The 144,179-nt window shown below is 35.8% G+C and overlaps 9 protein-coding genes, 2 long non-coding RNA genes, 2 other non-coding genes and 1 pseudogene across 28 annotated transcripts; 4 read left to right on the top strand and 10 right to left on the bottom strand.

Moving 5' to 3' along the window:
* The first annotated feature begins 14,111 nt into the window (after positions 1 to 14,111).
* Positions 14,112 to 14,632, top strand: LOC127809161 (uncharacterized). The gene is made up of 3 exons (XR_008025085.1): positions 14,112 to 14,256; positions 14,341 to 14,425; positions 14,497 to 14,632. It is a non-coding gene; the product is annotated as an uncharacterized LOC127809161 (long non-coding RNA).
* A 4,583-nt stretch (positions 14,633 to 19,215) lies between these two features.
* On the bottom strand, positions 19,216 to 19,677 carry LOC127809227 (uncharacterized). Its single transcript, XM_052347992.1, has one exon. It carries the CDS (start codon positions 19,675 to 19,677, stop codon positions 19,216 to 19,218), a length of 462 nt encoding a protein of 153 aa, XP_052203952.1.
* Positions 19,678 to 21,240: 1,563 nt separating this feature from the next.
* Positions 21,241 to 23,296, bottom strand: LOC127810486 (uncharacterized). 2 transcript variants are annotated; one of them, XR_008025459.1, is made up of 3 exons: positions 22,303 to 23,296; positions 21,690 to 22,190; positions 21,241 to 21,523 (listed from the first exon to the last, which is right to left on the bottom strand). It is a non-coding gene; the product is annotated as an uncharacterized LOC127810486 (long non-coding RNA). The 2 variants fall into 2 exon arrangements; XR_008025460.1 differs by having other exon boundaries at positions 21,241 to 21,988; positions 22,072 to 22,190.
* A 323-nt stretch (positions 23,297 to 23,619) lies between these two features.
* On the bottom strand, positions 23,620 to 24,950 carry LOC127809226 (protein FAR1-RELATED SEQUENCE 5-like). The gene is made up of 2 exons (XM_052347990.1): positions 23,723 to 24,950; positions 23,620 to 23,627 (listed from the first exon to the last, which is right to left on the bottom strand). The coding sequence occupies exons 1-2, from the start codon at positions 24,948 to 24,950 to the stop codon at positions 23,620 to 23,622; spliced, it is 1,236 nt and encodes a 411-aa protein (XP_052203950.1).
* A 2,199-nt stretch (positions 24,951 to 27,149) lies between these two features.
* On the bottom strand, positions 27,150 to 31,810 carry LOC127810354 (putative late blight resistance protein homolog R1B-17). Its single transcript, XM_052349785.1, has 2 exons — positions 28,600 to 31,810; positions 27,150 to 27,614 (listed from the first exon to the last, which is right to left on the bottom strand). The coding sequence occupies exons 1-2, from the start codon at positions 31,251 to 31,253 to the stop codon at positions 27,593 to 27,595; spliced, it is 2,676 nt and encodes an 891-aa protein (XP_052205745.1). The 5' UTR covers positions 31,254 to 31,810; the 3' UTR covers positions 27,150 to 27,592.
* Positions 31,811 to 52,580: 20,770 nt separating this feature from the next.
* On the top strand, positions 52,581 to 58,224 carry LOC127810677 (heat stress transcription factor A-8). The gene is made up of 3 exons (XM_052350269.1): positions 52,581 to 53,022; positions 56,839 to 57,901; positions 58,001 to 58,224. Exons 1-2 carry the CDS (start codon positions 52,807 to 52,809, stop codon positions 57,763 to 57,765), a joined length of 1,143 nt encoding a protein of 380 aa, XP_052206229.1. The 5' UTR covers positions 52,581 to 52,806; the 3' UTR covers positions 57,766 to 57,901; positions 58,001 to 58,224.
* A 952-nt stretch (positions 58,225 to 59,176) lies between these two features.
* Positions 59,177 to 62,385, bottom strand: LOC127810351 (vacuolar iron transporter 1). Its single transcript, XM_052349782.1, has 4 exons — positions 62,020 to 62,385; positions 61,777 to 61,862; positions 61,021 to 61,135; positions 59,177 to 59,727 (listed from the first exon to the last, which is right to left on the bottom strand). Exons 1-4 carry the CDS (start codon positions 62,250 to 62,252, stop codon positions 59,430 to 59,432), a joined length of 732 nt encoding a protein of 243 aa, XP_052205742.1. The 5' UTR covers positions 62,253 to 62,385; the 3' UTR covers positions 59,177 to 59,429.
* A 6,426-nt stretch (positions 62,386 to 68,811) lies between these two features.
* LOC127810762 (small nucleolar RNA Z159/U59) lies at positions 68,812 to 68,894 on the bottom strand. Its single transcript, XR_008025569.1, has one exon. It is a non-coding gene; the product is annotated as a small nucleolar RNA Z159/U59 (small nucleolar RNA).
* A 348-nt stretch (positions 68,895 to 69,242) lies between these two features.
* On the bottom strand, positions 69,243 to 69,330 carry LOC127810761 (small nucleolar RNA Z159/U59). Its single transcript, XR_008025568.1, has one exon. It is a non-coding gene; the product is annotated as a small nucleolar RNA Z159/U59 (small nucleolar RNA).
* Positions 69,331 to 70,930: 1,600 nt separating this feature from the next.
* LOC127809951 (histone H2A-like) lies at positions 70,931 to 73,979 on the bottom strand. The gene is made up of 2 exons (XM_052349151.1): positions 73,649 to 73,979; positions 70,931 to 71,406 (listed from the first exon to the last, which is right to left on the bottom strand). The coding sequence occupies exons 1-2, from the start codon at positions 73,856 to 73,858 to the stop codon at positions 71,161 to 71,163; spliced, it is 456 nt and encodes a 151-aa protein (XP_052205111.1). The 5' UTR covers positions 73,859 to 73,979; the 3' UTR covers positions 70,931 to 71,160.
* A 2,954-nt stretch (positions 73,980 to 76,933) lies between these two features.
* Positions 76,934 to 96,499, bottom strand: LOC127809950 (binding partner of ACD11 1-like). 4 transcript variants are annotated; one of them, XM_052349145.1, is made up of 6 exons: positions 96,348 to 96,499; positions 80,353 to 80,436; positions 79,797 to 79,900; positions 79,644 to 79,719; positions 79,099 to 79,182; positions 76,934 to 77,918 (listed from the first exon to the last, which is right to left on the bottom strand). In XM_052349145.1, exons 2-6 carry the CDS (start codon positions 80,428 to 80,430, stop codon positions 77,325 to 77,327), a joined length of 936 nt encoding a protein of 311 aa, XP_052205105.1. In that variant the 5' UTR covers positions 80,431 to 80,436; positions 96,348 to 96,499; the 3' UTR covers positions 76,934 to 77,324. The 4 variants fall into 4 exon arrangements, with proteins under 4 accessions (XP_052205105.1, XP_052205109.1, XP_052205108.1 ...); XM_052349149.1 differs by lacking the exon at positions 96,348 to 96,499 and adding an exon at positions 83,844 to 83,981; XM_052349148.1 differs by lacking the exon at positions 96,348 to 96,499 and adding an exon at positions 83,916 to 83,980.
* Positions 85,773 to 142,924, top strand: LOC127809947 (putative late blight resistance protein homolog R1A-10). 9 transcript variants are annotated; one of them, XM_052349135.1, is made up of 4 exons: positions 85,773 to 85,972; positions 86,634 to 86,872; positions 89,513 to 90,158; positions 139,578 to 141,717. In XM_052349135.1, exons 1-4 carry the CDS (start codon positions 85,910 to 85,912, stop codon positions 141,630 to 141,632), a joined length of 3,003 nt encoding a protein of 1,000 aa, XP_052205095.1. In that variant the 5' UTR covers positions 85,773 to 85,909; the 3' UTR covers positions 141,633 to 141,717. The 9 variants fall into 9 exon arrangements, with proteins under 9 accessions (XP_052205095.1, XP_052205092.1, XP_052205093.1 ...); XM_052349140.1 differs by lacking the exons at positions 85,773 to 85,972; positions 86,634 to 86,872; positions 89,513 to 90,158 and adding exons at positions 99,198 to 100,336; positions 100,754 to 101,402; positions 142,473 to 142,924 and having other exon boundaries at positions 139,578 to 141,675; XM_052349132.1 differs by lacking the exon at positions 139,578 to 141,717 and having other exon boundaries at positions 89,513 to 92,603.
* Positions 92,662 to 97,867, bottom strand: LOC127809957 (binding partner of ACD11 1-like; annotated as a pseudogene).
* Positions 124,464 to 129,744, top strand: LOC127809948 (putative late blight resistance protein homolog R1B-16). Of its 4 annotated transcripts, none has more exons than XM_052349142.1 (3): positions 124,464 to 124,551; positions 124,850 to 127,569; positions 129,070 to 129,744. In XM_052349142.1, exons 2-3 carry the CDS (start codon positions 124,920 to 124,922, stop codon positions 129,096 to 129,098), a joined length of 2,679 nt encoding a protein of 892 aa, XP_052205102.1. In that variant the 5' UTR covers positions 124,464 to 124,551; positions 124,850 to 124,919; the 3' UTR covers positions 129,099 to 129,744. The 4 variants fall into 4 exon arrangements, with proteins under 4 accessions (XP_052205102.1, XP_052205104.1, XP_052205103.1 ...); XM_052349144.1 differs by lacking the exon at positions 124,464 to 124,551 and having other exon boundaries at positions 124,753 to 127,569; positions 129,070 to 129,147; positions 129,410 to 129,744; XM_052349143.1 differs by lacking the exon at positions 124,464 to 124,551 and having other exon boundaries at positions 124,753 to 127,569; positions 129,070 to 129,147; positions 129,223 to 129,744.
* Positions 142,925 to 144,179: the final 1,255 nt, after the last annotated feature.

Here is a 144,179-nt window from a genome sequence, read left to right as displayed (position 1 = left end):
AGTAATGCCAAATGACTCAAGAGGATATGTGGTGTACAATGATGCCTTCAAAATTGGGCTAGGGTGCGTATCTCAATAACTAAAGAGATTCGAGCAAAACTATCCAACTTGTGATTTATAGTTGGCAATGGGGATTTATGCTTTAAAACTCGTGTCATTATTTGTACAAGAAAATTTTTGAGATCTTCATGGACCATAAGAGTTTAAAGTATATTTTCTAATAGAAAGTGTTGAATATCAAATTTTTAAAAAACTATGACTGCACGATACAATATCACCCAACATAAGCTAATATTAGGCAAATGCCTTGAGTAAGAGAAAGCCTACTTTGATTGTTGGATTAATGGCCTATGAGTAGCAACTAGTGGAAGCTTTTAGCTTGTTAAGGTAAGAGTATGCCTTGAAAGAAAAACCACCTATGTTGCTAGTCTAACAATTTATTTAGACCTAATAAAGCAAATAATGCAAACTCTCATAGAAGATTTGAGGTTCTATCAATGGATTGATGAACATGATCAAGTAAAAATATCAAATTTTGAGTTTTGAGATGGTATACTTCGGTTTAATAATTGTGTATACATGCAAAACAAAAAAGACCTAAGGAGAACAATTTTGGATGAGGCACATCAAGCTAAGTATCCTCTACACCCTAATGCTACCAAGATATACAAAGGCCTCAAAGAAATGTATTGGTGACTAGGAATGAAGAAGGATGTAGCTAAGTATGTAGTTCAATGCCATACCCATCAAAAAATTAAAATCAAACATTAAAGATTAGTAGGAGCACGATTGTTGAAATTGAAATTTTAAGTGGGATTGAAAAAAGGACCATAAAATCGGATCGTAAAATTGAATCATAACATCGTAAGATTTTAGAAATAATTAAAAATATCATTTAATTTATCTAAATATATGTTTATGATAACATAATTTTATAAAAAATAACCTGATTATTACAACCTTATTAATATTCCTTAATCCTTATTATAAATTAAATATATGTACCTATTTCAAAATTACTTTTTTTTATCAATTTTAAAAATACTAAATAGTATGAAATTTTTAAATATTAAATCCATCATTTATCATCATTCATAGATCCATAATCAAAATTCCAAATATTAGCTCATATACTGTAAATTCTCATAAATCATAATCTAATATAAATAAAAACAACAAACATTATTAAACTTATACATTTCAAGTACAAAATACAAACAAAATAAATCATTAGCAAAAATATTTAAATGTTCATCCAAGTCCAAGCTAAGACCATCTCCATCATCACCATCAACATTTCTAAATCAATGTCATCTTCAAGTTCAAAACTGTCAATATTACCAAAAATATCATTACTATCCAATTCTAAACCTCCTAAAGGCTCCGATGGTCTTTTATCATCATTTTTGTCTTGGTCATACACCACATTATCTTCACCTTCATCTTCATGACTTTTCAAATCTTCACTAACTTCTTCATTTTCTTGATTTTCCATCATTATTACACCATAAAAAATATCTAAACTATTTTCGTTAGAGGAATTAATATGGCTAAACTCCTTTGTTGTCCATTCATCATTTAAGGATAGCTTATCAACGCTAAAAAATGCTTCATCTTTTATGAATTGTCTATTTCTCATCTTTAAATTATACATTACAAAAATGAAGTCATTTCTCTTCTTTTGATGCAAATGATTTCTTCGCTTTGTATGAACCTGAAACATAATTTATAAAGTTATCACAAATTAATTATTAGTTTGCATCAAACATGGTGTTCAAAATTTAAAGCATAATTAAAATAATGACTAGGTATATTTTGCTTATCATTTTAAATACACTCCAATTTCGTTCACATCCAAAAGAGCTACATGTCAAGCTCAGCACACGAATAACAAACTTTTGCAATTCAAGACATTCATCTCCGTAAGAGTCCCACCACTTTGTTGGAGCCTTTTTATCCCTTGTAAGCTTAGTAGTTTCAATGCCAAATAACCCTTTTGCATCCTTAAATAATTCAATTTGCATATCTATTTTAGCCTTTTCATCTAGATCTTTAACCATTCTTTCAAAGCAATTATATAGTCTGATTTTTATTTCTACATCAACTTTAAAATTTGGATTATAATGACAATGAGGATTCAAGTAATATGTTGTAGCATATTATAGCCTATGCAATTAAATTCCCATCTTTCATCAACAATCTTCCAAATTGGCTCAAAGCTGCATAAAAAATGATAAAACTAAATAAATAAGTGTATGTAAAAGAATACAAGGATTGTAAAATAATAAAACCATATATAGTTAGTAACTTACTTTTTCTTTACCTTGTTAAAATTTGCTTTAATCTTCTCTCTAGCTCGATCCATCTCCATGTAAAGAAAGGCCATAGTCGGTTTCTCATCTAAATCAACCAATTGAAGAACTTTTACCAATGGAAATGTAGTCTTCAGCTAATAAATTATATTTTTTCAAAACTTGAAAATCTAACACTATTTGTTGGACTCGTTTCCCATTTCTTGAGAAGCAAACCTACTAGATTTTCATGACTTTAAAGTGAACATTGTCATCAAGGCACTTTTTAGCTCATTAAGGCAACCTAAAGTTAGATATGCAGTTACAAAATGAGAAACAACTGGTCTTATCAAGTCTCTTCCTTTTGTAAAATGTCTCAACATAGAAAAGAAAAGAGTTCTTGAATAGATGTAGGTTGATATCTTCCTAGCCTTTGTAATGGTTGTATTATGAACTTTGAGTTTTTTTTTTCAAAATCCTCCAGTATCAAGTCAATGCAGTGGGCAACACATGGAGTCCAATATAACCCTTTCCATTTCTCCATTAACATCTTACCTGTAGTTTTATAATTTGTAACATTATCAGTTATAACTTACACCACATTCTATTAGTTCCAAATAATGGAAAATATATCCCAAGAGGGGGGTAAATTGGGATTAGGGTAAATTCTTTGATAGATTAAAAACCTATTACTTGCATAACACTATGTTTCGAAATATGAAGGAGTATGTTTCGAAATCAACATTTCTATTAAGTATGTTTCGAAACCTACTATATATGTTTCGAAACCTTTCTCTCTGTTTTCCTTATTTCAAAACTTTTAGCTTTTTAAAACGATTCTTTTGAAAGTTTGAACAGTGAGAATAAGCAAGTAAAATAGTACAGCAAGTGCACACGAGATTTATAATGGTTCGACATCCCGCTTAGTCCACTACCTTCAAGCTTACCCACTTGAAGGATTTTTTCAAATACTATCACTTTCACTAGTGATCAACCACAACAATGGTTTTACCACTGTTCACCCTAAAACCTTGTGCACGATGAGTTTTATGGCTCAACTCGAACCTTGACATACTGAGTTTTGAGCCTTAACTCAAATCTTACACCACAATGAGTTTTAAGGCTAAACTCAAACCTTACAATCATTAACAAGATAAATAAACCTTACATTTAGCAGCCCAACAAATTGAATCGCAATAAAATGTCTTATCAAATGGCTGTACAGACCTCTTGGCGTGAGGTGAGGAGAGCTAGAGAGATGAGATTTCAGATTCAGCTTGCCTTTTCTTTTCACACCACAATGCACTTCAAGGATTGCGTGTATATGGATCTTCTTTGAGAGCTTGTCAAAACAATTTCATTCATTTGTGCTTGTGTATGTATTTTGTGTCTTTTGTATGTGTGTTCTCGTGTATATATTGTAAGTTTTGTTGTTCTTGTCTTCAAAGACTTGCTATATATAGAGATTTGGCTGGTTATAGCCGTTAGAGACAAGATATAGGAGAAGGTTTCGAAACAAAGATTATTGATTTCGAAACAACACAATTTTACACTATGGTTTCGAAACATACAACGCATGTTTCGAAACATCCAACCTTTACACCTGGACTTACACTTAGAGACAGAATGACTAGGAGACAAAGTCTAATGCTTACCATGATTTTGTTTGTTCTCCACTTTCAAATTTGAATTTGAATTAACAGAACATGGAGATTGAATTAAAGAACAACTTTTGAGAAGCTTTTGAATGAAAATGAAAAGGTGTAAAGCAAAAAACATCTCAGTTATTTAAATGTTCTGCTGACAAAGACAAAGATTTCGAAACATATTATGTAGGTTTCGAAATATATGCTTAAATTATAGATGTTTTGAAATACAACATGCATACTTAGAAAAACATTTGAAACTTATTCAAAAGAGTTTCGAAACAAGAACAGAAACATGGTTTAAATATGTTTCGAAACATGGAACATAGGTTTCAAAACATGATGCATGAATTTTAAATTTTTTAAACATTTGAATATTCGGGCCAAGCTTTTCATACATGTTTCGAAACATAAAATGTTGATTTCGAAATATGATATTGACACAAAAAAAAATTGATTCTAAGATAGGTTTTTGATCAAACCTTTTTCTCATATATAAAAAAATATGATACAACACATTCATCTCTCCTACTTTCTCCACTATCGCATCTAATATCTCAAACACTTTGTCAGCAATTTTAGAAACATCAGATGTATATCAATTCAAACATCTTTGCAAACTCAGAATGCCTTACACAATTAAAAAGGAATAGCACATACATGAAAAAATCTAGCAATCTGTTGGCAACATTCTTCTCTTAATTCTTTTTCCAACATTTGATTAATGGTTATTTGAATACTTTAAGTTGCACTTGTACACTTCCCCCTTTTCACAAAAGCATCCAAACCAATATTATTACCCTTTTCTTTTGTGGTAACTCATTGCACCTCATCACTCTCACTATTAAAATCATTAATACTATGAATCATCTTTCTTTCTTTTTTTTAAGAAACTTCAACATTCTTCATCAAAATTGTCAAAATTTCCCCTTTTACATAATCCAAAACACTTAGACAAGGCTCCACATCTTTATGAGTACAAGCTAAGTGGTGCTTAATGCGAAAAATTCCTCCAGAAAATATCTTATCACAAAATTTATGTTGCACTTTTCTTGAGTCTTATCTTCATCAATGGCATATTGTCTTCTCACATCAAATCTATTTCCTACTGTACTTTTTCTCATAACTTTAGGTTTTGAAGTCCCAGATGTTGTTAAGGTTCTTTATCAAGTATTAGTAAATAGTAATCCTATGAAAAAAATATCAAAAAATGCATTTACAGAGCCTAAAAATAACTTTAATGTAAAACAGCATTTCATTTACAGCATTTCAAGCTTACATCAAGGACATGGCAAACATGTAATGCATTTCATTTAACATTCTCTGGCCTATGTAATGCAGCATTTCAAACTAAAGTGGTTCTTTGGTATCAATATTAAGACTTGACCCTAAGTTTTAGCAAAACACATACCTTTGAAGTTCTTTAGTTCCTTAGTTTTAGCAAAACACATAGTCACATACTGAAGGTCATAGCTGAAATAGAATATTTTTGGCTAGAGCACCCAAATCCACGATATCTTTGATGGGGTTTGCATAACCCATTTTTTTTGGTCACCAATTTTTATCTTTTTCCTTTTACTTATTTTATATGCTATCTGTATGTGGCTTTGGGATCTCAATAATGAAGCTGAATGAATTCAAACCTTTTGCCATGTTAGTTATAAAATACATTAAAGCTGCAGAAAAGAATCCCTGATGTCTCTAATTTATATTGTAGGTAGTTACTTTCTAAACACCTAACGCTAACACAGTGAATGGTTTACAGCTCCCAGCTCACAAGCAACATCCGCAAATGAGCCGAATCAATGATTATTCTTCTAATTGCGTTTGTTGACTCACATACCTTTGATTCTTTGAAGGTGAACGAAGAAGGAGACACTGAAACAGAGCATAGCATCGATCGGATGCACCGATCAACGAAGAAGGAAACAGAGCATTGCACCGCACCGATTCGTTGACAGCATGGCAGCACCTAGCACCGGCACCGATCAACCACACGGCAGCAAGGGAAACGCCGAATCCCCAATAAATCTCAGGTTTAGCTGTTTAGGGTTTGCACTTTACAGAGGGACCAAATGACAATAGTACATATATATCTTGATTAGAGACGGAGCTAGAAATTGTGGCCAAGTTAAACTCCGTCCAAGTTTACCAATTTGACTCGCAAGTATGCTCCGATTCTATAAAAAACTGATACTAGAGATGAGTTTACTCATTTTATGCTTAGTAACTGGTAATCTCGTATGAATCGACTCACAAATTTAATAACATTAAGCAGGAGAGTTGCAACCGATAAATATTTCTAATAAAAATGAGAGTATGTTACTATAAATTTTGTGACGGGTTTAACCTAAAAGTTCAATCGATAACAATGCTATATGGATAGTCGCGGACCGATTAACGAAATAGACACACTTTTTATCTACGAGCATGTTACTATCATGAGGCTTCATGAAGCGCCAGTAAGTATAGCCTTGAACAGGGAATCAAAGTTTTTTTTTTTTTTTTTTTTTTCTTGAAGCGAGTATTTCTTTGAAAAACTTCATAATGTCTATACCTTATACTAAGGCATACTCGGAGCATTACAAAAGAAAAAGTTTAAATAAAAGCCAAAATTGGATCTAAACTACTAATTCATGTACAAAAATATACAAAAATCAAGAGAAAATTTTCAAAAGATTTCACTTCCACACTTTGGATCACAATCTTCATTGAGGCTTTGGACACGAATGTCAACATTTATTATGAAAACATTAGTTATTCACCTATATAATCTTTAGAGAGAACCACATCCACCAAAGTGCAACCTCCGAATTTATATTTACCTCCCTAAGCATTATAAGGTACATTTGACCGAATATCAACATTTGTGATACAAACACACAATTACTCTCCAAATAATAACTTAGAGTGCATAAAACATACTCGTGAATTAAGTCATCATTTTATGTGAAAGTTGACATTTATGATGCCAAACCCTAATTATTAAGCAATTCAAAATAGAGAAATAGAAATAAATTTAGTGGTTTAGAATTTGCCAAAAATGCCGCAATGCCCTACTCTGCAAATTCTAAGGAAATGAAATAGTGGACAATTGTGTCCAAACAACATCTAAATCAAATGCACTAACTCGGATACAGAACACTCATACTCTCAAAAGTAGCAATTATTATGTTCACTCCAAATAAAATATACCATTACCTGTAAAATAAGACAATTAGCAACCCGCTAAGGACCTTTGCCATTCTACCTTGCCCTTAAAGCACCAAACTCCCATCTATGTTAAGATTATCCAAATTTTTTAGAATGACGAAAATAGGATAACACTTGACGAGAATAGGAGCAATCAAAAAACAAATGACTATGTCGCTCTGCTGCTTCCCTGCAAAGAAACCACATATTCAAAAAAGGCAAGTACAAGTTAATACAATCAAGAGTAGAAGGATTTAAGATTTACCTCTAAATTTTGGAAAAACTTACAAAAGTGTTTGGGATACTCAGTTGAAGTTTAACATAACCTATTATCCACAAATAGATGGTTAATCGGAATGAACTATTCAAACCTAGGGGACATGTTGCAATCACGAAGGCAATGGGAGGATTGACTATCTATAAAAATAAAAAAATAATAAAAACTATCAAATTTGATAGTATTGAGTATGCATAAAAAAAATTTATCATAATAACATATTTGAAAAAGTGAGATGTTACATAATTTTTATTTATCAGTTTCAAATTCTACTCTTTTTTTTTAGATTACGCGCTATCACTCGCATCCCCGTCTAACTCGCCCCAGGGTCATCACAAAGGAGGTAAATTAAGGATGTGTCTGGGTAATTAGAATTTTTTTTTTTAAGCTGTGTCCACTGGCACTTACCAAGAATCACTCATAAAAGAATGCAAATTTTTTACTTTTTCCAAGAATTGATCCCACATTAATGATCTCTAGCATGACTTTATAACCCTTTTTTTATCACCCAACTATTGGGGCCAAACCCTACTTTTTTTGCATAGCCAAGAAGTTGTCATTTTGTCAGATTATTGGTTCAAGGACCATTACCTTGATTAATGATTTCTTGTAATTTATTTGTTCTCTTGTAGCAAACAAGGTAAAGTAGGCAGAACGTTATGATTTATTCTTGATTAAAATAATCAAACCAACATGTGAGTACTTGATTTTATTCATAATATATAGCACGTGTTCAAGGCTTTTTAAAGTATTTCAAGTTTAAAGTATTTTTGTTGTAAATTCTTTTTTTTTTTTTTGTATTTTAAAAGATTATAAGTCTATTTTGTACTTAAGTCATTTACATGTGAGATGGTCTCATTTTGTGAGGGTTATTATTTTCTGCAAATGTGATCTTGTTAGCAAAATAATTTGTGAGGGTTCTTATTTTCTGCAAATGTGATATTGTTAGAAAATAATTTGTAACAAGATTCTAACTCTTGTGCAAAACCTAAGGTTATTCTTATTCGTTTTAGTAAAACCTTCAAGTTTTTACATGTGGGCTCTTAAAGCTAAAAACAGAAAATTGGGAAAAAAAATTTGGATCTTATAGAACTTAATTGACCCTCTTTAAGTCCGTGTCTCCAGCAACCGCTGCCGCGTCGCCTTGTCCAGGATGCAGCCGTGCTGGGTTAGTGGATCAAGGCCTGCATATCTTCCAGTCAATGAAGGGAAGTTATGGAATCTCCCCACAAATCGTTCACCATGGCTGGTATGGTCGATTTACTTGGCCGAGCCGGGTTGTTAAACGACGCTCTCAATCTTATAAAGGGCATGCCAATGGACCCAAACAATGTGATCTGGGGAGCCCTTCTAGCTGCTTGCAGAACCCACAAAAATGACACAATGACAGCCTATGCACCCGACAGGATAACCAAATCGGGCGATTGCAGGAGTGGAATCCATGTTCTTCTGTCAAACATATATGCTTCTGCTGGTAAATGGACTGATGTTGCTAGAGTGAGGCTATAGATGAAGGAGAAAGGGGTCAATAAAGTGCCTGGATCGAGCTCAATCGCAATCAAAGGAGTAGTTCATGAGTTCACCTCTGGGGATGAATCCCACCCAAAAATGGCCAGCATTGCCACGATGTTAACTGAGATGAGCTGCAGACTCAGGCGCCGGTCATGTTCCTGACATAACAAATGTTCTGTTGCATGTTGATGAAGAAGATAAAGAATTCTTGCTTAGTCGACACAGTGAGAAACTGGCCATGGCCTTTGGGCTTCTTAGCACAAGTCCAGGAATGCCTATTAAGGTAGTTAAGAACCTTAGGATATGCTCTGATTGCCACTCATTTGCAAAGTTGGTGTCAAAAGTATATGATAGGGAGATTGTTGTTCGAGATAATAACCGATTTCACTTCTTCTGGCAAGGGGCATGTTCTTGCAATGATTATTGGTGATAGTTAAATACAACAAAGATTCATTAATTCAATCTTCTAAAACATATTCCTAAAAGTTTTGCCAGGAATGCCAAATTTTTTATCATTTCAATTTGAGCAAAAATAACATTTGTACGAGTAAGAAAATCTAACAAATTCACACCAAAAAAAAAATTGATGTCATTCCCAATAGCTAGAAATTAATAAGTGCTAGAAGTGAATTGAAAAACTAAGCACCACGTTATTCAATACAATGATCCATAGAGAGGTTCCATAAAAGAACAGAGGAAATTTACAAACAAGCACTAGGGCTGGAAGTAAAAGTTTCCCGTGTCATGTTCATAGTTTGGGGAAAATGGGATCAATATAAGCATGGGGCATTGGATCAGCGAGCCAGAGCTCTGCTAGATGATGATGAGAAGTGGTGAGCTTATGAACTTCTTCAGTCAACCAAATGCTGGCTTCCGCTTTACAGGGATGAATGATTATATCTAATGGTTTATCTTCATCCTCACTGCCAATTCTCATTTTGTCCAACTGCATTAGGTGAATGTTGGTGAGGGTAATGTAGGGGTTGCCCGTATAAGAGCTTAATGGATTTGGCTAATCCTGTCCACGTGGTAAATGGAACAAGTGAACCGCGGTGGGTGGGAATTGGAAGCTGCTTTATGTATTCTTGATACATTTGCGCCCTTCTGATCACTGCATGTAGAGAACTCAAATGAGAAAAAAAAAATAGGCGATTAAGATAAAGACTATAATGGGGAAAGGGAACAAAAGATACAATGACTCTCATGCTCAAAATAACTTCAGAAAACTAACTTATAGCTACAAAATCAATGGTTTCGCACAGTACTGTTTTCTTCCTTTTCTCTAAGGTCTACTATCAATAATCATTCATTTGGAGCAAATTCAAAAAGACAATCTAAGAAATCTTGAGAGTGATGTAAAATGAGTAATGCTACTTGTACGCACAAAAGTGACGCACAATTTGACGCACAGCAGAAAATGACGGAAATACCCTGAAATTGCCACTCAAATTACTTGGGATTGCCACTCAAATTAATTGCTTCTTCCTCACTTCGAGTGAGATTTTGTTCACCCTCAAAAACGGGGGTGATGGTCACCCTCGTTATTTTTTGACTTAAGGATGACGGAGGGCAGGGCAGAGAAATATTACCGCCCAAAATTTTACCCCCCCAGGCAGCCAAATATTACTGCCCCCCCCCTTCCCTCCATCTGGGTCTCTCTCTCTCACTCACTCTCCCGCTCCCCAGCAATAGCATCAGCGTCCTCACCAGCATCACCACCGACGTCGGACCTCCGGCGTCCCCCCAGCAACGGCGTCTCTCTGTTCTCGCCCTTCTTCAGGTAAATATTACTTTAGTTTTTTGTTTGGAAATGCTCCGACGTCTCCCTGTTCTCTTTTAACGATTTGCTTTCGTGCATCTTTGATTTTTTGACGTTGTTTCACTCGTTTTCGTGCATCTCCGAAGTCCTATTCAATATTTAAGTTTACAGTTAAGAACATTGATTCAATTGGCTTACCAGTAGAATATTACTGAATATTTAGTTTTCATGTTCATTGGAGCAATTTCTCGGAGATGGAAGCCACTGTCTTATATGTATAGCTCAAACTACTACTTATACTTTTGTCCGCTAAACTTGAACCATTATTTTCTGTTTGAAAAATTTTGTGGTTATTATGATTTTTTACTCTTTCTTGAAATATGATATATGTACCCTTAAAATTTTCAATTAATATATATTTAATAGGGAATGTAATGTTACAATTAAGACTCTAACCGTATAAAACTAATGTTACAATTAATGTTGATTAGTTGTTTTGCTTTTGTGTTTTTGTTTCTTTTGTAATCAGAGATGGTCTTTTTCAAAACTAATTAGAACTAATAGAACTATAATGAGAGAATAGATGGTGAGATAACAGGATCAGCAACTTTACATTTTCATACTTTCCACATTGTGAGATTCTTGATATGTTGTTAGTTACATGTTCATACTTGACAGGAGAGTTTCACCAAAGCAATCCAAACTTTTCTTGAACTACAGTAATGCAGAATTTACCATAATTTTATCTACCCTCACTTGAAAACAGGCAATCTGCATTATTCTTCACAAATGGGTAAAAGAGCATGTCAATAAGAGCTACTCCAACCTTGTTATAAATGAATGACCTTATTTTTAGTTTTATCTTTTCTTGTATTGCTACACCCCTACCGTAACATCTTCTTCTCTATTACGTTTATATTTTGCACATATGGATGCTTTACTGCTCAAAATGATGTTCCATATAACATAGCTGGCCTTGTAGGCATCTTATAAAATTTTCCTTTTAGAGGGTTTCTTTATTAAAAATTTTTGACAGCAATGATAATAACTCATAATTGATGGCTAAGATTGCCGATGAGAGTTTACTTTATTAGGGCACCCTACCATCACACATATTAAGTAGATGAAAACCTAGCAAAATTTTATTGCAAGTCAATCTAGTAATGCAATGATCTTCACTCAACCCTATTGACTTATGAATGGATATTATAGATCATAGATTTATTTTACAAACAAACAGTAAAAAGAAATGCATGGGTAAAAATGCAGACACCTACCCAAAACTTGGAAATTATGCACAATTGGTTGTTACCTATGAACTGCATAGACTGTTAACTAAAATAAAAGTGCAACTTACTTCTAAGGATGCAGTTCATATGAAGAACACATGTGCATCATCTGTCATTATTCTATTTTTGTAATCAGGATTCACTTGCACTTTGGTATGGAACTATTCTATTTTTTTATTAATTTGTCAGTAAAATTAGAACTTACTTCTAAGGAAATAAATTCAGACCAACTTTTATCTAATAAATCCACAAGATTAGCTTAGTCACTTGTGAGTTAACTATATATGATTCGTCAACTATACATATTAACTGCTTTTAAGACCTAAAATTGATGTATTTATTTATTTATTTTTTTGTGTTCTGCAGAACATAAAGATGGAGTATGTAGTTGATGTTAAAGACAGGGTACGTGGCAAAATAAGCAACCGATGTAGGATACAAATGATTCATGATGTGTATTACAGTTTAGATGCCGAACACAAAGACCTTTTTACAAAATCATGCTTTGGACACTTATTAAATGTTGCAAACACGAAAATAGCTCTGCAAATGGTTCACCAGTTGATTCTTAGGTCGGTCAAGACCTCCAAACAGAATGAAGTATGGTTCAAATTTGGGAACCAGCTTGCAAGATTTGGGCTCGAAGAGTTCACTTTAGTTACAGGCCTTAAAGCTGGAGAATTGGAATTTGAGGATGAGAGCTTAGGCCTACAATGCCATCTTTTGCAGAATCACTTCAAGAAGAATAAAGGAAAAATAACGAGAAAACAATTGTTGAGTGCGTTCCAAAAATGTAGTGATCAGCCTGACAAGTTCAAGCTGGGCCTTCTTTTAATTTTGGCATATGTTTTGTTGGCCACTGAAGAGAATACAAATTTGAACTTGTGGTGGTTTTATTTGGTTGATGATCTAGATCGATTCAACAACTACCCCTGGGGAAAGAGATCGTATAAATATACAATTGCGATATTCAAAAGTGATTTGGGGAAAAAGTTGAAGCAATGTGGAAAAAATGATCGATATCCATACAACTTTCATGGATTTCCATTTGCAATCATGGTAATGGTTTTCAAAATTCTTTTCTTGTATAATGTTTTCCTTGTATAACTTGTAAACTGTAAGAAATTCTTTTCTTGTATAACTTGTAAACTGTAAGAAATGTTTTCCTTTCTACAGATTTGGGCATTGGAAGCAATTCCCGGTCTTGGGGAGGAGTTTGCTCACAAACTAGAAGGTGATAGAATTCCAAGAATGTTAGGGTGGGAATTTGAGCAGCCTATGCGAGAAGGAGAAAAAGTTAACAGGTTTTTGGAATATGAAATTACAATGAGGAAGGTCAAGGTAAATCGCACATTAGTTCCTACATTGAAAGAAGCTGACGAAGAATTTTGGCAGGGAATGACCCCTCTTGATGATGTAGAAGATTCCAGAGTGGATAACAGCTTGAATGAAGATGGAGGAAAAGAGTCTAATGAAGATGCACCATCTATTTCCATGCATCATCAGCCATGCGATCGACCATCCTCTTCTCATAATAATAATGTAACTCAGGTTGATAGATAAGAAATGAAAGAACTTGAGAGGAGGCTACTACGTGTGATAACAGATCGATTTGATCAGTTAATAGGCCGATGTGATCGGATGGAGACCAAAATTGATAGGTTACTCCAGTTGGTTGAAAAAGATGGGTTTCAGTCAGAAAGAGGCAATGTCCATGAAGATTACAAGGGCCAAGAGGAAGAACGTGTGTTTGAGGGTTGGTTTATTTTTTCGTTTCGCAAAGTCTTGAAAATAATTAAATTTTGATTGATCTCATTTCGCAGGCAAGCTCTCAAACCCTTCAACTGCCATAATTGTTTACTAACGAATGCCTCGTATGTTGATCACAGATTTTGAGCATAATTTGGATAAGCAAGAACCTGTTGACTTTGTGACGCCAAATCAACCAGAGCAGCCTGCAGAAAGCTGCACTAAATGTATGTAATCTGTAAATTGAATACGAAAGCAACTATTGATGTATGAAATGATTGTCGACTGAATATTGTTTTACCCAATTTATAGGTGAAGTGGGAGAATGTTGTGCTATTTTTGTTGAGGATGATATGGATGATAAATCACCTAAAGGAAGAGGGTATAGGAGAAAGAGGAGAGCACGTGCATTGTGTTCCCCATTCACCAATCCCTTAAAGAGAAGGAAGTTGTTGAATGTGAAGGTGTTTGAACCGTTTCGAGAAGTGGATCCTGCAAAAGTCAGTGATCTCACAAAGTGGTTGGAAAAAGCTTCACCAAGGTAATGTATTCTCTTCTTAACCTTCTCCTAGTGCTCTTCGGTCTTCACTGAAGTTTTGATTTTTCTATCGTCTCTATTATACAGTGACGATATGCCATTAGCAATCTGTGACGTTCGGAGGAATTTTTTTGATGATTTGCTTAATGAGAACGGGTGGCTTATTGATGACGTAAGCAGAATTTTGTAAGTTTTATATGTTAATATTTGATTTCAAATTATTAATTGTGCTTTTACGTACAGCATGTGGATTCGGCATTATTTCATATAAGAGAGCGAGCAGTGAAGTATGAAAAACTCTTTCGACAAGATTGTGCCATTATGGACTCTGGATTTTGGCAATTTGTGAAGAAGGCCTACCATGAAATGGGGAATCCTGGCAGGAAAAATTTGGAGTATGAATTTGGCAAAGAGTTGGTTAATTACATCAAAGGGGTAATTCCTAGTCTAGGAAAGCCTTGGAGTATTTGTCGTTATCTTTATCTTCCATATTGTATCCCGAGATCACATTGGTTTGCAATCGAGGTCGACCTGCAAGAGCGACAAATCAACATCTTGGATAGCTTACCGAGTAGTGTACATGATGCCCAGCTTAGCAATTACATGAAGCCCGTACGGATGGTCATACCATGGCTTATGAAACTACACGTAAATGAGAACTACAACACATCAATGCTAAAGTATAAAAGGGTCAGACCACTTCCTGAACAAAACAATGGGTAAGTATTTTTAGCGAAACATTGGTTTGTGTGCGTTGATTGTTTGACTAAAAATATCTCTCAATTGCTTTGCAGATCTGATTGTGGGCTTTTTACAGTGAAGTTCATCAAATTTTCATTAGCAGGACTAGATCTGAGTCTTGTTCAGGCTAAACATATGATGATGTGGAGGGTAAAAATGGCAGCTGAAATTTTTGCATGGCATTTTGACCCTTAGCTCAGATAGTATGGTTGAATTTCTTTTGTAAAATTGCTTCTATCATTGCTAATGTAAAATTTGTCACATTGCTAGCCTTTTTTTGCCATAACTTAGCTGTTTTATGGGCAATTTTGTGGACATATTTTTGCACTTTGTTACATATTTATTTTGTAAAAAGCGAGAAGTAAGCTATATATATGACAATAATGGCACATAAGTCATTCTTGACGCTATCCTCGACGTGGAAAATGCATGTTTATGTATGGTACATAAGCTATATACATCATTTATTTTGTCTTATAAGTTATTTTGTAACTCATGTTTATGCATGGTTAAATGATAATGAATGCAATATCATTTGTGAAATGCATTATCTCAAGAAAGATATGACCATAACAGCAGATAAGCCGTTTTAGTTTGTAATAACGCCGTATGTGTCATTATGCATCAAAACACTATCGGATCGGTTCTACACTGGAAAAATCAGTACATTTATTCCAATTAAGCAAAATGTAGATGTTTTCAGGTGATGGAATCAAGTTGAAGGCTAAATATGACAATAACGGTACATAAGTCGTTTTAGTTTCACCATAACGCCGCTTATGTCGTAAGAGGCCGAAATGAGTGTTGTCGAGATCATGATCACAACTAAGCATCCAAACTCCATTAAAGATGTTATTATAACCAAATTAATATTTTTTGGGGCAACGAATAAGCGGAGACAAGGAAGATATGACCATAATAGCAGATAAGCCGTTTTAGTTTGTAATAACGCCGTATGTGTCATTATGCATCAAAACACTATCGGATCGGTTCTACACTGGAAAAATCAGTACATTTATTCTAATTAAGCAAAATTTAGATGTTTTCAGGTGATGGAATCGAGTTGAAGGCTAGATATGACAATAACGGTACATAAGTCGTTTTAGTTTCACCATAACGCCGCTTATGTCGTAAGAGGCCGAAATGAGTGTTGTCGAGATCATGATCACAACTAAGCATCCAAACTCCATTAAAGATGTTATTATAACCAAATTAATATTTTTTGGGGCAACGAATAAGCGGAGACAAGGAAGATATGACCATAACAGCAGATAAGCCATTTTAGTTTGTAATAACGCCGTATGTGTCATTATGCATCAAAACACTATCGGATCGGTTCTACACTGGAAAAATCAGTACATTTATTCCAATTAAGAAAAATTTAGATGTTTTCAGGTGATGGAATCGAGTTGAAGGCTAGATATGACAATAACGGTACATAAGTCGTTTTAGTTTCACCATAACGCCGCTTATGTCGTAAGAGGCCGAAATGAGTTTTGTCGAGATCATGATCACAACTAAGCATCCAAACTCCATTAAAGATGTTATTATAACCAAATTAATATTTTTTGGGGCAACAAATAATCGGAGACAAGGAAGATATGACCATAACAGCAGATAAGCCGTTTTAGTTTGTAATAACGTCGTATGTGTCATTATGCATCAAAACACTATCGGATCGACCAACGAAAAATCGGAGCCCCTTCATAAATAAAATTTTGAATTCTTTAGAAGTTAATTATGATTACTTATGTCATGACTGATGGTCTCTAAGTTTGTATACTCTTCCAAAAATCATTTTTTTAAATGTTATATGTATTTAAATGGTTCCACGGCCAATTATCATAATTTGTCGTCAAAATAAGATAATTTGTCGACAAAGTGTTCATTGTTTGAGATTTTATATGATAAAACCATCTCTATGTGTCGACAAAACTTATAAGTTAGTCGACTAAATGTCATCTATCGGTCGACCAAGCATATGTTTTCTTTTCTGTTGGTCGACAAATATTTTAGCATCGGTCGACCAAGTCTATATTTTTTCTTGTGTTGGTTGACAGAATCCTAGCATCGGTCGACCAAACGTGCGTTTTTTATTCTGTTGGTCGACAAAGACAGCACCGGTCGACCAAGTTTATATTTTGTATTCTGTTGGTCGATAGAATACTAGCATCGGTCGACCAAGTCTATATTTTGTATTCTGTTGGTCGACAAAGATCCTAGCATCGGTCGACCAAGTCTATATTTTGTATTCTGTTGGTCGACAAAGAGCCTAGCACCGGTCGACTAAGTCTATATTTTCTATTCTGTTGGTCGACAGAATCCTAGCATCGGTCGACCAAGTCTATATTTTGTATTCTGTTGGTCGACAGAATACTAGCATCGGTAGACCAAGTCTATATTTTGTATTCTGTTGGTCGACAGAATCATAGCATCGGTCGACCATGTGTGCGTTTTTAATGCTGTTGGTCGACAAAGCACTCGATATTGGTCGACCAAATGGGTCGATCTATTTAAGGGTTAGGCGACCATTCGCATTCGAAACCCTAGTTTTTCTTTTAAATCCGGCCGATTTTTCCTCTATCTGGCTCCCTTGATCGAACTCTGCCCGCCCTTGTGTGATTTCTCTCCATTCTCGGCCATTTCTCCCTTCATCCTTCATCTCATCGGTGTTCCTTCGTACGTTTGTCTCCGACAATCTGACGACACGTGCATCTATTTCATTTGTCATGGCCAGAACAAAGAATCCGGGCAAGGACAAACGGAAAGGCAAGGAAACTGCATCCTCGAGCCATCCACCGCCTCCATTTATGCCTCAAATCCGTCCTTTCATTTCAGCAAGTCAACAAGAAAGGTATTCAATTAATTTTGAATCCAGGGAAATTATGGCAGGACGATATTTGGATATAGGGTTTTTGCAATCAACTGGTTTTCCATATATTGAAACCCTTAAGGAATTTGGTTGGTGGAATTTTTTGATTATCCATAGAAGTATCTATGAGGATCTAGTTAGGGCTTTTTATTCAAATGCCAGCAATTCGTATCATAAACGTCAATCACATGACAAATTCAAGACAAATATAGGGGATATGAAATTTGAAATTACTACTCTTGTGATCCATAACAAGTTTGGAATTCCTTTGGATGGTGAAGATTATGCTTCTTGGACCCAGGATTATGTCAAGGCTAGTCAAGAAGTCACTGGAGATGACACCCTCACTAATAGAATCACTGACACAAACCTGATGGATTTGAACACTAGGCTCTTACATCTTATTTGTTGCCAGATGATATATCCTAGAAATGGCAGTTTTTCATTTGTCACTAGAATGGATTTATGGCTGTTACAATGCATTAAGGCAAAGAGAAGGCCAAATTTGTGTCTGTTAATGATCCACTTGATGATAGAATCATTTTCGGGAAAAAATAGAACTTTGCCCTATGGTATGGCTATTAGTGAATTGTTGGATAAAGATGTAGGCAATTTGGACAATGAGAGAAAAACCTACTTATCTCCATTTCAACACATCACCGGAAACACAGCTATTAGAATTGGATATCACAGGGTGAAAGAAGACTGGGTAAGATATGAGAAGGCAGAGAATAATGAGAAAAAGAAGAGAAAAACATCTGAAGGACCATCAGTGGATTCTCAATATGAGACAGTCATTCAGGGGCTAGCAGATCTCAAATTGGATATTGCAAGAGTGGACCATAACTTCTCAGAATTCAGGGACGAAGTCAGGGCTGATTTGCAGAGCTTGCATCAGCAGCAGCAGGAGATGTCATCCCAGTTGGGCAGTTTAGTGCAAATGATGCACAGGCAGTTTCCTCATCCTACTTCATCCGCATCTCTGCCGTCTACTTCTCCTCATCCATCAGATCCATCCTCTCCTTCTTCCATTTCCCCTGATTCTTAGATATTGCTTTTGTCAGACATTTAGCTCTCGAGTATTTCTCTTTGGTACTTCAGCTTAATGTGTAATCTTAGAAATATTTTATTTGTATGCATGTCTTCTGACTTTACATCATGCATAGTGCTTGTTTCTATTTCATGCAATGAAGCATCTCTTGTTACCTTTATCCAGCCTTATCGTAAGGGGGAGTCTTTTCATTCATAGTTCTTGTTTTTTTTTTTTTTTTTTTTTTTTTTTTATCAAAGGTAAATGTATAAAGATCAAAAGAACTATGCAAGTACACTGGGCATACCCAGGAAAACAATCAATGACCCATAGAGAGGGCCTCAAACTGAATCAAAACATGAGGATACAAAGTAAAAATAACCCTGTATACTTGTGTTTTGATCCTACGGATGACAGAATCAATACAAGGCATATTGTCTTCAAAAATCTTCCTATTCCTTGTGTTGCAAAGGTAGTAAACAGTGCAGGCAAGAGCACTCCTCTTGACCTTGGCTTGCCACGATGATCCTCGAGCTTCTTTCTTTAACCATTTTAAAGCACTTGGAATAGTGCTCATGAGCCTCGATAGTCCCAGCCATTCACGGATGCTGCCCCAAACTGATTTGCTGAAAGGGCATTGAAAGAATAGGTGACTGTTGGTCTCCACATCAGTCCCACATAGTGCACAATTTCTGTCAATATCAAGATAAAGCAGCCTATCCCTCGTAAGAAGCTTTGCTTTGGCAGCCAGCCAAAGGGTGAAAGCATGCTTAGGCACCATACTCGGGTGCCATACATCAGATGCCCAGACCCTCAAAGGGCCTTTGTCGCGAAAGAAATTATAAGCGACCGAGATGAAGAAGCGACCATTGTTGACCCAGCTATCTAAGCGAGCTATGGCAGCATCATTAGACCCAACTTGTAGCAGAATTTTGTCCCTTATCCAGCGTAGCTTCTTAAGAAGAGGGGAGTCATCACTTCTTCATAGTTCTTGTTGATCATGACAAAAAGGGGGAGACACATTTAATTATGTGAAAAATGTAAATTGATTTTTTTTGTGTTTTGTCATGACACATTTTTTGTTCTTGTTGATCATGACAAAAATGTAAAAGGGGGAAACACATTTAAGCTATATACATCTATAATCAATTTCATGAAATTGTGAAAAACGAAATGAAGTTGACTTGGTCGACCAACAAGTTGAAAAGATCTCAAGTGTTTCTTAACAAGTGTGGTTTTCTAAGCATTATGATTATTTTCTGAAGAGGTTGACTTGGTCGACCAACATCAAGCCTTGGTCGACTAACAGTGTGTTTGTTTTTGTCTTGGTCGACTGATTATAAGCATTGGTCGACTAACAGTATATATGTTGCGGTCTTGGTCGACTAACCTTAAATCTTGGTCGACTAACCTTAACCCTTGGTCGACTAACTTTTTGAGTCTGTCGACAGATGGGTTCCCTTGGTCGACTAACTGCTTTCCTTGTTATGGTCTTTGTCGACTAAGTGACATGTTCTCTTTATGACTTGGTCGACCAACATGTTTTATTTGTCGACCAATCTGAATGGGCAGGAAGCCCTTCAAAATTAAGATGGTTACGAGCAATCCAAATCTGATAAATGGTGCTGCCCAACACAATGCATTTAAGCCTGCTATGCCATATGTATTGTATTTTTTTTTTTTTGATCAACAGGTAAATATATAGATCAAAATGTACAATGTACACCAAGCATACCCGGGAAACAAAGCAATTACCTCAAACTGAACTAAAACCTGAGGATACAAGGTAAACATGGCCTTGTATTGTATGTTTTTATTCACTGCGTCTTGCGGGCCATTGGCTTTTGCGTTGGGTCTTGTCATTGTATCAATACACCTAGGTATGCCCAGTGATATCTTGTACACTTTTTGATCCATACACATTTACCTTTGATAAAAAAAAAAAAATTACACCATATGTCAAATTACTAATAATAAAGCAAAAAAGAAAGTTAACTCAATGTACACAAAATATTATATGAGATTTCAATTAACATGCTCAATGTTAACTTCCTTTTTTGGGATATTAGCTTTGAAGGATCAACATCAGTTCCACTACAAATATTCTTACCCAAGTATTGGGAAGACAGATAACCAACTGTATCAGATTCTTGTTTTCTCCTTTTGGAGTTTGCAATTCCCCTGTTCTGTTCCAGTAGAGGAAATAGAACACCAAAGTCATATTACAGATTAAAAAACACAGTGAATGCAGCATATTTTGTTTCTAAACAAAAGGTAGAAATGATCATCAATCTTATGCTTACTATATACATGGATAGTCCCCCGAAAAAAGAAACTACACTGGAGTAAAAGGAGTCCTCCCACCCCAATTTTTGGGTGAGTGGGGGCATACATTAATTAAACAAATAACTGGTTACACATATCTTAGTATCTTTTACAACCTCAAAAGAAAACACTGAAAAACCTAAACTGTCCAAGAAAATTCACCATCAAGCTTCAAGGGCTTCTGCTTGTTCAGCATCAGGGTTTGGTTTATTTGACGCATTCGCCAATTGAGTACTCATTTTCGTTGCTTGTCTCAAAAATTTTCTACTAGGAGCCACTCAAATTGGTCTTCCCATACATAACTGTTATAAAACAGGTGCTCAAGAATAAAGTTTTGCACAGCAGATAAAGTCTAATATGCTTTGAACCGACAAATAAATAAATAAAAGAAGATAAGCAGCACAATATAGGGAAATGACATCTTATAGAACAAATTAGGCAAGCACGAGTAACTTCTCCAAAACATACCTTTCCTTCAAAAGCAGTGAGAGTAGCTTCAGCCTCATTGGAAATGGAGAATACAAATCCATACCCAACAGACCTTGGATTTTCATGAAATATAATTTTCGCAAAAACAACATTGGCATTATCAGAATTGAAAAACTCCTTAAGATCCTCATCTGTGATTTCGTATGAAAAATTTACAACAAACAAGTTGCGGATAGGCACGGACTTACGCTGCATGGCAGAAGAAGGTTTCTTTTTCCGTGGCCTCGCCCAATTAAGCTTAGGATGCGTTGTTTAGTTCACACTAGCAACTTCAAAATCTGAACAAAACCAAAGCTAAAGAAAGATTTTCCAAGGAATTTTTGAGTTTTCAAACAAACTAACCTTACACTTAGTAACTTACACTTAGTGAACCACTGCTTTTTACAATGTCGATTACTTCATAATGTTTGATGTTGACGAACTCACAACTTGTTGGCTTGTAGTTATTGTCGGAGATGCAAACATTTGTAATGAAGAAGCCTATATATGTATATATATCATGGGTTATGTTAACAAGTCTATTAGAAAAGTGTTCTCAATATAAAGACCTACAAGTTAAAATAGGTTATTAATACATCTAGAATTGATGTACCTCCTGTGACATTAAGAAATCATTTGAGAGGAATTCCTTTTGTTGAGACGTTGTAACATTCCACGGTTGAAACATGCCTTGAAGTGGTAAGCTTGCATGTGGATGTGTGTCTCTTAGATGCATCCATTGCCAACTATTATTGTTACAATATCCTTGTTGCGCCATTCCAAACACTCCCTACATAAATATAAGAGAAAAATATTGATCATTCACAAAAAATAGCGTAATTAAAAAGAGAATTAACAACAAACATTTCCTTTATAAAAATAAGATCGTTGTTTACTGCCTCTACAACATGATTAGAGTTTAAGGCTCGTCCAGTCATGACATGGCCTGCATCCCTATTACCTGTCATGCCATCTTCAAAAGACATCGTGTTATTTTTCTTTATCACAAACATAAATGAGTGTAAATGAATATATTAATGCAAGTATACAAGTAGGTTTGGTTAGCAACTGACCCATTACTTTTGGTGAATTATTCTTTCGTGATTTGCTTTCCAATGGACCTTTAATTCTTTTGCTAGATTGGCCTTTCAAGCGTCTTTTTGTTGGCTCTCTTAATTGTGCCTCCTGCTGCATGTTTGATACCGATTTATGATGTGTGTCGATTCGAATACTCTTGTTCACATCTTCATCGGAGGCTATAAAGGTGTCAATCTTTGCTTCTACTTCTACCAATAGTGATTTGCTTAATGAAAAAACATCAATACACCTTGAACCCTTGGACACAATTCTTTGTGAAATATGTGATAACTCACTATAATGAGCTGTTAGCATTGGATCGTTGTCATTTGGAATTATCTCTCCCATGGGATCACAAATAACTTCATATGTAGCTGCCCGTGTCCATCTTTTCAAATAGTATTCAGGAGGTAAACTTTTGAACTCTAAGTGGCAGAACAACTGCAATGCATGCGAACAAAGGATTCCATCGAACTTAAATTTTTTACATGTGCATGACATTGTTTGTTCCAAGTGGTTGTATGTAAGTGTGCAAATCCTTTTTCGACCTTCAATCTCTTTAGCTCTATAGGTATGAATAGTTCCATCATCATTCTCCAATTCCAATGACAAATCAATGGTTTGCTTAATACATTCTTGAAACCAGTAAAATATTTTTTTTGTATATTTTTTTGCTGCTTCACGCTCTACAGGCCAATTACAAATAAAATTAGGTGTTGTTTGTTGTGTTAAATGTTCAGCCTCCCTTTTTTTTTCACGGCGATTATCCATGGCCCTAGAGTATAGACTTACAAACTCCCGAAGAACAATTCTACCATGATTAAAATAATCCTTCAAAAACTTATTGATACTTTCACTTCTCTGTGAAGTAGTCATGCCAGCACAAAAGTGAGCATGACTGTACACTTGAGCCCATTTCTTTCTCAACTTATATGTTCTTTGCAACCACTCATTACCTCTTAGCCCATTATCTTCAAGCAATTTGTCCCAACTTTGTTCAAATTCTTCAACTGTTTCTGGATTGTAAATACAAGCTTTGAATTGTGGTGCAAATGTTTTATATCCATTATTACTCAAATTCTTTGCAGCATTTTGACATAAATGCCACAAGCACAATCCATGGTGGGCTTCAGGCAATACCGTATCAACAACACTTGATATAGCTGCAGACTGATCTGTAAATATGCTTTTCGGTTTTTTTCCTCCCATAGCCTCGAAGAAAGTAGTAAACAACCACATTACCGCATCAATTGTTTCACCATCTAGTAGACCGCACCCAAAAAGTGATGTTTGCCCATGATGGTTGATGCCAACAATTGGTGCACATAACATATCATAATTGTTTGTTCGAAATGTTGTATCGAAACATATCGCATCACCAAATATCCCATAATCTCGTCTCGATTTTGCATCACAAAAAAATACACCGCATATCTCACCATCTTCATGGGTTCGAAAAGAGTAAAAAAAATGTTTGTTTTCCCCTTTCTTTTGTTTGAAGTATTCAAGGAGACATTCGGCATCACCCATCTTGAAAAATTTAGCCCGTGTTCTTTGCAATAAATTGTTACAATCAGCTTTTGTGAAATTCAGGTTTTGGGCTCCACCAGCTTCTTCACACATGTAGGAGAAAATTTGTCCTTGTTTTATTCCAAAGGAACGCATTTTCTTCATAAGTTCAGCTTGTGAAAAATCGATTTTCCTTTGAGACCTCAAATAATGGGAATGCTGAAGTGGGACAAGATCATGAGTATGCTCCGATTTGAACTCAATTAGTCTATACTTATCGTCGGGAACCAGTTTAATCACAAATTTTGCCTTACAGTCAAATCGCCGAATATCTCTTTTTTTTTCAGGTGTCTTGATTTTTTTGGAAGTGCCCTCACATGAACAAACTAGTGCTTGCCGTTGGATTTTATTTTTGTCAGATCTATTCTTGTTTGTTCTTAATATCCTAACACTGAAGCCAACTCGCCTTGCATATGTATTATAGAAATCATATGCTTCTTTTGTTGTGTCAAATGTCATTCCAATTTTTGGATCTACCTCGCAATTTATATCCTCTTCAAACTGATCATTTGAAACCCCATATCCTTCATCAACTATAGGAGATTTCTCATCATCACTAAAATTCAAGTCTTGAATACTCATTCCCTCACAAGAACTAGTGATATTTGCATCCATCACTAAAATCCAAGTTTTTAACTATGACAAACTAGGCTGTATGTTTTAAACAAATGAAAGAAAATAAAATAGTGAGATAAACTACATTTGTGACTTTTTAGCACTTGATACTTAAAAGAATAGCACTTCCATAATCACAAACAATCATACAATGTTGTCAGTGCTAGTGAAAGAAGATTGATAACAGTCAACAAATGTTTGCAAAGAGAATAAGTTATGAATTTGATATTCAGATGAAACATACTAAGGCGATGTTCGGAAGCAGAAAGAGAGGGAGGGTAGATAACATAAGCCCATACAATGGTAATCGAATGATAAATAGAAATTAAGAGGATATAGTTTAGGTTTTGGGCAAGTTCCACATTCTTTCTTATTTCTTATAATCTTTAAAAGTTTAATTAAGTACTCTGCAACATACATTCAAGTCAGCATCTTGTTACCCATTACTTCATTATACATCTGAAAATTTTAAGGGTACATATATCATATTTCAAGAAAGAGTAAAAAATCATAATAACCACGAAATTTTTCAAACAAAAAATAATGGTTCAAGTTTAGCGGACAAAAGTATAAGTAGTAGTTTGAGCTATACATATAAGACAGTGGCTTCCATCTCCGAGAAATTGCTCCAATGAACATGAAAACTAAATATTCAGTAATATTCTACTGGTAAGCCAATTGAATCAATGTTCTTAACTGTAAACTTAAATATTGAATAGGACTTCGGAGATGCACGAAAGCAAATAGTTAAAAGAGAACAGGGAGACGTCGGAGCATTTCCAAACAAAAAACTAAAGTAACATTTACCTGAAGAAGGGCGAGAACAGAGAGACGCCGCTGCTGGGGGTACGCCGGAGGTCCGACGTCGGTGGTGATGCTGGTGAGGACGCCGGTGCTATTGCTGGGGAGCGGGAGAGTGAGTGAGAGAGAGAGACCCAGATGGAGGGAAGGGGGGCGGTAATATTTGGCTGCCTGGGAGGGTAAAATTTTGGGCGGTAATATTTCCCTGCCCTGCCCTCCGTCATCCTTAAGTCTAAAAATAACGAGGGTGACCATCACCCCCGTTTTTTAGGGTGAACAAAATCGCACTCCTCACTTCTCTCTCTCTCCTCCCTCTCAGGTTGACGCGTCCTTTTCTGTTACATTCCTTTTCCGTTACATTTGATCAAAATTTGTTATTTAAGTATATAAATGTAATAGTTGGATATTATCAATTAAATTGTGTTATTTGAGTGTGTAAATTTAGTACTTTAAAAAATAAATTTTATGTAATGTAATCAATTTTATATTATGAAATTTTGTTAATTTCATATTTTGTAATAAGATTGTTGCTGGCAACATAAAATTTCTTCTACTTTATATTTTATATCGTTGCTTGCAACACAAAAATTTTTCTACTTTTTTGAGATCTGGATCTTCCACTCAAATACTGGCCATCCACCAAATGTAATCGTAATAAGAAATAATTAACAATAATTAAAAGCATATCAAGTAAAGAGGAGAAACAAATTCAAGAGGAGAAAAATCGAATAAGCTGCAAAAATCAGGGGATAGTTGCCGGCGACAATGGGAAGTTCCAGAAGAAACGCTACCAGCGCCGCTGTTGGTGATAGTCGCCGGCGGCCCAAAAATGTCAGATTGTCGCCCGCGACAGTGAGGGTTTCGATTTCTGGGATGGTGGGTTCGTGCTTCAGTGAGAGAGAGAGAGAGAGAGAGAGAGAGAGAAAGATACATTGATTGCTGGCGCAGTAGAAGATGAAGGTAGCAGACGCAATGGAAGATGAGGCAAGTCTTCTGGGAGGGTGAGTTCTTGCGGCAGCTGAGAGAGAGATAAAAGAGAGAGAGTGCAGGCGGGTGAGAGTGAGAGAGACAGAGAGTATAAATGACCCAATTTCAAGAAAAAAGCAACATGGGTCTCTTTTATAATTTCGCGATATTTTCACATCCAAATTACCGCAATTTCTCGCTGTGCGTCAAACTGTGCGTCACTTTTGTGCGTACAAGTAGCATTACTCATGTAAAATACCTATGTGTCAAATAAATAAATGAAGCAAGGATTTTTTAGCCAAACAACACAGCCAATTTCAATATGAATCCGTCAAATGTCAGATCTCCTTCGCTGCATAGAAAGCATACAAAAGCAACGAATGACTAATGAACAGCAATACTCCAAACCCTAATCTAATTTACAGAAGCAACGAACGGATGGATATGGATTTAAACCCAGAATCAGCAAACGATGTGCCTACACAAATGAGTTTAAATGATAGTTTACTATTACAATTCCCCTAAAACCAAGCAAAGGAACTGGAAAAGCATGTGGATCCACCACTTTGTCCACCACCTCCATATCATTGGTGCTAGATCTTTTTGATGGGTTCTGCAAGTCACCCCTCCAAGAACAATTACACTTGCTTGGGTATTTTCCTATCGCTTGAACTCAAAATAACAACAGGCAATGGCGCTGGAAAAGTAGGATCCGCCAATTTGTCCACCGTCTTCACGTCATAGGTGCTAGATCTTTTGGATGGGTTCTCGTCGAGAACAACCACGCTTGCCTCTGAATCTTCCTCATTACTTGAGCTCAAAACAGAACTTCCAACTTTACCTCCTCACATCCTCCTCGTGGCTGTTTTCTGGGTTTATTCGGAAAATTCATTCTGCCTGAGAAAAAAAAAAAAAGGCCATTCAAAGAAAACCCACATAAAGAAGCTATAAACAAAGAGTGATGAGATGATAAAGCTTGAATTTTTTAACAAAAAGGCACCCATAGTGCATAAGACTCGTTGCTTTCTGAACATCACGGCGAACGACGAATGACCATAGGAGAGGAGAAGCCGCGTGAAAGAACGAGAAGACCAGAGAGAGAGAGAGAGGAGATGGAGGCAGCTTTATCGGTGGCAAACAGCGATGGAGGCGGATGCAACGGCGGCGAACGGTGACCAGAAGGAGCATAGCAGACGAGAGAGAGGGAGGGGGAGGGGGGGAAGAAGCTGGGTGGCCAGAGAGAGAGAGCAGGTGAGGAAGATGAAGCTGGGCGCGGTATTAATTTTGAGCTGAAAAATTAAGGGTAGATTTGTAATTTAAAAAGAGGGTAGATATGTAATTTTAACTGAGTTGTCAACCAAGTTGTCGGCCAAATTGGCCACCTAGCATTATCCTACCATATATTAACTTTATTTGACAACTAAATATTCTTAATCAAATATACTTGTCATCTTTGAATGTGCAAATATATATATATATATATATCCACATAATTTGGCATGTCAGGTTGGGGTTTCCACTATTGAATATACAAATATATCTTGTCATTGTTAGTTACCTACAAATAATGGTTCTCATTTTATTGGATAATGAAAATATTGGCTACCTACCCAATAATAATCCTTATATTATGAGATAATAATGGGATAATGGTTCTAATTTTAAAAAAATTATGGACAGTTATAATTTTGTTATCAGATTAAGGTAAAATGGAAAATAAATTTTAACTTTTTATTTTAAAATTTTGATTACTTGATGGACGTACGAGATTAAAGATAAATACAAATAAATTTCGTCCTCTTCCTATTCATGAAAGAGATATATATAAAATTTAGTTTTCCATCATTACAATAAGAGAATGGATAATTGAATAAGCACTTACTTGAAAATTGGGGGTTCCAGTGTAATCTTCAGGGAACTGTTTCCCATACTTTCTTGATCTTCCTGAATTTCCCTGGCAGAATCGGCCACAGAATGGTTGCAATAGCGTATCTCAATCAGTTGTAGTGTCGTTATGTATCCTATATCAGATGGGATCTGCCTGAGAGATGCACATCGAACCAACACTACCCGCGTAAGTCTGGGAAACTGACTACTACAGCCTTTCCAGCACTCAATGTCAAGAGATTCAAATTTCAAGAACTTGAGTTTAGGGAACTCTACTTCACCTGTCACCCAAAACAATCCACTACAGGCACCAGCTAACAATTTGAGAACCTCAAGTTTGGGTAGTAACTTGCCAAACCTTGATATTTCGTCCCAAACCAGATTAGTTCCATGCAAGCTTAGCCTTTTAAGGTTTCTGGGCAAGTTGTAACCTCTGAGATATACTGACTTACCAACTTTTGAAGTATTGAACAACTTCAGCTTCTGGAGGTGCTGTAGAAAGGTTAACCGAGGAAACGTGAGTGAATCTGCAGTTACTATTTTTCCCTGAATTCCCAGCTTTCTGAGATTTGGAGCCCTATTCAAGATGGACAGGCAATGGTCTGGATTTACCCATAAGAGAGTTTGTAGGCTATCCATTAAGGGAAGCGATGATTCCGGGAATTTCCGTAAGGGAGTTTTGACAGTTCCCTCCTGAAGAGTTTCCACACCTTGATCTATCACTTGTCCATCAAGAAGAACGTGCCTCAGCTTTTCCATTTTTTCTATGGGCAAAGTAAGAGATGTCCAAGTACCGAAAATGATCAGTGTCTCTAAATTACAGAGGTTGCAAATTGATGCTGGAAGCGAAGCCGTGAGGAGGGATAGTGCTAAGTACCTCAAGAAACCTAGTTGTTCTATCTCCTTGGGATATGAGTCAAGCTGAATGGAGCTTACATCCAACACCCTAAGAAGTTTGAGTCTCTGAAAAAGAAATGCAAGGGGTGGTAATCCAGCAGCATATCCACAGCCAATGCACAGGAATGAGTGGGGATCTAGGACAGAAGGGAGTCTATCGGTCTGGAGCTTTAATGAATCAATGCACAGACGACGCGGACATGAAGAAGATGAGGAACCTTCTGGTACACCTGAAATTTGTCGGAGAAAATTCTCTTCCTTAGCTTTTTCGAGGCAAAATCCACGCAACAAACCGTGGATACTGCAGGTTTTGGTGCGACCTTCATATCCCCTTTTGGAAACCATTATAAGGCTTCTATAAATTAAATTCATCAAGTACTCTTCCGCCACATCCTCCAATTTTTTCTCTCTGGTCTTCTGAATAAATCCCTCAGCAATCCATAACCAAATCAACTTCCTTACAGGAATTTGGGAGTCCTCTGGAAATGCTCCAAAATACAGAAAACAGGGTTTCAAGTGACGGGGCAAGTGGTTGTAACTCAGTGTAAAGATTTTCGTACATAATTCTAGATTACCACCCATCCATTGCTTCATGATTTTCTCTACTTCTTCCCACCGATCTTTCCTTTTCTCTTCATTTGCAAGAATTCCAGCAACCATGATGATTGCCAGTGGGAGTCCCCCACACTTCTTGGCTATTTGCATCCCTATTTCCATTAGTTCAAAAGGGCAGGTTCCGCTTTGAAATACCTTTAGTTGGAACAATTCCCAACTTTCATCATCAGTTAAAAATGGTAGGGTAAGAGAAAAGCTAACAGGTTGGGCACAAGCCACAGCTTCATGCCGACTGGTGAACAAAATTCTACTTTCATTTCTGTCATTTGGCAAACATTGTTTCAAATCAACCCAGACCCTACCGTCCCATGCATCATCCATCACAATGAAATATTTCCTTTGTTTTAAGCGTTTGCGCAGCTCGTCACCTAATTTCTCTTCGCTCATTTGATTGATTTCATTTGCATGGTCACTAACACAACTTAAAAGTCCAAGCAACAAATCCCTCTTTTGGTACTCTTGAGAAACATTTATCCATGCACGGAGAGAGAAATGATAGACAACCAGCGGATCATTATATACTTTTTTAGCTAGAGTGGTCTTACCCTGTCCAGCCATCCCATGAATCAAAATTACCTGCAGCTCCTTTGGACCTCTAGTAAGTTTTTCTCTAATGGTCATTTCTTCATCTTTAAAGCCCACAACTATTTCTTCTGGCAATGCAGAGGCATTTACTCTCAATGAATCTCTATTGCAAACATTTTCAATTTGTATGGCCCCCAAGTCATGAATAATTTTATCATAATTTTTCAACTCTGTCTCAATGGCCTCGATCTCTTGTTTGAGAAGGTCAAGGTTTAATGGGAGTTCTTTGAGCTTGGAAACAACCTCATCAGCAGCGATGACGCCATTATACGTCATTGTACTTTCCCCTTCCCTTGACCGTGCGGAGATGCATGGGGCGATCCTCTTTTTTACCACATTTTCCACTTCTCGAATTCGTATTTCCAGTGATTTCACCTTTTCATTCTGATAAAACCCCTCCTCCTGTTCCTTAAAGAAGGTTCTCAGCAGTCCCAGCTTATCGTAAAGAGTCGCAATTAGATCCTTAACTTCATCTTCTATGGACAGATAATTACCGCTGCTTTTTAACGCATCCAGCGTCTCCATCACAAAATTTATTCCAGTTTCAGCCATATCTCCCTCTTTCTTATGTTTTCTAAGAAGAATGATAGAAAGGGGAACTCTGTGTCTCAGTTGCGAATTACTGAATTACATGTGACAAGGCATTACACGGCGAAGTTATTCATAGAGGAGGACACCAGTTGGATTTTTGACAAACATCTTATCGACAAAGCAAAAATACGTAAGAGTAATGAAAAGAAACATTCATCAATTCCAGCAAACCCGTATGATTGCTACGACAACAGACATTAGTCTATAGATATATAAACCAGGATCTAGCAGCTCAAAGTCCAGATTTCACTCTCAACCAAAACGAGCGACAAACACGTAACAGCAAAATACAGTAAAACAGAAGGCACGAGCGACAATTCTTTCTAATAGTTTCAGTTAGAAAATGGAAAGGGACGGTACCGGAAGATGAAGATATCTACCCAATAATCTAACTTTGGAATGAAGTTGAACGGTGGGACGACTGCTCGCACCTCGCCGCTGGAGAAGACTCGACTGTGAAGTCTAACACCCATGGAAATCGAGCATAATAATTGAATGTTTCAGGGAAAATTACAAGAAGACCCATGCACTTTAAGCTTATCTTACCGACACCCAGCAACCACTTTTCTCAGTGGTCAAATATTCTATTGAATCCCGAATTTCTATCAGGTCTCAAAACACGGTACTATTACTGTAGTGGGATTTCTTCAATTTATTCTCTAATGTGAGGGAAAGATTTTTGTGTTGAGCTTTGTTTGTTTGGGTCTGAGAGTTTAGTGGAAATTTGAACAAAATTATGATCCCTTGATTTTTATCTTCTTTTTGAATGGTTTTTCATGAAAATTTTAGTAGTCATTTTCTGTATATGGCTGTGTGATTTTAACATTATAATAGGAATCCTTTAATGACGATTTGCTTTAGAAGGAAAAAGAGATTTTGGGTGCTTTTTGTTGCGTGCTTGTGCTTTGCTTTATTTTTATAACATTTTATAAAATTGAGCCAATTTCAACCGGGCTTAACATTCTGTAGGAGGAGGACTCCATTGGAATTGAATCATCTTCGAAGAAAGGGAAAAAGTTACAAGCAATTCAAGCAAGCGAAAAAAAGGAGAAAATGCGAGCGAACCAATTTATTTTTAACATAGGTAACTAAGAAACGCATCCCTGGCCTTGCCATTTGGATCACATCAAAGAGAATAACGAACACAAAAAGGCTGCGGGCATTGGTTGAGAAAGCATACAACAAGATTCATAACTAATGGATCCCTGTTGCGTGTTCTTTCCTTCTGTTGCATTCTATGCTTTCTTTCTTTTTCGTTCTCATTCAGCAACAATCTTCAAATGCCGTTCCAGTGAGTGAACTTTTAGGGGCTTTTGCTACATGAGAAATTTTAATATTTTTAAGAATATTAGATTGAGAATCTGTATTCCCATATTTGATACAATTTTTTTATAAAAAGAATCATGAGAAATAGGATTACTGGGAATAATTTTTAAGCAACTTTCTCACAAAAATATTTTCATAGAGAGTTGGGAATCCAAGTTTTCCATGGAGTTAGAAATATTTTTAACAAATAAAAAAATTAAAACACCCCTTACCTTTTTATAACCACATACAAACATATTATATATATATTATATATGTGTAATATATTTATATTATTTATTATAAAATATTATATATGTTAAAGTGGATATTCATACAAACATATATATTATATATATACATGCATATATATACATAATGTGTAAAAAAATAATATTTTGAAAAAAGATATTGTGAGTCCCAATATTTTATATAGTAGAAGAAATTTATCATTTTTAAATAAAAAATTAAATAAGGGTAATTTTGAAAAAATAACATAAATTTCCAAGAATATTACATTTAAACCAAACATAGGAATGTAAGATTCTCAAAAAAAAATACTCAACATTCCTGAAAATGTTTAAATCTATCTAAACATAAAATTGTATAAATCCTGAGAATCAAAGATTTTCAAAAGCATTCCCAAGAATCATGAATCCCAAAAATTTAAATCCCAGAAATTTAAAAACTTTTTCCATACCAAACACCCCCTTAATGCTGATTATTCTGCTAATCAGATGCATCTTGCTTACAACTCTAGTCCATGCTACAAAGCCTTAAGCCTTACCTGAATCCCACGCCTAGGGTGAACTGTCAAAACATGGAGGGTAGATCAGGCACAGAGTGAACGCGAAGCGTTACAAGATTATCGACAGAGCAATTTTAGCCCCATTCATTGCAAACTTCATGCCTACACAGCTTCTTCGCCCCAATTCGAATGGTAAGTACACTATTGAGTTGTTGCCGATAACATTAGCAATTGCTCCCGCAAATCTTTCTGGCTTGAAACGATACACATCTTCTCCACAAACTTGAGGATTATGATTGATGCCAATATTGGAATGATTAAGTTTAAATTGGCTGGGAGAATAAGTGTTCCTAGTCTGACATCTCCGAACTTTTATTATGATATTAATGGCAGGAGAATATGATCTTAGAGACTCGTTGATTATCATGTTCATCTGCACAAAGCCAACGTAATCATTGATTTGTAGCTGTTTTGGTCGTAGGAAAAAACTTAGATACAATATATAAAGGCTTGGGGAAGAAAAGACTAGATAAAAATGATATTGAAGAACTGGAATTTATGCAGTACACTCCACGTAGATGGATAAAGACTTAATATATTAATGTTATTCATTGATGAAACTTATGTTAGGGATACAAAGAGTATATATATAAAACTTCACTAGAATAATCCGCCTAATACAGAAATAACCCACAGATACAAGAATATCAATTCTAACCCGCTACAGTACAAGAAACGTAAATTACAATATCTAACTACTATTATAACAATTGATATTATTGGCAACAGGAGCTTATAACCAGCAACAACAAATGAACAATAATAGAGATTACCAGACTAAAACAGCAGAGCGGAGAAGACGGTTGAACATCAACGCTCGCAACTGAAATGTCAAGGAATCAGGAACAATCTTCTGGAACGTGGAAGAGGCAGGAACAGAAATAGGTCGAGTCGAGCTTTGCGCTGTCCTGAAGACAGTTAGCGCCCTGTACCGGCAGCAAGCAAACTATGGCGACTGTCTCAGCAAGATGAAACGACCTCTCCGGTGAACAGCAGCTACGAACAACAGGAGATGGCAGAACTCAAGACGAGCTTGATTTCAGTGATGAAAAACTCGAGAAAAAACAAGCTCTTCTAATACTCAAAGAAGAAAACTCTATATGAGAGACAATACTTGAGAAGAGAGAACAATCTTGAATGCTTGTGTGGAAATGAAGAACTTCACACCAATATATATAGGCACCCACCAAACTTGGAGACTAAGCCAATCAAGAAGTGCTTGGAGACCAAGTATTTCTAGAAGAACTTGGGGGCCAAGTTGTTCTAGAACATCTTGGGGACCAAGCAAGAAAGAAAATAAAATTAAAAATAAAAACCACACACACACACATCCAACAATCCCCCACATGAGTGTGTGTGCACTAAAATCATACAAAACGACATAGATTCACTGAGAGCAAATAGACAAGGTATGCATCAACAAAGTGTCTTTTGGACTTGAACCTTCCTTAATGAATGTCTATCGAATTTACCAAAGAAATAGTGAGACTAGCTCTTGAACTATCATTCTGAAGGTAAATCGAGACAATAGACATCACACACAACATGTCTTAACCCACTGAGTTCTATACAATTGTGTCCATTTTGGTCCTGGACAACATCTTGGATTTCATGAGAGCTCTAGAGAACCCAAGCCATTGAACAGTTCTCATAGAAGCGACCCCACTTCTACTCTCACATAGGGAAGCATTGACTAAGAGTACCCTGTCACTACTCCTCTTATACCAAGATATCAACCTTCCCTTTAACGTCGACAAGACACACTCTTCAATTTCTAAGACATGGGGAGAAACTAAAAGTTTCATAGTGTGTTAACTATGACTTATTCCAGCCAGTTGGCCAATTTAACCTAGATCTTGGGATCTCCAGTCAACTAGGTTTGGTTACCACCAGAAAAGTCATTTTAAAGGCTTTAACCCCATTCCCATCGATGTAAATTTGACTTGCTCACGAGTCACTCCTTTCGTCAAAGGATCAGCTAGATTTTCTTTCGATTTTACATAATCAATGGAAATTATTCCATTTGTGAGCAACTCTCTGACAGTGTTATGCCTGCGCCTAATGTGTCTTGACTTTCCATTGTAGACATTGTTCTTAGCCCTCATTGAGGCAGCTAAGTTCTCACAATATATGCAAATGGCGTTAACAGCCTTTGGCCATAATGGAATGTCTTCGAGGAAATGGCGAAGCCACTCAGCTTCTTCGCCTGCTTTGTCTAGAGCTATAAACTCAGACTCCATGGTTGACCGTGCTATACACATCTGCTTTGAAGACTTCCACGACACAGCAGCACTACCTAGAGTGAACACATACCCACTGGTTGATTTAGTCTCTAAGCTATCGAAAATCCAATTAGCATCACTAAATCCTTCCAGTACATGTGGATATTTTGTATATTGCAATCTATAGTCCAGGGTGTACTTCAAGTACCCTGACCAATGCACCCCAATGGTCATGCCCAGGATTGCTCGTGTATCTCGCTAGTCTACCTACGGAGTAGGCGATGTCAGGTCTAGTACAATTCATGATGTACATCAGACTCCCAATACCTCTAGCATATTCTAGAGAGGATACACCTTCATCATGATTTTTCTTCAACTTTGAATTTGGATCAAACGAAGTAACTGCTGGTTTACTCTCGAAGTGACCAAATCTTCTCAACACTTTCTCTATGTAATGTGACTGAGAAAGAGCATACCCTTCAAAATTCCTTATTATTCGAATTCCAAGAATGACATTAGCAAGACCAAGGTCTTTCATGTCAAAGTGCGAGTTCAACATTTGTTTTGTGGACTGTATGACACTTCGATTCGTGCCCATTATCAACATGTCATCCACATACAGGCATACAATAACACATTCTTGGTTTATGATTTTCACATAAACACATTTATCACACTCATTTATCTTAAATCCATTTGATAACATTGTGTGATCAAACTTCTCATGCCATTGTTTAGGCGCTTGTTTCAATCCATACAGAGACTTTACTAGTTTACAAACTTTCATTTCATGTCCCTTTACAACAAACCCTTCAGGTTGTTCCATGTAGACTTCTTCTTCTAAATCTCCATTCAGGAATGCTGTTTTTACATCCATTTGATGTATCTCCAAATTATATAACGCTGCAATAGCAATTAGCATCCTGATAGACGTGATTCTCGTCACTGGAGAATACGTGTCAAAGAAGTCTTGTCCTTCTTTTTGATGATAGCCTTTAGCTACCAACCGAGCTTTGTACTTATCAATAGTACCATCAGCTTTTAATTTCTTTCTGAGAATCCATCTGCACCCAATTGGTTTACACCCAGATGGCAAATTGACCAATACCCAAGTATTGTTTTGCAAGATGGAATCCATTTCACTATTAATAGCCTATTTCCAATAAGGAGCATCAGGAGATGACATTGCATCACCATATGTTTGCGGCTCATCTTCTAACACAAAGGTTAGGAAATCTGGGCTAAAAGAAGAGGCCTTCCTTGCCCTTTTGCTTCTTCGAGGCTTGATGTCAATTTCCTGCCCATCTTGGCCTTTTGAAGAACTTGTTTCATGAGTTCTCTTGGAACCACTTGCACTGGGTTTATCTCCCTTAAAGGGGAAGATGTTTTCAAAGAACTCCACTTCTATAGATTCCAGAATCGTATTGACATTAATGTCAGGAATTTCTGACTTAGTCACCAGGAACCTATAGGTAGCACTATGCGAGGCATAGCCTATAAAGACACAATCAATAGTTTTTTGACCAGGTTTAATCCTTTTAGGTAAAGGAACCTGCACCTTGGCCAAACACCCCCACACTTTCAGGATTTTATAGGAGGGTTGTCTATTATTCCACACTTCATAAGGCGACTTGCCAGACTTCTTATGTGGAATTCTATTTAATATAAAATTTGCAGTAAGTAATGCTTCACCTCACAAATTATGGGGTAGACCCAAACTATTTAACATGCAATTTATCATGTCCTTCAAAGTTCAGTTCTTCCTTTCAGCTACACCATTTTGTTGTGGTGTATAAGGTGTTGTTGTCTGATGGATTATACCATGAGATTCACAAAACTCAGACAGAGCTGATGATTCATATTCACCACCCCTATCTGATCTGAGCACCTTAATTTTCTTTCCCAGTTGATTTTCAACTTCTGCCTTGAATGTTTTAAAAACATCAAAGGTCTCATCTTTACTGCGTAGTAAATATACATAGCAATATTTACTGCAGTCATCGATAAATGTGACAAAATAATCTCTAGTGGGGTTACTTTTCATGTCAAAAACATCACTGTGAATTAGGTCAAGTAATTCACTATTCCTTTCCACATATGGAAACGGCTTTCTTGTAAACTTTGATTCAACACAAACTTCGCATTTGTGTCCCTTATCAATGTTAAAACTAGGTAATAACCCTAGATTAACCATTCTTTAGAGGGAAGAATAATTGACATGTCTTAATCTTGAATGCCAAACATCACACGACTCAACAATATAAGCAGAAGAGTCATTCTTATTAATCTTCTTAGGCACTTGGGCCTGTACATTTAACTTGAACATGCCCTCATCTAGATATCCCCAACCCACATACATTCCCCCCTTGGTAAGAGTAAATTTATCATATTCAAAAACGAGTTTAAACCCATTTTTGTTCAGCAGTGTTCCAGACACCAGATTCTTACGAATCTCAGGCACATGCCAGACATCTGTGAGGGTCAGGATCTTCCCAGATGTCCACTTTAGCAGTACCTTGCCTTTGCCTTCCACAGTCGAGGCTGTGGCATTTACCATATACACCTTTTCAGTGCCATCCATCTTCTCATAAGTTGAGAACAAGGATCTATCCTTGCAAATGTGCCTTGAAGCACCCATATCGATCCACCAGCCTTTGGCATTATCAACCATGCAGACTTCAGTGATGACTGCAACGAGCTCATCATCTTCCACCATATTGGCATAAGAAGGCTTAAGCTTGCGCTGGTTGCTACCAGAGCTCTGACCCTTCTTATGTCTGCAATCCACAGCCCTATGGCCTGTCTTACCACATACCCAGCAGGTGCCTTGAATGCGTTTGTTGGCAGCGGTCTTCTTCGGTCCCAATGACCCGGTTACTTTCTTGCTTTGCTGCTTCTTAGGCTAAGATTTGAGAGCCTCAGCTAAGTAAGCCTTAGCTTCATATCTATCTGAGACTTTATCTCCTTTGCGGTTGTCTTCTTCAATTCGAAGACGAAGAGCCAGATCTTCCATAGACAGCTCCTTGCGCTTGTGCTTGAAATAGTTTTTGAAATCCTTCCATGAAGGCGGCAGCTTCTCAATCACAGCGGCAACTTGGAATGGTTCATTGATAACCAATCCCTCGCTATGCAAATCACTAATGATGATTTGCAGTTCCTCCATCTGGTTGACTACCAATTTGGTATCAACCATCTTGTAATCCAGGAACTTACCCACCAAAAATTTCTTGGTGCCAGCATCCTCAAACTTATATTTCTTTTCCAAGGTCTCCCACAATTGCTTGGAAGTAGCATACGCTGTGTAGTAAACATTATACAGCGGGTCGGCCAAGCCACTCAGAATATAATTTTTACAAAGGAAATCTAAGTGCATCCATGCTTCCCTTGCAGCCACAGTTTCTGTGGTTATATTCTCCTCTGAGACAATGGGGCAATCCTCTTTGAGGATGTGGGCTAGATTCAGCGTGGTCAGATAGAATAACATCTTATGTTGCCACCTTTTAAAATCTTCACCATTAAATGGTGGTGGCTTCTCAACATGTGGGGTTGGCTTGGCCACGGCAGAACCGAGCCCTTGCATAGTAGCTGTTGCAGAAACAACGGCAGTTGGCGGGCGAAAACCCGAGACAGCAACCGGGGGCGGGTTTGAACCCGAGGCAACTCTGGCAGCAGCGACACCGGAACCATCAGTAGGAATATGGGCATCCATCTTTTCTAAACTCTCTTACTAACTGTCTTCAGATTGTTAGGGATACAGAGAGTATATATATAAAACTTCACTAGAATAATCCGCCTAATACAGAAATAACCCACAGATACAAGAATATCAATTCTTACCCGCTACAGTACAAGAAACGTAAATTACAATATCTAACTACTATTATAACAATTGATATTATTGGCAATAGGAGCTTATAACCAGCAACAACAAATGAACAATAATAGAGATTACCAGACTAAAACAGCAGAGCGGAGAAGACGGTTGAACATCAACGCTCGCAACTGAAATGTCAAGGAATCAGGAACAATCTTCTGGAACGTGGAAGAGGCAGGAACAGAAATAGGTCGAGTTGCGCTTTGCGCTGTCCTAAAGACAGTTAGCGCCCTGCACCGGCAGCAAGCAGACTACGGCAACTGTCTCAGTAGGATGAAACGACCTCTCCGGTGAATGGCAGCCACGAACAACCGGAGCTGGCAGAACTCAAGACGGGCTTGATTTCAGTGATGAAAAACTCGAGAAAAAACAAGCTCTTCTAATACTCAAAGAAGAAAACTCTATATGAGAGACAATACTTGAGAAGAGAGAACAATCTTGAAAGCTTGTGTGGAAATGGAGAACTTCACACCAATATATATAGGCACCCACCAAACTTGGAGACCAAGCCAATCAAGAAGTGCTTGGAGACCAAGTATTTCTAAAAGAACTTGGGGGCCAAGTTGTTCTAGAACATCTTGGGGACCAAGCAAGAAAGAAAATAAAATTAAAAATAAAAACCACACACACACACATCCAACAACTTATAGTCTGTACCATTTTCATTCTTGCAAAACTTTCTCCATTAGGTTGTTGTTGGACAAATAAATCGGTCACTTACTCTCTCTATCTTTCTTACCAATCTGTGTGGTAAGTGAACAACCCCAGGAAAAGGAAGAGTTGAAAATGAAAACAAAATTCTCCAAAAACAAATTTTGGATTTTAAAGACTTTCTTGAGAAACTAGTTGAAGGGAAAAGAAAACTAGAAATGATTTTAGGGAGTCAAAGGAATACTGGTGAGAAAAGATGGATCCACTTTGATCCATTTCAAAATAGAATTGGGAAAACTACTTTTGCTAAAGCCTCAACCTCAAAGAATCTATTCAAAGTTCCTACATCTAGAACCAAAGTTGTTTTCTATTATTATGAGAAACATAGGTATTCCATAAACAAATGTTTTATAAGAAATAACCCCACAAAATATAAGCAAATTTGGGTTCCAAATGATGTGATCTATGTTAACATTAATGGAACCAAAAAGGTTTGGATACCAAAAGGTACAACTTGATTGGCTTGCTTGTAGGTAATATTGATGTCTTATCAAGAAAGCAGCATATGGTATATGGATAGTGGTTACTCCAAACACATGACCAAGAACAAAAGCTATTCAATTCCCTTACATTCAAGAACGGTGACAACAATATTGTCTATGGAGATAACTCCCATGGTAAAATCCTTGGTGTATCACTTTTCCTAATTTTTTATTAGAGAATGTGTTTCTAGTTGAAGGCCTAAAGCATAATTTGCTTAACATAAACCAATTATGTGATAAAAGGTCACAAAAGTGTGTTTTGAGTCAAATGTGTGTTGAGTTATTTACTTAAAATTGAATAAATCAAAATTAGTTGAAAAGAGGCTTAGGCATTGTATATGTTGTATACTTGGAGATTTCATCCGTAAGCATGGGAAAATGTCTTATTACAGCCATATATATCACATAATTCATGGTCGTGGCATAATAAATCAGGACATGCTAGCATGAGCACTATTTCAAAATTATCTAAAAACGATCTTGTTAAAGGGTTTCCTAAGATTAAATATGAAAAAGATCATTTATGTGATACATGCATGAAAGCGAAATAGATGAGGGAATTATTTGAACCTAAAAATGAAGACCCAAAGCCTAAGTAGAAAACAATATATACTCGTAATAGTTGATGCCTACTTTGGGTTACTTGCGTAATGTTTATCCCTTCTAAAAAAGAAACTTTTAAGTCTTTTGAAAAGTTTTGTAAAAGAATATAAAATGAGAAAGATTTTACTATTTTCAAAATTAGAAGTGATCATGGGAGAGAATTCAAAAATATGAAATCTCAAACTATTTTGTGAGGAAAATGGTTTTGATCATGATTTTTAGGTTGTAAGAATGCTTCAACAAAATTATGTGGTTGAGAGAAAAAAATAAATCTTTGCAAGAAATGCCAAGAATTATACTTTTAGAAAAGAACCTTCCTAAATACTTTTGGGCCGAGCCGGTCAATACTTTTTGCTACATTTTAAATAGGCTTTTTATAAGACATATGTTAAAGAAAACCCCTTATGAACTTTACAAAGATAAAAGGTCAAATATTTCATATTTTCGTACTTTTGGAAGTAAATGTTTTATCTTAAACAATGAGAAAGATGTCTTAGGCAAATTTGATGCTAAAAATGATTAAGGCATTTTCCTTAGATATTCTTCAAAGAGCAAAGCCTATATTGTTTTTAATAAAAAAAAAATTAATTTTTGAAGAATCAATCCATTTAGTGGTTGATGATTCTAATCTTCCATTAGCAAAATCTTGTGAAGATATTGATGATGTAAATGAACAAATTCTTGAAAAACTATCTTTAGAAAACAAAGAAGATACATCCTTAAGAGAAAATCATCTTCAAAAGAATGATATAGTTAAGAAGATGACTATGATGAGACTTATGCCCTTGTAGCTAGACTATAAGCTATTAGAATGATTTTGGCTTTTGCATGTTATAAGAATTTTAAGTTTCTTGAAATGGATGTCAAACCCGCATTTCTAAATAATTTCATAAATGAAGAAGTTTATATAGAATAACCTCCTAGCTTTAAAAATCCCTACTTTTCCAATCATGTCTTTAAACTTACTAAAGCCTTATATGGATTGAAACAAGACCCTAGAACTTGATGCAAGAGGCTAAGTTCTTATTAGAAAAATATTTTAAAAGAGAAAAAATTAATACTACAGTTATTATTAAAAATCATGATCAAGATATGTTAATAGTTCAAATTTATGTCGATGATATAATATTTGGAGTATCAAATGAATCCCTTTCTGATGAGTTTGCTAAACTAATACAAGGGGTATTTGAAATGAGTATGATGAGAGAATTAAAATATTTACTTAGATTACAAATTAGGCAAAATCATGAAGAAATTTATATAAGTTAACAAAAATATCTTAAAGACACTAAAAGATTCAATATGCATGAGTGTAAAACAATATCAACTCCTATGAGTAGTTCTCTATCCTTGAGTAAAGATGAAATAGGAAGACCAATGGATAATAAGTTAAATAAAAGCATGATAGTCCTTCTTGTACTTAACCACATCTAAGCTGGACATAATGTTCAGTGTATGTCCTTGCATTAGATTTCAATTTAATCATAAAGAATCTCATCTTATTATAGTGAAAAGAATATTTAGATATCTAAAATCATCTTTTAGTCTCAGATTATTCTTTTCTAAATTAAATAATTTTGATTTAATTGCATACACGGATGTGGATGTGGATTATGATAGATGTAAAGTTAATAGAAAAAACACTAGTGGGTCTTGTCAACTTTTACGAAATTTATTGATGTCTTGGTTTAGTAAAAAACAACAAACTATTGCATTATCATCTACCGAAGCCGAGTATATGGCTATAGGAAACTATTGTGCACAAGTTTTGTGGATCAAACACCAATTAGAAGATTATGAAATTTAATTAAATCATATCCCTATAAGATGCGATAATATTAGTGTTATACCTCAAATAAAAAAAATTAGTTTTCCGTGTTAGAACCAAACCATCAAACATATTGAAATTGATCATCATTTCATTAGGGATCATGTTCAAAAGGGTGAAATTTTTCTTGAATTTATTGATATTAACCATCAAGTTGCACATATTTTCACCAAAGTCTTGGACAAAAGTAAACTTGAACACCTTTGAAGCAAACTTGGCTTGGTATGTCCATAGATTTATACTTAAGCTTTTGTTGATAAAATATTTGCTTTACATGCATTCTATATGAATTATATGATACATGCTTTACATGGAAGTTTTTATGCAATGATTGTGCATTATCTTTTTAGAAATCAAAAAAACTATCAACCATTTTTCACAAGATTTCAAAATAATTTGTTCTAAATAAAACTATCAATTGTTTCTTAACTCTAGAAAATGGTCGACCAATTTTATTGAAAACGTGATTTTAAAAACCCTCAACTCTTCATTCCCTACACTTTCTTCTCCAGATATGTCAACAACTAATCCAGGAAACTTTAAGGCTACTACTTCAAATTCGATCAATTTTTTGTCCATTTTTCAGCCATCCATACAACTCTTCCAAAACTGCACAAATCTCACACTCGAAAAACCTCGATCGAAGCCCCAATCCAATGAATCAACGCACATTTAGAGGGCGTTTAGTGATCGCAAACAACTAGACATATACTCTAATAAGCTTGCAAGTTGGGAATTGGGATGTTCTATTGGGGAGGTATATCGATATCCCATTTTTGGAATCCATTAGATCTCCATACCTTCACATTTTTTATGAGTTTGGATGGTGGAATTTTATAAATAAGTCAACCAATATAGATGCAATTAAAGTCTTCTATTCCAATGCGAGTAACATGTACAATGAGAAGAAACCTGAAATAAGGTTTAGAACAAATGTGTTAGGTTATCAATTTGAAATAAACACTTCCCCTATTCTTAATAGGTTTGGAATTCTTAAGGGTGGAACAACATATACATCTTGAACATTTAATGTGTTAGAGGCTACCAAAATCTTATTTGAGGATGAAACATTGACTAAATTTGTGGTGACACCACAAAATTGTCTATACATCATTGACTTCTTCATTTCATTCGTTCCCAAGTCTTAGTGCTAAGAAAAAAAAATTACTCAAGTAACCAAAGAAGACAATTGGCTTATGTACATGATGATCACCCGATAATAGTTTGATTTATATCTTCATATTATCCATCAGATGATCAATGCATTTAGATGATCAATATCTGCATAAGCATGGCATATAGTGTTATTTTTGGATGTCATAGTAGATGATTTGGGTGAAGTAAAGAAGTTTTTCACAAATCCATCCTAACACCTAAACCGAGCAACCTTGGTATGTATGGGATTTAGGGAGGATGATACTAGGTATTCGACTAGGTCTAGGAAGAGAAAAACTCATTCATCGTCTTCATCATGAAACTTTAAGATCGATGAGATAGATTACGCCATTGCTTCGCCTGATACGATAGGACCTTCCACTCACGATCAATCATCCTCTAGTGTCATCATTACTGACATTGAGATTCTATTTCATGGCTTGGCAAATGTCAAGAGTGAGGTGATGTCACTTAGGAACGAGATGATCTCCAGGATGACTCATCTTTACAAGTGACATGGCTGAACTGAAGACTCTTTTCCTTACACTCCAACTTGTTTATCCTTGCCAATCTCCTTATCCCCTTCCTTCCATTCAGCCATGAGTCTTTATTTTCCATAAATGTGTAGGCATCTTTATTTTGGCATGTGATGCCTTATTTTGTTTTGGATTTGGATTTTGATGATGTTTCATAGTTAGCTTTGATTTGGTTAAAGTCTTAATCTTGATATGTGAAATGCCTTGTTTAATATCATATGATAAAATATTCCTCATGTCTCTTTTAATTTAGTTTACAATTTCGCTTGCAAATGATCTCATTAAATAGGGAATATTGCATTGAGGGGGAGTATTTGTTTTCAAACTATATTTTTGATTTATGACAAAAACAAGGAGAAACGTTTAACCTTATTAAAATTTTGTCATCATCAAAAAGAAAAAGATTGTTGGTTTGATTTTGATGAGGTTTTGATAATGAGTATCTTAACACAAAATTTTAATAAGTGTTACTTAAATGAATGATTTTGAAATAAATACTTTCTCAAACTATTTTGAATTCTTCTTGAAAATGGTTACGATCTTGTCTTAAAATCAATTAAATTGTGGGGATTATGAAATATTGTCAAAGTTCTTAAAAAGAAAAGAAAGTAGCTCTGAAATAGAAAAAAAAAGTTATTTAAACATTAAATCTAGTGACGATGTTGACTGATCCTTTAGAAATATCGACTACTTCCAAAAACAAGTAAACCCGATTTAGTACATACCTTCTAGATTAATGTTCCACGACTAATTTGTCTATTGATTTTTAAATTTGAAAAACTTTCAACTAATTTTTTAAAATTTTGAAATAAACTATTAACCATTTCTGTCAAGAAATTTATTAACGGCTATTTTTCTATAGTTTGAAACTTACAAGTTTGAATTTCAACAACTATATTAAATGAAGAGAGACCAAAATCTATATATACCCAAATATTTAAAGTTCAAAATAAGAGAGAACAAGAAATTTGAGAAGGAAAAATTGCTGAATTTTTCAGATTTCAAAAACTAAACTATTTTATTAAGCTTACATTGTTTACATTACTATTCTCTCTCACAAGTCATGGTTTATTTTCTGTAAAATATTATTTTCAATCTTGTTATTTTTAAATTTTAGAGAGATTTCTATTATTGAGAGTTGCATTTTTCATTCTATTAATCTTGTAATTGAAGTTTTCTAGCAGATTGCTAGAAGGCCAGCGTGGATTGTTAGTAGTTGTATTTATTCAAATAATTTCTAGTAGATTTGGAAATCTTTGGTGAAAAGCTAGAGTAGTGGATGTACACTGAGGATAGGTGAACCATTCTTAAAAAAAAAAAAAAATCTTCTATAAATAAGACATGTATAAAATAAACCAAAATCAAAGGCATCTACATCAAAAAAACATAGGCATACCCCAGTGCACAACGATTGCAAAAAATTGATCACACTAAACTCAGAATCCCAAAAAATAGAGACAGGATCTAAAACAAAATATACATCACAATCAAAGTCTCTATAATAATGTCTTCTCAAGATTAGTTGTGATCCAATCAATCCTTCAGAACAAGAGAAAGAACATAGTCCAAAGGAGCATCAAGAAATTCTTCAAATCATATCCAGGCGTAACATAATCTTGGATCGATCACTTGACGGTTGACATCCACAACCATAATTAAGAGAGCATAATTTACTTAAGGGTCCTCTACCGTTTTACTGTAAAGATGTATAGGGGTTTTGCCAGCTTCAAGTTACTAAGTATATCAGCTCACTTGAGCAAGGAAGATTGATCGGTTGGAAGCTGCCAAAAATGCTGCTAAGCACGACTCTAGAGGGATGGGAGAATCCCCCCAAAGCTAATTGTATGTACCAGTAGTAACTAGGACCCAAGAAATGTACAGTGCACATACTTGGGGCCAATACCATCAATGCATAGTACCTCCATCATCTATAATAATGAATAAAATCCCAAACCAAGTCAAAGAGTGCAAAAGCATACTCGAGAGTTGTCTACCATTTGACTATGAAGACACACAGAAAATTTGCCCGCTTCAAGTTACTAAGTAGATCAACTCACCCAAGCAAGGTAGATTGATCGGCTGGAAGCCACCAGAAATGTAGCAAAGTACGACTCTGAAGAATTGGGGGAAAGAGAATGGTTACCAGTCTGCCCACATGGCATACTAAACAAGATGCGATAGCTGATCCAATCAATCCTTCAATATGAGAGAAAGGGCATAGTCCAATGAAACATCAAGAAATTCTTCAAATCATATCCAGGATCCTAGATCGATCACTTGATGGTTGACATCCCCAACCATAATTAATAAAGCATAACTTAATCAAGGGTCGTGTACTGTTTGACTATGAAGACATGCAAGGGTTTTGCCCACTTCAACTTACTAAGTAGATAAGCTCACCTAAGCAAGGAAGACTGATCGGCTGGAAGCTTCTAGAAATGTCGTTAAGCACGACTCTGGAAAGAGGGAAGAATCCCCCCAAAGCTGACTATATGTACCAGTAATAGCAAAGACCCAAGAAATGTATAGTGCACACACTTGGGGATAATATCATCAATGCATAATACCTCCCTCATCTATAGTAAGGAATAAAATCCCAAACCAAGTCAAATGGTGTAGAAGCATACTCGGGAGTCATCTACCATTTGACTATGAAGACGTACATAGGGTTTGCTCCCTTCAAGTTACTAAGTAGATCAACTCACCTGAGCAAGGTAGAGTGACTAGCTATAAACTGCCAGAAATGCTACAAAGCGCGACTCTAAAGAGATGGGGGAAAAAGAATGGTGACAAACTATGCCCACAAGACACCCTGAACTTGATGTGCTAGCTAATCTAATCAATCCTTTAGAATGAGAGAAAGAGCATAGTCTAAAAGACATCAAGAAATTTTTCAAATCATATCTAGGAGTAGCATAATCCTTGATTGATCACTTGACAGTTGGCATCCCTAACGATAATTAAGAAAGCATAATTTACTTAGGGGTTTTCTACCGTTTGACTGTGAAGACGTACAGGGGTTTTTCCCACTTTAAGTTACTAAATAGATTAGCTCACCTGAGCAAGGAAGATTGATCTGCTAGAAGCTACCAGAAATGCTGCTAAGCATGACTTCAGAGAGAGGGGAGAATCTCTCCCAAAGTTGATTGTATGTACTAGTAATGGCTAAGACCCAAGAAATGTACAGTGCACACGCATGGGGCCAATACCATCAATGCATAGTACCTCCCTCATCTATAGTAAGGAATAAAATCCCAAACCAAGTTCAAGGATACAGAAGCATACTCAAAAATCGTCTACTATTTGACTATGAAGACGCACAGAAGGTCTGCCCATTTCAAGTTACTAAGTAGATCAACTCACCTGAGCAAGGTAGACTGATTAACTAGAAGCTGCAAGAAATGTTGCAAAGTGTGACTCTAAAGAAGCAAGAAAGAGAATGGTTACCAACCATGCCCATATGGCACACTGAACGTGATACACCAACTGATCTAATCAATCCTTCAGAATGAGAGAAAGTGCATAGTCCAATAAAGCATCAAGAAATTCTTCAAATCATATCTAGCCGTAGCATAATCCTAGATCGATCACTTGATGGTTGACATCCCCAACCATAATTAAGAGAGCATAACTTAATTAGGGGTGGTCTACCATTTGACTATGAATACATACAAGGGTTATGCTCATTTCAAGTTACTAAGTAGATCAGCTCACCTAACTAAGGAAGACTGATCGATTGGAAGCCGCTAAAAATGTTGCCAAGCACGACTCTATAGAGAAGGGAGAATTGTAACACCCAGAAAGTTTGGGTTGCCTCGGGAATGGTTAATTTGAGAAAAATACAAGTTTTGTGGAAGATTAGTATCTAAAAGGCCCAAAAAATTGGCTGAATCGACTGCAAGGTATACTCTAAGGCTTAAATACGTATGAAAAAGGGCACGAGGTCGATGAACATCTCGAGGAATAATTTTTAGCATCGAAAGAAATCGGATCAGAGACAGTTTTTTGGTATAGCTCTGGTTCAGGCTGAAAAATTGAATTGACGTAAGCGACTTTCGAGAAGCCAACGGAACCCTCAAAAGTTTCAATTTTTGCATAAGGAACAACCCTTAAGTGGCTTTGGGATGAAACAAGGGGGTTTCACAATCAAAGTATAATTCTAGGCCAAAGTGGAATTTCTTAAAATTGTCCGAAAGAGGTCGAAATGACGTTATTTCTGAATCTTCAGGGGTCAAATGAGAAGTTTAGAATGTGAGGGTCTCAATATAAATTTTGGAAAGCCTAGGGGCTTTGTGGAAAGGGCTGAAATGGAATTTTGAAACATAAGAAGGGCAAAAGTGGAATTTTTCAAAACTTGGACAGCCATGGCTGACCAAGCTGTCGGCCATCTCCCATCGCCAATTTAAGCCAAGATTGTTCGAGGGAGTGGGATGAGGGGCCTCAAGGTTGGGCCTAGGCCATAATGGCTGGTCCTTGGTCGAGAATCGACCATATTGATGACCGATTGGGTGGGGTTTTTCGGCCATTTCTTGGCTAAAAATTTGAGGATGTTGGAGGCCAGTTTTTAGGGCTTAAAAAATGGAAATAGGTCGACTTAGGGCAAGAAAAAGTAGTATAGGCCTTAGATTGGGCATGATTGGTCGTTTCAAGGTTCAATTTCAACTATAAATATAGAAGGGTTTGGCTAAGGGTTTTCAGAAGTTGGGACTCAAATTGCTCTCATTTTGGGTTGAATCGAGGGCTAGGGATGAGGGGCTTTTGTTCTTGAATTGGTGAGGATCATTTCTAGAAATTGGGGGAGGGGGGGTTTCGTGTAGTTTTGGTGAGGTTTTCAAGCTTCCTCAGAAAAAGAAGCAGTAGCCTTGATCGAAAGTTTAAACGGCCGGATAGGCCATCTTTGGTGCTTGTTTCGAGCATCAAGGCATACCATTATGATTGACTAAGGGTGTAGATCAAGCTTAAAGAAAAAACCAACATCGTCGGTGTACCTGAGTCGTAGAAAACAACCGGCGCATGAGGTGCACACTCATCTTCTATTGTTGGACATCTGTCCCTAGAATATTCCACATTTCAAACGAGATGAGCGCCCGAAAAGGCAAGAGAGTGGATCGAGACGTGAGCATGATGGAGGTTGTGATGGGTCCTAAGCCAATGCTAGGACAAATTATCCAATTATATTGGCTTGTTTTATTTTCGATATTTGTAATGTTATGATGAGCAAACGATATGCATGAACTCGTTTATGTTATGATTTTCAAGATTTCTTAAGGTTTCGATTCTCACTTCTGCTTATGTTTAAGGATACCATTCCTCAGTCATGTTTGGAAAGGTTAATCTTATTTAGATATGTTTAGGATTTTAGTGTAATTCGTGTATGTATAAAAAAAAAATCATAGCATAAATTTTAACGCCGTGAAAAGGTGGAGTGTTACAAGAATCCCCCATAAGTTAACTGTATATACCAATAATAGCTAAGACCCAAGAAATGTATAATGCACATACTTAGGGCCAATACCGTCAATGCATAGTACTTCCCTCATCTATAGAAAGGAATAAAATCCCAAACCAAGTCAAAGGGTGCAGAAGCATACTCAGGAGTTGTCTATCGTTTGACTATGAAGACGCATAAGGGGTCTGCCTATTTTAAGTTACTAAGTAAATCAACTCACCTAAGCAAGGTAAATTGATCGGTAAGAAGTCGCTAGAAATGCTACAAAACAAGACTCTGATGAAGGGGGGAAAGGAAATGGCGACCAAACATGCCCACACAACACATTGGACCTGATGCGCCAACTGATCCATCGACTGCTCAAATTTCAACCAACACATATTACATTGCAATTTAAATATAAAATTTCTAACATTTATATTAGTCACTATTTTTTAAAAAATACTTTTCAAAATAATTTTTTTTAAAAACTCAATTTGTTAAATGTGCAATGCCATACAAGTAAAGTTTGTCCAACAAATTTAATCTAGCCTCTTTCCATTTTAAAACATTTTGCCCCAAAAGTACTACACTATTACAAACTCTCTCTTCTTCCCCATCCAACCTAAGCTTCTTCTACCCGTGACAACCAACTGACATCCAGCAGCAACTCAAGCGTCTAGTGAGAACTCTAGCAACCAACGACCGCAACAACCCCAAAGTTAAGCAGCTTTGACAACTCCTCAACTAGATTTGGCATTTTTGTTACAAAAACGACTAGATCCTATTAGTTTTAGGCTTAGGACAACAGATTTGGTGACACTGTATTTGGTGCCTAATGACTGTATCTAGCTAGGCGTTTCTAGCAACAAACAGATCTGCTAACAAAATGATTAAGTTCAACCTTTCACATGAGATCCACACCATATCTGACCATTTTTGCGATTGGCCATGACCTTTTAGGTGACAAGCGCATTTGAGAACTCTTTTTACCAGATTTAGTAAATGGTTATTTTTGTAACAGAGATGATTAGTCATAGTTAGACTGGCAATTTTTGATACAACCTGATTACACGATACGAAATTAAATGGGTTAGGAGTAGGGCTAATCGGGTTTAGGTCATAAATGGGTTATTTTTGTGTCTTAGATGAGTCAACCCATCTAATCTATTTAGATACGTAATAACCCGTTTAATTAAATGAGTTAACAGGTTGACTTGAACATATTAACATGATTATATATGAAATGATACATTTACTTAAAAAAGTTAGTGAATTAATTTGAACGTATTAACACGATTATACACGAAATGACACGTTTAGTATTGTGTCGAATTTGATCTTTTTAACTTATTTGTTAAGCGAGTTACGCGTGTCGTGTCGTATAATTCATTTAATAAACATATTCATGTTAGGGTTAAGAATTTTGACATAATTAATTAATCATATCTTGTTCTATTTATTATAATTGTGTTATATGTATATCTTAACATGACATGATTACGATTTGTCAACCCATTTTACCGCCCCCAGATGATAGTGACTCACAAGAGATAAAACTCTAATGATTGGTAGTCCAATCCTCTTCCAGCAAGTGCGGGGCGCAACCAAATTTCCCGGCAATTATCTTTCAATGACCCACAATCATGTTTTTCATTATTTTAGATTATTTTTAAGATTTAATTAAATTATTCATACCTAATTTATTACCAATAATTATATAATTTTATTTTTGGTGTTGCCTTAATTCTTTTGCTAGATGCTAACATTTATTTTCCTCACAAGAATCTTTATTAGTCTTTCTATCAAATAGAAATAAATACCAAAAAATACATAACTGACATATATTTTAAAAAGTAATAAATTCTCAATTTTTTTATAAAAGAAATTAAATTGGAGTAGTCCTATTGAAAAATAATTTCAAAATATTTTGAAATGAAGTTTTTACACTAATAAAACAAACCCTCCCTTTTGGAATGATTGAATTTTACATAATTTTATGAAATTAATTTCTAATTTATTTTAAACATAAATTAAAATTTATATTTTAAAATATGTTATTCTAGATATAAAACTTTATTTATTTATTTATTTATTTATAAATAAATTCTAAATCTTAACTTCATTTATTTATTATTGTGAAGGGAAATTTCAGCGGTGACTCAACTCGCGTGAAAGAAAGTTTAGCTCACCTCACTGATGATGTTTCGGGGAAGAAAGGTCGGCGAGTTCAAACCGCGTCTCGCCACGTGTAAGTCAGCTATAGGACAACTCCACGACAAGTATGGAATTACTGAGAAAGCACCGATAGATATTTATAAAATCTCTCTCGCTCGCTTTATTCCGAACTTGCCCTGTGAGTGCTCTTTGTTTTCGAATTCAATTGATAGTATTCTCAATTTCAAAATTCTCTTTCTAGGGCTATACATACACCCACAGAGCTCCGTTTTTTTACATTGACTTCTGAAGACCTGTGTTTGTATCTTCACAAACCCTAAAAAACCGTGCTGTTTCCGAGTTCAATTGGGGTTGGATTGTGATTATAGTGTTTTTATCTGAGCTATGGTGAAATCGACGGAAAATGGCGTTTCGCTGCCGCCTTTTCTGCTCAAATGCTACGAGATGGTGGATGATCAATCCACGGACGCGTTGATTTCGTGGGGGCCGGCCGGCGACAGCTTCGTCATATCGGACGTGACCGAGTTCGTGAGCGAGTTGCTTCCCAAGTATTTCAAGCACAAGAATTTCTCCAGCTTTATACGGCAACTCAATATCTATGTGAGATTTCTCTTTCTGATGCCTTTTTCTCTGACGCTTTTGTCCTATAACTGGATGTTGGATTGTTAATTATCCTTTTCAGCAGTTAACTTGCGTTTGCATTATATTGCATTTTGTTGTGGGCAATCCATTGCCAATTCTGGTTTTGATTTGATATTTAGCATAAAAGGGCTGTTCGAATTTGTTTTGTCTTAGAATTGTTTGTTAGATGATGAGATATTGGTTGAGGAAAGTCCTTCACGTAGGGCCTATAGACTACGGTAGCCCGCCAACCCCAAGAAATTACATATCACCATGATCGAGGTTGTCCTTGGCCACTGCTCGATCGCCTAGATCTTCCTAGGATCTACCTAAATCCTATCTTTTGACACTATATGGCCCAAAAATGCCACATTCAACCAAAATTTTCACTTTGAGAACTTGGCGTGCAACTGATTGATGCTCTTGTAGGGTTTGCAACGCAGTTGTCAAGTGTTGTTAATGCTTGTCATAAGTTTGCATGTATTCCAAGATGCCATCAATACAAACAATTTGCAAATTGGTTTAGGAAGGGTTTAAACACTCTGCTTATTAAGTCTATAAACCCAACCAAGGCATTTTAAGACTAAAGAACATTGCTAAAATCTTGTAACATTTGAAACATGCTTGAACTGCAGTTTTTGAGATGTCCTAGTCCGATTCTCAACTATTGGTATTTGAGTCACAAGTCAATCTTTGAGAAGCATTGTGCCCCTTGCAAATGATCAAATAAGTCATCCTGCTTAATTCTGTAGCTAGCATCTTTATTAATTTCTTCATCTTTTTGGATAATTAATCCAAGATATGTTAGCTGATATTTTTTTTCCGGATAACTTGATGTTCAACTTTTATAATATCATCATTTGCACCTATACCTTCACTAAGGTTGTATTCTATATATTTAGTTTTCAATCAAGCCAACTTACAATCTCTAGATTTTAAAGTTTTCTTCCATATCTCCAGCTTAGGGTTTGTCTCATCCATCAAAATTGTCATTTACAAATAGCAGCCACCAAGGCACCTCTACTTGGATATGTTTGTTTGTTGTGTTCATCCATTACTAGGGCAAAGAAATTAGGGATTAACAAAAATCCTTGATGTAATGCCATTGTGATTGGAAAAGCCTCAATATCCTCGGTGTGTTCTCAAATGTGTTTTTGCTTCATAGCACGTCTTTAGTAACTTGTAAATAAGTGATTTGGATTCATTTCTTCTCTAAGACCTTCCACGAGACTTCTTTTGAGACTTTGTCATAAGTTTTTTTTTTCTAAATCTATAAACATCATTTATATATTCTTTTGTTTATCCATTAGTTTCTGTTGATGACTTTTAGGCATGAAACCAAGTTGGTTTTTGAACACCTTGATTGTCTTCTTAGCCTTTTATCAATCACTCTCTTCCAAAGTTTCATAATGTGGTTCATTATCTTGATTCCTTTATAATTTTCACAACTTTGAACATTTCATTTATTTTTTTAAATAAAGTAAGCACTAAAGTGCTATTCTCTACTTGTACCATATCCTTTTTAATCTAAGGATCACATCAAATAATTTTGTTATTTGAAAAATGCCCTCTTCTCCCATGTATTTTCATTCTTATATCTAGATATTATCTAGTCCAATTCCTTTACTATGTTTTATCTTTTTAAATAATTGCCTTATTTCATTTGAACATATACATCTATAGGACATGCAATTCGTATATTCTTCAAACTTATTAAGTTGTTCCAATATAACACTTGTTTCTTTACCTTCATTGATAATTTCAAGCAATACTCCTATCTCTCCTTGATTCCCCCCTTATTTACAAGTAGCTTCTATTTTTTTTTTTGTCTTTTATGCTTTTCATTTAACTTAAATCTTTTGTTTCTCTTCCTCTTGCCTTAACTAGTGTACCTATATCTCTTTCCCCATCTTTTGTGTTGATTCATTGATTGAAACTTTTATATGTTTTGATTTTGCTTTAATAACGGCATTTTTTGCTTGACTAACAATCTTGTAGCAAACTCTCTTAGTTTTTTATTTTTTCTTGTACCTCTTTATTTCACCACCAAGACTCTTTTGGGTTTAGGAATTTTACCTTCGACTCTTTTAGAAACATTTTGTCTTATTTTGAGTAGCAATAACCCATTGAATAGAAATAACCTTTTCAATTCATATTTAGTTAACCTTTTCTTCACAACCCTTTCTCTTTTTCCACTTTCTTTTTCCTTGAAAATAGCTTTGGATTTCACCTTTTAAATTCCACCATCCGGTTCTTTGGCTTTGTTTTGTATAATTTTTTCTCTTCAATTTTTTCATATGGGCGTTAAGGACCATAAGTCTTAAGGCATTTTCCTAGTATAACTTAACAATCCTTATGAGTTGTCCTTTTGTCTCATAAGAAAGTAGTGTATTTGATTAATTAATGAGCTATTTTTATATATGATCAAATATTTGTGCCTTTTCTTAAATCTAGTGTTGGCCATGATTTGCCGTGGCAAAATCCAAAATAAATTTACCATTATTCATTTGAAAAAGAAAAATACAATCAACTTATAATGAACCACTACTGATGCATCCCAAAACGCTTATTGGAGATTTTAGATAATTTTTATTATATTGCTTTATTATATGCCCTACCTAGTGGGATTAAAGCTTGAGATTGTTGTCATATATTACTTTATAATACAGAGGCTTACAAATTGCTCCTCGAAGATAATTTTTATGAATGTCTTAACATAATCTTCTATCTTTTTTGTGTTTTTTAGCATTTCTGACCATAGATTGTGTTCTTTTAACATTTTGTACTATATCATACGTAATTTAATTTAAATGTTTAGCTATTATATTTAATAGAAAAATATAAGGTGTTTTTTCTCATTAAACAAAGAAGAGACAAATTCTTTTGCCCATGCATTGGGGTCTATGCCAAGTTTGGCAGAAACACCACGTTGGAATAATTGTCATTGTCCTTTTTGTTGTTTGTTTGTTTTTTTTTTTTTGGGGGGGGGGGGGGGGGGTGTGGGGAGGAGGAGGTAAAAATTAGGATCTACTAAGAAAAATTTGGTGAGAGACTGGTAGGTATGATGAATTGCAAAGGGTTTACAGAAGCTAAAATTCATGTAGTCAACCCCATTTAGTTAGAATAAGGCTTGGTATGTTGTTTTTTTGTCTTTCTGGTATTTGTCAACCTACTGCTTACTATCAAACATGGTCTTTTTGGGGAAGAAGACAGGAGAGCATTCTTTATCCTTTCCTGCTTGACTGCATGTTTATCTCCTTTTGTTAACAAGTGACTTGTCAATGCTTTTATGTAGATCAAATCTATTTTAACTGCGTCACCTAGATAATTTTTTTGTCTATCAATGGAAGAAAATAAATTAGTGGGAGGGTGAGGTCAAGGAAAACTTGGTGGGAAACCTTTAAACATGATATGAGATATAATAGCCTCACAGAAGCTACAATCATTGAAAAGGATAATTTGAGAGCTAAAATTCATATAGCTAGTTTGCATTTAATGGAATTAATGCTTAAGATGAAGATGAATATCAGAAAATAAAATTGATTGCCTAAATCTCTGCCTTGGAAGGACTTTTAATTTTTTATTTCTAGAGATGAACAAGTGAAAATAGAAATGTCACACCGGCAGACTGGGGTTCTGGCATTGTAGGCGAGTATATTGCAGCCTTTTTAATCCTTCAGAATATTTTTCTTGAGTGAAGGCTGTTCACTTTTGTTCGAGACATCAGTTAATCTTTTCCTGGACATTTCCTTAAGTTTCATTATGACCCTGTAAGAATTTTTCCTAAATATGCAGGGTTTCAAAAAAGTTGATACTGATCACTGGATATTTGCAAATGATGGGTTTATCAAAGGCGAAAAGCATTTGCTAAAGAACATCAACAGAAGAAAACAGTCCCAGGTGGTGGTTCAGCAGAACCAGTCTCAACAAAAAGGCAAGGGCAAGGATGTTGGAGAGTGCGAAGAAGCCAAGAATAATGGGTTGTGGAAAGAAGTGGAGAGTCTCAAGGCTAACAGGAATGCCCTCTCGCAGGAACTAGTAAATCTCAGGCAACACCAGCAGAGTTCACAGAGTAAGATGCTAATCCTAAGAGAACAACTCAAGGGCATGGAGAAAAATCAACAGCAGATGCTTTCATTCATAGTGATGGCCATGCAAAATCCTGGGTTTTTGGTTCAGCTCCTACAGCCAATTGAAAATAATTGGCGAATGGCCGAGGGAGGGAAGACTGTACTCAAACCAGTCATAGATGATAATGAACTTGCAGCTTCCGATGGAACAATAGTTATGTACCAGCCTCCTATGGATCAATCTCCCGAGCCTCTAAGCACCCAAGCTTTAGATTCTGACGACCTGCTGGAATGGGAGCTTACTTCTGATGAAGTGAAGGAACTTCTTATGAGTATTGATCTCACTTCGGGACCTGGGGATGAAGCATTACCATCTCCAGACAGTCACTGGCCAATCATTAATCCAGATATGCCTGGCGATGACAATGATTTGGAACAGTTTCTGTTGTCTAGTCAATCGTGGGAGAATGAGGAAGACGGTGAACTTCCAGATTCTGGAGGAGAAAAGGAATCAACATCATCTGATAAGTTTGAGATGGAAACAGTAGCGTCTGGAGCTCAGCTGGATGTAAATCAGAGTATGGAAATTCTAACCGAAAGAATGGGTTTTCTATCCTCTGAACAAAACCTGAAGCATCAGAACAACTTTTAGCTTGATGATGAACTTTTGGCAGCACCTAACAGACCTGCAGAGCTACTACAGTTGATAATGAGTAGTGTGTGTGTGTGTATGCATATATATATGTATGTTGAAGTCTACTTGCAGAGCTATGGAACTGCGATACTAAGTAAGTTGGTTCTCTTCAGCTCCTTGTCTAAATGCTTAAGCTTTGTTTTGGTTGCTTTTGCAGCTTTACTGAGGGATGGTTGGTTGCCTTTATTTTCAGGTCTAAGCATGTTATGGCAAGATCTCTTCTACGACAATTTTTGAGGAAGGGCCAAGGTGGTACAGTGTTTCTTGAAACATTATTGTTAAATTGCTACTATCAATTTTCCTTCTGAAAGATATATTCATCTATTCAGAAACCAATTTAAAGGAAGGTTTTACGAACGTTCGTCTTCATTCAGTAATGAAAGTTAAAATATATATTAGTTCTGACCTTTGCTTGTATATATGATCTTCGGTATTTGGTCCCATATTCCCAAATGCCTGGCATAGTTGAATATTTCTGGTGTAAAAAGGGTTGTTTAGCTGGATTTCTACTTACAGTTCCTAGTTTTTATTTTCGCTATTTTAAAAATTAAAAAAAAAAAGTTAAAGCACCCAACACCTAAAAGGTATTTCACAATTTTCATTTTTCTCCTCCCAACCAACCAATGACATCGCAAGGAAATATTGAATGAAAAAACAAATCAAAATTGAAAATTAAAAAAAAATTAGAAATCCTGTCTAAGGGGAATGAAAGGCTTCTTGCCGGAAAGTTGCGACGTTCGGTTACTAATTAGGGGGTGTTTGTTAATCAAGATAAGAGGAAGAAAATGTTAAATATGGGAAGCATTTCGAATGTTTGATCTTTTTAATGTGTTTGTTAATCTTATATGATCATTTCTAAAAAAGGCTTCACGTGACCAAAGTGAAAATTTGGTGGTCTCATCCATTTATTCCATTTGTTCACTTGCTTGAGTATTAGTGCGTTGTCTTGTGCTCGTGAGTCATGACGTGGATTTTAAGTAATGATTCACTTAATTAGGAATTTACAGCACATTATTTAGGGTAAATAACAAATATATATATATATATATATCAAACTTTGGGCTGTTTTGTAAATTTATTCCTTACTTCAAATTTTATTAAATCACCGTTAGAATTTTATTTTTTGAGTAATGTTATTTATCTAGATTTTCACTCTAGTTAACATATGTTTATTAAAAAAATAAAAAAATACACATGTAAACATGAATATCTATACTTCTTTAGTTTAAAATAACAAGATGCCAACTAGATTGGAGATTCAGTCTAGATTTGTAATGTTATATCAAAACTACAACATTGAAAAAATTGCACATGGATTAAATTCACACACAGGGCAATGCAAATTTTTTAATTAACAGTGTTGTGCCAGCAGGGCTTCCTTTGGGTTGCGCCAAAAAAATTGCATTTAGAATTAAGTGACATGCAAACTATTTTATTTGTAATTAGACACCTATCAGAACTACATCTCGAATCCGTATCTACCAGAACTTGTGAATCTGCTGAAAACATCACTAGAGAAAGGAAGAACAAGAACTGAAGCTGTCTGAAATTCCAACATTAAGACTTGTGCAAACTAGAAACTTCGTCAAAAGAGCTATTTACCCAGCAATACTTGAGAGGAGCTATCCTTGGACAAGCTTGGCCATGCCAAAAGCAGCTGCAGATGCAATGGCTCCAATCAGAGTAGTCTGTAAAGCGCTTTTAACGGGTTTACTTCCAGTGAAGTGACCTTTCCCATAGCCAAATATTAACAATGCGATTAGAGTTAAGATCACTGATGCAACCACAGCCTTTCTTGCGATTGGAATGAAAATGTAAGGGGTGAGAGGGACCAGTCCGCCAATGATGTAAGCAATGGCAATGGTGAGCGCACTTTGAATCGCTCGCCTTGGATCGGGCTTCTCCAATCCCAACTCGAACCTGCATCACCATATCTGTTTAATTACAAGTTCATTCGTCCAGTGCAAGTCAGTAAAGCTACTAACATCTAAGAATATAGATTTTCGGGAGGTTATCACTGATTGAGATCTAGATGATGAAGAAATATAACCGATAAATTGCAATATTTTGGCTAGCTACTTAGACATGTCAAATGCTCAACCATCCAGCAATTCAGCTTTTCCAAAAATTTCTAAAATTAAAGGTCTCTGTTTTAAGGCTTGATATGTGCTGTAATCTATGAATTTATTCCTGAGATCAAGTTGGGGCTCTAGCTCAATATCCAGGGCAAAACAACATATACAGATGGACCAAACGTGTGAATTTCAACTTATCCCTATTATAAGATCAGCTTTCAGACATTTACTCAAGGCACGTAGCATTGTGATTATAAAACTGGCTCCATTTGCAGTGAGAATTCCTTCAATAAAAATCCAACTGAGGGTCCAAACGAGTTCACGTGAGGAATGAATTGATCAATGATAATGAATTTTATCATGCTTCAGCTGGACATGATAGCCTAATAATCTACAGCGAAAAATATATTAATGGATTAACAGATACCAGATCATCTTTGATTATTTTTCAATATATCACATAACTGCAATATCGCTTCTATCACTAATGAAAGTACTGGTGTCTTTCCTATGTAAAACGAAGAAAAAAAGGTGATAAAGTTGATAACCAAATAAACAAAAAATAAATTGAAATCTTGTTCTCAATTTTAATGCATATAATAGATGTATATGCTTTTATATGCCCATCATCAATCTTGGCATCTTGCCACAAGAGGCAAAGAAAGCAAAAGAAAGAAAACTTGTTTAAAAGAAACCCACTTTGTTTTAGGTTTTTGCAAATGAGAGAAAGAAATTAAAAAGTAAAAATAAAATGTACGCTTCAAAAAATTAAAATAAATACTGATGAAGTTTCAAATAATTAACTTATGGATGTTTACTTGTAAGAATTGTAGGAATTCTGGTTGCATGATCTCTTTCATCACTTCAATGTTGCTTTTGTTATTGAAATTTTAGTTAGCAAAAAAAAAATGCTAGCCAATGAAAACACAAGAAACACACATATTATGTTTTTCTATACTCATTTAACTGACCTCTTAAAAATATTTGTTGAGAACAACAAAATAAATCTTCAACTTCTTTTGTTTCATTTCAATGCTACTAATAAATTTCTATCAAGCAAAAGTTTTTGTCAATATGCTGGCAGGGAATTTAACTCTTTTTAACTTTAAAGACATATAATGCAAGACAAATAACATACTTCATCATAAAATCAAGCCAAGCTTGCGGATTCTTCCTGAGAGCATTCACCACCGGCCTATACTCGTGCGGCTCTATGCCATACTCCGACAGTATCTCCGCTACCTCCGCAGCCTCTGCATTTCAAACCAGTAGTCCCAACAACATAAACCTTCACGTATAAGATTGGTTAACATGCAAGGTCCATTTTTAGTATTTTTAGGATTCCATTCTTAGTAAGAAGTCTTTCTATTAATTAGGGAGAGTGATGATACAATGCATCGAGACAAATCTATTATTTCAAAGATAACCTTCCATGTCGAGCAAAAAAAAATAAAAAAGGTAACTTCCAAATTTTGCCAAGTGCTCAATTTACTGAAATGAGCACAATTAGAATGCCCCAATTCAATTCAATGTACACAATCACCACAATAGTCGTATCCGAAAAGATCAATTGCCAATATAGAACACATTTTGAGGTGCATTGATAGCCCTCTAAACTTTTTTTTTTTTTTTTCTTGCTAGGTTTAAACTTAACTTTTTTATGGAACAATGTACTAAGTTTTCCAAACAGCTTTTCACCTTTTCATTTACTTTCAATCTATATCCTGTAACAAGTTCAATGTATAACAAGAAAAATAGAAAGAAATTGAAGTTTTGATTAAAAAGTTGGGGGAGAAAATTAAGCTGCGAAACCTACAAACTACAAGATGCTTCAAGGCAATTGCTCGTGATCGGTACAATGAGAATGACTTCATGTAAGATCTAGCCTTGATACCTGTGTCAGGAACGTCGACGATCTCTTCCTGCTCTCTCCTCAGCTCTCTCATGTAGTGATCAGCTTCGCTCTTGGCCGCAAGATACCTGCAAAATCCGCCATTATCAGCGAAGACAAAGATCACGTGAATCGCCAACGCCATCGTAGTCATGTGAGATCGCTCAATATCCGTATTTCGCTAAACCGCCAAAGGAAGAACCAAACGGCAAATTGATTTGACTCAGAGTAGAAGCACAGCAGTACCCGCCGAGTCCCATGGAGATGGCGCCGGCGGCGACCTCGGCGAGGCCGGCGGTGAGGATGAGGGAGGAGGAGGCGTTGGCGCCGGAGAGGCCGGCGGCGAGGGCGAAGGGGACGGTGAGGCCATCGGAGACGCCGATGATAACGTCGCGGACGACGTTGCCGGCGGTGAAGTGCTTCTCGGTGTGCTGGTTCAGCAGCGTCTTCTCTCTTTCCGTGGTCCTGCCTGGCGCCATTATAGAGAGAGAGAGAGAGAGAGTCTCCAAACGAAAAGCTCCACCGCCTAACTTACATGTATTAATGTATATATAAGAGATGGAGAAATGAGAAGTGGTAATGAAGGAAAAAGAGAATTTTGGGTGCAGCCACAGCCAGTGGGCATACGTATATGCGAGAGAGAGCGCTTTCGTTTGTTATTTATGGGAAAGGTCCAGACTCCACACTTCAGCCTCTGACTCCGACTGTACTGAAACCATAAGCATTCCGCAGCTTTTTTTATTTTTCTTTTGTCTTTTATAATAAAATATTATATTTATTCAAAGTGGCAAAGTGATGGCATCAGTTTAATTTAATTTCTTCTTTCGGGTCTACAGACTTAATCCGAACCTCTCACCTCATTTCAAAATCTTTTAATTTTTTGTCTCTTGCACCAATATAAAAATCCTCCAATTTATTTTATTTTTTCTTAATAAGTTATCAATATAAATGTGTCAATAACACAAATTATTTGTTAATATATATATATTTATTGTCAAAATATTTCAAACTCATATTTCAAACAAGTCACAAGTAATTTTAATTAAGATCGGCTCTCGTATTTTAAAAATTCTTAATTAAATTTCAATCAAAGTCATGATAAAAGTACATTTAGCATTTTGGTCTTGTCTATATAAAGGGTTATATAAATTTGAAAAAAGTGTTTAACCCTACCCCATGAAAATACAAGGTTGGGGAACGGACCTATTACCGACCCTAAACATATATTGAACTCAAATACTTGATTTTAATTAGATTGAGTTAGTTGAATTCTGTTCCTTTCAGCCCAAAAGGGAGAGGTTAGACGTGAGCTTGAGGCGATCGAGCAATCGGCTTAAGGCAATTGAGTGGACTTCGGTGGTTTGAACAATATGGGGTGACTGACACACATGCAAGTACTCTAACATTTAAATAAGAATGTAAATTGACAATATAATAATAGGGTCAGAGAATAATATACCTTAGTCTATGATCAGACTAGTTTATATAGAGAAGAAACGAGGAGAGGGGGAGTCCTCCTGTGTGCATACTTGCCTGGGGCGTCGTAAGGTGATGGAACTAAGATATCCAGCACCGGCAAAGCTCCCTGACAGAGACATGGTGCCGACAAAATTGACAATAAATACGGATGAAACTTGCAATAAATGCAGATGGGATTCCTAGCTGCGTGCAAGAGCAGAGTAGGTACCAAGGTAATGATGATCACTATAGGGTAGATAAAGAGGCCAAGATTAGGCCGAAAAACAAGTAGATGTCCTTAGGTAGAGGTCTTGGGCTTCTATCGGGTCAAGTCTGATTGGGCCCAGTACAATCCGAATCCTAACAGATGATTGAATCAATTTTGAATATATAAAATTATAAATATGATTGTTATTGAATTGAGTGTACATTAATATAACATGCCACCATATTGTACCAAGTGAGGGTCACTTGAATAAAGTAACCGATTTTACCACTATTAATCTTTTAACACAATATAATTTAGTATGAACTTAGTCAGAACAATTTGTTAACACAATCAAACTTTTATCGAGAAAAAACACAATTAATCATATTATAAAACCATACATATTTTTACACAACATCACTGCTTCTTGTATTAATCATCCCACATGACAGCATAAATTCCTTTTCTTTTCTCGAGTGTCCTTGACATTTTCTTTGCTAAAGATGAGAACCTTCTTTGTTTTTCATGGTAATAAAGGAAACCTTTTTGCTTTCCATAACTTCTTCACAGGCTCAAGCAAGAGCCGTGGCCATTCTTCTGGCATTAATCCATACTTCAATATATGGAATTATTATAAATGCAACCACTTCTACTTCGCTTTTATGTGAACTTCAATCCAATTTCATTTTAGTTTAGCAAAGCTAAGGGCTTGATACCACCGCCCTCAAAGTACAAATAAAACTTGTTATAAGGGATATGTCAAATGGTAGGCAAATGATATAATGAAATTAGTACCAGTAGATTACGAGTTCGATACTTGATTTATGTAAGGGTCAAAGACTCACCTACGATTTACCTTTTTTGTCGAAATCAAAAGCACGAGTGACAGAGGACCGCGCAAGATCGATTATCCCAAATAAAATTTGAAATGAGATTGATACCGATTTAACTCCTTCTAACGAAAGAACACATTACAAATACAAATGCAAAAACCAACAAATACAAATATACAAATATAAAAAGACATTACTAGGCAAACTACGAATTCACCCTAAGAAAACATTACAGGATAAACATCCCAAGACTTCATACCGTGTGGACTCCCATTCCATTTGAAAGATAAGCCAAGAACGCCGGCTCCCTCCCCAAATCATGCATCTTTCTGCATCACCTATATATATATATATATTAGATATATGATGATCTACGTGCAGCTGTGGGCCGAAACTTTTGAACAGCAGAAGGGTGTTCTGAACATAACAGAATCTTCTGGTTCTGGGGGTACCCGACAACCACCAGTGAGTCCCACCTCCAAAAAGCCTATGCTATTATTTGAATAGTAGTTGTTATAATGTTAGAGGAGGAGTCCTTACGACTGTAGAATGATTAGCAGCCCACGCTTAAAGCCTAAGGGCTGTTCTCTTTCCGTTTTCGGGTCGTTTTTTATTTTTAATTTTTAAAAATATTAAAAATGCGTTCTCTTTATCATTTTTCAAAACGCGTTTTTAAAAACAACTAAAAATTTTGTTAAGGAAACTCAAAACAACAAAATGTTGTTTTAGGCGTTTTCAATGAAAATACACTGAAAATACAAAACATTTTGAAAACGCGGAAAACAGCCCCCAACCCCCCCCCCACTGGCACACGCAGACCCACTTCCCCCCCTCTCTCTCTCTCTCCCTCTCCCCCCATCTTCTCTCTGTTCTCGCTCTCATTTTCTGGCCATCGACAGCCATAGCCGCCGCCGCCGACGACCTTCAACTCTACCGCCACCACAACCAGCGCCCCTCAACGCCACCGCGACCAGCACCCCCCTCCGCCACCTTCAACCCCACAGCCAACGCCACCGCGACCAGCCCCCCCCACCGCCATCGCGACCAGCCCCCCATCGCCACCGCGACAGTATCGCGACCAACGCCCCTCACTGCCATAGCCACCGCGACCACCCACCGCCCCCCCCCCAAAAAAAAAAACCCTAGAACGAAGAAGATGAGATGAGTTGCGGCTGATTTGATTTTTTGTTTTGTTATTTAATTTTTTTATTTTATTTATTTATTAAACTGAATATGTGATATATTTTATTTGTATTAATTTTTTTAAATGATATTTATAAGGTTGTTGATTTTTTTTTTTTTTGAATTTTATTTTATAGTTTAAAATTTTGAATCAAATTTATAATTTATTAAATAAAATATCATAATAACAAAAAAAAATCGTTTTTAAAATTTCAAAGTAAACACGTTTTCTAATTTTCTGTTTTGAGAAATAATTTTTCAGAATGGCAAAAAGAACGCATTTTTAAAAATTTCAAAACAGACACTCAAAATACAAAATTCAAAATGAATTCAAAACTCAAAACACAAAACTCAAACACAAAGAGAACACCACCTAAACGTTTAAAGCCTTTGTGTTCAAATATGATTTGCGCCACTTTGTTAAAAGTATCATTGTTCTTTACTTTAAGACCAGCCAATAGAAAGTGTTTAGTCACAAAAAAATTATACATTTAATACACCTTATATTGTGCCCTAAATAGAAAAATCCATAACTTATTTATAGACATCAGTCTCATGTACAAACTAATAAATTTCAATGCAGAACATGAAGCTCTTCAATTCATCAACTTCCACCTTAACCTATATATATCAAAATTTTATTAGCTAATACATAATGTCGATGATGCCTACAAATTAGTTGTTGAACTAAAAGACTTTTAAGGTTTACCACACTAACTTAAACTTGGAAAATTCCAAGTATATTGAGTGCTAGACACTTTTTCCCAAGTGGCCAGAATAGAAACGCTGGTTGAATCAACAATTCTTTACCGAACATAGAAAATCCTAAACAATGGCAAGAACTGTTGACCAGCAATTCTATATGGAGTCTAGGCAAACTGTACCTTCTTCCAACATGGAACACAAATTGTGCTAATTTCATAAATATTTTAAAGTCATGAAATTTTAATAATTATTTATTAAAATCATATTATTTTTCAAAAAACAAAAAAATCCTTAAAGAGCACAATGTAAAGCACAATTATGATACTGGGCGAGCGAACGAAAAGTGCAATGAAGACATTCGTACCATCCAAGCTCTCTGATAGACTCTTCAGCTCAGGTCTCCACAGATGGTTGATGCAAGGAGAAGGAACGTTTTTAGTTAACATCTTTAGCATCAAAAGGACCCTTTATCAGATCAAGGGCATGTTTAGGGAAATTCTATCCAGTGCTAGAAGAGTTACTCTTTACGGTCCACATCCCATCAAATTTTTTAATAATTTTAAAATACTTATTTTACTTCTATAATTCACAATCAACTCTTTTCTCCGATCACCTTTCATTTCATTGTCAACCGTCACCTCACATCTCTCTTTCTCTTCCACATCATACACACACAAACACATACATATATATATATAACAAGATACATACATATATATATATATACACACTTGTTGGGTCGGAGGACGACCCATACACACACATATATATATATACATTCACACACTTATATAAATATATATATATATACACACACAACATGACCAACACACACATATATATATATACATTCACGCACACTTATATAAGTGTGTGTATATATATGTGTGTGTGGATCGTCGTCGACCCACTCTCTCTTTCTATGACGACACACACACACACACATATATATATATTCACACACACTTATATAAGTATGTGTATATATATGTGTGTGTGAGTCGTCGTCGACCCCCTCTCTCTCTATGATGACCACAAAGGTCAACAATCTACCACCATTGCTAAGGTGGGTCAACAATAGCCGACCCACCAGGGGGACCCTGCATCGCAGGGTTCGGGGGTTTCTCGAACCCTGCGATGCGAGGGTCCCCCGGTGGGTCAGCAAGTGATGTCGACCCACTTCGCGGCCATTACACAAAGAGAGTGTGTATGAGGGGTCAACTATTGCACACGATGGGTCGACAGCCATAGCTACTGCTTGTGTGTATATATATATACGTATGTGTTTGTGTGTGTGTATAATGGTCGAAGTAAATAGTGAACTATGGGTTATGGTAATAAAATAGAAATTTTAAAATTAATGAAAAATTTGACAGGGTGAGAGCTATGAAGAGCAAGTTTACGAGTTGTGAATAAAATTTCTCACATTTTTAATGCTGCTACTAAATTAAACTAGTAAATAACTATTTTACCCTCAAATTTTTAAACAATTTTCAACTATTGCTCTTCCTCTTCAACTCCTTTGCCCCCACCCCCCAAAATGCCTGCCATCACCCCATGTCGGTACATCTTCTCCCCAACTATCTATGAATATGAATATATATATATATATAATAGTGTGGATATATGTAATAGTAATATATATTATATTAATATATTTTTTAATTAATTTTAATATATATATAACAATAATTTATAATTAATTTTATTAAAAATAAATATTTAATATATTTTTTTATATTATTCAATAATATATCTATTTTTTATCACATTCTCATATCAATTTTTTTTAATTAAATACATAATTATCAATTAATAACTTAAAAATATATTTATTTAAATATATTATTAATTTAAATATTACCTAACTTAAATATTTTAAATATTATTCAACTTAAATTAAAAAACAAATAAATAAATAAAATAACCTAACCAAGCCAAGTATAGAATGTCAATTTGAAATCTCAAACCAATTTTCATCCCTAAAAAGTTAAAGTGTGTTTGATAACATAAAAATTCTATAAAAATATCACATTTAAAGAATTAAATTTTATTTTTGTTGTTTAACACTAAATTTTTTATAAAATTAAATTTCATGATATAACCATTTGACTTCTTTTTCATATAAATTTTCATCAAAGGAGGTCGTTTTTGTTTTTTTATGTAAGTTAAAAAAAAAATTAATTAAAATTTCATCTAGCAGTAGTGCTAGCAATTGAAATTGTTAGATTTTTTGATTTACCTGCTGAAAATCGTGACGCCGAAGGTGCCCGTAATAGTGCATAAAAAAAAAAAAAAAAAGCAAGGAAGGCACAAAACAGAGGAACGTTTGCCAGTAAAACCTAACATAAAAATAACAAGACACGGCATCTGGAATTAGAAATCAAGAAACAAACAAAAATTTAATACTCTCCAACTGCCACCAAAATGCAGCTGAGATCTATTTCGCATTTTATGAAATAAAAAGGAGATGCACAGACTCTTAATAGATCTACTGGAACCATTTAAGCCAGTAATTCCACATTCTAGTCTTGAATCAAAACGAGAACTGAGCTTTTACTTCCGAAATTGAATAAATGTCACTGGCACCCAAGCAAATGGTTAGTTAAAATTGCAAGAAGGTGGGATGAAGCAATCAAGGATCTTACTAAAGCCTCTTCAGTTCAGGTCTCCATAAATATTCCGCATGAAACTTCTCAGAAGAACGAAAGTTTTCTTTGATCATCCTTAGAGGCAAGTAAGATCCCCAATGCTCACTACTCAAGTTTCAAAAGAGGATGCACATGAGTCCTGTGAAATCCTAAAGAAGATAAAAATATAACCACAAAAACAACCAAGAAAATCGCAGTTACTCGACATCTCTTGTTTCCTTAAACGAGGGAAAGATCAATAAGAACTTATACGGAAGAACGAAACTTGGATTTCTAACTTCGAGGCATAAATCAAGACTCAACCAAACCCATTAAACAACTGTTCAGCTTCGCTTGCAAATTCTTTACAAGCGGAACGAATGTTTTTGTACCAACCATTGCAAAAGAGATGAAAAAGGAGAATATTACACGTCTGTTAATGGAATCGAAAGCGTCTCTTCAGTTCAGGTCTCCAAAAGCATTTCCGCACCGAAAGATTCTCAGCAGAACGAAAGTTTTACAATTGATCATCATCAGAGACAAGCATCTATCAAACTCTCACCGGGTAAAACCGATTTAAACCAAGTAGTCGCAACAAGAACATAAACAAAACGAAAAAGAATCAAAAGCTCGAACACAACTAGAAAATAAGAACCAAGAAGAGCAAAACATGGCCGTTGCGAAGCAGCAAACGTAAAGGAATCAAGAAAGAAAAAGCAGCGGAGACGGAGAGTGAAATGGAAGTACTCTGCTTTATAGCGTCTTCACCGCAAAGCAAAACCCTAGCGGATTTGGCAGCTAGGGCTTTTGAAGTTTGCAATGATTTATGTTATATTTGGGCTGAGTTTAATTATGTTGAAGGCAGATTGGGTTGGGCTTAGCCCATTTTGGAGTCTCTGGACATTTTTAGATATAGTGGGTTGAGATAGATTCTTGTTCCAGAATTCACCCATTGCGAGTGAGTTTTGAAACTAGATATTATTATTGTGCATCAAAATAAAAAAGAAGAAGAGTAGCAGCATCCCCAGGCAATTTAATTTAAAGTGAAGTTTAAGTAATAATAATAATGAAATTATAACAGAGGGAATATGTGAAAAAAAAAAAAATTTGAAGCTTAAAGGCTTACAAAACAAAATTTGAAGTAGGAGTGTCCTTGAAAATACATCAAAATATAAAGGAGGGCATACATAATTTATCCAAAACCAAATTCAAGGTGATTTATTTAACTAAACTAAATGAGTCAAAAATCAAGCCCTAGTTCTTCCAAATATCTTTGTTCATTACAACTCAATGGGGTATTTAGATGTAGAAATATAATCTTTTTTTTAGAAAAAAAAAATTTGAAAAAAGTGATTAAATTTTGAATTTTGAATTTTTTTTTATTTTTTTTAAGTTTTAATCCTGTTATAAGACATCTTTAAAATATTTCTTATTGTTTTTATTCACAAAAGACGGAATTTTCCTTAAGTTTTTCAACAAAATTAATATTAAATACTTATGTTAATCAAATATTTTTACTAAAAATATAAGTATAAGAATTTGCAACTAATAAGTAATATAAATATAAATCAAAATACTACTATTGTAAATAGTAAAGATATTAATAATCAACAAAATTAACTAATAATAAAAGCACATTCACTTGTAGAAAATATTTTTTATTTTTTTTATTTTAATTTTATAATTAAATATACATTTTTCTAAAAAAATTAAAAATATCCTTTTTAATAGTTTTCAATCCTAATATGAAACTAAAAAAATAAATAAGTTTCTTAATTTTATTTTAGATGTTCAAATATTTAATAAAACTTAAAATTCAAAAATACTTTCCATAAATGAATAGGCCCAAGATTTTTTTAGTATATAAAAAATAATAAAAAAAAAACATACTAAATGAGAGACATATAACACCAGCCGAGCGGTCCTCAGCTCCAAAGCAGTCAGGTAACACCCCCCGAGCGGTCATTAGTTAAAAAATACCCATTTCATGAGTATTGTCTTCTAACAATAAAACACACATACGCACACACATTCCCATCTTTTCCCATTCAATCCCTCCCCCCCTACGCTGTGTCACTACTGTCAGGTAACAAAATTGTCCTCACCTAAAGCAGTCAAAACAAAAGCAGAAGAAGAGAGCATAAACACAAACCTACCGCACTCCAACGATATACTCCGATTTGAAACCCTGAATTGAACAAAGGGTGCCCATTGTCCTAGAAATGGTACAATTTATCGCCAGACAACATCAAGTTTTCCTACACAACACAAGGGAAAATGAAGAGCCAACTAACTACATACAGATGATGATTGGGATGGGATGGGATGGGATGGAGATGGAGATGGAGATGGTGAAAGAAAGCTTGCTAAGCTAAGTGGCTTTCCTGGGAGACTTGGTTGCCTTGGATGGAGACTTGGGCTCCTTTGCTGCCGCCCTGTCACTTTTCTTGGGCAGCAGAACAGGGTTGATGTTGGGGAGAACCCCTCCATGAGCGATTGTCACCCCAGCAAGTAGCTTTCCCAGCTCCTCATCGTTCCTCACAGCCAGAAGCACATGCCTCGGTACGATCCTGTTCTTCTTGTTGTCTCTTGCAGCATTTCCTGCCAGCTCCAGCACCTATCATGCCATTCCAACAATCACATAGACAACAGCAACATGTCATGTGGTAATCCCACTAAATGAAGTTAGTTTCACGAATTCTAACTAGTCAATCATTGCTACCAATAATCATATATTCTGCAAGGCTTACATTATTATTCATATCACATGCCTAAGATTCAACAACTACATATCTTCACAGAATCATCAAATTTTACCACAACTTAATGTGAAATTTACTCTAAATATTCATTCTTGAATTCATAGTTCCCCACAAGGAATGCTTGGTGAACTAAAATTCAAAAATTGAAGCAGTTGTTGTAAGAGAATTGGCTTAAAGTTCAAAAATTGAAGCAGTTATGGTGAAACATAATCATATCAATTGTTTTTAATCACTGCCAGCTCATGAAATTTTCGATAAAAAGATGGTGTTTAGAATTGTCTCATCATTCCTTCAACAGAGGGTTGCACCAAGGAGGGCACCCAACATAAAATTTTGCCACATTATTGTTTTACATGGAATTGTGCTATCAATGTGACTTAGAAGTAATCGATATTATGAATGCCATGTCACAATTCTAACTTGATTAGGATAAGCAACAGTAAATAACGATGAAAAAAGAAACATAAAAAAATTGCGATCTAAGTTCTCTTACAAAAATAATATTATTTCTAAAAATGATTGAATTAAAAAAAATAATGAACTTCTAAGTTCATTACAATTTTAGATTGGGCTTTTATTATTTTTTTTGGCTAACCGAACAAAATTTTAATTTTAGAAATTCACTAACCAAACTTGTTGATTTGTTACACTCATAGAGCATCATTAAAAACCATTGGCCTTAAACGTTAAGTGATGACTAGGCCAATGAATTAGACAAACAAAAGATTATGTGAACAAAAATATGGCTTTGAGTTGATAACTTGTGGGAAAATTGAGGAACATTGCTAAGCAATGAAGAAGAATTGAGGAATTACATCATTGTCCACATCATTTTTCCATTTGTAAAACTCATCTGTCAAGTCATCATTTAACGATAGAGACTAATGGTTTCTAATGGCAATCTAAGGTTATAATAAATTTATAAGTTCAATTAGTGAATTGTTAAAGTTAAAAGTTCATTCTAAAATTATAACTTAAAAGATCATTATTACTTCTTTCTTCTTCTTTTTTGTAATTTGTCCTTCAAAATTCCAAACAACAATTACTCCCAAAACATTGCTAATTCTTCTAAGTCAACCTAACTTCGCTGATTGAACGAGGGATTCTTTAAAAAGATGCAAATTTGTTGGTTGAACAAAAAATTCTTAAAGAACCGTTGATTGAACTAGCGGTTTTAAAAAAATAAAACATAAAAGTCATTGGTTCAACAAGCAGTTTGCGACTCTTTATCTGGGCCAAATCAAGTGTAGGGTAGACTATGAGTTTGGGAATTAAAATGGTGAGGATAGCAGTGTAGTACGTTTTTTTCATAGTAGCAGCATTTTTTATAGGATGTTGATATCCAAGTCTTAAGAATTTTAATTTCAAGGTTTTATCCCATCAGATCCAACTGAAAAGTTAACCCTATTGACGTAAACCCACATAGTTCAAAGTGGTATATCACAACACGTCAGCCAATCAGAAGATAATAGCCTCAAAGGAACTCTTTCTCAGCAACCAAACACAGAATTAGGGCTTTTCACCCTTTCACAAAAGGAAGCCAGTACTAGAACCAGTACAACAAAATTAGGGCTTTTCACCCTTTCACAAAAGGAAGCCAGTAGTAGAACCAGTACAACAACCAAACAAACCGGTAGATCTCACTAAAAAAAAAAAAGATAAAAGCTGCTAAAATCTAATATAATTGACAAAATCTGAATACTGAATGCAAGATTCACAGCCATTTTGCAATAGAGCCCCAAAAAGCAAATCACTAACGTATAGCACACAAAGAACTCAGTAACATTGCTGTAAATCAAGAGGTAAGCGCAAACTTTAAAAAAAAATATATATATATATACCATTTCCTCACTTTCTCAGCAGCCAAACAGAAGACCAGAACTTTCATGCTTCAAATCTCACTCAAGAAATTGAAAACTAACAAAAATTACACGAAAAGCATTAAAATTCAATGTACAAGCACAATAATTAAAGCATATTTACACACTAAAACCCTGAAGCGATAATTCATAAACAAGACAAGGAACAAAAAAAACCCCTACATCAAACATACGTAAAAAAAGAAAACCTAATTAGAGCGAGGGAAGGTTAAACTACCTCAGCAGCGAGGTACTCCAGAACGGCGGCAAGGTAAACCGGAGCTCCGGATCCGACCCGCCGAGAGTAGCGGCCTTGCTTCAAGTAGCGGCCGATCCTGCCAACCGGAAACTGAAGACCAGCTTTGGCGGACCGCGAAACCGGCTTCTTCTTCGGGCCACCGCCTCTTCTCCCCGCCGCGCCCTTCTTCGCCTTTCCACCGGTCTCCATTTCGCTTCAGGGTCTCGCCGTCGGGTAATGAAAATGACTTTCCCGAGAAACAAACAGCACAAATGCTAGCGCTTGGAGTAGCGTGGCCTTTTGGCTGAGCCAGCAAAAAGTGTAGATAGAGATCAGGCTTTGTGGGCGTGTCGGTTTTATTCGGGGTGGATTGTGGTTTTTTGGGCCGTTCGATGAGGAATTTTATCGACGGCTCTGGTGAGATATTTTTTGATCCTCGAGGTATCCAATCAGGAGTTGACACGTAAATAGGCTGAGATATATTAGAGAAAAACATCAAATTTCTTAGAAATATTGAAAAGAAAGCCAAAACGGGCACGGCCGAGGTCGGTAGCGGGAAAAATATTAATGAGTAAATGGTCATAACAACTCTTAAAATTTGTTTTAAACATTCAGACTTTGTTGAAAATACTATTTTTATATTTTAAAATAATAATAATAATTTATTTTTTCTATATATTTTAAAATTTTTGGTTAAATGCTATTTTATCCTTACTTTTTTTTCTTCTTTCAATCTATGTTTCTTTTTCTCTCCTCTCATATTTAAGTATGCAAATTAAATTAAAAAATATAAATATATGTGTAATATATAGATATATAAGAACAGAACAAATTAAGAAAGGTTGAACTATCTTGGTTGTTTTAAAATGTTTGATTGAAATTAATTTTTTTTTGTTGAAAAATATGATAATGATTGGTGGAAATGCTTAACAACAAAAATATAATAAAAAGTAAAAACAATAGTCGGACACACGAGATTTATATTAGTCTAGCTAAACTCATACCTTACCTCCTCACTAAGAATTTTAAAACATTCACTAAAATCTCTTACTTAATCATAAATAGGTCTTCTAGTCATCAAAATTAGAAAATATAACTTTCTACCATCCAAATAGACACTCTAGCAATCTTGCTAGGCAAATAAAATAAATTTACAATAAGATAGGATATGAGAAATAAATTTCTCAATTACAAGATATCTCAAAAATGGATTAGGAGACTTGAATGTAACGAAACAAATAAAGAACTAAGTTGTTGAGAGAAAAATGTTAGGACACCTGAGAAAACTTCAAGACTTGAAGCTTGTAGTATGTCTCTTGGATGTCCAAAAAAGCTCCATGTGGTGGCTATTTATAGAGTTTCATGAGCCATTCAAAAATATGATCGTTAGGTAGTTGTTGGGTTAGTTGGAGATCATTAGAACTAATCGTTGGTGCAATCTATGAGAAAAACAATCAACAGATTCTAAGAATCAATTGATAAGTTAGTTCAAAAATTTAAATATTGGTAAACATGAGGAGCAAAAACGATCGACAACTTAAAAATGATTGACTAGTTTATATGCAGTGGTTGTCGACCATTCATGACTGAGAGCCAAAAATTGACTGGTCAACAGGCTTATAAGAGTTGATCAACGATAAGGCTACAAGCAGTTGACAGTTCCTCAGATCCGATTGATAGTCTATCATTTACTTTTTAAAACAATTTGCTCTATTTTCTCTAATATTTTAAAATTGATTTTGAATCACATTTAAGAGAATCATTTGAATCATAAAACTTTGTTTTTCCATTATTCATCAAAATATTTTGAGAATGAAATTGATTTTCATTTGAATATATGTTGAAATTTGTTAAGTTCAAGGGTAAGTAAAAAAAAAATTGATAATAACAAAAATAATTTTATGATGTAAATGTATTTGATTACCCTCTTGTGATGTAAAAGATATGTTTTTTTTTTATGTATTTTAAGTTGATTGATAGTTTAGCCTGAATCGACTAAAGTGAAATAGAATGTTTAAATTTCGTTGTTTGTCATTTAGGTTGATTGAAGTTATTCTTTAATTGACCGAAGTTGGCCAAAATATTTAGCCTCTTGTCTTAGATCATCCTAACCTTCTACTGAAATTATGCAAAAGGTTGCTGGACAATTTCAGTCAACCAAAGTGGTCTTTCAGTCGATTGAAGTCCAACGATCTTCTCTAATTTCTTCATTTCTTTGTTGCTCGTTCAAAAATAAATATAAATGTTTTTCTTTTTGATAAATGTATCTTTTTTACTCATGCAAAAAAAAAAAAGAAATTAACATTGAAAATATAAATTAATATATCATTCTGATAAATGTATCGAATTCTGTCTATGATAAATTAATATTATGTTATTTTGTGATTTAGAATTCATTTTTTCAGTGTCTAATATTGTGGGTAATCTAGATCTAGAAATTAACATTGGATTTCAATTTGTGCACAAAAATAAATTTATCATGAAACTAAAAAATATTTTACAATTTTAATACATTACATACAATTAGATTATTAGTTGCCTCATTTAAGCCTTTTCAAACTCGTAATAGGGTTATGTGCCATCATGATGATGTCTTAATTGGTTGCACCTTGGTTGCATTAATAGAGTTTGAGATAGTAACATAATTATAGTAAAATTTTATATAGATTGTTTATTTATTATATTGATATATTTATTATTTTAAATTTTAATACAAGATTAATTAAAATTAGAAAAAGACCACTAAGTGAGGGGCAGATGATGTTATTAAGGATGATTTCTAACAAGATAATAAAAATGATAAAATTATGCCTTACAAAGTGATCTCAAATCTCTTCATATTTTTATAAACTTAGAAAAGAACAGCAATCAAATTCCAAAATAGACTTTATCCTTTTGAGCTGCTATTGAAATATTGATTATAATCGATTATATGGAAACAAAAATATTACACATAAAATAATGATCCTTCCTATTTTTATATTATTTTTTCAACCAAAATAATAAAAAAAAGATATGAAAACCATATGCCCTGAATTTTTTTTTGCTTTTATAATAGTGACGAGATCACCATGTATCTAATCATTTTTAAAATGGCCTTAAGAAATATTCTTAATGGTCTTATCAATCTCCCATCATAAATAATAGGTGATAATACCTAAAATTATTCAAATTATAACACGATTTGATAATTTAAATCTATAATTTTTAACATGATTGCGACTGAACTTCTCGAGATAATATAGATAGTCTATCACACACGTTCAAAAACTTGGGTACCACAATGTTATGGGTTCGAATCCACCTCCGTTCAACTATCGATAATCTACATATATCTGTAGGGCTAGAGTTTAGGTTTCAGCCCACGACGCACTTGTCTGATATGTTTGCCCGATATGACCAGTCCCTTGTTTACAGAGAGAGTGGGATGCTTGGGCCAAGGTAGGATACCAGTGGGGACTTCTCGATCTCGGCATTACAGGGAAAAAAAAAAAAAACAAGATTACAACTCAACAACTTAAACCTATGACCTCCAATAAGATTCCGCTCCCAAATAGCTAGAGAAAGACACGGCTAATCCTGGTGTTGCAGCGAACACATAAAAATACCTGAAGCAGACACTCTCGCTCCCAGTAAATTTTACAGCAAGATGGATGAAAAGGAAGGAGCAGCAGCATCATATGATTGCATGTTCACTGACATTATTATCAGCAGAATGAGCAGCAACCACGGGAAGCTCTCCAACCGATGACTGGTCAAGATGAATCTGAGCAAAGTCGTTAACAGTAGCTGGTCTCTGTTTGTAAAGGTTCTCTTTTCTTTCCTCCTCTGCCTTGCCAACCTTCTCTTTGGTCATAGTGCTGACATCCTCCGCTGCCTTTGCAACCACACTGAATGCATTTGAAAGCCATGAAGCTCCGGTCAATACATAACGGTTGCTCATGATGGCAGATCCGGCAGTACTGGCCTTCTGCTCTGCTGCTGCAAAGGCTGATTTCGTCTTTTCAGACACTTGGAACCGCTCGTTCATCTCTCTCATCTTTTCATTTACCACCGCTGTCCCGATGCTTATCTTCCCTGTAAGACCCATCTTCTGGTCAATGGAAGCAACTGTCGCAGAGGCGTTTGACATCAAGTGGTGTCGCTCATCGAATGATTTTGCTTTATTGAGGGCATCCTTCCCTAAGACAAAGCCCTTGGCAAGCACGGTGCTTACAGCATCCTCGGTCTTTTTAACGGCTGAACTGGTGGCAGTTGGCTTTGCTTCCTTCTAAACGGGTCAACAAAACCAAATATCAAGCATTTATCCTGCTAACTATGCGGGCCAATAACACGCTATTGAAACCACATATGAAGGATCTACCATGAAGGATGCGTGCCACACAAGTGTGTCAGAACGCGAGTATGTTGCTTTTCCTATGCTTTTTGTTTTTTAATCAGAAAATGAGTGTGTTGCTAGCATAGGGTTGTTAACTGTACTGTCAAGTGAATGAAGGGCATCCCAATGCGTGAGACTCCTTGCTTTCTAGTAGTTTTTGTTCGAAAAGGTGAAATCGCTCAGCCCGAGCGCCCTGCTTTCTAGTAGTTGGGAGATGGTTTTGTACAACCTTACTATTATTTGGTAAAGAGATTGTATCTATAACTCAAACTCATGATCTTATAGTCACAAAAGAGCAATCTTATCATTACTATAAATGCTCACTTCCAAAAAGAAAATTAATTTTAGATGATGACTTGGATATCAACAGGATCATCATATATAATTATTATTAATATCTCGACTTGTGTTGCTTTATAACTTTTCAAGTAAGCCTTTTAAACTGCTCTCTTTGTATATACTGAGAGTTAATTAAAGTGAATGGTTAAGACTCTAATTCCACTATTAAAGCCAGTGGTTAACTTTGTGATACCCGATTTTACATTTTTCTAAACTTTTTTACTCTTCATCTATAGAATATCATCACAATATGCTTGCCTATATATATCACTTAAAAGTACAACATAAAATATTAACCAAATTCTTCATCTAACAATATTTTGGTTAAAATATCTTATGTATATTTCAACATAAAATATATTAACAAAAAATTCTTCATATAACAACAAAAAATATTAATCAAATTCTTCATATAAAATGGCAAAGTTAACCATCTTAAGCTCATACAATTTCTTTACATGCCCATCATCTATAAATTTTTGATATACTATAAAAAGGTGTGGTTGAGGAGAAATGGTAAGGTTGCTCTTTTTGTAACTATGAGTTGAAGCAAGCGAAAGGGTGCATACAAATATAAACCTGCTTCAACCCTTACATAGCGAGAAGTCTTGTGCATTAGGAACGCCCTGTTTTAGAAGAAGCTGTATATCTATTAAATTTAGTATTAGATAGTGTAGTACTATATATCAACAGATATGCAAAAAGCATGATTTTTAACAGCCACGGTACTTACAAAAGTTGAAGAAGAAGCATCAGGAGGCAGCTGGTAATTTTCAACACGGGTTATAGAGACTGAAAGATCACCTATTGTGGTTCCCTGAATCAAATATCCAATAAAGAAGAAAAGGATAGATGAAAAACTTGAAATCGGTGCCATAAAAAATATCCACAGCAAACAGGGAAACAAGACACCCAAGATTCCATTGGAGGAGACTTAAAGAATTGTTCAACCTTGTGGTTCACATGATAAAAATTTCCGAGGCTTAAGTCCCACTGTAATAGTTTGTACTAATAGAACTAAAGTCTGTTCATCTTCGTTTCTTTCCATCTTTTATCAGGTTCCTTTTTCTAAGCATTAAGCTGAATTTCAGCAATTTCCATTTTTTCAGAACTCCAAGGTTCATGCTTCTTGCAGTAGGACTTCATGCCCTCCGAAATCACAAATACAGTTTATTTCTACAGCACTGTGTGCAGAAACACGCAAGGTTTATAAGTTTCAATAAAAATTGAAAATCGAAATCATGATGATTTATATAAAGAATCAATGCATGGACGTACTGCCTGAAGTATAGCTGCATCTGCGCCCTGTGAATCCTTGAAGGTAACATATGCAAGTTGAGATGTTTCTGTTTCCCTGCAGAAATCGCCGCGAACTCTATTGAGAATTACTGTAAAATAAGAATTTAACACCAGGTAAGTCAAAAGGCTGACCTTTGCATTTCAACATATTGGATTTCTCCAGAAAAAGAAAAGAATGCTTTAATATCCTTCTCGGTGGCAGATAGTGAGATATTACTGACTCTAACAGTTCTTACCTGTTAAAAATAATAAAAGAATAGATGAGTGCATGCACTCTACTGCTATGCAATTGTGATAATGGGATAGAAATGTCAATGATTTCCCATTAATTAATTCTGAATATAGCACTGTCATTGTCACTTAAAGAACTAAGTTCAAATAGTCAAAATTAAAGCAGGTTAAACTACGACATTCAAACAAGATGGGATTTCAGTCATTTCAACAGAACCCAAACTTCAGTATTAATCAACCAGGAGAAGCAAAATAAATTGAGTTCTTGATATTGTGGTACCTCTGGAACCACCACGGTTATTATCTCTAGTTGTGAAGACATGACCAAAAAAACATGTATCTGGATATAAGAATTTGGTAACTAGTGTATAACTAATTCCCACTGATACACAATTCATGAATGTAATACAGTTCTTACAATCTCCAACTCATTCTACTTGGTAGGTATTTCTCTTACTTCTGAAACATTAATTGTCCAGTTTGGAGTGCTGCTTGGAAGCGTGCCTGGTTCGTTCCTTGCATCAGTAAGGTCCATAGGGACCTGCAAGTCACATACCAACAGGTGCTTCTCAGGAAAAACAACAAATTAAAATAGCAAAAGCTAAATGCAGATGAGAATTCAGGAAGTACATATATAGTTCTTGTTAAAGCTCTCGAGTTAGTATACTTGAAAATGATGAAGGCAAGGAAGGGCAAATAAGCATGACAGGTTGCAGGTCTTATTAAGTGATGCACCAAGTTAACTGAAAATTCAGTTTGAAAAGATAAAGGCAAGGGACAAAGCCGATAAAGTTACATATAAGATTGACTACATGAAGAAGCTAGGTACCTTGTGACTATTCCCTTGAAATGTCGGATAATAAGATTAAAAGTACCAACTCATGCATGAGGATACAATTAAGTTCTCTTAATTACCAGTCTAATCTCTTGAACATAAAGTACATAAACTATAATTCTTCATTCGTAAATCATGTACAGGGGGGATTTAGATTTCTTCAAGTGAGCCTATGGAAATCTCAAAGGGTTTCAACAATCAAGAACTGAAGGATGATGGGCATAACATGGGGGCATAACATGGAAGTCTACGAAAATGAAAATTGATGCATAGAGTTTTTTTGAAATTTGCATAGTCAGGTAATGTTAAATTTGGTGGTTCTAATCTTGTGGTATATAAATCCAAGGAGATCACATCTCGACAGATTTCAACCTTCCCCCTCTTTGGAGTCCGTCAAAAATTACTGGACTCAAACCAATTTTTTATATTTTTAGCTTAACTGTTAAGTTAAATCTGTTTCCTGAAAAATTAAAAGTTTTTCTAGTTGAAATCCATCACATAAAAAGGCCTAAATCAGAGGCCAGAGTTGCTTCAGTTTTGATATGATTCAACAAATATGGAGTATGGACAGATATAAAAATGATATAGTTGGGATGCCAGAAACTAAAGCCAACTGTGAAAAGCCCCAAAACCAGAACAGGACCAGAAAAGTCCTGAAATGTGTTCTTAACCATTAGAAGACACGGATATGCATTTCTCGAAATGGAAATTCCGCTCCACACAGGAAATGGATCTAACCGCCAATGTGTGTGATTCGTAGATTCAAAAGAAGAAACGCTACGGTCCAATGCCAAGACAAAAATCTTACAGACGTTTGAAAGAATCCGCTGAATCGGAAGGGCTGATGATTGTGTGAGTCTCAGACGATTTTCGAATTGAATGAAGAGAGAGAGAGGAGTTTAGTGAAGAAGTTGTCCTAGGTAACCACTAACCACTAACGACTTCACAGGATCTACTTTCACGGGAAGTTCGCGCGCCCCCATGACCCTCTCCTCTCCATTTAGTGAGAATAATATAGAAGTCTTAATATTATTGGATAAATTAAATTATAAGTATTTATTATTAATAATTTTATTTATTTAAAATTAGAGTATAAAAAACCTTAAAATTTACAAAATATCTTATTTATTAAATATTTGGTGGCCATGGTTTTCATGGAAGTCCTATTGTCGCTTGTCAATAGAGTATTCCCATTTATTAGTAAAAGAGTAATACTATTTATCTAGATTGGATCTCAGTATAATTGATACATTTTAATAAGAAATTTGTACATTTGTATCTTTTTATTTTTTAATAAAAATATATCAATTAAATTAGATATCTACACTATTCTTAGAAGAAATTATTTTAGCTTCGACAACCCCATTCAATGTGCCGAAGTCTTTGTATTCCTCTCGAGTAAAGCACGTCAGTTATTCAATTGACATGACTTTTCCAGAAACCATTGTTAATTTGTTGCCTTCTTCCTTTCTAGCTCTATCTTCCTCTGCGTCCTCTCAATCGCCTTCAAGCTCTTCCACAAACCGTGCTAGCCTCTGCTTCGCATAAAACACTAAGAGTTCGCCTGGGAATTAAAAGGCCTCATTACAGATTCATTCGTGGCAACAATCGTGAGATTCTCAAGACTAGAGCTCAATCCACGAGCAAGTCCATGGATAATCTATCGCACGACATATTTCCTCGACTCCAATCTCATCTCCATTCTTGGCTAAACTCTTATGGTGCTGCTCGCCGATCGATCTTTAGCTTTTTACAGATATTAAATTTCAACTCTAGGGTTTTGGAATGTAATTTGAATTGTGTCTTGTTCTTGGTCTAGGGAAGAGCTTTGTTGTGTGGTACGGTCCAAACCCCATTTAGAGGGTGTTTGTCTTCCTATTTGACCACTTAATGAGTTATTAATGAAACTTAAATTCAATATAATTTATTCATTTACATATTTATTAAATATTAAATAACTTAAATGTTGTCAAATTTAAACTTTATTTGACAGCATTTTAAAAAATCTCCCTTACCTCTTCTCAAAAATATTGTACATAAAAAATAAAGTTGAATAAGTATTTTATAATTTTACTTTCCATCCCTCAACCATTCTTTCTTTCTACTGTCTCCATCTCCTTTATCTCTTTCGCCTCTATCTCCCTTATCTCTTTCATCACCTACATTGTCAGCTCCAACTGTGTTGTGTTCTTCACCTCCAATTCCGTTGTAGCCGTAGTATCTATCTCCATCTCCTTCATCACCTCCATCCCTCTATCCTCTTTTCTTTTGGCACCTCCATCTCTATTTCTTTCATCGCCTCCATTGTGACCTCCCAACCTCATCGTCGTCACCACCTCCAGTTCCATTGCGATTGTTATCTCTATCTCTATGCCCTTCTCCCTTTATTTTTATATTATATATATAAATATAATTAAATTTAAATTTAAACATAAAGTATTATATTCATATATTTTTTTAATAATGCACGGGGGGGATTTAGATAAAGTATTACATAAACTATAATTCTTCATTTGTAAATCATCATGCACAGGGGGGATTTAGATTTCTTCAAGTGAGCTTATGGAAATCTCAAAGGGTTTCAACAATCAAGAACTGAAGGATGATGGGCATAACATGGAAGTCTACGAAAATGACAATTGATGCTTAGAGATTTTTTGAAATTTGCAGAGTCAGGTAATGTTAAATTTGGTGGTTCTAATCTTGTGGTATACAAATCCAAGGAGATCACATCTCGACAGATTTCAACCTTCCCCCTCTTTGGAATCCGTCAAAAATTACTGGACTCAAACCAATCTTTTATATTTTTAGCTTAACTGTTAAGTTAAATCTGTTTCCTGAAAATTAAAAGTTTTTCTAGTTGAAATCCATCACATAAAAAGGCCTAAATCAGAGGCCAGAGTTGCTTCAGTTTTGATACGATTCAACAAATATGGACAAATATAAAAATGATATAGTTCGGATGCCAGATACTAAAATCAACTGTGAAAACCCCCAAAACCAGAACAGGACCAGAAAAGTCCTGAAATGTGGAAATGTTCTTAACCATTAGAAAACACGGATATGCATTTCTGGAAATGGAAATTCCGCTCCACACAGGAAATGGATCTAACCGCCAATGTGTGTGTGATTCGTAGATTCAAAAGAAGGAACGGTACGGTCCAATGCCAAGACAAAAATCTTACAGACGTTTGAAAGAATCCGCTGAATCAGAAGGGCTGATGATTGTGTGAGTCTCAGACGATTTTCGAATTGAATGGAGAGAGAGAGAGAGAGAGAGAGAGAGGAGTTTAGTGAATAAGTTGTCGTAGGTAACCACTAACCAATAACGACTTCACGGGATCTACTTTCACGTGAAGTTCGCGCGCCCCCACGACCCTCTCCTCTCCATTTAGTAAGAAATATAGAAGTTATTGAACAAATTAAATTATAAGTATTTATTATTAATAATTTTATTTATTTAAAATTAAAGTATAAAAACCTTGAAATTTACCAAATATCTTATTTATTATATATTTGACGGCCATGGTCTTCCTATCCTAAACAAGTCATGTTATCGCTTGTCAAATACAGTATTCCGTAATATTATTTATTTGGATTAAAAATAAAATTTTAATTAGTTGATATATTTTTATTAGATATCTACACATTTATATCTTTTTATTTTTAATAAAAATGTGTCAATTAAATTGGACATCCATCGCTAATCTAGATAAATAATACTACTCTTGGGAGAAACTATTTTAGATTTGACAATCCTATTTGATGTGTTTAAGTCTTTCTATTCCTCTCGAACAAAGCACGTCAGTTATTCAATCCACATGGCTCTTTCGGAAGCCATTATTAATTTGTTGCCCTTGTCTTTTCTAGCTCTATCTTCCTCTACGTCATCTCGACAGCTTTCAAGCTCTTTCACAAATTGTGCTAGCCTCTGCTTTGCATACTACGCACTATGAGTTCGCCAGAGAATTAGAGAGTCTTCTTACAAATTCTTGCATACTGTGCACTAAGAGTTCGCCAGAGAATTAAAGAGCCTTCTTACAAATTCATCTATGGCAACAACTGCGAGAATCTCAAGATGAGAGCTCAATCCATGAGCAAATCCATGGATAATCTGTCACACGACATATTTCCTTGACTCTAACCTCATTTCTGCTATTGGCTAAATTGTTATGGTGCTGCCCATTGATTGATCTTTAGCTTTTTATAGATATTAAATTTCAACTCTAGGGTTTTGGAAGGTAATTTGAATTGTCCTGTTCTTGGTCCAAGGAAGAGCTTTGTTGTGTGGTACGGTTTGAACCCCATTTAGAGGTGTTTGCCTTCCAGTTTGATCTCTTATCAATTATTAATGAAACTTAACCCAATATAATTTATTTAGTTACATATTTATTAAAAATTAAGGAACTTAAATGTTGTTAGAAAATATTTTAGAAAAGTTTCCCTAGCTTTTCTCAAAATGTTGTACATAAAAAATCAAGTTGATCAAATATTTTATAATTTTACCTTCCATACCTCTCCCATTCTCTCTTTTGCTACCTCCATTTTTCTATCTCTTTCGTCACTTCCATTGTTGCCTCCAATCACATTGTGTTCGTTACCTCCAGTTTCGTCATAGTTGTCGCCTTTGTCTTTATCGTCTTTGTCACCTCCATCCCTTTGTCCTTTTTTCTTTTGCTGTCTCTATCTCTATCTCCTTCATCGCTTCCATTGCTACCTACAACCCCATTGTTGTTTCCATCTCCAGCTCCATCATGGCTGCCACCTCTATTCCTCTGCCCTTCTCTCTTTATTTTTATATTTTATATATAAATATAATTAAATTTAAATTTAAATATAAAATATTATATTAATATATTTTTTAATATTATATATAATTTATCAATAATCGTAAAAATTTTATCAAAATTTTTAAATTAAACACATAATTATATAATGACAGTTTAAATTACACTTATCTAAACATATTATCAACTTTAAAGTTTTATATAACTTTTAAATAGAAATACTTAAAAAGCCATCTTGAAAAAGGGTAAGCCAAACATTCTCTCAGTTGTTGCTGAGTCATAGTTTGTGAAGAAATACTGAGCACCAGAGGGAGGACTTACCCTAGATCGGAGATGGAAGGGTACACGAAGAAGCTATTAGGCGAGGGTCTCGTGACATCTAAAGGCTAGAAATGGGCGAAGCTGGGGGAAATGGCCAATCATGCTTCCTGTGCCGAGAACTTGAAGGTATATTAGTAAGATTTCTATTAACACATAGATATTAAATTGATCTTCGACTATCTGTAGTAAGTAATAAATTGATAGTAAGGTTGTTGGTTTATGACTAAAAGATTACCATATTTCATTGATTCCTGCAAAACTGGAGAGCTGTATAGGAGTGAGCATTGTTTAGTTAGAATTGAATTTTGAAACGGAAAAGATTAATTTTATTCAATTTTTTGAATTGACCTAAATAAATGATTATTTTACGAAAATATGATGAGGTTTTAAGTTATTTATGAAACTTCCACTACAATAAACTCTCTTTTTGATGTCTATCACAATTATTTGTTAAAATGTCTTAAATTCATATTGAACTTTCTTGACACGGATTATCTTAAATCAAATTTGGTTATTTTGATTAATTTCGTTCATTTTGGTCAAATTGGTTTTATAAGATTTGGTTTGGTTTTGTTATATATAAGTTTGGTTGTCGAATTACTTCATTACAAATTGAAATAACAAAATGGTGACCCCTAGAACCTCATGTACTGGGGATGCTCTTGATTATCAGCATTATTCTGTATCTGTATTTGAAACAAGAACTGCATAACAAATGCATTTTTTGAGGGTTTTGATGGACATTGACTATTAATTGCTAATAGAAGCAAGGCTACATGTTTGCTATGCATGTAGAATATGGTCCCAGATACGATCCAAATTGTTGAGATGATGTTGGAAAGGTGGAAGCATCGAGAAGGCGGCAAAGATACTGAGCTGTTGGGAGAGTTCAGGTTATTAGCATTAATGGAAGTTATTTCAAGGACAGCCTTTGGGAGCAATTCTTCCGAAGGGGAAGGCATCTTTGAAATGTTGAAGAATTTGACCGCCATAACATCAAGAAATGATCTCAAAATTAGGCCTCATGTTGTCAGGTGAATTCACTTTCTTCTCCACTGCAACAAGCTAGTACTGTTTTTCTCATCTTAAGTTTGATTATTTTGAGTACATTTTCACAATCGATTGTGGAGAAGTAGCGATGAGATTGAAGCAGAGAAACTTGAACAAGGGATTAGAGATTCTATCTTAGGAATTATGATAAAAAGGGAAAGGGCAATGAATGAAATAGATGGCTTTGGGTCTAATCTGCTTGGACTGCTTGTGAAGGCTAACAAGGAAGAAGATGAAAGAAAAAGGATCGGTTTACAAGATGTGGTTGACAAGTGCAAGTCCTTTTACCTTGCTGGACATGAAACTACCACAAAAATACTAGCTTGGTTCTTCTTCTTCTAGCAATCCACACAGATTGGCAAGAAAGAGCAAGAGAGGAAGTGACCGATTTATTTGGCCAACAACATCCTAATGCGGAAGGCTTTGCAAAAATGAAAATGGTAGAGACTGTAAGTTTCATCAATGAATAACATTAATATATTAACTATTTATCCCACCATGTGGAGGACTACATAAATTTTAGTTCTTCAATTATTTTTATCTACAGTCTTCTCTTCTCTAAGCCTTTGTGCAGATGAACAGGATAATCAAGGAGTCTCTAAGACTATATTCTCCTGTCATTAATATCATAAGAAAAGTTATAGAGAGAACTCAAACTAAGAACACTTATTCTCCCAGCCAATTTAAACTTAATCATTCCGGTACTGGCATTCAATCATAATCCTCAAGTTTGGGGAGAAGATGTGCATATTTTCAAGCCAAAAAAGATTTGCGGGAGCAGCTGCTAAGGCTACCGGCAACAACCCAGCAGTGTATTTACCATTCGGATTGGGGCCAAGAAGCTGTGTAGGCATGAACTTTACACTGAATGGGGCCAAAACCGCTGTGTCGATGATCTTGCATTAATACTTCGCATTCACTCTTTCCCAGATCTACGCTCCATGTTTTGACAGTTCACATTGGGCACGGGATTTGGGTAAGGCTTCAGGCTCTGTAGCATGGACCAGAGTTGTAGACAAGGTGTATCTGATTAGCAGAATAATCAGCATTTGGGAGCCATTCAATCAGCCGTTCACTCACTGGAATGGCATTTGAAGATTGTTGTTGTGTGAGAATGAAAAAGAAAGCATAGAATGCAACAGAAGGAAATAACACGCAGCAGGGATCCATTAGTTGTGAATCTTGTTATATGCTTTCTCATCCAATGCTTGCAGCCTTTTTGTGTTCTTTATTCTCTTTTTATGTGATATAAATGGCAAGGCCAGGGATGCGTTTCTTAGTTAATTACGTTAAAAATAAATATCAAACAGTTTGGTTCACTCACATTTCTTTCTTTTCTTCTTCTTTTTTTTTTTGGCTTGATTTGCTTGTATCCTTTTCTCTTTCTTCGAAAATAATTCAATTCAAATGGAGTCCTACTCCTACAGAATTTTAAGCCTGGCTGAAATTGACTTAATTTTATAAAATGTTATGAAAACAAAGCAAAACACCAGCATGCAACAAAAAACACCCAAAGTCTATTTTTCCTCCTTTTCTTTCTAAAGCAAATAGCCATTAGAGGACTAATACTATAATGTTAAAATCACAAAACCATACACAGAAGAGGACTTACTAAAATTTTCGTGAAAAACCATTCGAAGATAAAAATGAGGGGATCCTAAACTAAGGTCTCAGACCCAAACAAAGCAAGCTAAACACAAACATCTCTCACTCACATTAGAGAATAAATTAAGAAATCTCACTATAGTAATAGTGCCGTGTTTTGAGACAGAGGCGGAAATTCGGGATTCAATAGAAAATTGACCACTAAGAACAGTCGTTGGTGGGTGTCGGTAAGATAAACTCAAAGTGCATGGATCTTCTTGTGATTTTCCCTGACATATTCAATTTTTATGCTCGATTTCCGTGGGTGATGACTTCACAGTTGAGTCTTCTCCAGCGGCGAGCAGCGAGAAGGCGTCCCACCGTTCAACTTCATTCCAAAGTTAGATTATTGGGTAGATCTTCTTCTTCCGGTACCGTCCCATTCCATTTTCTAACTGAAACTATCAGAAAGAATTGTCGCTTGTGCCTTCTGTTTTACTGTATTTTGCTGTTACGTGTTTGTCGCTCGTTTTGGCTGAGAGTGAAATCTGGACTTTGGACTGCGAGATCCTTGTTTATATATCTATGGACTAATGTCTGTTGGCGTAGCAATCATACGAGTTTGTTGGAATTGATGAATGTTCAATTTTTTTTTTACGTTACTCTACTTATTTTTTTTTTTGGTCGATAAGATGTTTGTCAAAAATCCAACTGGTGTCTTCCTGTATGAATAACTTCGCAGTGTAATGCCTTGTCACATGTAATTCAGTAATTCGCAACTGAGACACAGAGTTCCCCTTTCTATCATTCTTCTTGGAAAACATAAGAAAGAGGGAGATATGGCTGAAACTGGAATCAATTTTGTGATGGAGAGTCGTAATCCTCTTTCACTTTGTTTGATTTTATTTCTATTTGATTTTTGAAAAATAAAATTCCTAAATGATTTTTGACCGTGCTTTCAAGTTTCAAGGCAATGGATATGTTTAATTGAATGCCAAAGTTAGTTTACTTTATGCACATTATTATTTTATTCTTTTCAGAAGCAGCCAGGTATCTCATTACACTCTGGGAGTTGAAAGAGTCCTCTCCACCTCCTTCCCAAGAAAACGATTAGACACAGTGATGGCTGAAATTGCAGTCAATTCTCTTATGGAGAATTTGAAGGAGTTATCAAATAGCAAGATGTTTATGATTCTTAGAGGGAAGGATCGAATTGAATCTCTTTACAACAATCTTGAACTTTTGAGAACTTTCCTTCTAGATCAGGACCAGAAGCTTCATGAGCACAAGGAATTGAAGAGTTTGGAGAGACGAATTAGAGATGTGGTGTATGCGACAGAAAATGCCATTGACTGGATTGTATTTGATGCTATCTTGAAGAAGAAGTCCAAGAACATGGGCCTTATCTCTCATTGGATCAAGGCAAAGAAGAAGATGAAGGCGAATAGAATTTGTTTGATCTTTGATGACTCATTAAACGTCAACTATGTCAAGGAAGAGATTAATGCCATCAAGAGGGAGGTTATTGAAATTCTTGGGAAACAAAGTTATAACATGAGAACCTTAGACATTGGAAATTTACCAAAAACAAATATACCGAAGTGGGAGGAGGAAGAAATGGTGGGTTTTGTTGAGGAGGTGAGCATCATATTAGAGGATCTTGTTGGAGAAAGAAAGCAGCTAGAGGTTATTTCAATTGTTGGGATGGCTGGGCTAGGCAAAACCACTCTGGCTAAAAGAGTTTATAATGATCCTCTAGTTAAATATCACTTCTCTATTCGTGGATGGGCATATGTTTCTCAAGAGTACAACAAGAGAGATTTTTTGCTTCGCCTCTTGAGTTCATTTTGTCAAGATGCAAATGACATTTGTCAAATGAGTGAAAACGAATTGGCCCAAATGTTGTACAAATGCTTAAAGGGAAAGTTATACTTTATTGTGATGGATGATATTTGGGATGGCAAGGTCTGGACTGATTTGATGAACTGTTTTCCAAATGACAATAATGGAAGTAGAATTTTGTTTACTAGCCGACAGGAAGATGTGGCTTTGCATGCCAATCCTAGGAAACTCCCTCTTTTTCTACGATTTTTAAATAATAATGAGAGTTGGGATTTGTTACAAGACAGGGCATTTGAACGAAAAGAAACTTGTCCTCCAGAGCTCATGGAGGTAGGCCGAAAAATAGCACACAAATGCCAGGGATTGCCATTGGCGATTATTGTCGTGGCTGGAATTCTTGCAAGCAAAGAGAAAAGGCGTGATTGCTGGAATCAAGTTGGGGAAACCATGAATTCGTTGATAGCTGGGGATCCACAACTATGGATGAAAACACTATCACTGAGTTACTCGTACTTGCCTTTTCACTTGAAGCCGTGCTTTCTCTATTTTGGGGCATTTTCAGAGGACTTTCAAATCCCTGTTTCAAGATTGATTTGGTTGTGGGTTGCTGAGGGATTTATTCATGAGATGGAGGGAAAAAGCTTGGAGGATGTAGCAGAGGAGTACTTAATGGATCTAATTAGTAGAAGCCTTGTATTAGTTTCTATAAGAGGGTTTGACAATGCTATCCAAGCCTGTGCTATCCATGATTTGGTGCGCGACTTTTGCCAAAGAAAGGCCAAGGAAGATTGTTTCCTGATGAATTTTTCTCATCAACATTTTCTCTCTTTGCCTTACAGTTCAAAGCATTTTTTGTTGGGTGCACGTCGTCTGATCATTCATCATTCAAATTTTGAACGTATTTTCGTAATCCCTCCTTCACTGCATGTCCGCTCATACCCTCCTTCACTGCATGTCCGCTCATTTATGTGCACTCAGTCAAGGGTTGGGGGTGAACTAGCACATGTTAAATTCCTTTCTGGACGTTTCAAACTTGTTAAGGTTTTGGACATGAGCTCAATTGTGTTTTATGAGTACCCCAGTGGGATAGAACTACTACTACTCTTGAAGTACGTGGCCTTTTCTTTTCGGTTGGTTGGTGAAAGAACCATCCCAGATTCAATATGTGACCTTCAGAATTTGGAAACTCTTATCATTCACAGTAAATGGGATGGGAATGATTCGATATTTGGGCGTGAATATATGTTAGTTATTCTTCCTGAATTTACAATCAAGATGGTGAGCTTGAGGCATCTCTGTCTTACTGGGGCAGCAAGTTATAAAATCAAACGGCTAGTTGCCCCAGTTCCTTTCTTATTGAAAGTCAAACGGCTAGTTGCCCCAGTTCCTTTCTTATTGAAAGTCAAACGGCTAGTTGCCCCAGTTCCTTTCTTATTGAAAGACCTACAAACTCTGTCATTGGTAGATCCAGGGTCTTGTAAAGATTTCCTTGCAATGACTCCACATCTTAGGAACCTCGGGTTTAGCCGCGACATGGTACGGAACAAGTGTTTGACATTTCCTGATATAGACTTTCTAAACCACCTCCAACAATTGAAGTTGTATAATACCGGAGCTTCTAGGTTCCCAAATGAGCTGGGAAGCATGAAATTCCCCACAAATCTTAAGAAGCTAACTCTGGAGGGGACCTATTTGAAGTGGGAGGAACTATTGCGTCTGAGTGAGTTAGTCCCTAACCTGGAGTCTCTCAATTTGTTAAGTGGTGCCTGTACTGGACGACAGTGGGAAGTAAATGACGACGTGTTCCCCAATCTCAAGTTCCTAAAATTCTCCCAGCTACGTATCATAGACTGGATTGTTTGTGATGGCCAGTTTCCCAGCCTTCAGCATTTAGCCTTGGATGAATGCTTTTTTCTCAAAGGGGTACCTTCTGAAATAGGGAACATATTGACATTAGAAATGATTGAGGTGCGCAGCTGTAATCCCTGTGTTGAAAATTCTGTCGGGCAAATTGTGGAAGAGCAAAAATGTATGGGAAAAACACTTGTGTGCAAAATATTCTGATTACGAGTCTAATTTACAGACTCCGTGGATGGAACTTGTTTCTGTAGGATCTGCTTTCATCACAACTTCAATTCTGCTTCATGTCTGTTATTAATTGTTCTAGTGTTGTAGTGTTGTGTTGTACCCCTTTATTTTATTTTCTTCTACTTCCGTTTGATTTTTCTTTTTAAAATAAAACCAAATAAATAAAATAAAATTCCAAAATGGTTTTTGACTTTGCTTTCATGGGGATGGCGTATGGTCAATGGCAACATTAGTTGCTTTTGTGCTCCAGTTTTTTATTTTATTTTTTTAAAGCAGAGGCGTTTGACATCAAGTGGTGTCGCTCATCGAATGATTTTGCTTTATTGAGGGCATCCTTCCCTAAGACAAAGCCCTTGGCAAGCACTGTGCTTACAGCATCCTCGGTCTTTTTAACGGCTGAACTGGTGGCAGTTGGCTTTGCTTCCTTCTAAACGGGTAAACAAAACCAAATATCAAGCATTTATCCTGCTAACTATGCGGGCCAATCACACGCTATTGAAACCACATATGAAGGATCTACCATGAAGGATGCGTGCCACACAAGTGTGTCAGAACGTGAGTGTGTTGCTTTTCCTATGCCTTTTGTTTTTTAATCAGAAAATGAGTGTGTTGCTAGCATAGGGTTGTTAACTGTACTGTCAAGTGAATGAAGGGCATCCCAATGCGTGAGACTCCTTGCTTTCTAGTAGTTGGGAGATGTTTTTGTACAACCTCATGATCTTATAGTCACAAAGAGCAATCTTATCATTACTATAAATGCTCACTTTCAAAAAGAAAATTATTTTTAGATGATGACTTGGATATCAACAGGATGATCATATATAATTATTATTAATATCTCAACTTGTGTTGCTTTATAACTTTTTAAGTAAGCCTTTTAAACTGCTCTCTTTGTATATGCTGAGAGTTAATTAAAACGAGTGGTTAAGGCTTCAATTCCATTATTAAAATCAGTGGTTAACTTTGTGATATCCGATTTTATACTTTTCTAAGCTTGTTTACTCTTCATCTATAGAATATCATCACAATATGCTTGCCTATATATATCACTTAAAAGTACAACATAAAATATTAACCAAATTCTTCATCTAACAATATTTTGGTTGAAATATCTTATGTATATTTCAACATAAAATATATTAACAAAAAATTCTTCATATAACAACAAAAAATATTAATCAAATTCTTCATATAAAATGGAAAAGTTAACCATCTTAAGCTCATACAATTTCTTTACATGCCCATCATCTATAAATTTTTGATATACTATAAAAAGGTGTGGTTGAGGAGAAATGGTAAGGTTGTTCTTTTTGTGACTATGAGTTGAAGCAAGCAAAAGGGTGCATACAAATATAAACCCGCTTCGACCCTTACATAGTGAGAAGTCTTGTGCATTAGGAACGCCCTGTTTTAGAAGAAGCTGTATATCTATTAAATTTAGTATTAGATAGTGTAGTACTATATATCAACAGATATGCAAAAAGCATGATTTTTAACAGCCTTGGTACTTACAAAAGTTGAAGAAGAAGCATCAGGAGGCAGCTGGTAATTTTCAACACGGGTTATAGAGACTGAAAGATCACCTATTGTGGTTCCCTGAATCAAATATCCAATAAAGAAGAAAAGGATAGATGAAAAACTTGAAATCGGTGCCATAAAAAATATCCACAGCAAACAGGGAAACAAGACACCCAAGATTCCATTGGAGGAGACTTAAAGAATTGTTCAACCTTTTGGTTCACATGATAAAAATTTCCGAGGCTTAAGTCCCACTGCAATAGTTTGTACTAATAGAACTAAAGTCTGTTCATCTTCGTTTCTTTCCATCTTTTATCAGGTTCCTTTTTCTAAGCATTAAGCCGAATTTCAGCAATTTCCATTTTTTCAGAACTCCAAAGTTCATGCTTCATGCAGTAGGACTTCATGCCCTCAGAAATCACAAATACAGTTTATTTCTACAGCACTGTGCAGAAACACGCAAGGTTTATAAGTTTCAATAAAAATTGAAAATCGAAATCATGATGATTTATATAAAGAATCAATGCATGGACGTACTGCCTGAAGTATAGCTGCATCTGCGCCATGTGAATCCTTGAAGGTAACATACGCAAGTTGAGATGTTTCTGTTTCCCTGCAGAAATCGCCGCGAACTCTATTGAGAATTACTGTAAAATAAGAATTTAACACCAGGTAAGTCAAAAGGCTGACCTTTGCATTTCAACTTATTGGATTTCTCCAGAAAAAGAAAAGAATTCTTTAATATCCTTCTCGGTGGCAGATAGTGAGATATTACTGACTTTAACAGTTCTTACCTGTTAAAAATAGTAAAAGAATAGATGAGTGCATGCACTCTACTTCTATGCAATTGTGATAATGGGACAGAAATGTCAATGATTTCCCATTAATTAATTCTAAATATAGCACTGTCATTGTCACTTAAAGAACAAAGTTCAAATAGTCAAAATTAAAGCAGGTTAAACTACGACATTCAAACAAGATGGGATTTCAGTCATTTCAACAGAACCCAAACTTCAGTATTAATCAACCAGGAGAAGCAAAATAAATTGAGTTCTTGATATTGTGGTACCTGTGGAACCACCACGGTTATTATCTCTAGTTGTGAAGACATGACCAAAAAAAACATGTATCTGGATATAAGAATTTGGTAACTAGTGTATAACTAATTCCCACTGATACACAATTCATGAATGTAATACAGTTCTTACAACCTCCAACTCATTGTACTTGGTAGGTATTTCTCTTACTTCTGAAACATTAATTGTCCAGTTTGGGGTGCTGCTTGGAAGCGTGCCTGGTTCGTTCCTTGCATCAGTAAGGTCCATAGGGACCTGCAAGTCACATACCAACAGGTGCTTCTCAGGAAAAACAACAAATTAAAATAGCAAAAGCTAAATCCAGATGAGAATTCAGGAAGTACATATATAGTTCTTGTTAAATCACTCGAGTTAATATACTTGAAAATGATGAAGGCAAGGAAGGGAAAATAAGCATGACAGGTTGCAGGTCTTACTAAGTGATGCACCAAGTTAACTGAAAATTCAGTTTGAAAGATAAATGCAAGGGACAAAGCCGATAAAGTTACATATAAGATTGACTACATGAAGAAGCTAGGTACCTTGTGACTATTCCCTTGAAAAGTCGGATAATAAGATTAAAAGTACCAACTCATGCATGAGGATACAATTAAGTTCTCTTAATTACCAGACTAATCTCTTGAACATAAAGTACATAAACTATAATTCTTCATTTGTAAATCATCATGTACAGGGGGGGATTTAGATTTCTTCAAGTGAGCTCATGGAAATCTCAAAAGGGTTTCAACAATATTCAAGAACTGAAGGATGATGGGCATAACATGGAAGTCTACGAAAATGAAAATTGATGTATAGAGTTTTTTTGAAATTTGCATAGTCAGGTAATGTTAAATTTGGTGGTTCTAATCTTGTGGTATACAAATCCAAGGAGATCACATCTCGACAGATTTCAACCTTCCCCCTCTTTGGAGTCCGTCAAAAATTACTGGACTCAAACCAATCTTTTATATTTTTAGCTTAACTGTTAAGTTAAATCTGTTTCCTGAAAAATTAAAAGTTTTTCTAGTTGAAATCCATCACATAAAAAGGCCTAAATCAGAGGCCAGAGTTGCTTCAGTTTTGATATGATTCAACAAATATGGAGCATGGACAAATATAAAAATGATATAGTTGGGATGCCAGAAACTAAAACCAACTGTGAAAACCCCCAAAACCAGAACAGGACCAGAAAAGTCCTGAAATGTGTTCTTAACAATTAGAAGACACGGATATGCATTTCTCGAAATGGAAATTCCGCTCCACACAGGAAATGGATCTAACAGCCAATGTGTGTGATTCGTAGATTCAAAAGAAGAAACGCTACGGTCCAATGCCAAGACGAAAATCTTACAGACGTTTGAAAGAATCCGCTGAATCGGAAGGGCTGATGATTGTGTGAGTCTCAGACGATTTTCGAATTGAATGAAGAGAGAGAGGGAGAGGAGTTTAGTGAAGAAGTTGTCCTAGGTAACCACTAAGCACCAACGACTTCACAGGATCTACTTTCACGTGAAGTTCGCGCGCCCCCATGACCCTCTCCTCTCCGTTTAGTGAGAATATAGAAGTCTTAATATTATTGGATAAATTAAATTATAAGTATTTATTATTAATAATTTTATTTAATATCTTATTTATTATATATTTGGTGGCCATGGTCTTCTTATCACGAAGTTCTATTGTCCCTTGTTAATACAGTATTCTCATTCATTAGTAAAAGAGTAATACTATTTATCTAGATTGGATCTCCAGTTTAATTGACACATTTTAATTAGAAATTTGCATACATTTTAATTAGAAATTTGTACATCTATACTTTTTTTTTATAATAAAAATATATTAATTAAACTGGATATTTATCTCTAATCTAGATAAATAAAATTGTTCTTAGAAAAAACTATTTTAGTTTCGACAACCCCATTCAATGTGCTGAAGTCTTCATATTCCTCTCGAGCAAAGCACGTCAGTTATTCAATTGACATGGCTTTTCCAAAAATCATTGTTAATTTGTTGCCTTCTTCCTTTCTAGCTAGATCTTCCTCTGCGTCCTCTCAGTCGCCTTCAAGATCTTCCACAAACCGTGCTAGCCTCCGCTTCGCATACAATGCTCTGAGTTTGCCAAAGAATCATAAAGCCTCCTTACAGATTCATTCGTGGCAACAATCACGAGATTCTCAAGATGAGAGCTCAATCCATGAGCAGGTCCATGGATAATCTATCACACGACATATTTCCTCGACTCCAGCCTCATCTCCACTCTTGGCTAAACTCTTATGGTATTGCCCGTCGATCTATCTTTAGCTTTTTACAGATATTAAATTTCAACTCTAGGGTTTCGGATGGTAATTTGAATTGTCTTATTCTTAGTCTAGGGAAGAGTTTTGTTGTGTGGTACGGTCTGAACCCCATTTTGAGGGTGTTTGCCTTCCTATTTGACCACTTATGAGCTATTAATGAAACTTAAATTCGATATAATTTATTTAGTTATATATTTATTAAACATTAAATAACATAAACGTTATTTGACAACATTTTAGAAAATCTCCCCTACCTCTTCTCAAAGTGTTGTACATAAAAAATAAAGTTGGCTAAGTATTTTATAATTTTACTTTCCATCCCTTAGCCATTCTTTCTTTCGCTGCCTCTATCACCTCTATCTCTTTCATCACCTACATTGTCACTCCCAACTGTGTTGTGTTTGTCACCTCCAATTCTGTTGTAGCCGTAGTCTCTATCTCCATCTTCTTCATCGCCTCTATCCCTCTGCCCTTCTTTCTTTTGGTGCCTCCATCTATCTCTTTCATTGCTTCCATTGCGACCTCCCAACTCCATCGTCGTTGCCACCTCCAGCTCCATTGCGATTGCTGTCTCCATCCCTATGCCTTTCTCTCTTTATTTTTATATTATATATATAAATATAATTAAACTTAAATTTAAACATAAAGTATTATATTCATATATTTTTTTAATAATTATATATACTTTATCAACTTGATAAAAAAATTTATTAGATGGATATCAATTTATAATTTATTTTTATTAAAAATTAATATTTTTATAAATTTTATTTATATTATTTGTCAACATTTCTAATTTAGTCTTTTTGTTAATTTTTGATAATTTATTAATTTTTTTAAATCAAACACATAACTATATAAATGATAACTTAAAACACACTTATTTAAATATATTATTAACTTAAACACTAATAAATTTTAAAATTTTACATAACTTTTAAATAAAAATGCTTAAAAAGCCATTTTAAAAAACAGTAAGCCAAACAACCTCTTAGTTGTTGCTAAGCCAGAGTTTATAAAGAAATACTGATCACCAGAGAGGACTTGCCCTAAATCGGAGGTGGAAGGGTACACGAAGAAAGCTACTAGGCGAGGGTCTCGTGACATCTGAAGGCGAGAAATGGGCGAAGCTCGGGGAAATGGCCCATCATGCTTCCTATGCCGAGAACTTGAAGGTAAATTAGTAAGATTTCTATTAACACAGATATTAATTTGATCTTCGACTATCAGTAATAAGTGATAAACTGATAGTAAAGTTGCTGGTTTACGACTAAAAGATTACCATATTTCATTGATTCCTGCAAAACTGGAGAGCTGTATAGGAGTTAGCATTGTTCAATTAGAACTGAATTTTGAAACCGAAAAGATTTAATTTTATTCAATTTTTTGAATTGACCTAAATAAATGATTTTTTATGAAAATATGACGAGGTTTTAAGTTATTTATGAAATTGACACTGCAATAAACTCTGTTTTTGATGTCTATCACAATTATTTGTTAAAATGTCTTAAATTCATATTGAACTTTCATGACATGGATTATCTTAAATCAAATTTGGTTATTTTGGTTAAATCGGTTTTATAAGATTTGGTTTGGTTTGGTTTGGTTTTGTTATATATGAGTTTGGTTGTCGAATTACTTCATTACAAATTGAAATAACGAAATGATGACCCCTAGAACCTCATGAACTGGGGATGCTCTTGATTATCTGCATTATTTTGTAACTGTATTTGGAACAAAGACTGCGTAACAAATGCATTTTTTTGAGGGTTTTGATGGACATTGACTATGAATTGCTAATAGAAGCAAGGCTACATGTTTGCTAGCTATGCATGTAGAATATGGTCCCAGATATGATTTAGACTGTTGAGAGATGATGCTGGAAAGGTGGAAGCATCAAGAAGGCGGCAAAGATACTGAGGTGTTGGGAGAGTTCAGGTTATTAGCATTAATGGAAGTTATTTCAAGGACTGCCGCCTTTGGGAGCAATTCTTCCGAAGGGGAAGGCATCCTTGAAATGTTGAAGAATTTGACTGCCATAACATCAAGAAATGATCTCAAAATCAGGCCTCATGTTGTCAGGTGAATTCACAGGAAGACGGACGGATTTAAATGTGAGCTGCAGCTCAAGATAACACACAACAAAAATTAAAATTTTAAGATAAAAGTTCAGCCCAAATCCACTTCAATCCAAATTCAATTGAGCCCACCCTCAACCCAGCCCAGCCCACCCTAAAATGCCGCCCCTGGTCGAAGCCATGCTTTCTCTATTTTGGAGCATTTATAGAGGACTTTCAAATCCCTAACCTTGAAGTATGATGAAGTCTCTCAAATTGTCAAGGCAAGCCTGCAAAGGACTAAGTGATGTAGTGTTCCCGAAACTCAAATTTCTAAAATTCTCCAACTTATTTATTTGTGACGGTCAATTTCCCAAACTTGATCGTTTATTTATTTTTAGATGAATGTTTTTTTCTCAAGGAGGTCCCATCTGAAATAGGGCATATATTGACACTAGAGATGATTGTGGAATGCCCAAAAAAGAAATAGAAAACATTAAAGAGTGATGTGGAGATCTGTTTGGGAGCCACGTACGTGATTTATACCCAGCCAATTCACATAATCACCGATTAATGATATGATAATAAATAAATACCAAAGATGACCCAAATCCACTCTAATCGACTCTCACTAATGATAATGAACGTCAATGTAAAAAATATGATACTCTTTAACAATTATTTAACAATGTCCTGCTGATCTAAGACTTCCTAAGCCGCCATCTCCAGCAATCGAAGTTGACTACTGCCATTCAAACCTTAAAAAATCGACGTTGAAAAAAATTATTTAAAATGAGAGCAAATATAACTCAGTCAAACCATCGTATTAAGATCGTTTGTTTTCTCCGACGTTATCCCCTCGATCTTCTAAGCGGGACGTCTCCCCCCCGATCTTCTAAGGTACCTGGTACCCTGCCTCCGACCTTGCGAGGCTCATCTTCTTCGCCAAGGGCGTTCAACCTTGCGACGCCCTTTTCTCCGCTACACTGGTAAGAACACTTATTGCTGAAAAGAGACTGCTTATTCGGCTGCTACTCTGCGCCTTCTTTTTGGTTTTTTGCAACAACAATTTCAGATCTCATGGCCTTCCTTTCCAAGCACATAATGAGTAGTGATAACTCTCTAAGATTATGTCAGTTCCGAATCCAATTTACGTATTCCATAGACAGACCTTGTTTGACTAGAATCTGTTTTCACCACAACATAAATTTTACTTCATAGTCTATTGTAAGTTCTAGTGTTGTTATCCTCTTTCAATTTGTTCGCGTTTATTTCTATTTGATTTTTGAAAAATCAAATTCCTAAATGATTTTTGACCGTGCTTTCAAGTTTCAAGGCAATGGGTATGTTTAGTTGAATGCCAAAGTTAGTTTACTTTATGCACATTATTATTTGATTCTTTTCAGAAGCAGCCAGGTATCTCATTACACTCTGGGATTTGAAAGAAGTCCCCTCTCCACCCCCTTCCCAAGAAAACGAGTAGACACAGTGATGGCTGAAATTGCAGTCAATTCTCTTATGGAGAATTTGAAGCAGTTGTCAAATAGCAAGATGTTTATGATTCTTAGAGGGAAGGATCGAATTGAATCTCTTTACAACAGTCTTGGACTTTTGAGAACTTTCCTTCAAGATCAGGACCAAAAGCTTCATGAGCACAAGGAATTGAAGAATTTGGAGAGACGAATTAGAGATGTGGTGTATGCGATAGAAAATACCATTGATTGGATTGTATTTGATGCTATCTTGAACAAGAAGTCCAAGAACATGGTTCTTATATCTCATAGGATCAAGGCAAAGAAGAAGATGAAGGCGAATAGAATTCGTTTGATCTTTGATGACTCACTAAACGTTGACTATTTCAAGGAAGAGATTAATGCCATCAAGAGGGAGGTTATTGAAATTCTTGAGGAACAAAGTTATAACATGAGAACCTTAGACATTGGAAATTTACCAAAAACAAATATACCGAAGTGGGAGGAGGAAGAAATGGTGGGTTTTGTTGAGGAGGTGAGCATCATATTAGAGGATCTTGTTGGAGAAAGAAAGCAGCTAGAGGTTATTTCAATTGTTGGGATGGCTGGGCTAGGCAAAACCACTCTGGCTGAAAGAGTTTATAATGATCCTCTTGTTAAATATCACTTCTCTATTCGTGGATGGGCATATGTTTCTCAAGAGTATAACAAGGGAGATTTTTTGCTTCGCCTCTTGAGTTCATTTTTTCAAGATGCAAATGACATTCGTCAAATGAGTGAAAACGAATTGGCCCAAATGTTGTACAAATGCTTAAAGGGAAAGTTATACTTCATTGTGATGGATGATATATGGGATGGCAAGGTCTGGACTGATTTGATGAACTGTTTTCCAAATGACAATAATGGAAGTAGAATTTTGTTTACTAGCCGACAGGAAGATGTGGTTTCGCATGCCAATCCTCGGAAACCCCCTTTTTTTCTACGATTTTTAAATGATAATGAGAGTTGGGATTTGTTACAAAACAAGGCATTTGGACGAAAAGAAACTTGTCCTCCAGAGCTCATGGAGGTAGGCCGAAAAATAGCACACAAATGCCAGGGATTGCCGTTGGCAATTATTGTGGTGGCTGGAATTCTTGCAAGCAAAGAGAAAAGGCGTGATTACTGGAATCAAGTTGGGGAAACCATGAATTCGTGGATAGCTGGGGATCCACAACTATGGATGAAAACACTATCACTGAGTTACTCGTACTTGCCTTATCACTTGAAGCCGTGCTTTCTCTATTTTGGGGTATTTTCGGAGGACTTTCAAATCCCTGTTTCAAGATTGATTTGGTTGTGGGTTGCTGAGGGATTTATTCATGCGATGGAGGGAAAAAGCTTGGAGGATGTAGGAGAGGAGTACTTGATGGATCTAATTAGTAGAAGCCTTGTATTAGTTTCTGTAAGAGGGTTTGACAATGCCATAGAAGCCTGTGTTATCCATGATTTAGTGCGCGACTTTTGCCGAAGAAAGGCTGAGGAAGATTGTTTCCTGGCGAATGTTTCTCATCAACATTTTCTCTCTTTGCCTTATACTTCAAAGCACTTTTTGTTGGGTGCACGTCGTCTGATCATTCATCGTTCAAATTTTGAACGTATTTTCTTAATCCCTCCTTCACTGCATGTCCGCTCATTTGTGTGCACTCAGTCATGGGTTCGGGGTAAACTAGCACATCTTGAATTCCTTTCTGAAAGTTTCAAACTTGTTAAGGTTTTGGACATGAGCTCAATTGAGTTTTATGAGTACCCCGGTGTGATGGAACTACTACTTCTCTTGAAGTACGTGGCCTTTTCTTTTCGGTTGTTTGGAGAAAGAACCATCCCCGATTCAATATGTGACCTTCAGAATTTGGAAACTCTTATCATTCACAGTAAATGGGATGGGATTGTAAGGCGTGAATCTATGTTAGTTATTCTTCCTAAATTTACAAGCAAGATGGTGAGCTTGAGGCATCTCTGTCTTACTGGGGCAGCAAGTTATAAAATCAAACGGCTAGTTTCCCCAGTTCCTTTCTTATTGAAAAACCTACGAACTCTGTCATTGGTAGATCCAAGCTCTTGTAAAGATTTCCTTGCAATGACTCCACATCTTCGGAACCTCGGGTTTAGGGGGGACATGGTACGGAACAAGTGTTTGACATTTCCTGATCTAGACTTTCTAAACCACCTCCAACAATTGAAGTTGTCTAATACTGGATCTTCTTGGTTCTCAAATGAGTTGGGAAGTGTGAAATTGCCCACAAATCTTAAGAAGCTGACTCTGGAGGGGACCTATTTGAAGTGGGAGGAACTACTGCGTCTAAGTGAGTTAGTCCCGAACCTGGAGTCTCTCAATTTGTCAAGGGGTGCCTGTGGTGGACGACAGTGGGAAGTAAATGACGTGGTGTTCCCCAAACTCAAATTCCTAAAATTCTCCCACCTACATGTCGAAGAGTGGATTGTTTGTGATGGCCAGTTTCCCAGCCTTCAGAATTTAGCCTTGGATGAATGTTTTTTTCTCAAGGCGGTACCATCTGAAATAGGGAACATATTGACATTAGAAATGATTGAGGTGCGCGGCTGTGAACCCCGTGTTGAAAATTCTGTTAGGCAAATTGTGGAAGAGCAAAAAAGTATGGGCAAAACACTAGTGTGCAAAATATTCTGATTCCGAGTCTAATTTACAGTGTCCGTAGATGGACCTTGTTTCTGTTAGATCTGCTTGCATCACAACTTCAATTTTGCTTGTGTCTGTTATTAATTGTTCTTGGGATTACCGTCATTGTGCGCCCCTGCCACGTGTTCCCTCGATTTCGGTAGAGGAAGTAGATTACAGGTGGAGACTTTATCTTATTGTGCAGGGCAAGAAGTCAAATCCACAACCTACTGATGCGAATCTCAACTTATCATAGCCCAACTACTTAACCTGTATCTTAGAGGCCTGTTATTAATTGTTCTAATTTACAGACTCTATGGATGTACCTTTATTTTATTTTCTTCTACTTTCATTTGATTTATTTTTGGAAAAATAAAACCAAGTGAATAAATGAAAATTCCAAAATGATTTTTGATTTTGCTTTCATGGGGATGGCGTATAGTCAATGGCAACACTAGTCGGCTTTTGTACTCCAGTTTTTTATTACAATTTTTTAAAGCAGGTATCTGATTACAATTTGGGTATTGAAAGAGAGCCTCCACTCTACCTGGACTACCTCCTTACCAAGAAAACCAGTTGACATAGTGATGGCTGGCTGACATTGCAGTCAGTCAGTTCTCCTATGGAGAATTTGAAGCAGTTATCAGATAGCAAGATGTTTTACATTCATTGGGATTGCCTAACTGAATCTACTTAGTAAGATCTGTTGGAGACAACCGAAGTATAGTGGACAAAAGAATTGAAAAATGAAGGGAATGAGAAGTAGAGCTGCTGCTCCTCCTCTAATAATTTCTATCCTTTTTGTGATTTTTAATCTCTTAATTTTCAGCACTCTTCCACAATCCGTATATACATATTAGTGCTCAGAGGACTCTAGATCATCTAAGATGCATATATGCAAGTAATAGGATATCTTACCCCGAACCACCTTCTACAATGAACTATGCACCTAATAAAGATGAATCATGAACCTGAAAAATTACAAATTAATTAACTCTCACATATTTCCCCCTCTTAATTTGTAATTTTCAGCAACTTTTTGAACTTTTCAAACTTCTCTGAAGTTATTGGCTTTGGCGAGCATATGTCTGGGTTGATCATGAGTGTTTATGAATTCCAGCTTGACGTCTTCTTTATTCACCAAATCACGGATGAAATGATGACGAATTTTCATGTGCTTGCTTCTTGCATGAAAAATTGGATTCTTATTCACAAGCTACTTCTATGGCTGACTTATACTTGGTTTCAGCTGGAGAAAGTGTCATTGTTTGTTGTTTCTTAGAACTCCATGAAGTCATTTTTGTGCTTAGGCAAAAAATGTATGTTTACGTGCTTTTTCGATCATTTAAACAACTTGTCTAGTCACTATCAGTATAGCCAATTAGCTCTTCTTCTTTCTCGGCTTGATACTTTATTTTAGTAACTCGAAGATAGGGTAGGATTCTCTTTGCAGGAACATAACAAAGATTGCTAGGCTCATTCATGTATCTGGATACCATGTTAATTGCTTGCACAATTATCAAGTCTTGTGTGAGTTACATAGAGCAACGGACCAACCAAACTTCTGTACGTGCTTGCGTCCACCTTCTTGACTCCATCATCTAGCCTTAATTTTTCATTCAATGCCAAAGGAGTAGATACTGGTTTGCAGTTCTCCATTTGAAATTTCTTCAGCAAATCTTCAATATATTTTTCTTGAGTGAAAAATTTCTCCCTTGGACTATTTCACTTGAATGCCAAGAAAGTACTTCACTAGACCCAAGTCTCCTTTGTTTGCATAAAACAATGGTTTACCTGGGCTTGTCAGCCATTCTGCATAAAATAGCTGTCAATTTTTCTATTCCATGCTCTTGGTGCTTGCTTAAGATCATGGAGAGCTTTTCGTAGGCAGTAGACCTTGTTTTCTTGCCTTTTGATCTCATAGCCCCCTGGTTGCTCTACATATACTTCTTCCTTCAAGCCTCCATTAAGAAATGCAGATTTCAAATCAAGTCGAAAGACATATGACTTCATATGGGCAGGTATGGCTAGCATTATTCAAATGGTCTCCAAGTGCGTCACTGGAACAAAAGTCTCACTGAAGTTAATTCCAAGTTTTTAAGCATATCCTTTAGCAACGAGTCATGGCTTATGCTTTTGGATGCTACTATCTTCATTGAGCTTTGTTTGAACAGCCGTTTTATGTTGATCACATCTATACCATCACGAAGATTTATGAGCTCCCAAATTTTGTTTTTCTCAATCATGGCAATCTCTTCATTCATGGCTTTAATGCAAACATCTTCTTTAGCTTCTTCAATACAATTTTGTGACTCACATGCAAAGAGTGCAAATTGTTGAGCCAACTTGATTATATTAATTAAGTTTTAATGATTAATAAAAAAAAGAATTTTTAATATACAAATTATAGTATTTTTGGTGATTAACAAAAATAGTATTTTTGTTAAATATATTAATTATAATATTGAATTTTTTTAATTAATTTATAAAATATTTTTTATAAGATATATATTACAAAAAATATTATTTTCTATTTAAAAAATATTTTAAATATTTTTTAGATTAATTTATAAAATATTTTCATAGAATATGCATTATCAAAAATATTATTTTCTATTAAAACTATTTTAGATTAATTTTATAACATATGTATCTTTAAAAATATTTTAACAATTAGGTGCATGGGCTTAGATTTGAACCCAAGACCTCCACTTAATGTTTACCTTTGTTTGCAAATTGAACTACAAGCTTCTTTAATTATATATGTGCACATATTAAATTTAAGCTATATTAAATTTTTCTGTCCATAACGATCAAATTTTTTATCGTTGGAAAAGTGTCCAAAATGCCTATAAATACCCCTTAAATTTATTTTTTGAGTATCTAAATGCTTCCATTGCATATCCAAAGCACCTAAAAGCTTTCAAATGCTCTTAAGAAAAGTATCCAAGCAATCCAAGACTCTCGAAATATTATTGCACATCCATCGAAGAGCCATAAGGTAAGAAATGAAAAATTTTTCAAGTCTTCTACGACAAATCCGAACTTCTCCATTTGAGATTACAAATTTATTTATTTATTTAAATGTTATTGCCTTGTATAGTTTATCCTTAATTGCATATTTGTGTTCAAGTGTGAACAGATTATTTGTAATATTTAAATTATCATTGTGGATTATATGGGTTTTCTAGAATCATTAAAATCTATGGGAATATAGTTTCCACAGTAAGTTAGGAGAAAAATTTGGTGCAGTGGCTGTTTAGAATTCGTTATGATCTAGGTGTGTATCTAGTTTTCAAGGTGAGCTAGTGTGAAAATCTTGGTGAAATTATTTTACTGGAATTCCAAGAATGATTAGACCTTGAGAGAGTGAACTAGGTGTGTGTGAAGACATCCAACTACTATAAATTGTGTTGTGCCTCATTGTATTTATTTTTGTTATATCTTGTATCTTACATTTATTATTAATCTCAAATATAATTTAATATATTTATCAAATATATATATTTTTAATAAATCATTAATCAAGAATATTTATTAAAATTGAGAAAAATTTTAATCACTCAATTCACCCCACTCTTAGACATTAAAGAGGATGTGACTTATGATGAGATGTATATTTGTATTTTGAATTGCAAGAAGAAAGTACTTTGAAATTGAAATATTCCTTACGTGAGGGTTTAATAGCAACGCCACGAACCAGACGATGCTACATGGGAACTAGAAGAGGAAATGAAGCGCAACTATCCCTAGTTGTTTGAGTGACCAGGTATGAAGGAAAATCAAATTCTTTTAAGGATGGAGGATTTGTAACGGCTCATTACCAAGGTCTGAATTTTAGTAGCATTTAAGTATATTTGGTGTATGTTTATAGTGTATAAGAGGATGAGGTGGTTGCAAGTAGCAGCTGTCAACAAATCCTCTCAACCCGTCGATCGATTGATGAAGTTGTCAACAAATTACATTGAATCCGTCGACTGATTGATGAAGCTGTCGACAGATTGAATTGAAACTATTGACCGATTGTTACCGAGTTCAGCTTCCCAGGCCACTTTCAAGTCAATCAGGCGGTGGTGAAGCTCGGTGGGTGCTTCTAGAAGACTTTGGCATATGTAAGGGCATTCCTATATCATCTAAGGGGCTATATAAATAGAAAGAAGAGAATGGAAAGACAGGAAAAAGCAATTGGTCGAGCGAGATTAGGCAGAAGGAAGGAAGAAAAGAAGAAAGAAATGAAGAAAATGAGGCATCAACTTAAGGCAAATTCTTTCTGGCAACCCGTCAATCGATTGATGAAGTTATTGACAATTTGCATCGAATCCGTCAACTGATTGATGAAGCTGTCGACAAATTGAATTGAAATTATCAACCGATTGTTACCGAGTTTAGCTTCCCAGGCCACTTTCAAGTCAATCAGGCGGTGGTGAAGCTCGGTGGGTGCTTCTAGAAGACTTTGGCATATGCAAGGGCATTCCTACATCATCTAAGGGGCTATATAAATAGAAAGAAGAGTAGGGAAAGAGGAAAAATCAATTGGCCGAGCGAGATTAGAAAAACGAAAGAAGAAAAGAAGAAGGAAATAAAGAAAATGAGGCATAACTTAAGGCAAATTCTTCCTCTATTTTAGGCAAGTTCCTCTTCTCTCTTGCCTTCTCTGCGATTTGAATTCTCTATTTTCTAGGGTCTTTTGGATCTCTTGAGTTGTGAGTTCTTTTAAGGGGCAATCTTATTGTATTTCTTTTAAGAGCTTGAATAAGGTTTGATTCTCCCTATGTTTCTTCATGGAATGATGCCTAGGCATGTTAGGGTAGGCTTTAGTTGGATGCATGCATGTATGCTGGCTTGTGTGATTTGGGACCTTTATGTTTGTAATGCCTCACTTTTCCCGAGCATTAAATAACATAGGAATTTCGAGAATATATATTTTTTTTGATATAAATCATTTCCCGACAATCCCGTTCTACCTTCTCAGCTTACCAAAATAAAAATCAATAAGTTGAGACAGGTAATCATCATAAATGTGGAAACATAAAATCGAAACCTAATATGGTACATAATCAATTTTATTTTATAACGATATAAGAATCCGTACCATTACATCATATCTTCAAAAGCCTTAACACATAAATACATGGATACTCGTTTCCCGAGATATTAATTAAGCACCTCAGGTGCGATCTAATGATACTTCAATCATACATTGTCATTTCTAATCTCATCTGATACATATTCAAATCTTCCTGAACAAACGAAATACCGGATCAACCTGCTGAATCATCAGACACATCACCCCGTGCCGCCATACCTCAATCACGTTCTTGCCTAAGCTGCAAGTCTAAACTGGAACGTTGAATGTCCCAAGAGCATAACCCATTAGAAGATGAAACTTCTAGTGAGGGTTCAAAAACATATATATGAATGCATGATGTAATAACATGAATAACATTTGCGCTAGTGTAACTTTTCTGGCCCAACGGCTCGGTTAGGAATCTTAGGCAGAATCTCGAACCTCTGCAGGATAAGTCTAACGTTATTCCATCCATTGCCCTTGGGGAATTACGACTACACTCTTAAGGTAACATCCATTTCCCATGCACAAATATTAATATGACAATAATATCGTGCCATACAAATATCACGATTTTTCATGCAATATGACAAAATGAATCATATCTTTCATAACTATCATGCATATATAAGTAATCATATCTTTCATAAATATCATGCATAATAAACAACCATATCATATAGGATAGGACAACTCACCTTTTGAGATAAACTTGAATTTTCTCAAAAAGTGCGCATCAGCTCGATATGCGTCCCCGACCTCAATTTTCGTATCAATTCTTGAAAATTGTACAAATTACTTTTCCTCGAGTACATAAATCATAAAAAACATATTTAATCACTAAATATCTCAATCTTCCAACTTCTTTAATTTTTCCTTCTAAAAATCCCAATAAATACCCTCGAGACTATTTTCTCAAATCTCTTTCCACAACAATTTATAATAACATATAAAATCAAGAGAAAATTACTGGACTTACCCGAATGTTGTGTTTTCACGCAAAATGAGACTGTTTTGTGCGAATACCGAGACATCGGGAAGACAAACCTCAAAACTTTTTGCATAAACCCCCATAAAATATTTTTCTAGAATTTTCAGGATTTTTTTCCAAATTTTTCGAACCACCCACGCGCCCGTACACGCCTACACGCGCTAGGGCAATTAGCTGCGCGTGGAGACCCGCGTGTGCCAGTCATGCGCCAATCGTCTTTTCCAGCAACAGCACACCGAAAAATTTTTCTGACTCCACCATGATGATCATCTTGACCAGTCGATCACGATGGCATGATTTTCTGCTCCAAAGGATGGCCGGAAGGCCTTCAATCGGAGGCTTAAAGCCTCGGACGATGCTTCCGCCTCCCATCTTAGGCGACTTCGATTACCCTGAGACCATGACGAAAATGCATCAAAATGCACAGAAATAATCTATCACTCATGGGCAACAAAATCCCTATGCTTTGAACTCCTAATTTGTTCGTTAACCCTATCGATTTGAAGGTTTAAACTTGTAAACTTTCGGCCACTTCGTGTGCTATTTATAGGCGAAAATCGAGCTTCAAAATGGCCTTAGCCGTCTTACCCATTGCCTTAAACGTTCCTACCTGCCCTAGATCGATCTGGAAGCATCCTCATGTGACCAAAAAAGCAAGTTGAAAGGCTTGACATTTCGGCCAGCTTTCTTTGCCGAATTTCTCAAAAATTCGGCCACCCCGGTGGCCATTGTTGGCTCATCATCACCCTTTGGCCATTCTCGACCACCCCCCATGCGAACCCAGTGGCTTTTAGCAACCCCTCGTGGCCTGGTCGGTTTCCTCTTTGCTGCCAGTTTTTAGTTTTTTGCACTTTAGCCCCTCAATTTTTGGCCTTTACCTTTTTGACCCTTTTTACTTAGCCCCTGAACTTTCCAATATTGCATTTAGGACCCTCAAGTCCTAAAACATCAATTTGACCCTCGAAGATTCCAATAAATTATCGTTTTGACCTCCCTCTAGTAATTTCGAAAAACTGCACTTAGACCTGAATTTTCGTTTTGTCCCCAAATCCTTTTATTTCTTCCTGAAACCACTAAAAGATTGTTCCTTATGAAAAATTGAAGCCCTCTCAACCTTCCGTTGACTTTTCAGAAGTCTTCTATAAAGATTCGATTTTACAACCTAAATGACAGCTGCATTTTAGCTGTACCGAAAATCGTTCTCAATCTGATTTCTTTCGATACCAAAAATCCTATCTCGGGACGCTCGTTAATGCCACATCATTTTTCTTTGAAATCTCGGCTCCTATAAAGATTCATTTGGCTCGGACTATATTCTCTTGCCATTAATATCATAAGAATAAGTTATAGAGAGAAGTCAGACCCATGAACACTTACTCTCCTAGCCAATTTAAACTTTATCACTCTGGTATTGGCATTCAATCATAATCCTCAAGTTTAGGGAGAAGATGTGCATTTTTTTAAGCTAGAAGGATTTGCAATAGGAGCTACCAAGGCTACTGACCACAACCTAGCAGTGTATTTACCATTCGGATGGGGCCAAGAAGCTGTGTAGGCATGAACTTTGCAATGAATAAGGCCAAAATTGCTGTGTCAATGATCCTATAATGCTTCGCATTCAGTCTGTCCCCGATCTACACTCCATGTTTTGACAATTCACACTAGGCATGGGATTCAAGTAAGGCTTAAGGCTCTGTAGCATGGACCATAGTTGTAAACAAGGTGCATCTGATTAGCAGAATAATCAGCACTTGAAGATTGCTACTGAGAATGAATAAGGAAGGAAAGCATGGAATGCAACAGAAACAAAGAACACGCCGCAGGGATCCATTAGTTATGAATCTTCTTGTATGTTTTCTCAACCAATGCCTGCAGCCTTTTTGTGTTCTTTATTCTCCTTTTATGTGATATAAATGGCAAGGCCAGGGATGCAATCCTTAGTTAATTATGTTAAAAATAAATATAAAACACTTTGGTTCACTCACATTTCTTTTTTTTTTTTTTACTTGAATTGCTTGTAACATTTTCCCTTTCTTCGAAAATAATTTAATTCAAATGGAGTACTATTCCTACAGAATTTTAAACCCCGTTGAAATTGACTCAATTCTATAAAATGTTATGAAAACAAAGCAAAGCACAAGCATACAATAAAAAGCACCCAAAATCTCTTTTTCTTCCAAAGCAAACGACCATTAGAGGACTCCAACTATAATGTTAAAATCACAATCATATATAGGAGAGGACTACTAATGTTTTAGTGAAAAACCATTCAACAAAAGATAAAAATCAGGGGATCATTATTTTGTTCAAATTTCCACTAAACTCTTGGACCCAAACAAAGCAAGCTAAACACAAACATCTCTCCCTCACATTAGAGAATAAATTGAAGAAATCTTAGTATAGTAATAGTACCGTGTTTTGATACCTAAATAGAAATTCAGGGATTCAATAGAAAATTGACCATTAAGAAAAGTAATTGGTGCATGGGTGTCAGTAAGATAAACCTAAAGTGCATGCGTCTTCTTGTAATTTTTCCTGAAATATTTTACTCGAAGTTGTTTGGCTTACCCTTTTTTAAGATGACTTTTAAGTTTTTCTACTTAAAAGTAGTGTAAAGCTTTTAAATTTGCTACCGTTTAAGTTGATAATGTATTTAGATAAATGTATTTTAAACTATCATTTATATAATTATGTGTTTAGTGTAAAAAAACTAATAAGTTACCAAAACTTAACAAAAAGACTAAAACGAATATGTTACTGAATAATACAAATAAATTTATAAATTGATATAAAATTTTTAGATGTTGATAAATTATATATAATTATTAAAAATATATATTAATATAATATTTTATGTTTAAATAATAAAAATGTTAAATATATATACATGTTATGTAGCGAGAATGATAGGGTGACAATGGAAGTGGCGGTGGTGACAGAGGCGACGATGAAAGTGAAGGCATATGCGAAGATGAAGGCGACTGTTCAAGCGAAAACACGATTGATAATAGTAGAGATGGCAACGATGAATGATACGGCAATGAAAGAAACTGGAAGGGGAAATGAAGGAAGAGATGGAAGAGACATCGATAGTGGTGACGATGAGCCTAGATGCAACGGTTGAGATGAGGCAGATGGAGGCGGCGACAAAAAAGAGATAAGAGGAATTGACTATGGATGCAATAATATTTAAGCGCAAAGAAAGAAATATTAGAGTTTTGGGAAAGTAAAATTGTAAATTACTTGATCAACAAAATAAATGTAATACCTTGAAAGTCTATGGTTAGGTCCAAAAAGGGATTCTAGAGAAACTAGTATATATATCGAGAATAGTAAGAAATGAAACAATATCAGCTGAATACCTTTTGGGCTGAATGTGGATAAAGAACTCTCAAATTGAGCGTGCTTGAGCTAGAGTAGCTCAAGAATGAATGATCCCTGGGAAGTTCGCTTAGGTCCATTAGAATAAGTTGATACGATCATTCCTATCACTCGATGCGAGATGTTACAATAAATTAATAACAACATTTCAAAAAAAAAGTTGGGAGGAAGTTTTTTTTTTAAATACTATTAAAATAACATTTAATTTTAATAACATTTAAACTCTTAAATTTTTAATAGTTGTCATACCGCTCCCTGAACACCCCTCGAGAAAAGTGGTCGGTGGGTGTCGATAATATAAGGGAAATGCTACACGAATCGAAGGTTAGACGACTTGGTGGACAACTCTATGCTAAAATTACAAATTTTGTAATACCCCGAGAGCCCAGAGAAGTTAGTATATATCGAGAATAGTGTAAGAAAGGAAACAACACCAGCTGAATACCTTTTGGGCTGAATGTTGGCAAAGAACTCCCAAGTTAAGCGTACTTAACCTGGGGTAATCCAGGGATGGGTGACCCTCCTGGGAAGTTCGCGTGGGCCCATCAAGGTAAGTTGTTCTAGTTCCTCCTATCGCTTGATCGGGTCGTTACAGGTGGTATCAGAGCCGACCCCCGATCCTCTGAGCGTGGTGGTGGGGCAAACCTCAGCGAGGAGGCTGAGTCCCGAGGGGTGTGTGTGTAGGCCCTTATGGGGGGTGCGTGTAGGCACCTTAGGCGAATCCCATATCGGCCATGCAAGGAGGGAGATCTGGGACCGGTTGTAAGGTCACATGACGAGGACGTCATGTGCTTAAGAGGGGGATAATGTAATACCCTGAGAGCCCAGAGAAGTTAGTATATATCGAGGATAGTGTAATAAAGGAAATAATACCACCTAGATACCTTTTGGGCTGAATATTGGCAAAGAACTCCCAAGTTAAGCGTGCTTAACCTGGGGTAATCCAGGAATGGGTGACCCCCCTGGGAAGTTCGCGTAGGCCCATCAGGGTAAATTGTTCCAGTCCTTCCTATCGCTCAATCGGGTCGTTACAAATTTTTCCCTTACTTTTCCCCCCAAAGTTTGCTGCTTCTTCTCTTCTTCCTCGTACTCTCACTATCTCTCTCTCTCTTCCTCTACCATTGTACTCTTTTCTCTCCTCTCTCTATCTCTTTCTTTCTTCATCGTTGTTAGCCACCGTGGCTATTCTCACAACCGCAGCCACTTCTACCATCTTTCACCATGGACACAGCTGCCTCTCTTCTTTCTTTCTCTCTCTCTCTCTCTCTCTCTTTTCCTCCACCGTTGTTCGTCATCGTGGCTGTTCTCACCGCCGTAGCAGCCGCTTCCACCATCTTACCATCTTACGCCAATGATAAGCAAAGTTATGAGACTGCTAGGAATATGGGGGGTGGAAGTAATATGTAGCCAATATATATACTTAATCCAAGTCAATCCAACAAACATTACAATTGGGAAAATGTAGTAAATGAGATCAGCTTATTGGCATAAAAGGAGAAAACTAGTAATTTATCACTAAAAAAATCAACTGTATGAATACATAATGAAAGAAAGCCATTGACTTTGAATTTTGAGTTTTATCATCCACACACATATTACACCATATACGTATACATTAGCATCAAGAATTGGTAAAAGCCAAAAGGATCCCAAAACCCAAAATCTACAAAATAAGAAACTAGTTCTATTTTCTGGAAATTAAATCCACAGAAGCAATTCATCAATCAGTTTGCAAGCATAAGAGATGGAAAGCACAAAAGATCACCACCAACCATTGACCACTTGGGTGTACGTGTACCTATCGTTGAGCCACCTGAAGCTCTTCCTAAGGGACCCTTTGACCTTCCCCTCGACCGGGTAAACCTTGTAGCTCGCAACCCTGTTCTTCCTCTGGAACTCAGGATCGTTGAAGCTCCAAGATTTTAAAGAAGACGCCCCTGTGCTCTTACCTTTCTTCACCTTGAAGACTCTCACACGGCTACCCATCTGGGAGAGCGAGGGCAGCAGCGGATAAGAAGCGTAGGAAACGCTGTAAGAGCGAAAATAGTAAAAGTTGAAGCAGGGTCTGGACCTGTAGTGGCTCTCCATCTACATCCTGCCACCGGTGTATGACTTTGATCTGTAATCTCCCATAGGTGAGACTGATCAAAGTGTTACGAGGACTTGGGGGGTTAATCAGAATCTGGTAGGATAGAGAACACTAAATAGCGAGCAGACGTCTGCTAAAACTAACATATATTTTTGTCCACAACAATGGGGGAAGGAGAGAGAGGGGAGATGGAGGTGTTGGAAACGATTGGAAAGACGGAGATTAACATCGGCAGAAACGACAGTGGCGGTGAGAACAGCCATGGCGATGAACAATGGTAGAGGAAGAGAGAGAGTGAGTGAGAGTACGAGGAAGAAGAGAGGAAGCAGCAAACTATTAGTGGGAAAGTAAGGGACAAATTTGTAATTTTAACATAGAGTTGTCCACCAAGTTGTCTAACCTTCAATTCGTGTAACATTTTCCATAATATAAAGTGCATGGGTTTCTTGTAAGGATAATGCTACACAAACTGAAACTTGGACAACTTCAAATTCTCACGATATTTTGATACCAAAAAAATCGCGAGAATTTGGCATTATTTTTTCATCTTTATCGCCCATTTTCAAACCACTCTCCCTCTTTCTCAAACCCACTGTCTCTCTACCACTCACTTTCTCTCAAAACCACCATCTTTGAAACCCACTCTCTCTTTCCCCCACTTTTTCTCTCAAACTCACACCACTGGTTGCAGCATCCATCGTTGCCTAACCCTTGCCCCACTACTGCGACGAGCACCGCCGTCGCCCCCTATCTAGTCGAGCACAATCCACCGTCTGCCTCTCGTCGCAAGGACCGTCCACCGTCTCCCCTCCCTCTGCCAGTCGCACCGCCTCGCACTCACCACCAGCCACAGACTGCCATCGTCCCTTCCCCACCGCTGGCTCTTCATTGCTGCTCGAATGACTACCCGCTGCTGCTGTTCGCCCCCACATACATTTATATATATTTATATTTTTTTCTGTTTTAGTTTTTCTATTTACTTGGTTTGTTGTTTTTTTGATGTGCTGCTGCTGATGATGATTTAGTTGTGAAAATAAAAAATTAAGAATTTGTTTTTTTATTTGATTGTAAGGTGTTTGAGGTTCTGGCATATAGATTTTGGAGGGTAGATTGTTTTGTGTATGAAGGTGGCACTACAAGACAAACTGGTAGTGTGTATAGGTGTCTATATATGATTTTGTTTACATCTTCATAGGCTGCTATTATCACAGTTCATACATCATAAATCTTTGCCATTTCTACGAAGGCGTCAGTTTCAGAGTTGCAATTTATATTTTATTAAATCCATCTGTTGTCCGTCTCTGCTTTCGCTGTTCCGCGGCCGACACCTCCATCCCCCCCTCTCTTTCTCCTTCTCTCTTTTTCGCCTCATTCTCTCTCTGTACTCATTCTTGCCGACACATCCGACGCCTACATCACAGTCTGCCTCTGCCATTCATAGCCAACACCTCCATCTCCCCCTTCTTTTTGGGTCACTAACACAAATATATAATATATTTACTAAAAATATATTTGAATATAATTGGGTTAAATATACATATTTTTTAAATAAAAATTTTGAGTATAACTGGATTAAATATACATATTTTTTAAATAAAAATATAGACTAAACTAGAATAAAAATATATAATATATTTTGAGTTCAAATATTTTTTGTATGAATGATAAATAGAAAAAATATAATTATATTGTGATAAATATAAGAATATATATTTTTATTAAAAATAAATATAATAATATTATGGTTTATAGTTTAATTTGTATTTTATAACTTAAAAAATAAAATAAAATTACAAAATAAATTTTTAAAAATAACAAGTTAAAATATACTCTTAAAAGTTTTAATATCTTATAAACGAGAATTTTTAAAAGTAACAAAATAGATAAAAGATAAGAAAGACTCTTGTTAAATCAACTCCATGAATTTCACTAGAAAATTCTTCCCTCCCCCACCCAAGACAAGGGAAAAGTCAAATGTGTCTATGAATTGTATCAAATAATTTTTTTTTTTTTTGTTCAATATTCTCCATTTCCACTTATTTAGAATAACAAGTTTAAATAATTTATAATTCTAATTATATTTTTTCTCTTATAATTCATACAACACATAAAATTTTATGTATTTTATAATTATTTTATGTATAAATAATTATGTATATTTGTATGTTATTATTTATTTATATTGCTTGAATTGAAATTACATGTAAATTTATACAAAATTTTTATATTATATTTTATAAAAATTACAAATTATATTTAAAGTTAAACCAAATCATAATATCATATTTCAAGTAATATAAATAGATAAGAAAATAAATAATATATAATATTATATATCATCTATATAATAAAACACAATAATTTTTGAAAATGTATACATTTTAATAGTTCAGATTGATTTTTGGCAGATGAATAGCTTAGATGAATTGTTTTCTCGCCCAGTCACTTCCCCCCTCTTTCTCCTTCTCCCTCTCTCCCGCCCAATCACTTTCCCTTTGTTTCTTTCTTTCTATCCCACCCACCATCCTTTTCTCTCTCTCTCTCTCTCTCTTTCTCTCTTTCTCCCACCCATTCGTCTCCCTCACTCACTGTCTCTCTCTCTCTCTCCCACCCACTCACGGGCAACTCTCTTTCAGGCAACGGGCAGCTCTCCATCGTGGTCGGCTTGCCTGAAGCTCTCCATCACCACCATCGCCGCCTCCTCGTTGCCGCACCGCCTCCAGCTACATCGCCATATGTGTGCGTGTGTATGTATATGTGTGTGCGTGCGTGTAATTGTATTTTCTACATTTTGTGTGTGAGCGTGTGTATGTATATGTGTGTGTGCTATAGTCATTTTATATGTATTTTGTGTGTGTGTGCGTGTATGTACTTTGTGTGTGTCCATAATCTGTTTGTTGAAGATAGGGGTAGAAGTGTGCGTGCGTGTATGTATCTATGCTTGTATGTAATTTGCTTTGTTTTCCAGCTCTGATGGCAAACATATAGCTTCTTGAGCTTTTGGATTTTTATTTTTAATGCTTAACAAGGTTCTGGGTTTAGTTGGTTGGGGTTTTCTTTGATGAAATTGGGTGTTTGATGATGAAATGGTCTCAAACCTCTATTTTTGGATCGTTTCTCGCTTTCGATTTTGCCCAATTTTTTTATATGGGTTTCTACTATGGGGTTTTTTAGTGAAGTTATGTAATCAGAAATGACGTTTGCAACTTCACATCATTACCAATCTTAAGTGAAGTTACAGCAATGAATGATACATACACACAATAAAAAAGAGATAGCCCGCAGTGTGTGCGTGTGTAATGGTGTGAAGTATTTGCAATGAATATATGTATTGAAAATAGTGTGTGTGCGTGTGTATGAATATATGTATTTGCAATGAATATATTCCATAGTGAATATATGTATATATGATGTGAATGATTCATTCATTCACTAAGTTACTGATCTTACCGATTTTATGTATATATTCATTGCAAACAGTGTGTGTGTATGTATATAGATTTTTTACATTTAGTATTGGAAGCACCAAAAAATATAACAAAAGAAAAAAAAAATTATGAGTTGGACCCACGGTTCAAACATTTTCTTAAAAATTTTATTCAATTTCTAACATTGGGTACAATTAAGTTGGACCCAAATATACAATTTTATTTTTTAAAAATTTTATGGGACAAAAATGAGTTATAATTTTATTTTTTATTTTTTTTCATATGTGTTTATGTAGGTTCCACTCTTATAAAATTATGTGTTTATATACAATTATATGTGTTTATGTAATCTTACAAATTTTATGTATAAAAATTTTGTGTTTATACAATTTTATTTTTTAATTTTATGTGTTTATATGTAGGTCTCAAATATATGTGTTTATATAGGTCCTACTCTCAAATTGAAAAATTATAACTTATTTAAGTCTCACTAGAAAAATTATACTTCGATTTCTATAAAATTGTGTTTCAATTTTAATTTTATCATTTTAATGTGATTGTTAAAATACATATGTTCTAAATATTGGATCGGCCTTTTATCATTTTGGTTTATATTTTTTTTTCATCTCCTGATCATCTATTATATCCATGTCAATTATTTATTTAAATAAAATATTAAATTTTATTATTTGATTTTGTAGCAACTGATTTTTTTTTGGGTTGAAGTGCAACAATTATGGACAATATTACTATTTTTGATCAAATAAGTTTTTTTTCTTCATATAAATTTAATGTAAGGCCTATTTTGTTCTTTTAAAAAAATATTTATCATATCTAATTTTCTTTTAATAAAATATTTTTTTCCTCATACTTTACAGATGGATGGAGATTTATACCGAACCGTAATATCGACTTCGTTTACTAATTTTTTTATTTATGTGTATCAAGTTTTATTTATCACTATAAAGTGTTTACATATATAGGTTCGATTTCTTCAAGAAATAAATGTTAATGTTGTTATTCGCGATGAGTGTGACCTTAATACTATTCGCATTCGTGAGATAAGCCTAAAAATCACTTCAACATTGGTTTACTTATTTTTTATAAATATAGTCTACTTATTTTTTATTATTATAGGCAAAGGCAAAGAAAAAATAAAAAGGCTATCCCTTGCAAAGGGTAGAAAAATGCCCATCCCGTGGTATGATTTTTCAACAATTTTTAAAAGTTTTTTTTAGAAATTTAGTGTCATATATTCTTTTTTATGTATATTTTTAAAATATATTTTTTCAAATAATTAATCTGAATTTTATTTTTCTAAAACATGTTAAAGTAAGTATTAATATGAAGCATGTTAAAGTAAACATTAAAAAGAGAAGAAAAAGAATAAGAGAAAAACACATGTTGCATTTACAACATAGCATAATAATATCTATATAATATGGCAGAATAGTTTTTGAATTGTCTAAAATGTATAGACATTTTGATGGTTGGGATCAATTTCTGATACATTGATAGTTGGGATTAAAAGTTTTTTCGCCCAAAGTCAAGTAGCCATCTTCGACCTATAGCGCAGCCACCCCCCCCCCCCCCCCCCCCCCCCCCCCCCCCACACATATATATATACACACATTCACATCACAACGCTGCCACTCACCCACACACACACATATATATACACACACTCACATTTATATACACTCGGCTATATACACAGACACACACTCACATATATCTATATACACACTCACAACGCAACCGCCCACACACAATTGACTCTCTCTCTCTCTATATATACAGAGAGCAAGCAGTAGGTGAGGAAGTTGAAGGCCAAATGGTGGCTAGTGGAGGACGATACAGTGGTCAGAGGCGCGACCAATGGTGGTCGAACGATGCAACAACAAGGTTGAACGGCGATGGCGATCTGTGCGCACAGGGTCAAACAACGATGGTGGCCTGCAGCAGTGAACGACTGATGGCGGCGGTGGGGCGGCGACTGAGGACGACTGACGGGGACGGCGTTGGCCGCGGAGGCTGCGTGGGCGATGGTTGGTGCTGTGCGTTGGGTTGCAGGCAGAAGAATCGGGAGGAAGAAGATGAATAAAGAAGGAGAAAAAAATAAAAGAAAAATGTATTCTTTAATTAATACATTGCTATGCACGAACTCCAAATTAATTAATACGTTGCATTGCGTTGCGTTGCTGTGCACGGAATACATTTTTCATGTGTATTTTTATAGGTGCATGTTCCATTAATTAAATGTATTTTTTATTACCGTGCACGGAATGCATTTTTTATGTGTATTTTTATAGTTGCATGTTCCATTAATTAAATGTATTTTTTATGTGTATGTATATTTATAGTTGTATTCTTTGTGTGTATGTATGTTAATGTATTCTGTGTATGTATATATATTCTTTGTGTGTAACTGTCAATTAAATTTTGTGATAGAATATGTTGGGCTATGATTTATTAATTAATAAAAAATTAAATTTATCATTTAGGACTATTGTAAACAAATAAAAATAATCTTATTTTTTGATTTCTTATTTTAAAATATTACTATATTCTATAAAATTTTTCATAATTATCTGTCATTATAGTTTTTAGAAACTTCAAATCCAAAACCAAACAAATCCTTTGCCCAGAAACCCTCTTAACCCAACAGAAAAATATTCAATTTATTGTGTAACCAAAATGTATCACGCAAACTATCAATCAAATTTTATGGTAGAATATGTTAGTGATGAAGCAAAAAAAAATGAGTATGACATTGAGTTCGGCTATGATTTATTATTTAATAAAAAATTAAATTTATCACGATTATAAATAACTAAAAATAATATTTTCATAAAATAAAGATAAAATTAAATATAAAAAAACCCTCATAATTTCTATAGGACGATTCCTCTATTTTTTTTTATTTCTTATTTCAAATTTAAGATGTCACTATTTTATGTTAAAAATAACATTATTATTATAATTATCATCTATATAGTAAAGCAGAAGAATATTTAAAAATATGCAAAATATTTCAGAGACACATTTCAATGGCTGAGATGAATTTTAAATATATATTAATGGTTGAGATTGATTGAGATGAGTGATGTTTCCACCCATTCACTCCTTCACTCACTTCCCCTCTCTCTCCCTTTGTCTTTCTCTCTCTCACAGATCCATTCACCCACCTTTTACTCACTTCCTCTCTCTTTCTCTCTCTCACAAACCCATCCACCCATGCCATCGACAGGTACAACGGTGGTAGAGGGAAGAGAGGGCCAGCTGTGGATGGGGGGGTCAACGGGTGTGACAACCACTCACTCCCTCACTCATTGCCTCACTCTCTCTTCCTTTCTCTTTCTTTCTCTCATAGACCTACCCACCCATGCCATTAACAGGTGCGACGGTAGTGAGGGAAGGAAGGGTCGATGGCGAATGGGGGATCGGCAAGTGTGATGGCGATGGGAAGGACGATGACATGTAGGGAGCCGATGGGTGCAACGACCACTTACTTCTTCATTCATTACCTCCTTCCCCCATTTTGTTGCACTCTTTCTCCCATTCCCTCACTCACTGTTCTCTCCCTCTCCTTTTTTTTTTTTTTTTTTTTTCTCTCACAAACCCACCTACCTATGTCATCAACGGGTGTGATAGTATGAAGGGGGGAATAGAGGGTCTACGGTGGGTGGGGGGCCAGCGAATGGGGGTGAGGCGTTGCGAGGGATCGTAGGGGGGCGATGGAGGTCTGAGATGACCCACGGGCCCCCGACCAGCTGTTATCAGGGGCTCCAAGGGTCATTGGCAACGATTTGTATGTATTGTTTGATATTTAATTTTTAATTTAATGTATTCAGATTGTAGAACATTTACTAATGTGCTTTATTATATAGATTTAGTAATTTTTTTATTATAAAATGTTAACAAATCTATAATAACTTTAATTTCTGTATTTTGTTCAATATTTACAATTTTTTTTTACAATATTAATAAACATTATTACATTTTAATTTTAATATTATTTTACATCGTGCCTTTAGGCATGGGTATACACTAGTATATTTAGAGTTATGCTATTTGTACAGAATAACTTTTACAGATTGGTTTATAGGAGGGAAAAATTAACCATTTTACCCCCATATGAATTTAATTATTTTTCCCTTATGTAAAATTTCTCTCTCCCCCCAAAATCTGTCGAACGCCAAACATAACTTAATATCTCTTCCTCTTTCAGTTTTTCAAGAAGGCCTCTCACTGATCAACACATTTAGCAGTTTCAACTTTCAAATTGCATTATTTTACAGTCTGCATCATTATGAGAAAATGAATGTGGAAGAAGATTCTGGAGAGAAGAAAGCCATGATTTTTTTTGTTAGTTTGTGAAGAAAATGCCAGAAAAATTGAAGGAAAATCCTAGACAGGAGGAGATAAATTTGGAAAGAATTTTATGTGATGAAAAATTCCTTTTGTCTTTTGTCTTTCTCTCATTTCTCCAGTTGGAAATCAAACAAAAGCCGAACAAAAAATTCATAATCTTCTCATCAGGCCAATCTACACAAAAAAAAAATATAATCACTTTGAATAACTAATTTCTGCATTGAAACAGAAAAAGAACTAGAGAGAGAACTTGAAGAAGTTTGAATTCAATACTGATAGTTATGTTTCATACAAGAAAATCAAATGAAATAAAGAGCGAACACAGTCCAAAAAAAAAGGAAAAAAAAACCCAGAAAAACCAAACCCAAACCCAAATGAATCTCAAATTAGCTTTGCCTCAACTTGCCAAAATCTCACATTCTAGAGATAGAAACAGGGTTTTTCAAGAACACAGAGAGAGAGAGAGAGAGAAACTTTGAAATCCAAAGCTAGGAACCAGAGCAATGGCCAAAGCTGGAAGCAGAGGTAGAAGAAACAGAAATGGCCACCAGAGCAATGGCTTCTTAAGACGGAGACAATCTTGAAGAGGAGGCTGTCGACGAACCAAAGCTGGAAGCTGAGTTTCTTCCACCGGAGGCTGGAGCTTTTGAACCACCACTGCGACAAGCCCTTCTTCCCCAGCCACTTGAAGATGAACAATCACCCAGCTTCTTCTCTCTCTCTCTCTCTCTCTTTTCATTTAGATGAGATTTACCTTTGAATATATCGCGATAAATTGCTTTACTTTATACCTAAGATATCGCTAATTTATCGCGATATCTCGTCCCTTAAACCAATCTGTAAAAATGCTTCTGTACAAATAGCACAACTCATATATTTATATAGGTTTAACAAAGACCAAGAGAGAGAGAGAGAGAGAGAGAGAGAGAGGAGATAGAGGTGTTGGCGGCAACATTCATGGTGATAGACATCAGCTGAGGCAGCTATGTCGGTGGCAACGACGACGAGAAACGAGAAGAAATAGTGAGAGAGAAAGGGTGGAAAGAAGAAAGAGAAAGAGAAAGAGAAAGAGAGAAAGATGGAAGAGAGATGACGGGTGAGGGCGAGGCGGTGCGAGCGGCTGGCGAGGGGGTGATGGCGGTCTGAGTGGCTGTGAGGGGGCGACAGCGATTTGTGGTAGGTGGTGGGGGCGAGGTGGTGCGACCAAAAGAGGGAGGGGAGACTACGATTCCTGCAACCCAAGGGGGTGGATTTGAAAGAGAGAGTATAAGAGATAAAAATGGGTTTGAAAGAGAATAGGGGAGATAAGAATGGGTTGGAGAGAGAGTGGTTTTGGGTTTGAGAGAGAGTGGTTTTGAGAAAAAGAGAGAGAGTGTGGCTTTGAAAATGGGCGGGTGAAGTGAAAGTGAGAGGGAGACTGGACGAGTGAAGATGAAAGTGAAAGAGAGAGTGCGAGGTGACTGAAATAGATCAATGATAGATTTGTCTTTTACATTAAGGGTTAATATGATAATTTTATTAAAGTTGTTCAACTTTTTGTCCACCCTTACGTTCCTGTAGCATTATCCTTCTTGTAATTTTCCCTGAAATATTCCATTACCATGCTCGTTTTCCATGGGTCTTCACTTCACAGTTAAGTCTTCTCCAGCGGCGAGCTGCGAAGAGTCGTCCCACTGATCAACTTCATTCCAAAGTTAGATTATTGGGTAGATCTTCATCTTCCGGTACAGTCCCTTTCCATTTTCTAACTGAAACTATTAGAAAGAATTGTCGCTCATGCCTTCTGTTTTACTGTATTTTGCTGTTGCGTGTTTGAGATTGAAATCTGGACTTTGAACTGCTAGATCCTGGCTTACATATCAATAGACTAATTTCTGTTGTCGTAACAATCATACGTTTTTGTTGGAATTGATGATTTTTTTTTTTTTACTCTACATATTTGTGCTTTGTCGTCAAAAATCCAACTGGTGTCTTCCTGTATGAATAACTTCGCCGTGTAATGCCTTGTCACACGTAATTCAGTAATTGGCAACTGGGACACAGAGTTCCCCTTTCTATCATTCTTCACAGAAAACATAAGAAAGAGGGAGATATGGCTGAAACTGGAATCAATTTTGTGATGGAGACGCTGAATGCGTTAAAAAGCAGCAGCAATTATCTGCCCATAGAAGATGAAGTTAAGGATCTAATTGCGACTCTTTACGATAAGCTGGGACTGCTGAGAACCTTCTTTAAGGAACAGGAGAGGTTTTATCAGAATGAAAAGGTGAAATCACTGGAAATACGAATTCGAGAAGTGGAAAATGTGGTAAAATGGAGGATCGCCCCATGCACTTCCGCACGGACAAGGGAATGGGAAGGTACAGTGACGTGTAATGGTGTCATCGCTGCTGATGAGGTTGTTTCCAAGCGCAAAGAACTCTCATTAAACCTTGACCTTCTCAAACAAGAGATCGAGGCCATTGAAACAGAGTTGAAAAATGTTATTCTTGACCTGGGGGGCATACAAATTGTAAATTTCTCTGCATGGCCAAAAGAAATAGTAGTGGGCTTTAAAGATGAAGAAATTTTCATTAAAGAAAAACTTACTAGAGTTCCAAAGGAGCTACAGTTAATTTTGATTTATGGGATGGCTGGACAGGGTAAGACCACTCTAGCTAAAAAAGTATATAATGATCCGCTGGTTGTCTATCATTTCGATCTCCATGCATGGATAAATGTTTCTCAAGAGTACCAAAAGAGGGATTTGTTGCTTGGCCTTTTACGTTGTGTTAGTGACCGTTCAAATGGAATCAATCAAATGAGCGAAGAGGAATTAGGTGAGCAGCTGTACAAACGCTTAAAAGGTATGAAATATTTCATTGTGATGGATGATGTATGGGACAGTGGGGCCTGGGCTGATTTGAAAGACTATTTTCCAAATGACAGAAATGGAAGTAGAATTTTGTTCACCAGTCGGCTTGAAGCTGTGGCTTTTGCCCAACCTGTTACCCTTTCTCGTCCCCTACCACTTTTAACTCATGATGAAAGTTGGGAATTGTTCCGACTAAAGGTATTTCATGGAGGAACCTGCCCTTTTGAACTAATGGAAATAGGGATGCAAATAGCCAAGAAGTGTGGGGGACTTCCACTGGCAATCATCATGGTTGCTGGAATTCTTGCAAATGAAGAGAAGAGGAAAGATCGGTGGGAAGAAGTAGAGAAAATCATGAGCCAATCGATGGTTGCTGATCCAAATTTATGTATGAAAATCTTTAAACTGAGTTACAAACACTTGCCCCGTCACTTGAGACCCTGTTTTCTATATTTTGCAGCATTTCCAGAGGACTTCCAAATTCCTGTAAGGAAGTTGATTTGGTTATGGATTGCTGAGGGATTTATTCAGAAGACGAGAGAGAAGAACTTGGAGGATGTGGCGGAAGAGTACTTAATGAATTTAATTTATAGAAGCCTTATAATGGTTTCCACAAGGGGATATGAAGGTCGCCCCAAAACCTGCAGTATCCACGATTTGTTGCGTGGATTTTGCCTCAAAAAAGCTGAGAAAGAGAATTTTCTCCGACAAATTTCAGGTGTACAACAATTTTCCTCATCTTCTTCATGTCCGCGTCGTCTGTGCATTGATTCATTAAAGCTCCAGACCGTTAGACTCCCCTCTGTCCTGGATCCCCACTCATTCCTGTGCATTGGCTGTGGATATGCTGCTGGATTTCCACCCCTTGCGTTTCCTTTTCAGAGACTCAAACTTCTTAGGGTGTTGGATGTAAGCTTCATTCAGCTGGACTCATATCCCATGGAGATAGAACAACTAGGTTTCTTGAGGTACTTAGCACTATCCCTCCTCATGGCTTGGCTTCCAGCATCAATTTGCAACCTCTGTAATTTAGAGACACTGATCATTTTCGGATATACGTGGACATCTCTTAGTTTGCCCATAGAAAAAATGGAAAAGCTGAGGCACGTTCTTCTTAATGGACCAATGACAGATCAAGGTATGGAATTCGTTACGGACTCGGTGATAGATCAAGGTGTGGAAACTCTTCAGGAGGGAACTGTCCATACTCCCTTACGGACATTCCGAGAATCATCGCTTCCCTTAATGGATAGCCTACAGACTCTCTTATGGGTAAATCCAATACATTGCGAGTCAATCTTGAATAGGGCTCCAAATCTCAGAAAGCTGGGAATTCAGGGAAAAATAGTATTTGGAAATTTACTCGTGTTTCCTCGGTTAACCTTTCTACAGCACCTCCAGAAGCTCAAGTTGTTCAATACTTCAAAAGTTGGTACGTCAGTATATCTCAGAAGTTACAACTTCCCCAGAAACATTAAAAAGCTAAGTTTGCATGGAACTAATCTGGGTTGGGACGAAATATCAAAGTTTGGCATGTTACTACCCAACCTTGAGGTTCTCAAATTGTTAGCTGGTGCCTGTAGTGGATCGCTTTGGGTGACAGGTGAAGTAGAGTTCCCTAAACTCAAGTTCTTGAAATTTGAAAATCTTGACATCGAGAGCTGGGATGGCTGTAGTAATCACTTTCCCCGACTTCAGCGGGTAGCGTTGGTTCGATGTGCATTCCTCAAGCAGATCCCATCTGAAATAGGGTACATACCGACACTGCTGATGATTGAGATACGCCATTGCAACCGTAATGTTGCCAATTCTGCCAGGAAAATTAAGCAAGAGCAAGAAAATATGGGAAACCATTCCCTGCAGATTACAGTGGAACCCCAATTTTCAAGTAAGTGCTTATTCAATTATCCATTCACTCATTGCAATGATGGAAAACTGAATTTTATGTATATATATCTCATTCATGAATAGGAAGAGGACAAAATTTATTTGTATTTATATTTAATCTCGTACGTCCAACAAGTAATCAAAATTTTAAAATAAAAAATTAAAATTTATTTTCTATTAAACCTTAATCTGATAACAAAATTATAACTGTCCACAATATTTTTAAAATTAAAACCATTATCTCATAATATAAGGATTATTATTTGGTAGGGAGCCAATATTTTCCTTATCCCATAAAATAAGAACCATTATTTGTAGGTAACTAACAATGACAAGATATATTTGTATATTCAATAGTGGAGAGGAAACCCCAACCTGACATGCCAAAGTGTCTGTTATATATATATATATATATTTGTATATTCAAAGATGAAAAGTATATTTGATTAAGATGTGCTTTGAGTGTTTGTTTGAATTCTTAGTGTAATTATTTTAATTTTGAACATGTTTATATTATTTTGCAGTTATTTATCAGTCGCATGTTTCTTGTGTGTCTGTACTTAATAGGTTGAACTTCTTTGAATGGTGAAATTAAGTTAATTTTTACTCAGGCGTACTGGATTTTGACTTTTAACACTTTTGGAAGAAAAGTCTCTTACTATTACAGATTTAAGCAGCATTGAGGATGAGAGGTTATATGAGAAAGCATGAAAATGATCTAATAGGTTGAACTTTAAGTTTCTGGGAATGAATATTGCCAACAACATTAAGAACCTTATTTCACAAATAGATAGAAAGTGCAAAAGTGTTGTCCAGAAAAATAACTCGAGGATTAATTAAGTTCTATAAGATCTAAACCTTTTTTTTTCGAATTTTATATTTTTAGCTTTAAGAGCCTGCATTCTCTCTAAACTAAAAATTTGAAGGTTTTACTAAAATGAATAAGAATAACTCAAGGTTTTGCACAAGAGTTCGACATTTACAGCAAACAAGAACCCTCACAAGATGTGACCACCTCACGTATAAATGTACAAAATAGACTTACAATCTTTTTAAATAAAAAAAGAATTTTCAACAAAAATACTTTAAACTTGAATAATTTAAAAAGCCTTGAACACCTGCTATTTTGAATAAAATCAAGTACTGACATGTTGGTTTGATTATTTTAGTCAAGAATAAATCATAACGTCATGCCTACTTTACCTTGATTGTTACAAGAGAACAAATAAATTACAAGAAATCATTAATCAAGATAATGGTCCTTGAACCAATAATTTGACAAAATGACAACTTCTTGGCTATGCAAAAAAGTAAGGTTTGAGATTGAAAAATAAAAATTATGTAACATTTCACTTTTTCAAACATGTTATCATGATAAAAAAAAATAAAAAATTTATGCATACTCAACACTATCAATTTTGATAGTTTTTTTTTTTATGGATACTCAATTCTCCTAATTACTTGCAAAATCTAACACACATGATCACAACATATCCTCCAGGGTTCTCTGTGGATGATGAGCTGTGCTAAACTTCAACAGAGTACCCAAACTCTTTTGTAAGCTTCCCAAAATCTAGAGGTAAACTTTGGATCCCTTAACTCTTAATTGTATTAACTTGTACTTGCCTTTTCCAAATAGATGTTTTCTTTACAGGGAAGTGGCAGAGTGACATAATCATTTCTTTTTTGATTGCTCATATTCTCATCAAGTGTTATCCTATTTTCGCCGTTCTAAGAAATTTGGATGACCTTGGTGTAGATGGGAGTTAGGTGTTTTATGGGCGGCGACAGGGTGAAATGGCAAAGGTCCTTAGCAGGCTGCTAACTATCTTGTTTTGCAGGCTATGGTGTATTTTATTTGGAGTGAGCATTAAATTGCTACTTTCGGGAGTAAGAGCGTTATGTGTCCCAGTTAGTACATCTTATTTAGTGTGTTGTTTGGACACGGTTGTCCACTATTTCATTTCCTTAGAATTTGCGGAGCAGGGCATTGTGACAGTTTTGGTGATTTTCAAACTGCTAAATTTATTTTTACTTCTCTATTTTGAACTATTTAGTAATTGGGAATTAGTATCACATAAAATAGTGGTTTAACTCATGAGTATGTTCTATGTACTCTAAGTTATTATTTGGGGAGTAGTTGTGTGTCTACATCACAAATGTTGACACTCCCACCTAAATAAAGATTTGGAGATTGCAGTTTGGTGGATGTGATTCTCTCTAAATATTATATAGGTAAGTAATTGGTGTTTTCATCACAAATGTTAATATTTGTGTCAAAAGCCTTATAATGCTTTGGGGGGTGGGGGGGGGTGGGGGGGGGGCAAGATTAACGAGGATTGTCATCTAAAGTGTGCAAGTGAAATCTGTTAAGTTTTGGAAAAAAAAATAACTTTATTGTCTCACTTTTTTATTCACTAGAAAAGCTTGATTTATACAAGCTTATTTACAAAAATAGGAAACAACTAACTTTAGGAAAGAATCCTAGGATCTATACAATTTAGGATACAACCAAGATAGGAAACATAATCTAATCTAGAAGACATAATTTTACTTTTAGGAAATAATATATACAGTTAATCAATCTAGGAAACATATATAATCAATCGCCAATCAATCAATCACCAATCACCAATCAATGATTGAATCATCAATTAATCAATCACCAATCAATCATCAATTAATCAATCATCAATCAATTAATCAATCACCAATCAATGATTGAATCATTCCATATCAGCTACTGCCATCTTTCCCAATATAGAAACATTACTCTTGCTGTTGTTTCTTGTTACTTAGGAAAACCCTAGTTGTTGACAAAATCTTCTTAAGATTTCCTTTGATTTTTGTATATATTCATACATAAATTGGTAGTTTAGATCCAATTTTGGTTTTTATTCAAGTTTTCCTTTTGTGATACTCGAAGTATGCCCTAGCATAAGGCGTAGACGTTTTGAGGTTTTTCAATGATATACTCACAAAAAAAAAAAAAACCTTAGATCCCTATTCAAGGCTATGCTTACTAGTGCTTCATGAAGCCTCACAATAATAGCATGCTCATGGATAAAAAGTGTGTTGATTTTGTTAATCGGTCCACGACTATCTATATAGCATTGTAACATGCTCCCATTTCACTCAGAATATCTAACAATTGCAACTCTCTTGCTAGTTTTTTATGTTCGATCTTAATTTTTTTGACATGTATAACATTAAACTACATACCTAGCTACACCCTTCTTCATTCCTAGTCACAAATACATTTCTTTGAGGTCTTTGTACATCTTGGTAGCACTAGGTGCACAGTATACTTAGCTTGATGCTAAAATTGTTTTCCTTGGGTCTTTTTTGTTTTGCATGTATACTCGGTTATTAAACTGAAGTATACCATCTCAAAACTCAAAATTAGATATTTTCACCTGATCATGTTTATCAATCCTTCGACAAAACATCAAATCTTTTATGAGACTCTCCCTGATTTGATCCATCAAGTCTAGCTAAATTGTTAGACTAGCAACATAAGTGGTTTATCTTTCAAGGGCCTATTCCTACCTTAACAAGTTAAAAGCTTCCACCAGTTGTCGCTCACAGGCCATTAATCTAGCAATCAGAATAGGCTCTCTCCTATTCAAGGCATTTGCCACAATATTAGCTCATGTTAGGTGATATTGTATCGTGCAATTATAGTTTTTTAAGAACTCTAATCATCGCCGTTGTCATGTATTCAACTCTTTCTATTCGAAAATATACTTTAGACTCTTATGATCCATGAAGATCTCAAATTTTTCTTTGTATAAATAATGACACAAGAGTTTTAGAGCATAGACCATTATTGGTAACTCTAAATCACGAGTTGGATAGTTTCGCTCGTATCTCTTCAGTTATTGGGATACGTACCCTAACCCAATTTTGGAGGCATCATTGTACACCACATATCCTCTTGAGCCATTTGGAATTACTAGGATAGGTGCAGAGGTTAATCTCTCTTTAAGCTCATTGATGTTCACACTTGTCACCCCATTTAAACCTTACCCTTTTGTGATAACTTGGTAAGAGGTGCAATAATTTTGGATAAACATTTCACAAATCTTTAGTAATACCTAGCTAATCCCTGGAAACTTTGAATCTCTGTCGTCGACTTTGGTTGTTGCTAATTTTTCATGGCTTTGATTTTGGTTGGATCTGCTACCACTTTATTAGGCTATATTAACTGTCCTAAGAATGTCACTTCAATGATCTAGAATTTACACTTCAAGAATTTGGCATATAATTTGTGTTCCTTTAGGGTTTGCAATACTTCCCTTAAGTGTTTCTTATGTTCTACCTTACTAGTGGAATATACCAATATGCCATCCATAAAGATGATGACAAACTTGTCTAAATAAGGTTTGAACACACTATTCATGAGGTCCATAAATGTAGTAGGTGTATTGGTTAAATTGAATGGCATCCAACTTGATCCTTGACTAATAATACCTGAACCTCAAATTAATCTTTGAAAATATTTTAGCTCTTTGTAACTAATCAAACAGTTTCTTGATCCTTGGAAGTAGGTACTTGTTCTTGATTGTGACCCAATTTAGTTGTTGGTAGTTAATGCACATTCTCAAGTTTTCATCCATCTTCTTCACAAACAGTACTGGTGCACCCAATAGTGAGGTACTAGGCTTATGAAACCTTTATCAGTAAACTTTTGTAGTTGCTCCTTTAATTTCCTTGATTCTCGAGGCAAACCAAGTAGGTCCTTTGGGAATACATCAACATATCCATTTACTATTTGTGTCTTTTGGTCCAAGGGTCTCCTTTTTTATTCCCTATATGCAAGCTAACTACCCATAGACCCCATTTTCTAGTAAGTGGATGGCTTTTAAAGTCCTGATTATCTTTTTCCTTCCAAAACCTTCTTGACCATGAAACTTGTCCTTCTCCCATCCATTCTTGATAGTTCAATTGCCTTTGCTTAACAATTTACCATAGCGTCATATTTTGGTAGGAAATTCATTTCGAGATGTTAAAATCACAGATTTCCAAAAGGATCATCTATATTGGGAATTTAATATTGCCTATTGATATTTTGCAATTTGGATATCCGTGATTTGTTTCTTGAGTCCTCTCCGTAAGGGTGGATATTACCATTTTATACCTGAGTCCTTCAAGTTCTATCCCCAATCCCTTAGCTAAGGCACTAGAGATGAATGAATGCATGGACCTTGGATCTACTAACACATGAACATGAGTATGGAGAACGGACATTGTACCTTGAATCACATCCAGGTTCTCTCATGCCTCACAAGTCAGATTGTACACTTGGCCATGTCGAGTCCTATTGGGTTTTTCTATCTTCATGCCTTGCCCTTATTTCTTTGCCTTGGGACATTTCCTTGAGATGTGCCTTGGTTTTTTGCAGTTGTAACATACGAGAGTATTACCTTTGGTACATTCTCGGCATATGTGTCCATCTTCATATTGGTAGCAAATAATAGAGCCTCATTTACATGACTTCTCTCGGTGTTTCTTCTTGCATTTGGGGCATGGTTTACTCCTATTCTTTTTGAAGTCCCTTCATTTGGGCCCAAACTTTTGTCCACTCAATCTTTCATTTTGCTTTTAATTGATTTGGATTAAGCACTCCTGTTTGATTTAGATTGGTTTTTGTTGTCATGTCCTTGAATATTACCTCATTGAAAAATCAAGCATGTACAATGCTCATGGCTTGTTGGAGTTCTTTCTTTATTAGCCCTTCCATAAACTTTCGTGTCTTTTTAATTTCATCAATCTTGTACAGTGGCATGTACTTAATAAAACGGGTAAATTTCGATTCATACTAGGCTACTGTCATGCTATTAGTTTGTTTTAGTCTCATGAATTCTCATGCCTTCTTGATTTTTCAACATGGGGAAAATATTTTCAATTAAATGGTTCCTTAAACCTTACACTGTTGCGGAAAATCTCTTCAAAACAGAAAAGGTTAGTGCAATAGAACGAATCAAATATAGATCAAAACAAGAACGTAAAGAAAACAAATTACAAACTCCTTGTTTTAACCGTTCAAGACTCAGATCTGAAAGACCAGTTACCATTCTTGGTAACACCAATGAATAGGAACCACAAGCCATAAACGAAGCTCTCAAACCGTAAGCCCAGAAAAGCCCCAACACCTCTCGGCCAAACCAGCAAAGTAAATCCTCTCTCCCTCAAATGATCACAGCCACACAAAGTAAGTAGATCAGTCACAAAGATAACAAGATCAAGGCACAAAGCAAGGAGAAAAGCTTACCCCCCAAAAGAACCCAGATCTGAATAAATAAGGTGTTTCCAGCAACATCAGAGGGACCGCCTTTCTCACATAAGGAAATGCGGCTGAATATATGACAGGAAACAACATCCACAAAAGGCAAGAGAGCCTTCATCGCTATCGGATGAATATGGACTAAAGCGATGAAGCAATTGGCCACAAAAGGAAACACGAGAGAGAGAGAGAGAGAGAGAGAGAGAGAGAGAGAGAGAACTAGGGTTCGACCGAAAAAGAGGATAGGATAGAGACGCCGAAAGGAGAGCCAAAGGCTTTTTTATATGAGGGCTAAGACTGGGTTAAGCTTAAGTGGGCTTCACCCCCATTTGAGCAAATGGGTTGAGGCCCATTTCTCCTCTAAAATGGGGAGTGGGCTTGTAGCCCGACTTCTAAAATGGGCTGCCAAAAGAGGATGGTAACGGTCTTGGGTCCTTTAATCTTGGGCCGAAGCCTATGAAGACCTACCCGAAAAATCGTCATTGCCTTGGGTCTTATTAGGGAACAAAAAACAACATACACAAAAAATGGTCATTTTTGAGTTTGACTAGATATCTATTGAGTCTATAGTGGTTATGAGAGGTTGCCATGTCTTTTGAATAGTCATCTACCATTGAGTTGTTTTATCTTGTAATATGAAAGTTGCATAGTTCACTTTTTCTTATTAGGGCATTTGATATATCTTAAGTAGTTTTTTAGTTTGCTCGAGTTAGAATTCTCTGACACTAGGATTGTCGCTACCTCAAAACACGAAAAGGTTGAGTTTTCGATAACGATCAATGGCACTAGGTCCTTGGTTTGCTAGTTGTAGTCTTCTCATGTACCCTAACATGTCTTCCATCAATCATTCCATTCCACTTTTCCCTACCCTTGACCTATCTTTGTTTCTTGCGATTTCTCTTCGAGTTTGCACCATCTGTGGGTATTGCTTATGTTAGATACACATATTTTGCTAAAAGAAGAAACATGTTTTCATTAATCTCCATAAATTATAGTACAAAAGGATCATATTATTTTGACAAAATTTGAGCTTTATCTAAACCAATCCTATATATTCATATGTATGAGCTATTTTTTTTGGTTTCCTAAGCATCAGCCAATTAGGATCCTTTTTCAGGTTTTCTTCATCCGAGCTTACATAGATAACCTTGTCTCAATTGGCTCCCACAATTTCTTGATTCACTTCTTTTCCATTCAAATCTTCAAAGATCCCCATGCTAGAGTGGTGAGACATGGCTTGTTCTTTAGGTTTCTAGACTTCGTTCTACGTTTGTCTCCTATGCCTCTCGAAATTATTCTTTACCTCGAATGTGGTTGGTAAATTGTATGAAATCCATTATGTAAGGGTTGTCTCTAATTTCCTCGACAAAGGGTCTTAAATGATCATGAATAATGCGAATAATGTAGTTTACCCTAAAGAAAAGTAGAATGGGTATTTCTATTCTGATAGGAAAATCACTAATCACTCTTTTAATTGCATCTAGGAAACTAGACGCCTTTGCTTTTCCTTATTGGATTCTTACATGTAAGTTCAGTTTCCACTATGCGGCTATACTTTGACATGTTTTGTCCAATGCATTGCGGGATCCAACCATTTTAAGCCTAGGAAAAATCTGTGTTAAAAGTTCTAAAGAAAAACCTCCTACCTGTTAAGTTATGTTTTGCTCTGGCTTTGCCAAGTTTGCTCTGATACCAACTACCTTGTCATTTTGGTTGTGTTACTATGATAAAAATAAGGATTTTTTTATACATATCCAATTCTATCAAATTTTCTTATTTCATCAAGACTTTTGCAACATGTGGTTTAAGATTGAACTTAATAATTGAAACTGAAACATGCTTATACTGGATATTAAGAAATAAGTATTTATGTTGCTATACATCTCGTATAAAAAACTTTCAAAGAAAATAATTAGTACAAATCTCCTAGGCTACTTGGCATGTTGAATAGTTAATTAGTTAAAATCATACTTAATAACATTGATTTATTTATCAATTGAATCTAATACCATCATTCATAGTAATTAACATCATTTGCCTATTGATAATGATATATCGCCTCCTTTATAAGTCATCAGGTCACAAGGAAATGACATGGTTATGAATTCATCATGTCATTAAATCAAGTTTTACATGCGTCAATATTTCATCAATTTGGGGTTAATATGCAATTTTATAAAATCACATATGCATAAAAATGTAGATAGGTGGTCATGCATGCAATAAATAAATAATAACTTGTAGGGTCCCAATAAAACTTGAATGATGAAATCTGAGGGCATAAACAAAAATTTTCAAATCTGTTTAGGTAAAATTGAAAAATAACAGAAACGTCGGGGTGAAAGCCTCTCCTGGAAAAGTCCAAGATTTTCAAAAAATTATGTATGCCTCCGTTTAAGTTTCTAGAAATTGCAATTTCGGGGTTAATTTGGTTGTGGGTTGCCCAAGGATAGATTTGTGATACTGGAGAAAGAACCTTGGATGATGTAGCAGAAGAGTACTTGATGGATTTAATTGGTAGTAGCCTTGTATTAGTTCTGAGAAGAGGGTTCCACGGTGCAATGCAATCAAAGCTTGTGGTATGGTATCCATGATTTGGTGTGTGATTTTTGCCTAAGAAAAAGCTGAGGAAGATTGTTTTCTGATGAATGTCTCTCTTCAACATTTTTAGCCTTCGCTTTCTACTTCTCAGCAATATTTGTTGAGTACGCTACGCGACATCTGTCCATTCATACCATGCGCCAAGTTTCTTTTTGCAAGTAGCCTTTTAATTCCAATTCCGTCTTCCCAGAATGAATATGTCATTCAGTCGCGGTATGATTCAGAATGTTGGCTTGCCCTTTAATCTTGGATTCCTTTTTAAGTGCTTCAGACTTATTAAAGTTTTGGACATATGCTTAGTTGAATTTTCTCAGCGCCCTTATGGGTTGGAACAACTGCTTCTCTTGAAGTACTTGGCTTTCTCTTTCAACTTGTTCTCTGAAGGAAGTAACACCCCAGGTTCAATGTGTGGCCTCCTGAATTTGGGAACTCTCATTATTCACACTAGATGGCATGAACCTAGGTTAGTTACTTTGTCCAAATATGCAGGAAAGATGGTGAGCCTGAGGCATCTCTGTCTTATTTGAGCAGGGACTTATAAAATGGAACGACTAGTTCCCCCAATTAATTCTTTTGGGAACCTGCAAGATACTGTCAATGGTAGATCCATGGTCTTGGGAAGATTTCCTGGCAATTAATCCTGACCTCAGGAAGCTTGGGTTTAGGGGGGATATGGTACGAAACTATTGTGTAACATTTGGAGAAATAGACTTTCTAAATCGCCTCCAGCAGCTGTAAGTTGTCTAATACTTAAGATTTTTCACTTGTCAAATAAGTAATGTTGTTTATCTAGACAGAAGATGAACACCTGCATTTCTCATTTTTTAATGTAATGTTGTTAACTAGATTGGAGAGTTATCTTCAGTTTAAATAAATAACATTACTCATTGTCAAATAATTTAAGAATCATGAAATTCCAGCCCGACTCTCTACAAACAACAAATCTTAAGAAGCGTAGCCAAAGACAAACCTATTTAAAATGGTAGGAAATATTGCAGCTATCCGGGTTTATCCCCCACCTCAAAGTCTGAAGGCCATCAAATTGTCAAGGCAACAAGGACAAAATGATGTCCTAGAAACTCAAATTTTTAAAATTCTCACAACTTACTTATTGAAAACTAGATTATCTCTGATGATTAGTTTCTCGAGGTTCAAATGATCATTTTTAGATGAATGTTTTATTTATTTCTAAAAGGATCCCATCTCAAATAAGGAATATATTAATATGGAAGATGATAGAGGTATGCTCGTGTCGTAAATTCTATTAGAAAAATTCTGAAAGACACAAAAAAAAAAAAATAGAAAACATTTAAGAGTGACGTAAAGCTCTCTTTGGAAGCCCACTGGTTGATGCTAATCCATTTCACATAGCCACCTATTAATGATAATAAATAAATAGCAAAGATGAGTCCCATCCACTCTAATCAATTTGCACTAATGATAATGAACGTAAATGTAAAAAATATGATACTCAACAATTATTTAACAATTTCCTGATCTAAAGACTTCCTAAACCACCATCTCCTGCAATTGAAGTTTACTACTCCCAAGTCTCCCATTCAAACCTTAAAAAATCTACATTGAAAAAAATTATTTAAAATGAGAGCAAATATTTAAACCTTCGTATTAAGATTAGTTTATTAGGGATGAATGGTGGGGTTGGATTCTATTAATCTTATTTTATAATCTTATTATATAAAGCGTCCACAATAGTCTTGGTTGTTTCCAATGTCTTCTCATCCGAAAGCCTCGCCCGATCGTTTCTTTTCGCCGACGTTATTCCCACGATCTTCTAAGCCGGACGTCTCCCCCTTCCGATTCCTATCTTCTTCTCCCAAGGTACCTGGTGTACCCTGCCTCTGACCTTGCGAGGCTCATCTTCTTCGCCAAGGGCGTTCAATCTTGCGACGCCCTTTTTCTCCGCTACACTCGTAAGAACACTTACTACTAAAAAGACTTTGTTTATTCGGCTGCTACTCTGCACCTTCATTTTTTTTCTTTTTTTCGCAACAACAATCTCAGATCTCATGGCCTGTGAGTTTTTCCCCAATCATATCTGCTCGGATCTGAGAAATATCCATCGTATCTGCATTTTCTGCTATTTTTTATCCATTTTGTTTTGTTCTTAGTCAACCGACCAGTGGCGCTCAGCCTTTCTTTCCAAGCACATAATGAGTAGGGATAACTCTTTAAGATTATTTCAGTTCCGAATCCAATTTACGTATTCCATAGACCGACCTTGTTTGAGTAGAATCTGTTTTCATCACAACTTAAATTTTACTTCATAGTCTATTGTAAGTTCTACTGTTGTTATCCTCTTTCACTTTGTTTGCTTTTATTTCTATTTGATTTTTGAAAAATCAAATTCCTAAATGATTTTTGGCCGTGCTTTCAAGTTTCACGGCAATGGGTATGTTTAATTGAATGCCAAAGTTAGTTTACTTTATGCACATTATTATTTTATTCTTTTCAGAAGCAGCCAGGTATCTCATTACCCCTCTGGGAATTGAAAGAGTCCCCTCTCCTCCTCCTTCCCAAGAAAACGATTAGACACAGTGATGGCTGAAATTGCAGTCAATTCTCTTATGGAGAATTTGAAGCAGTTATCAAATAGCAAGATGTTTATGATTCTTAGAGGGAAGGATCAAATTGAATCTCTTTACAACAATCTTGGACTTTTGAGAACTTTCCTTCAAAATCAGGACCAGAAGCTTCACGAGCACAAGGAATTGAAAAATTTGGAGAGACGAATTAGAGATGTGGTGTATGCGACAGAAAATACCATTGACGGGATTGTATTTGATGCTATCTTGAAGAAGAAGTCCGAGAACATGGGCCTTACCTCTCATAGGATCAAGGCAAAGAAGAAGATGAAGAGGAATGGAATTCGTTTGATCTTTGATAACTCATTAAACATCGACTATGTCAAGGAAGAGATTAATGCCATCAAGAGGGAGGTTATTGAAATTCATGAGAAAGAAAGTTATAACATGAGAACCTTGGACGTTGGAAATTTACCAAAAGCAAGTATGCCGAAGTGGGAGGAGGAAGAAATGGTGGGTTTTGTTGAGGAGGTGAGCATCATATTAAAGGAGCTTGTTGGAGAAAGAAAGCAGCTAGAGGTTATTTCAATTGTTGGGATGGCTGGGCTAGGCAAGACCACTCTTGCTAAAAGAGTATATAATGATCCTCTTGTTAAATATCACTTTGCTATTCGTGGATGGGCATATGTTTCTCAAGAGTACAACAAGGGAGATTTTTTGCTTTGCCTCTTGAGTTCATTTTGTCAAGACGCAAATGACATTCGTCAAATGAGTGAAAACGAATTGGCCCAGATGTTGTACAAATGCTTAAAGGGAAAGTTATACTTTATTGTGATGGATGATATATGGGATGGCAAGGTCTGGACTGATTTGATGAACTGTTTTCCAAATGACAATAATGGAAGTAGAATTTTGTTTACTAGCCGACAGGAAGATGTGGCTTTGCATGCCAATCCTCGGAAACCCCCTCTTTTTCTACGATTTTTAAATGATAATGAGAGTTGGGATTTGTTACAAAACAAGGCATTTGGACGAAAAGAAACTTGTCCTCCAGAGCTCATGGAGGTAGGCCAAAAAATAGCACACAAATGCCAGGGATTGCCATTGGCAATTATTGTGGTGGCTGGAATTCTTGCAAGCAAAGAGAAAAGGCGTGATTGCTGGAATCAAGTTGAGGAAACCATGAATTCGTGGATAGCTGGGGATCCACAACTATGGATGAAAACACTATCACTGAGTTACTCGTACTTGCCTTATCACTTGAAGCCGTGCTTTCTCTATTTTGGGGTATTTTCGGAGGACTTTCAAATCCCTGTTTCAAGATTGATTTGGTTGTGGGTTTCTGAGGGATTTGTTCATGAGATGGAGGGAAAAAGCTTGGAGGATGTAGCAGAGGAGTACTTGATGGATCTAATTAGTAGAAGCCTTGTATTAGTTTCTGTAAGAGGGTTTGACAATGCTATTGAAGCCTGTGTTATCCATGATTTGGTGCGTGACTTTTGCCAAAGAAAGGCTGAGGAAGATTGTTTCCTGTTGAATGTTTCTCATCAGGATTTTTTGTTGGGTGCACGTCGTCTGATCATTCATCGTCCAAATTTTAAACGTATTTTCTCAATCCCTCCTTCACTGCATGTCCGCTCATTTGTGTGCACTCGGTCATGGGTTTGGGGTAAAATAGCACATCTTGAATTCCTTTCTGAAAGTTTCAGACTTGTTAAGGTTTTGGACATGAATTCAATTGTGTTTTATGAGTACCCCAGTGGGATAGAACTACTACTACTATTGAAGTACGTGGCCTTTTCTCTTCGGTTGGTTGGACAAGGAACCATCCCAGATTCAATATGGGACCTTCAGAATTTGGAAACTCTTATCATTCAAACTAAATGGACGCCTGTATCTATGTTAGTTATTCTTCCTAAATTTACAAACAAGATGGTGAGCTTGAGGCATCTCTGTCTTACTGGGACAGCAATTTATAAAATAGTTGCCCCAGTTCCTTTCTTATTGAAAGACCTACAAACTCTGTCATTGGTAGATCCAGGGTCTTGGAAAGATTTCCTTGCAATGACTCCACATCTTAGGAACCTCGGGTTTAGGGGGAACATGGTACGGAACAAGTGTTTGACATTTCCTGATCTAGACTTTCTAAACCACCTCCAACAATTGAAGTTGTCTAATACTGGAACTTCTTGGTTCTCAAATGAGTTGGGAAGTATGAAATTGCCCACAAATCTTAAGAAGCTGACTCTGGAGGGGACCTATTTGAAGTGGGAGGAACTATTGCGTCTGAGTGAGTTAGTCCCCAACCTGGAGTCTCTCAATTTGTCAAGGGGTGGCTGTAGTGGACGACAGTGGGAAGTAAATGATGTGGTGTTCCCCAAACTCAAATTCCTAAAATTCTTCCGCCTCCATGTCAAAGAGTGGATTGTTTGTGATGGCCAGTTTCCCAGCCTTCAGCATTTTGCCTTGGATGAATGCTTTTTGCTCGAAGAGGTACCATCTGAAATAGGGAACATATTGACATTAGAAATGATTGAGGTCCGGAACTGTAAACCCTGTGTTGAAAATTCTGTTAGGCAAATTGTGGAAGAGCAAAAAAGTATGGGAAAAACACTTGTGTGCAAAATATTCTGATTCCGAGTCTAATTTACAGACATCGTGGATGGACCTTGTTTCCGTAAGATCTGCTTTCATCACAACTTCAATTTTGCTTCATGTCTGTTATTAATTGTTGTAGTGTTGTGTTGTACCCCTCCTTTATTTTATTTTCTTCTACTTCCGTTTCTTTTTTTTTTTTTTTTTTGAAAAATAAAACCAAATAAATAAAATAAAATTCCAAAATGATTTTTTAATTTGCTTTCATGGGGATGGCGTATAGTCAATGGCAACATTAGTTGGAAGCCCCACTCTACCCGGACCACCTCCTCCCCAAGAAAACCATTTGACGTAGTGATGGCTGACATTGCAGTCAGTTCTCTTATGGAGAATTAGAAGCAATTATCAATAGCACGATGTTTGACATTCTTCGAAGCTAGGATAGCCTAACTAAATCTATTAAGTAAGATCTGTTGGAGACAACAGAAGTACAGTGGTTGACAAAAGAATATAAAATGAAGGGAATGAGAAGTAGAGCTGCAGCTCCTACTCTAGTAATTTCTATTCTTTCTGTGAATTTTAATCTCTTAATTTTCAGCACTCTTCCGCAATCCATATATATATTAGTGCTTAGATGACTCGATCTTCTAAGATGCATATATGCAAGTAGTAGGAGATCGTACCACAAACCACTTTCGACAATCGTACCACAAACCACTTTTGGCAATGAACGATGCACCTAATAAAGATGAATCATGAACCTAGAAAATTACAAATTAATTAAGTCACATATTTCCCCCTTTTAATTTGTAATTTTCAGTAACTTTTTGAACTTTTCAAACTTCTCAGAAGTTACTAGCTTGGTGAGAATATTTGCAGGTTGATCACAAGTGTTCATGAATTCCAGCTTGACTTCTTTATTCACCAAATGAAGTGATGATGAATTTCAATGTGCTTGCTTCTTGCATGAAAAATTGGATTCTTGGGCATGGTGATTGCTGACATATTGTCACAAAAGATCTTTGTAGGACCTGTTTGCTGTTGACACAAATCTTGAAGGATTCTTCTTAACGAAACTGCTTCACAAGCTGCTTATGTGGCTAACATATACTTGGTTTCAGCTGTGGAAAGTGCCACTGTTTGTTGTTTCTTAAAACTCCATGAAATCACTTATATGCCTAAGCTAAAAATGTATTCTGATATGCGTTTTCGATTATTTAAACAACCTGCCCAGTCACTATCAATTTAGCCAATTAGCTCTTCTCTTTCTCAGCTTGATATTTTATTCCCAACTTTTTAGTAACTCAGAGATAGCGCAAGATTCTCTTTGCAACAACATAACAAAGATTGCTAGGCTCATTCATGTATTTGGACACCATGTTAACTGCTTGCATAATATCAGGTCTTGTGTGAGTTACATGGAGCAATGAAACAACCAAACTTCTGTTCATGTTGGCGTCCACCTTCTCGACTCCATCATCTTGCCTTAATTTTTCATTCAATGCCAAAGGAGTAGATAGTGGTTTCCCGTTCTTCATTTGAAATTTCTTTAGCAAATCTTCAATATGTTTTTCTTGAGAGGTAAAAATTTCTCCCTTAGACTACTTCACTTGAATGCCAAGTAAGTACTTCATTAGACCCAAGTCTCCTTTATTTACATGGAGCGATGGTTCACTTGGGCTTTTTAGGAACTCATTCTACATAAAATGGCTATCAATTCTGTTGTTCCATACTCTTGATATTTGCTTAAGACCATAGCGTTTTTCATAGCCAATAGACCTTGTTTTCTTACCCTTTGATCTCATAGCCCTCTGGTTGCTCTACATATACTTCTTCCTTTAGTCCTCCATTAAGGAATATAAATTTCACATCAAGTTGAAAGACATATAACTTTGTATGGGCAACTATGGCTAGCACTGTTCTAATGGTCTCCACGTGCGCCATTGGAGCAAAAGTCTCATTAAAGTCAATTCCAGGTTTTTTAGCATATCTTTTAGCAACGAGCTATGCCATATGCTTTTGGATGCTATTATCTTCATTGAGCTTTGTCTTGAACACCCATTTTAAGTCGATCACATCTTTATCTTGTGGAAGATTTACGAGCTCCCAACTTATGTTTTTCTTAATCATGGCAATCTCTTTAACGCGGGATGTACACCCTTGAAAATCGCAATTAACAAGAGATAGAGGCCCATAGTTTATAAGGCGCCTATTCGTAAGCTAAACAACCAATGTGGGACGATTTCATCCTACATCAGACACCTCGACCTAGAAAGTTTGATGCCCCAACAAGCGTTTAAGGGCTTCGACAAGCTCAAGCGCACCTATTAACAAAGGTGGTACCCCGACACAGAGAACCGACTCTGATACCAAATGATGCAGGACGTAGACCTCTAAAAATCGCAATTAGTAAATGGTAGAGACCCGTAGCATATAAGGCGCTTGTTTGCAGGCTGAACAATCTACGTGGGACAATTTTGTCCTACGTCACTCTTCATTCACAGATAAAGTTGAGCATGAGGCGCCTATTCACGGATAAAATGTTAACATCACGGATAAAGCAGCGTAACCTATATCAAATCTTAC

Source organism: Diospyros lotus, chromosome 9, assembly GCF_014633365.1.
Source record: "Diospyros lotus cultivar Yz01 chromosome 9, ASM1463336v1, whole genome shotgun sequence".
Taxonomy (NCBI): domain Eukaryota; kingdom Viridiplantae; phylum Streptophyta; class Magnoliopsida; order Ericales; family Ebenaceae; genus Diospyros; species Diospyros lotus.
This window is presented reverse-complemented; position numbering and strand designations above follow the sequence as displayed.

Bases quoted from the DNA above. Each gene is read 5' to 3' on its own strand.
- LOC127810351 (XM_052349782.1), bottom strand. From the start codon at position 62,252: ATGGCGCCAGGCAGGACCACGGAAAGAGAGAAGACGCTGCTGAACCAG. The intron at 61,863-62,019 runs GTACTGCTGTGC...CGGATTTTGCAG, and splicing joins ATCTCCATGGGACTCGGCGG to GTATCTTGCGGCCAAGAGCG. The intron at 61,136-61,776 runs GTATCAAGGCTA...TTTGAAATGCAG, and splicing joins CGTCGACGTTCCTGACACAG to AGGCTGCGGAGGTAGCGGAG.
- LOC127809951 (XM_052349151.1), bottom strand. From the start codon at position 73,858: ATGGAGACCGGTGGAAAGGCGAAGAAGGGCGCGGCGGGGAGAAGAGGC. The intron at 71,407-73,648 runs GTAGTTTAACCT...ATGGCATGATAG, and splicing joins TGGAGTACCTCGCTGCTGAG to GTGCTGGAGCTGGCAGGAAA.
- LOC127809227 (XM_052347992.1), bottom strand. From the start codon at position 19,677: ATGGTGCCTAAGCATGCTTTCACCCTTTGGCTGGCTGCCAAAGCAAAG.
- LOC127809950 (XM_052349145.1), bottom strand. From the start codon at position 80,430: ATGGACCTTACTGATGCAAGGAACGAACCAGGCACGCTTCCAAGCAGC. The intron at 79,183-79,643 runs GTACGTCCATGC...TATTTGATTCAG, and splicing joins ATGCAGCTATACTTCAGGCA to GGAACCACAATAGGTGATCT. The intron at 77,919-79,098 runs GTAAGTACCGTG...TGACCCGTTTAG, and splicing joins ATGCTTCTTCTTCAACTTTT to AAGGAAGCAAAGCCAACTGC.
- LOC127810354 (XM_052349785.1), bottom strand. From the start codon at position 31,253: ATGGCTGAAACTGGAATAAATTTTGTGATGGAGACGCTGGATGCGTTA. The intron at 27,615-28,599 runs GTAAGTGCTTAT...TTTTTTTCTCAG, and splicing joins CTGGAACCCCCAATTTTCAA to GCAGAATGAATTTTCCGAAT.
- LOC127810677 (XM_052350269.1), top strand. From the start codon at position 52,807: ATGGTGAAATCGACGGAAAATGGCGTTTCGCTGCCGCCTTTTCTGCTC. The intron at 53,023-56,838 runs GTGAGATTTCTC...CTAAATATGCAG, and splicing joins TACGGCAACTCAATATCTAT to GGTTTCAAAAAAGTTGATAC.
- LOC127809948 (XM_052349142.1), top strand. From the start codon at position 124,920: ATGGCTGAAACTGGAATCAATTTTGTGATGGAGACGCTGAATGCGTTA. The intron at 127,570-129,069 runs GTAAGTGCTTAT...CATATCCTCCAG, and splicing joins AGTGGAACCCCAATTTTCAA to GGTTCTCTGTGGATGATGAG.
- LOC127809226 (XM_052347990.1), bottom strand. From the start codon at position 24,950: ATGGATGCAAATATCACTAGTTCTTGTGAGGGAATGAGTATTCAAGAC.
- LOC127809947 (XM_052349132.1), top strand. From the start codon at position 85,910: ATGGGCGAAGCTGGGGGAAATGGCCAATCATGCTTCCTGTGCCGAGAA. The intron at 85,973-86,633 runs GTAAGATTTCTA...CTATGCATGTAG, and splicing joins GAGAACTTGAAGGTATATTA to AATATGGTCCCAGATACGAT. The intron at 86,873-89,512 runs GTGAATTCACTT...TATTCTTTTCAG, and splicing joins ATTAGGCCTCATGTTGTCAG to AAGCAGCCAGGTATCTCATT.